We start from the raw sequence: 144,179 nt of genomic DNA, 5'->3' as shown, positions 1-144,179 counted from the left end.
TGGAGAACTTTTCTGTTTTACAAGAGGATTGTAAAATGCACCAATCAGTTAAGGGGATTGTAAAATGCACCAATCAGCACTTTGTAAAATGGACCAATCAGCAAGATTGGAGGATTGAGAAAAGGGCATTCTGATAGTACAGAAACAGGACATGGGGAGGGGACAAATAAGGGAATAAAAGCTGGCCACCCCAGCCAGCAGCGGCAACCCACTCAGGTCCCCTTCCATGCTGTGGAAGCTTTGTTCTTTTACCCTTCACAATAAATCTTGCTACTGCTCACTCTTTGGGTCTGAGCCATCTTTAGGAGCTGTAACACTCACCGCAAAGGTCTGTGGCTCCATTCTTGAAATCAGTGAGACCATGAACCCATTAGAAGGAACGAACTGCAGACACCCTACAACATGCATGATCCTTGGGGTCATTATATAAATGATATGAGCCAGTCACAAAAGGTAAATATTCTATGATTTTTCTTATATGAGGTACTTAGAGTGGTTAAATTCATAGAGACAGAAAGTAGAATAGTGGTTCTGTCTAAGGGCTAGGGGAGGGGGAAGATAGGGAGTTATCATCTGATGGGTACTGAATTTTAGTTGGGAACATAACAAGAGTTCTAGAGATGGATAGTGGTAACAATTGAACAACAGTATGAATATAATTAATACCACTGAAGTATACACTTAAAAATGGGAAAAATGGTAAATCTAATGTTACGTCTATTTTGCCATATTTGAAACCATTTAAAAATATCACTAAGAAGACAGTAACAATAGAATGTCAATAAAAATTTAAATCTCTCAATTGACTTAGAATATTTGAAGGAAAGTACTCACAACTACCCGTCCTTCATTACTATCTTTCCTGGATTCTCTGCATATCAGCAACATGATAAATAAGGATGATATGATCAATTTATTAATATAATATATCCAATATATAGAGATGTTTTAAATTAATCTTTGATGAGGTTATTTTACAAAATAGGCATTGGACAAATTGTTTCTGGAATTAAGGAAAAGCAGATCAGGTAGAGTCTCAGGATTTCTAAATCAGCACTTTCTATTGTATCTTGCATATTCATGACTTATTAAGTGTTCTCATTGTTGGTAGCATCCCAGCACTGACACCTTATCATTAGATTGCTCAAGAAGAAAAGCTTAATAACACTGAAATTTGAAGTTTAAGTTTTTTGATTTTCCACATGAAATAACTTCCTGAGTTATTTAAACATAAGCTGAGACAGTCTAGGGAATTATTTGAAATAAATATTGAGAAAGAGAATTCATTTAAATGGAGTTAATCCTCCCAGAAATGGATAGCAACAAGATATTTAATCACTGCATATCCAGTTAAATCACATTCAGAAACTGCTGGAAATTGAGCTGAGACAACTTCCTTAATTTAGAGGACAGTGTAATACTTTAGACTTTAATCTCTTTATGATAGATATTGGACTTAGGACTTTGGCACAGTTTTCATGATAAAACTCTTGCTCTTATTAAGATGTTTTATACATTAGTCAGTACAAGTCATTTGTAAATCAACTAAATGCACTAAAACAGAACTCTCTGCTTGAGACAACATGAATATTGACATTCAAAAAAATCTGAAATGGTGATCTATTGTATGAAAACCTGTTTAAAAACTGTTTAAAAACTTTTCTAGGACTGTTTAAAAACTTTAAGAAAAATACGAATGGGCCCTTCACCATACAAGGTCAGAGAAACTCAGAGTCTAGGATTTCTGCATTTTTGTTTTGAGTGCTAAAGGAGAGATAAAAAGAACATATTATGTGGTAATAAGACTAGAACCTAGAAACCATATGGCTTGGGCACTTTTACTGAATGGAATGTGAATAGTAAATTTTGATCTGATATATGTCATGTAAAAGTTACAAAGCATTCTCCATCAAAAACTCAGAAAATTAAATTAAAAACATATATCTTATCCCCTTTCCAGTAGGTAATATAGCCTCAGTAGTGAAATATAAGTCCATGAACAGATTTCAAATTAAATTCCTCGTTGTATGAAAATAAAAATCATATAAATAATACAATTTATTATATGTTTTGCCATCAAAAATGCTAGCATAACGCTTATATACACTTTCATGACTTAATAAATCTTTATCCCAAAGTAAACAACTTACAGAATTAAAACTCCTCTGTGAAAAGAATATATTAATTTATTGCATCAGGTAATACCCACATAAGCTAAACAAAAGTTATTTCCAAATATCTATAGTCTCTAATGCATTTTAAGAAAGAAAAAAAAAACGACTTATTTCTAAGGATCAACTTGGCAAATATAACAGTAAATTTATTTTATTTACTTGGGAACGTATCTTTAGAGAAAATATAAACAAAGCTACAGCTTGAGAATGTGCTTATTGGATTATTTAACTAAATAACACAAGTACTTTGCAAGAACTAACAGAATTTGCAATGGTATTTTACAGAGTTCTGAGGTATAGACTCCTGTGATATTGTGATGTAATATGAAATATTTTTTTGGTCTCTGCCTGCTCCTGGTTCCTTGCACAGAGCTCTTAAACCCTCAGGAAACTCCAAAGTGATGAGTGTCTTTTGCATGCTAATGAGATGACTGGTGGCTAGGGTCCCCTAGATAGCTTCAGGATGGGGGCTGGTCAGCAGAAAGACCAAGGCATGATTAGCGGGTTGGGAGTTTCAACTCCATACCCTGTAACCTTTGAGAAAGGCTATGTGATTCCTCTGAGACTTATGAATCTTCCTAGTGTCAGCTGAATCATCATGAGGTTCATAAATTTGGAAAGGAGAGCTTTATTTCTCATGAAGGGTTGCAGCCTGTAGGGTGGCCTTTCTGTTAGGCTGGGAAGTATAGCATCCAGTGAAAGTGCTTCAAGGGAGGGAAGCATAAGACAGGAATTTATGCTGAGCAGGGTGGTTAAGTGTACATATTCTATAAGCTATAAGAGGACTCATGAATATGAAATGAGAAACATGAACATGCTTGATGGAGCCTCACGCCTCTTCACGGATTGCTTGTTTAAAAATTGCAGCATTAGTGTAATCTGAGGGTGGACTTTTGGGTCTTCTGATATCAAAAGGTGACACAAAACCCTCACTGAGCAACCTCCTCAAATCTGCCAAAATCTCTCTGGGATGGTGGTCAGTTTTCAGGAAGGGATTCATTGTGAAACTGGTGAGCTGTGAAGTTGAAACTGCAAAGAGGAGCGGGAGTCAGGTGGTAAACTCAGATGATGGGCCGAAGGCAGTAAAGGAATGTGTCCTCCTTTTCTTGTTTTCCAGAGCTGGCTTCTGCTCATGCCTTAGGAAGGGATTCTGGCTAAAGGTTAATAAGGAAGGGACATACTAGGTGTCATCAACTTCCTGTCCTGTCATAGCCTAGAAACTTTTTTTTTTGAGATGGAGTCTGGCTCTGTTGCCCAGGCTGGAGTGCAGTGGAGCGATCTTCGCTCACTGCAAGCTCCGCCTCCCGGGTTCACGCCATTCTCCTGCCTCAGCCTCCCAAGCAACTGGGACTACAGACACCTGCCACCACGCCCGGCTAATTTTTGTATTTTTAATAGAGACGAGGTTTCACCATGTTAGCCAGGATGGCCTCGATCTCCTGACGTCGTGATCCACCTGCCTCGGCCTCCCAAAATTCTGGGATTACAGGCGTGAGCGACCATGCCTGGCCTAGAACTCAGATTTTAAAGTTTCCCTGGCATCCTGTTGGCCAAGACACAAGGGGTTTGTTCAGTTGATTGGGTGCTTGGTTTTTTGTTTTTGTTTTTGAGACGGAATCTCGCTCTGTCACCCAGGCTGGAGTGCAGTGGCGCGATTTTGGCTCACTGCAAGCTCCACCTCTTGGGTTCATGCCATTCTCCTGCCTCAGCCTCCCGAGTAGCTGGGACTACAGGTGCCCGCCACCACGCCCAGCTAATTTTTTTGCATTTTTAGTAGAGACAGGGTTTCACCGTGTTAGCCAGGATGGTCTCGATTCTCCTGACCTTGTGATCCGCCTGCCTCGGTCTGATCCTTTCATTATAATGCTAGCTGGTTGTTTTGCCTGTTAGTTAATGCAGTTTCTTCATAATGTCGATGTTCTTTACAGTTTGGTATGTTTTTACAGTGGCTGGTACCGGTTGTTCCTTTCCATGTTTAATGCTTCCTTCAGGAGTTCTTATAAGGCTGGTCTGGTGGTAACAAAATCCCTCAGCATTTGCTTGTCTGTAAAGGATTTTATTTCTCTTTTGTTTTTGAAGCTTAGTTTGACTGGATATGAAATTCTGGGTTGAACATGCTTTTCTTGGAGAACATTGAAATCAGCCTCCACTCTGTTCTGGCTTGTAGGGTTTCTGCAGAGAGATTCGCTGTTAGTCTGATGGGCTTCCCTTTGTGGGTAACATGACCTTTCTCTCTGACTGCCCTTAACATTTTTTCCTTCATTTCAACCTTGGTGAATCTGATGATTATGTGTCTTGGGATTGCTCTTCTTGAGGAGAATCTTTGTAGTGTTCTCTGTATTTCCTGAATTTGAGTGTTGGCTTGTCTTGCTAGGTTGGGGAAGTTCCCCTGGATAATATCATGAAGAGTGTTTTCCAACTTGGTTCCATTCTCCTGGTCACTTTCAGGTACACCAATCAAACGTAGATTTGGTCTTTTCACTTAGTTCCATATTTCTTGGAAGCTTGGTTCGTTCCTTTTAATTTTTTTTCTCTAATCTTATCTTCATGCTGTATTTAATTAAGTTGATCTTCAATCACTGATATATTTTCTTCTGCTTAATCAATTTGGTTATTGATAGTTGTGTATTCTTCACGAAGTTCTCATGCTGTGTTTTTCAGCTCCATCAGGTCGTTTATGTTCTTCTCTGCATTGGTTATTCTACTTTGCAGTTCACCCAACCTTTTATCAAGGTTCTTACCTTCCTTGCATTGAGTTAGAACATGCTTCTTTAGCTTGAAGGAGTTTGTTATTACCCACCTTCTGCAGCCTACTTCTGTCCATTTGTCAAACTCATTCTCTGTTCAGTTTTGTTCCCCTGCTGGTGAGGAGTTGTTATCTTTTGGAGGAGGAGAGGCATTCTGGTTTTTGGAATTTTCAGTATTTGCGCTGGTTTTTCCCCATCTTTGTGGATTTATCTGCTTTTGGTCTTTGATGTTGGTGACCTTTCGATGGGGTCTTTGAGTGGACTTGCTAATCCTGTTTGTTTCTTTTCTGTGTAACGATCAGGCCCCTCTGCTGCCAGTCTGTTGGAGTTTGCTGGTGGTCCACTCCTGACCCTGTTTGCCTGGGTATCACCAGTGGAGACTCAGAACAGCAAAGATTGCTGCCTGTTCCTTCTTCTGGAAGCTTCGACCCAGAGGAGTGTCTGCCAGATGCCAGTCAGAGCTCTCCTGTATGAGGTGTCTATCGGCCCCTACTGGGAGATGTCTCCCAGTCAGTATACACGGGGGTCAGGGACCCACTTGAGGAGGCAGTTTGACCCTTAGCAGAGCCCAAATGCTGTGCTGGGAGGTCCACTGCTCTCTTCGGAGCCTTCAGGCAGGGATGTTTAAGTCTGCTATAAGCCCCTGACTAGGGCTGCCGCCTTTTTTATAGAGATGCCCTGTCCAGAGAGGAGAAATCTGGCAGTCTGGCCACAGCAGCCTTCCTGAGTTGCAGTGGGCTCTGCCCAGTTCAGTCTTCCCAGCAGCTTTGTTTACACTGTGACTGTAAAACCACATACTCAAGCCTCAGCAATGGAGGATGCCCCTCCCCCAACCAACCTTGAATGTCCCAGGTGGATTTCAGATTGCTGCTGTGCTGGTAGTGCGAATTTCAAGCCAGTGGATCTTGGTTTTCTGGGTTCCATGGGAGTGGGACCTGCCAAGCCAGACCACTTGACTCCCTGGCTTCAGCCCCCTTTTCCAGGGGAGTGAATGGAGTTCTGTCTTGTTGGCATTCCAGGCCTCACTGGGGAATGGGGAAAAAAACGAGCTCCTGCAGAGAGTTTGTTGTCTGCCCAATTGGCTGCACAGTTTTGTGCTTGAAACCCAGGGCCCTGGTGGGGTAGGCACTGGCGGGGACCTCCTGGTTTCTGGGTTGCGAAGACCATGGGACCAGTGCAGTGTCTGTGCTGGAGTTCCTCTGGGTTAGACCCTCATGGCTTCTCTTGGGTAGGAGAGAAAATTCCCAAACCTGTTGCTCTTCCCGGGTGAGACGATGCTCCACCCTGCTTCGGTTCACCCTCCGTGGGCTGCACCCACTGTCCAACCAGTCCCATGAGATGAACCAGGTACCTCAGTTGGAAATGCAGAAATCACCCGCCTTCCGCCTTGATCTAGCTGGGAGCTGCAGACTGGTGCTGTTCCTAATCGGCCATCTTGAATCCCCATTCAGTTCATTTCTTTATGTAGTGACTATTACAGAGGGTATAAAAAAGAGGTATTTTTACTAATATGCACAATGTTTTTATATAAAATGTTGCTATAAAATACAACAATGTGTGAAAAAATATGAACGTGATAATTTTCAGTTTAGAGGACTTCTGTTTCTGAGACAATTCTTTTAGAGAAAAATAGAGACAATAATGAAGGCATGGGAAAGATACAAAAAAATGAAATTAATGATGTTTTCCCCTTCCATTGATATTTAGAATTAAAATATCATCTAACATTATATTACTTTAAGATTATATATATATATTATATGTAATCATCCTAATATATGTATACATATATTTCTCTTTGATTGGGATTTATAATTTTTTCTAATTTGGGATCAACAATGATTTTTACAAATATCTTGATTTTCCCCAGGGCAATTAGTGCTTTCCTACAGGACAGGCAACTGTTACAATGGTGGTAATAAATAGTGAGGACGTACTTTCTCTTTAAGAATTAAAAACAGGCCCAGCATGTGGCTCATGCCTGTAATCCCTAGCACTTTGGGAGGCCGAGGCAGGCAGATCACCTGAGGTTAGGAGTTCAAGATCAGCCTGGCCAGCATGGTGAAACCCTGTCTCTACTAAAAATACAAGAAGTAGCCGGGCATGGTGGCATGCACCTGTAATCCCAGCTATTGGGAGGCTGAGGCAGGAGAATCACTTAAACCCGGGAGATGGAGGTTGCAGTGAGCCAAGATGGAGCCACCGCACTCCAGCCTGAGCAATAAGAGTGAAACTTGATGTCAAAAAAACCACAAACACACCACAAAAACAAAACCAAGCCACGGAGTTGAAACAGAGCCAATGTCCTTTTATTAGGTTGGTACAAAAGCAATTGCTTTTATGCTAACCTAATACATGGTGTCATGAGTCCAGGGAAATGGAGGCTAGGCTCCAAAATATTGTTACAAAGAGGGCATTTCCTATCTCAATAACAGTAATTTTGGACAAGAGAATATTGAGCTTTATGTCACTTGCAACCTTAAAATCAACTGCAATTAATTTACATTGATAATGACTACAGAAATTCCAGAGCTGGACAGGCATAAAATGGAGAATAATCCCATCTGGAATTTGGAGTTTCATCATCCAGAAAATAAATGCATTGAATCATCACAGTAATAACTTTTATGAGTTTTGCAGTTTAGTGAAGGCTATGGGGCAGAAAGTCAAAACTGCTACCAGAGAACAATGACCACGAGTCTTTAGGTCAAATAAGCTTTCATTATCTAATATGTGAATATGCCACTCATTTAGATTTATGCCTCAAAATGGATTTGTAAAGTCAATAGATGCTGAATAAAAAATAAGAAAAAGGAAATAATGATGCTGTCTTATAATTCATTTATATATTCCTTTTCCTTTACAAACTATATGAGATTTGAAAATTATGCAAGAAATGATACTGAAATATAAGCCATTCAAGAAGGTCTGGTTTGGATGAGTAAATGTTGCTATTGAAAAAAATAACTACAATTAACGTGATTTATTATGTATCCAAATAAGTGGCTAAAAATTGGCAAAAATAATTTAGATGACATTTATTTGGTACTTATATTGTGTCAGAGGACATGCACTGAAGTGTATACTGTAATGTACATTTATCATCTCTAACCGATGACACCATAATGATCCTTGTTTAACAGATACAGAATCCAACATTTAGGAAAGTTAAGTCAATTGCCCACATTCTCATGATTGGCAAGTGACAGAGCCACAGTAGAGAACAATCCTACTTATTACAATGCCTCAAGTAAACCCATGTCAGGCAGCAACAATTTTTGTAGTATTGTAGGTCATGGTAGGAAACTGCTATATAAAAGATGTTAACATTGAAAACCCACAGATTTTTTTTTTTAAAGTATGAGTATAGCCAGTTTATAACAGCTAATTTCATCATCAATGACAATTTTTAATTGCTTACACCACATATTAATAGAAGAACATCTGCCATGCTGGTGGTTCAAGATGTGTAAATAAGGAAGAGAAGCAAATGGGACTTCATCAGAGGTTGTGATCTATATTGTACCAAACAACTGAATGAGAAGTGAAAAATACTATAGTTAAGTAACTGGATGTTTCTAAATGTTTAATAATTGCCCAAAAGCTGATTGAGCTTTTCTTTATTCTTTTTTTTTTCTTTTATTTCTTTTAAAATTTCAATTGGTCATTCAGTAAACTGTATTTGAGATAATATGGAGGGTGAATTTATAGGATCAGAGCTAGGTTTGATTCCTGACATGGCCACTTGCTTGCTGTTGGCCTTGGGACTAATTATGATGCGTTATCTTTCCTGTCTGCTGTGATAGCCAGAATAATGGCTCCCCCAAAATCTCTATGTCCTAATCCCCACAGCCTTTTCATATGTTAGGTTACATAACAAAGGGAATTAAAGTTGCAGATAGAATTAAGGTTGCTAATCAGCTGACCTGGTGATGGGGAGACTCCTGGATTAACTGGGCAGAGTCAATGTAATCACGGGATCCTTAAAAGAGTTAGAGGAAGATGTGACTATGAAGAATCAAAGAGATAGCTACTTGAGAAGAGCTCTGTCTGATATCACTGGCTTTGGGAATAGAGGAAGGGGCCATGAGTAAAAGTATTGTGGGCAATCTCTAGAAACTGCGCACAGTTTCTAGAGATTGAACAAAGAAACAGATTCTCTCCTAGAGCCTCCTGGAAGAAACACAGCTCTATTAACACTTCAATTTTAGCCCAGTAAGATGACTTTGGACTTCTGGCCTCCAGAACCGTATGTTCTGTATGATAATAAACTTGTATTGTTTTAATCCACTCATTTTTTGGTAACTTTAGTTAGAGTAGCAATAAGAAACCAATACATTTGACAACTGGATATATTCAGAGTATGGTTGTTTTGAAGATTAAATAACATATGTGTGAAGTGCTAAGTCCAATTCCCTGCACAGTGAAAGAATCAATAATGGTCATTGCTATTGATCTGATTACTTTTATAACAAATATTACATAATTATTATTATTATTATTAAAATACTGAAGAAAGCAATCAAAACAAATTGAGCTACATTTTCCTAAAAACAATGAGAAAGCTTGGATCCACTGGTAAGTGATATTCCAGGAAATGATTGAAAACCTTAGTATTTATAGTAGGCAGGATATAAACTGTGACAAGTATTAACATTTAGAGAAAACAGAAACCACAGGAGAGTCTCAGTATTCTCTTTATCCTACTGAGCTCTTTAATGAATATATTTAAATACTTGGAATAAATCTCTGTTTATTTCAACAAAATTTGATAGCATCAAAATTCTTAAGGGTGAAGATACTTAGAATTTCCATTTTTATGAATAGCTTCACTTTACAGACAACTGACTATATGTAATCTCCATAGTTTGGATTTTGATAGAAATCATTTTAGATGTCACCTTTTCTCCTAGTCTCAAAGATGAGTGAAATCAATTTTAACAAATAATTTTATTCCAAATGACTTAAACTTCCCATAATTTCAAAAGTGATTATTCCATGATACAGATGAGATTTTTCAATTGTTTTAAGTAAAACATCTTTAATAACACTTATCATATTCATTTACACAAAGGAGTGCATACTCAACTTCCATGTTCTAGTAGAATCTTTAGCTTTTTAATTCTGTTTTCTATGATGCATGAGTCAATTTTTAAAGCTTAACATAGTGTTTTTTCAGAATCAGGAAAGACTTTTGAAAACTAAGCTTGCATTTTACATTTCTTTAGTGACACCCCTACTTAGAAACCCATTTTTATGGCCCAGATACTCTAGAACAAATTATCTATTGCTCTTCTCCATTCAAAACCACAGAAGTTAAACACTACTATGATCAGCCCATGATTGAAATGATATAATGTGGATAACATAGATAATGTCTTACACATAGGCACAGAATAGATTTCATAATAAGTTTGCTACTCTGTAGAGACTGTCTTTAGCCAATGCTTTACACAGACAACAAAATTAACTTATGGACTTAAATTGGGTTAACCCCGTTTGACTCATTTGTTTATTCATAAATATTTATTCATTTATTCATGAAGAGTTGTGTATAATATACATAAAGATATTTTACTTGATAATTAGGAGATAATACAAAGACATATAAAGAACAGTCAGTAATTTTGAGTCATCCATGAATAAGGCAGGATAAGAGTGAGGATTAATGCACAAAATTTGCTCTGTGAACAAGACATAGAATATTGTGAATAACAAACAATGAAATTGTCATAGGGTGTCTTGAAGTTGTCTTGGGGTGTTTCTTCACCAGCTGGAAACCTCTGTGTCTAGTGGTGCCTTTTGTCTGAGTATTGCTTGTGCCCACTGGGCTCGATCTGCCCACTAAGCCTAGCAAGCTGTGCTTGGCTTACACTACCATCCTGGATCCCACAGCTGCCAAGGGCGAGACAGGCAAGGAGCAGCGAGGGGTGTGTGGATGAGTGAGTGTGACATCTGGCCACTGTGCACGGCCAAGCACACTGGCTGCTGCACCAGGGCAGGTAGCTCCAGGCACCCACACAGGTGCCAACTCCATGTGAAGCTGTGGCTGGACCAGATGTACTGCATGTGGCTTCCACTGCTGGTCACCACATCTGGATGAAGGGGATGCAATGGAGCCTGGAAGCTTGGAGATGCCAGGAACCACAGAGCCCCAAAGAGAGTGTCAGAGCCCTGGCTCGGGGATCCCCTATGTGTGGGCTCCTTGAAGGGCTGCAGCAGTTGTCTCCTTTTCCTCGCCAGCAACATGGTGAGCAGGGGGATGTGTTTCAACCCTGTTTGTGTTACAGCTCTTTCAGTCCCACAATTCTGGTACCAAGTCCAGAATGTATGAGGTATATGGACAACTGGAGGGTGAACAAGGAGAAGAGGAACTTCACTGAGAGACAGAACAGCTCTCAGGAGACCTGCATTGGGTAGCTCCTTTCTGAAGGCAGGTTGTCATGACGTCTGTCCAGCTCTCTGTGGAGAGGGAACCTGCAGTGGGTAGCTCCCTTCCTCAGGCAGGTTGTCACGACATCTATCCAGTTCTCAGCAGAGAGGAGACCCACAATGGGTAGCTCTCTTCCTCAGGCAGGTCGTCAGGACATCTGTCCAGCTGTCAATGGTAAGGAGACCCGCAGTAGGTAGCTCCCTTCTTCAGGCAGGTTGTCAAGACGTCTGCCCAGCTCTCAGTGGAAAGGAGACGAGCAGTGGTTAGCTCCCTTCTGCAGGCAGATCTTCCGCCTATCTGTGTAGGTCTAGCTATGTTGGGGGTTTTTATGGGCTCACAAGGGAGGAAGTGCATGCTGATTGGTCCATAGGCGGTATGAGTGGGCCTGGAAAAAGCATCTTAAGGTCTCACTTTCAGCAGAGGACTCTACCCAGAATTAGTAACCTGGCCCCCAGGCATCAGGCCGTCCCTGGCTTGAAGGTGGGGTTTCATCAGGGACCCACCCCTTTCCTCCCAGGGACCTGTCTGCCTCCCACCATCAACATGCTGTCCACTGTACCCAGGCTGCTCCCACCAAGGGGTGCCTGCAGGCCAGTGACAAGCTGCTCTCAGCCCCTCCTCCTCGGCCTCCCTCCCATGTTCATTAGCACCCAAAGTGCAGAGGGGGTGAGGAGGCAGGGGGCTGGCGTGTCAGCACTGCCCCAAACGTGAGCACACCTAACTGGGTTGCAGCAGTACCTGGGCTCAGCCTCAACTTTATTCAAAAACTGGAGCAAACTCTGGGAGCAGGGAGGGGCCAGGCAGCGGCAGCAGGCACTTCTGAGCCTGCAGAGGCAGGAGTCTTCCCTGGCCCCCGAGAGCACAGGGATGCACAGGTCCATAGCCACGCTGGGCAGCTGCAGGTGTGCCCAGGAGGGTGGGGCTCCTGTCCTGCCAATTTGGAAGGGGGCGGGACTCCCACTTGTTCCCAGCTGGCTGGGCCTCCCATACTGCAGCTGGGGTCTTTGCATCTGCTGCTCCAGACTGGCCGTACTGCCATCAAAGTTGCAATACTGTTTGTAGGTAATGAGAAACCTCAATTCATGCTAGATGTTCTCAAAAGTTCTTTGTTTCTGGTACAGAATTTCAAACTATTTTCAAATTATTTTCGGTTCATGTGAAGACAGTAAAAGATTCAAAACAAGACTTTATAAAATGATGTATGAATACAATTACCTTTAGAGTGGAATGGTGGTTCATAGAATCTATGTAAGTATTTACAGTTTTTAGCTATTCTTGATAGCCCCTCAACAATATAAATTTTCTGAAAAATAACTGTATACTGCCATAGCTCCCTCACTTACACACAACGACAAATTCTGGTGCATGCCAGACCTTTCTCGAAATTTCCTTGATGTTATGTTCTGTTTACAATTCATTCTGTCATACAACTTGTTTAGTTGTGCTCTCTGTTCCCCATAAATATGCAATATTTAAACATCTTGATTCCTAGATGTATTATTTTGTTCTATATAAGTATATTAATTATGGTATTTACCATTTTCCTCTGTTTTTATCATTTTTTTTCTTCGTAGTCTCAGTTTTCTGTTTTTATATTTTCTCTGTGTTTGTGGCTTGTTTCAAGTGTCTGACAATCCTTGTTTTTCTACTCAAATTAACACGAGGCACTTGAAAGTTCTTTGGAAACTTGGTGCAGGGAATTGAGACTTGCCTATTTTGGACATCTACAAAGGATGATCTGACTGAGCCATTTTGTGGAGCCCTCTAAATGAATGTTACCTTACATCTATTCTTTGGGTTGGTCAGGTTCCCGAGTTTCCAGGCTGACTCACAGTATTCCAGAAATTGAGGAGTCTGAGGGGATAAACATTCATGAGGTAGACGTACTTCATGATGTAAATACTTTTAGAGATCTTCAATGTGTTGTTCAGGAATAGGTGTAATAGGAACAGGAAACTGGTACTGCAAATTCCTGAGTATTTTTGATAATTTATGGTACAAGTCAGGTGGTCTCCTGTCCCTACAACCAGTTTGAGATTCGTCTACTTCCCTGTCTCTCTCCCGGAGTGGAAGCATTGATCGTTCTGCTTCTCAAGTTAAAAATTATTAATTAGTTAATTTTCACTGTTACCACCTTTCCCATTTTCTCTTTTTTTGTGTGTGATTCTTTGCTTTGTGACACAGTGACAATGAAAGGATACACATACATACACATACATACTTCCAGTCACTCTAGTACATTATTTTTATGGAGCAAATAGAAATAAATATAAATATAGCCAGACTCAGTAGCTCAGGCCCATAATCCCAGCACTTTGGAAAGCCAAGGTGGGCAGATAGGTTGAGCTCATGAGTTTATGACTCGCCTGAGCAACATGGTAAGATCTGTTGCTACAAAAAATACAAAAATTAGCTGGGCATGGTGGTGCATGCCTGGTGTATGCCCAGCTACTTGGGAGGCTGAGGTGGGAGGATGGATTGACCCCAGGAGGCAGAGGCTGCTGTGAGCCAAGATCGTGCCACAGCACTCCAACCTGGGTGACAGAACCAGACCTTGTCTTAAATAAATAAATAAAATGTGAATTATAAATTTTTAAAAAGGAAACTGGGAGTCTCTTATAGATTTTTATATTAGGTATTGATTTCATAAGTAGTGCAGGAATGTGAATTTCCACATGTGGAATGGTGCAAGGTAAGGGTTCTGAATTCCCTTGGATGCCTCTTTCCCTTCATATCCAGAGAATCCCTTGTAGAGAAAACGCAGGTTTATCTTTTCCTGACCATGAGATGCATAGCCTCAATTCCTAGGCTTACCCAGGCAGACCTCACAACCCGGTGTACAGTGGCATGCACATGATTCAAATCCTTCTTAGAGTGGACATTTCCTTTTGTTCTTGCACCTGGACATTTCATATTATGGTTTTTGAACTTAAATCTTTATTTACATATTTTGAAAAAAACATATACTTTGTCAATTGTGTATGTTTGTTGTAGGGATGAAGGCTTTTCATTTCAGTTCAATTTTCCATTTTGCTTACAGTAGTCTTATTAAAATACATTAAAAATGGACACAATTTCTAATGCCATCTCAATTATTAGGCAGAAAATAAGTTACAGATGAGACAAATTTGTCATATGTGAATAGATGACACACTTACAATTTCAAATCACACTTACGTATTTATGTTACTGCCAGTAGAAAGGAGAAGCACTGCAGTGCTAACTTGCCATGAACTTTAGTCTGTTAGATCTTTCTGGTACTTTTCTACTTTGCTAATAACATTCATGCCATTCTCAGCTTTATATCTTGGATTGTCTGCTTTTCATTCTAGATTATCTTTCCAATCAATAGTTTTAATCTTCTTTACCCTTTTATCACTAGAAAATACTTTCATCATTAGTTTCTGGATGTTCTCCAACATTTGTACAGTTCTATTAGTCAGCTGCCAAAACCGGTGTAAGGCACATGGGTACACACTGACTAGAATGACAAAGGGATAGAAAGAGAGATTCTCACATCCTTCCTTTCCCCAGCAGTCTCTTAAAAATTTCTTTGTTTTTATTGATAGATTAAAATGTTCAGCCAACAATGTTCCTGCCTTTCATCATGGCTGGTTTTGATGTTTCACAATTATATTTGCATAGGAAGTTATCTGTTAAATTTTTGCACTGTGTTTTACTGAGGAAAGAAGAAATTTAGATGATTTGATAAAAGACTGACTCACAGCCTGTGGGAATCACATATATCCTCTTGGTTCATCTCTAATTCCATTTCTAAGAAGAAAGTACAAACACAGAAAAGAGGGGAAAGACATGGGAAGTGAAGAAGGAGAAATGACTGGTTGGTTAATGATGCTTATTGACCAGCCAAAGTGGCAGCATGGGCTTTGTTTCTTGGGTTAATGAGAAGCATAAGAATAGAAAGATAAGAATAGTAAGAGTAGATAACCAGGTCAGGAGCTTACTGTCTTGAACCCCACTAGTTCCAATTATCTCAAGAAAACATACTCTGAAATAGAGGGCAAAAATACCCATTTTATATTATACTGAGTTTTGTTCCAAACCACAATACAGTGCTTTCCTTATTCTTAATTATTAGAAAAATGATTATATGTACATTCTAGACAAATTATAATTATATCCAGTTTATAATGTAATGACAGCAATACAGTATATAATTATATACAGCTTTTTTGTTGCATCTAAGATGTCATCACTTATAGGATGCACCATTATTTTATGTATATCTGTGCTAGATGTGAAGCTCTTGTCTTTCAGCTTCAGAGCTATCCTTTCATGTTCTGCTTTGTCATGTTGGTGCTGGGACTCTCAGCCCACATTTCCTCTTTGCTAGATGGCTCCCTGTTGGGATCTCCCAGCAGGAGTTGCTATGGGGAGACAGGAAGGCTGAGGAGGAAGAAGAGACTTGTTCCTTCCTGTTTGTTTCCTGACCCTCTCAGCGTCACTGAATCCCTTGTCATGTCAATGTGTTGAGAATATTTTCTCTCAGTCCTTAGTTTGCCTTCTTATTTTCTAAACAGTGTGCTTTTAATTTTAACATTTATTTTAATTTTGACAATGTCCAATTTATCAAATTCTTTTCTATTTTTAGTGCTTTATGTTCTGTCCAAGAAATATTTGCCTATTCCAAGTTGTGAAGATAACCTTCTGTTTCCTTTAGAAAGATTTATATTTCTGGGTTTTATATTTGGGGCTATGATCCATCTTAAAAATAATTCTTGTGTACAGAGTTAGAACTCGAAGCTTAAAAAAAATCATATGACTATCCATTTGTTCCAAAATTATTTAATGTAAGTGTTCCTTTCCCACTGAATGGACTTGTCATCTTGGTTGAAAGTCAACGGATCATCTATGTGTGGGAATATTACTGTGTTTCTTGAGTCTTGATTATCTTTCAATTATTTGTCTCTCCTTATGCTAATGCTATTCTCAGAATGGGGTGGGCTAGGCCATCACATCTTTTCCTGTTGTTCTTGTTTTCTTTCTCCTTCTCACATCTGTTCTCTTTATCTTTCTTCTTCTCCTTCTTGCTCTTCTTCCCCACTTCCTACTCTTTCTCCTCCTCCTCTCTCAAGATTGTTTTGCATATTATAGATCTATGCTGTCCAATATGTTAGCCATCTGCCCAATGTGGTTTTGAGCACTTAAGATGCAGCTATCCTGATTGAGATGTGATGCAAGTATAAAATATACACTGATTTCAAAACATAGATTAAAAAATGTAAAATATCTCAATAATTTTGGAATATTGATCCCTGTTGAAATAATATTTTGATTTTATTGGCTTAATATGATGCATTATTAAAATTAATTTTACAGTTCATTTTTACTCTTATAAAGTGGTTGGTAGAAAATTTAAAATTATGTGTATCTCACAATATATTTTAATTAGTACTGTTTTTAGATTCTCTTGAATTTCCATCTAAATTTCAGGGTTAAGTTGTTAAGTTTTTAAAAAATATTCTGCTGAAAGTTCCTTATGGATTGCAGTGCATCTATATATCAATTTTGGGAGAATAACTGCCTTAACAATATTTATATTGTCAATTAATAAATATAGTTTATATCTACATTTATGTAGGTCCTCTTCAATTCTATCAATTTTCTGTAGCTTTTTATGTAAAGGCTCATGCTATCTTTTTCTTTTTGAAATACATATTATTAGGAATTTATGGTGTCTTAAAGTTTTTGAATAGTATTATTTTTAAATATCATTTATAATTTTTTATTTCCATTATGTAATAATATGATTGATTTTTGCCTGCTAACCATACCTTATAACTTTACTAAATTCACTTAGTTCTACTAGTTTGCTTGTAGATTCATTTTGATTCTTAATGAATTCAATATTTTCACTAAAGAAAATATTGTTTCTTTTTAAAATTCTTTATGCTTTATTTATTTATTTCTTACATCATTTTAAAGGCTAGGGGATACAATAGAGGAATTTTACGAGAAAAACATTCAGTCTTTCTTCACAAAGTAGAGGGGTCCAAGGATACTTGTAGGTTTTTTTTAGATGGCCTTTGTAAGATTCATAAATCATCATTTTATTACGAGTTTGCTATGAGCTTGTTATTAATGGCTGTTGAATTTTGTCAAATGCTTTTCTTTCACCTGTTGAGATCACCATATGTTTTTCTCTTTTGTTCTACTAATGTGGTATATTATAGTGACTGACTTTTAGTTATTAAACCAGATGTATATTTATAGAATAAAATCTACTTGGTTATAATGTGCTAACTTTTTGTACAGTAATAGACTCCATTAAAAATTTATTAAATAATTTGCACCTGAGTCCATGAGGACAATTACTTTATAATCTTCCTTTCTAATAATATTTTTTGTTAGCATTTGGCATTAGAGAAATGCTGGCCTACTAAAATAAGTTGAGAAAGTTAACCTCATCCGCTGTTTTTAAAAAGAGATTGTATAAGAGTTAATTTTTGTGTAATTGAAAGAATTCAGTAGTGAACAAACTACAAGGCCAAACAGTAAGAGAAAAAGAAAAGACCAAAAATATTCATCAAACAACAACAAAAACCTAATGAACAATATGATAGGAACAAAGCCTCACATATGAAGACTAACCTTGAACATAAATGGATTACATTATCTGCTGAAAATATACAGAAAAGCTGAATGGATTAAAAAAAAAAACACAAACAAACAAAAAACCTGATCCAATGATATGCTGCTTACAGAAACTCACCTTACCCATAAAAACACATATAGACTAAAAAGTAAAGTAATGGTAAAGTGGCTATGTTGTCTGTGGTATATACCCTGGGTTTGTCCTTGCCCACCAGGAAAATTTAGGACATGGACACACATGAGATGTTTATGAACAGAGGTTTAATAGGCAGAAGAGAAGAGAAAGAGAAACAGCTCCCTCTATAGAGAGAGGGATCCCCAAGTGGAAAGGAGCTGCTGGCAACAGTTGTGCCAGATTTTATAGTCTGGTTTGAGAAGGTGGTGTCTGATTTACATAGGACTCGAAGGTTGGTTCCATGAGTTATGACATTTACATAGAGCATGGGGAAGTCTGGTACCCCACCCTAATCTTATTATGCAAATGAACTCTCTTCTTGGCTGTTGCCATCTTGTCTGTTTCTTACTGTCCATGTGGGTGACAAAGAGAAGGGAAGGTGGAGCCATCATCTTGGACATGTCTAGTCCCTATTTCCTGTCAGCATTAATCTGTGCAAGCTGCCAGCTTGCTTGTCTGTGCCTGCAGCTCAACTTCACAGGCTGCTCTTGTTAGAAAATGATTTGGGGCTGCTTTTCATTAAAAAGAAAAGCCTTACCGAGGACTCCCATACCCTCACTATCTGCCTAAGTGATTTCATCTTAACTCCTCTATCAATGGAAAAAGATATTTCACACAAATGGAAAGGAAAGGTGAGCAGGAATAACTATACTTAAATAAAACAAACTTTAAGTCAAAAACAACTTTAAAAAAAGGACAAAGAAGGTCATTATATTATGATAAAAGGGATCAATCTAGGAAGAGAGTACAGTAATTACAAGTATATATACACTTGATACTAGAACACTCAGATTCATAAAACAAGTATTACTAGAGCAAAAGAGATAGCAAAAGTACAATATAACAATAGCCAGAGACTTCAACATCCCACTCTCAGCAACAGACAATCTAGACAGAACATCAACAAGAAATATTGGATTTAAAGTGAACTTTAGACCAAACAGACCTAACAGATATGTACAGAACATCTCTCCAATAACTACAGGATATACATTCTTTTCATCAGCACATGCAACATTCTCCAGGATAGACTATACTGTAGGCTATAAAAAAAAAGTCTTAACAAATTTTTGAAAATTGAAATCCTATCAAGTATCTTCTCTGATCGTGGTGGAATAAAACCAGAAACTAATACCAAGAAAGACTCCAGAAACTATACAATTACATGGAAATTAAACAACATGCTCCCAAATGATTATTGAGTCAATGAAGAAATTAAGATGGACATTTAAAAAATTTCTTGCAACAAATCAAAATAGAAACACAACATACTAAAATAGATGGGAGACAGCAAAAATAATGCTAAGAATATTTATAGAAATAAATCCCTACATTAAAAAAGTAGAAAGATTACAAACTAACAGTCTAATAATATACTCAAGGAACTGGAAAAGCAAAAGCAAACCAAACCAAAAATTATGAGAAAAGAAATAATAATGATCAGAACAGAAAAAAATAGAAGCTTAAACAATACAAAAGGTTAACAAAATGAAAAATTGGTTTTTCAAAAACATAAACAAAATTGATAAACCACTAGCTAGACTAACCAAGAAAAGAAGAACAAATACCCAGATGAACAAAATTAAAAATTAGAAACAGGACGTTATGACTGATACCACAGAAATACAAAACATCGTCAGGGACTATTATGAAGAACTATATGCTGATAAACTGAAACACTTAGAGTAAGTGGATAAATTTTTGGATACATAAAACCTACTGAGACTGAATCAGAAAGAAATATATAACCTGAACAGAGCATTGAGTAGTGAGATTGAGTCAGCAATAAAAAGTCTCCCCAAAACCATAACAAAAGCCCAGGACTGGATAAATTCACAGCTAAATTCTACTAAATATATAAAATGAACTAATACCAATCTTCCGGGAACTGTTTCCAAAAACTAAAGAGGAAGAAATTCTCCATAACTCATTTTATGAGGCCGGAATTACTGCATTTATTGCATTACCTGGATACTCAAACCAGACAAAGTCACAACAACAATACAAAACTACAGACCAGTGTCCATGATGAATAGAGATGCAAAAGTCCTCAACAAAATGCTAGCAAACCAAATTCAACAGCACATCAAAAAGATAATAAAACATGATCAAGTGGGATTTACAGCAGGAATGGAAGGCTGGGTCAAGACATGCAAATCAATAAATGTGATGCATCACATCAACAGAATGAAGTACAAAAACTATCATCATCTCAATAAATACAGAAAAAGCATTTGATAAAATTCAACATCTCTTCATGATAAAAACTCTCAACAAACTAGACAAGGAAGGAACATATCTCAAAATAATGAAGGACATATATGTGAAACCTACAGGTAACATCCTATTGAATGGGGATAAGTTGTAAGTCTTTTTTCTAAGAACTGGAACAAGACAAGGATACTCACTTTCAACACTCATAATCAACATAGTACTGGAAGTCCCAGCCAGAGCAATCAGGCAAGAGAAAGAAATATTACAAAAGAGGAAGTTAAGTTGTCCTTCTTTGGTGATAGATGGTATGATCTTATATCTAGAGAAAACCAAAGAATGTACTAAAAACTCTTAGACTTGATAAATGTATTCAGTAAAGTTGTAGGATACAAAAATCAACATAAAAATCAGCAGTGTTTCTATTCACTAATAATGATATAGCCAAGAAAGAAATCAAGAAGACAAATCTAAATTTAGTGAATTTGTTCATATAATCAAAATTGTCATACTTACTGTCTGAACATGTTCATTACTTTCCCTATTCTTTTTTGTGTCTATAAGCTATGAAATGTTTCTTTTTTTCCTGATATTAAAATTTTGTGTTTACTCTCTTGTTTTTTTCACTAGTCTTGCTATGCTTTTATAATTTTTTGTTCTTTAGAAAGACTTTTAACTTTGTTGATGTTCTTTTTGACTTTTTTCTAATTTATTGATTTCTGTTATTTCAAATATATTTCCTTTTTTCTTTTATACTTTCCATCCCTCAGATAAAATTATTCAGCTAGGTACACAAGTGAGCCATCCTATCCATTAGATTATTTACCATATGTATTATATTTATTTTAGTCTTTGTCTGATAGTTTCAACTTCTACATCATTTCTCAGTAGTTTTCAATGGAATATTTTCTCTTTTGACCATGTGTAATCTATTTTCTTCCTTCTTTGTGTGCCATGTAATTTTTGGTTATATATTGGATATTCTGTATGTACGAATAGTACAGAATCAATAAGTGATATTTGTTTCCCCCAAATGGCAACCATTATTCTATTTGATGTCAATATAGGGAACTACAATTTAGCTTAAAGTGGAACTTGATCTAGTCTTTGTTGTAGTTTTAATCATATTCAGTTCACTACTTCACATATTTTAAGGTACAGAGAAAAAAAAAATCCCCTTCAGTGGGACTTTGGATCTGAGCATTGACAAGATTCCAGAACTTTCTCATGCTTTGTAGTTTAGCAGGTCCATTTCTAAACTGTCTGAGATTTCTCCCTGATTTTCAGCCTGTATCCCAGATTTTTGAGTCACTGTGGATTTTTTCCCCAGTTCTTTCACCAAATTCCTCTGCCTTAAAATATTTCTTGCCACCCTGCTGTCCTGCCTCCAGCCTTTTGTGGGTCACTTCAGTGTACCCAGTAAAGACTAAGAGAGTTTTGAAGGAAGTTATCTCCGCTATTATGTCATGACCTCAGTCCTTGGAGTGTGGCTGTAATGCACAAACTGAAGGCTCAGAATTCCATTGAGGGGTATCAACTCCTCTGCTGCCCTGCACTCAGTCTTTGATAGCCTGCTTTGCACTTGCTAAGGTTCAACTTGCCATGATGAAATTTCTCTTGCTGTCTTGCCATGATGAAATTTCTCTTGCTATCTCTTGCACTACATCTCTCTCAGCTTTTCTTCTGTGACTGTAGTCACTACATCTCTCTCAGCTTTAATTCCTTGACCCTAGTTCTTGGCAAAATACCTTGAGGTATTTGCTTATGGTTGATGAGAGGAATTGGCAGTAAGGCAGAAACCCTCAATGGTAAGGGCTTTTTAAGAATCTGTTCTTCATTTCAGCCACATGTAGTTGTAACACTGTTAAAAGCCTGGCTGATCTTTAATTTCTCTCTTTCACTTACCTTCAGTTTATGATTATATATTATTTTCAACACTCTGGCAGGGATGTAAAAATGAGTTTATTTTTCTCTTGGTAGTGTTGTCACTTTCTGAAATTGAGGTTATTTAGGCTTGTTAGTCTTCTTAACTCTTGGATTTTCTTTAAACTATCATTTTGTCACTTATATGGCTTATTGTTATTGTTTTGGTGGATATTATTCACATGTAGTTTTTTCACTTTCTAATCAGAATAAGCGGTCTAATATAAATTTGTCCTAGAATTACATTTTTAGCTTACTTTAATTCTTATCTACTTTTCTTCTTTATTTTTGTTCTTTATAGTCTCAGGTACTTCTTAACGAATTGCTTCCTTCTATTTCAAAGAGGCCATGTTTCTTTGAACTTATAAAGATGCAAGAAGGTTTTTATAAAAGGTTTTAAACCAAAATATTAATTACCATTTATCAAGTATATGGCACTTCAACTTATAAATGCAAGAAACTATGAGGTAATCATTGTTATTCCTGCTTTCCAAAATTGTAAACTGAGCATAGAATTATTAAATTACATGCTTAAGATGATACTGTTAATTTAGCACATAATATGATTGAGATTCTAACAGAGATTTGTCTAATTTAGCTATTGTGTCTCCATACATATGTATGTTCATTGCAGCACTATTCACAATAGCAAAGACATGAAATCAGCCTAGATTCCCATCAGTGATGGACTGAATAAATAAAATGTGGTACATATATACCATGAAATACTCTACAGCCATAAAAGAGAATGAAATCATGTCCTTTGCAGCAACATGGATGGAGCTAGAGGCCATGATCCTAAACAAATAATTGCAGGGACAGAAAACCAAATACTACATGTTTTGTTTTATGATTGATTTTGATGAATGCTTCATCAAAATCACTAACCATATTCCATTCATGATTACTGGAAGCTAAACACTGAGTACACATGGACACAAAGAAGTGAACAATAGACTCTGCGACCTACTTGAAGGTGAAGGGTGGGAGGAGGATGAGGATTGAAAAACTACCTATCAGGTATTATGCTGATTACCTGGGTGCAAAATAATCTGTACACCAAACCCGCATCACATGCAATTTACCATGTAACAAACTTGCACATGTACCCCTTAAAGCTAAAATAGAAGTTGGAAAGAAAACAACAACAACAAAACTATATTATACAATCATTTTCAAGTATTATTACAACTAAACATTTCCTAATTTTAGCTCTGGTTAAGTGCTAATGTATGCAAGTAAGTACAAATGTAAGAGCCATATTAGATTTGTTGTTCTAATTTACAATATCTTTTACAATTTGGTCAGTTTTTTTGTATTTCCTTGCTAGTTTATTCTGACCAGCTTTTGAACCATGCTGAAAAGATATTTTTTATTAGGTAATTAGTGCTTTAATAAAGCAAAATTCTAATTAATCAGTAGCTCTGTGTTCCAAAGTACATACTGTTTAAGACAATATAGTTCATAAAATAAGAAAAATTCTAATTATACAACTAGTTATATCATAAAAATCATACCATTATTTCATAGAACCAAACACAAGCAAAAGTCTACTAAAACTACTGTTAACAATGAAAGCTGGACAGTTGATCATTTCAATAATTAAAGTCCAAATGAAACAAATAAAATTCTCCCTTTTTACTTGCGACAAAAGCTAATAAAAATGTGGAATATCTCAAAAATAATCTTCTGTTTTTAAACACATGCTATATTGTTTCTTGGAATTCTTTCTTCTGGGTTCTTAATTCAGAAGTCTCTTTCAAAATATGGATTATTAGAATGCCCTTTCATTTTCCTTTCTGTTTACATAAAAATGTTATGTTAATTTTACTATTCTTGTTATTGTTGTTTTTTCACTATCTAATGCAGAAAGCTCTACCAAAACTCAGTGTTTGCCAAAGGGTGAGTATGGATTTGCCTCACTCTTTCACAAATTCTGTTTGAAACCCCTTCTCAGAGACTGTTGTCCACATCTTTTGGCCCAATTCTGTTCTGATTTATCTTCTCCTATGCTGCTGTGGTTTGAATGTGTCCCCAAAGGTCATGTGTTGAAAACTTAATGCCAGTGCAACAGTGTTGAGAAGTGGGACATATAAGAGGTGATAAGGTCATGAGGGCTCTGCCCTCATGAATGGATAAATGCGATTATCACAATAGTGGAGTCCTTACAAAAGGAGGAGGTCACACCCCTTCCCTCTCTCTCTCTCTCTCTCACCCATCTGATGTCTTCTGCCATATTATGATGCAGTAAGAAGGCCCTCACCAGGTATGGCCCCTTGACTTTGGACTTCCCAGACTCCAGAACTGTGAAAACATGCATTTCTATTGTTTATAAATGATCCGGTCTCAGGTATTCTGTTATATCAGCACAAAATGAACTGAGATGCATGTCCTCTGCCTCACTCTCTATTGCTCTGTACAGATTAAGTTCCAGAATTCATGAATATTGAGGCTGTCTCCACTCCTGCATACATAGCTTTATTTGTGGGAATATCCTTTGCCTGATGCATTAAGCCATAACTTTTTGCCTTTATTGAAACATAGCTCTTCCAGATATAGCCATCTCTAACCACATACAGAAGGAAAGGTTTGGGTTTCCTCAAAAACAAGCACTCATTCATCACAATGGAATGTCTAGGTATTTTAGTAGATACAGATGTACTATTTTTTAATGGCTGTTCGTTGGTGGGAATGAGGAGATAATGGAATGGATAAAGAAAATAGTTCTTTCGACAGTTTAGGTAAGGCAACACTATAATTTTGAATTACATCCAAAAACTCTAAAGAAATGAAAAAAACCATATAATAATCATGTTTTCTAGGTGGTTTTAAATTTTCTTTTTTCATGTAGTGTAATAAATAGTTTAGTCAAATATATGGAAAATCTGAATGCATAATTGCTAATTAGATGCATTATGGTTATGCATAACCATAAACCAGAAGCGCTGAAGTACAACTAATGATCATTTTTCTTTTCTTTTTTTTTTTCTTTTTGTTTGTTTGAGAAAGTGTCTCACCCTGTTGCCCAGGCTAGAGTGCAGTGACACAATCCTATGGCTCACTGCAGCTTCAAACTCTCAACTTCTGGGCTCAAGCAATCCTTTCACCTCACTCTCCTGAGTAGCTGGGACTACAGGTGTGTGCCTCCACACCCAGCTAATTTATTTTATTTTATTGTAGAGATGGCATCTCACTATGTTTCCCAGGCTGGTCTTCAACCCCTGGGTTCAAGCCATTGTCTCATTTTGATGTCTCAACGTGCTGGGGTTACAGGTGTGAACCACTGCACCTGGTCTTTTTTTTTTTTTTGCAAGTCTGAAAACTCATTGAAGATCTCTGAATGGTGGACTTCAGTAATTCACTTCAGCAATGAACCTTTATTTGGATAATGATATAGCTAAAAATTGATGTATAACAGTATTATAATAATTTGATAATATTACAGTGTTATAATTTTATAATATAACAATATCATATTAATGTTATAACACTATAATGTTAAAACACACTTCTAAAACTCATGGCTTTGATCTATAAGTCCATGTTTTTTTAAAAACTGTTTCTGTTGTGATAGAGTGTTCTTACAACAAATATAAACCATGTTTTTCAGGAGAAAATGAACTTTTCTTGCTACTAGAATGCTAGAAAATTCTCCCATAGCTTTCATAGAGAAGACCCTATGTGATGTAGTGAACATTGTTATGCATTATTCCTCATTGCAAGCAAATGTCATACTATCAAACCTCATTTAGTAAAAACAGGTCTACAAGAAGCACATAGTAGCACAATTTGAATGTGCTTCTTTGTGAGGATATGTTCTAAGAAAAGTGAACGCTGGGCAGCTGATCAGTTAGGTGTTCTAATTTTCAGATCTAAGCTTTGAAGAGGTGTTATGAGATTAAGATTTTAATCTCTGGCACAAATCTGGAGTGCACATTTTATGGTAATACAGAAGGGTTATTCATAAATTCTGACCTTCAATAATGAACAAGGAGAGCTAAACAGACTACTTGATAATGGAATCAAGGGGTCCTAACAGTGTGCCCTAGGGCATGGCTAATATTGTTTTTTTCCTGAAAATAGTTCTGAGTAATTTAGATACATAAATATATTTCTTTGTCATTATTTGGAATTATTAATAAAGTGACAAGCAAAATGACTGGGGGAAAAAGCCACCAACAACATCCCCCAAAACCTTACCATGAAATAAAAACCTTATAAATATTTTAAAATCTTTTTAAAGCCACCCAAGATAATATAGATATTTTTTTCTAATTTTAAAATTTACTACATTTACTAATTATTTTTATTCTAGCTTTACTCAGCTCCTGTGTGATTTATAGAGCTCTTAATCTTTAGGAATAGCCCTGTACATAAAATATGCATTATTAATGTCTTTCTATCTCTTCCCCAAATTCATATTGATTATGCCATATGTTGTGAAGAATCATTGATCACTTAACTTACCAATACTTTATGCAGAGTGATGAAGTCTAGTTCATAAATCTATGGCAGTAAATTTGTTAGACCAATTTCTTTTCACAGGAAATTTCCAGCATTCAAGTTAATGAAGGAATTTGTTGTGCCCATTTCCAAACACAATGCCATTTACTGACAGCCACACATTGATTGGCTGTGTGTCCCTTTAAATCTTTGGCTTGCCTGGAGTTGAATGATTTAGGCATCAGCAGAGTGCACTTTAATTAGCCTTGAGGAAATCACGGTAGGGATGAAATAAGTTGGCTTGTTATTTTTCTGTTTGCACTAACACCAAATAAGAACATGTAATTGGATTTTTAAAAAGCGTTGTCAGTCCTCTGGAGTATGCTTTGTTTACAGTTATGATTGCCTTATCTAATATGAGTGTCACATCTCCTAAAAAAGGGCCTTTTTCAGAGTCTGAAAGGTGTTGCATCAGGAAGATTTTATTTAAATTGTGCCCCTGCTGTCTAGGCCTCCACTTGATGCACTTAAAAGGAGGCCTGCCACATTACTTGGTATCACTGTGTGTCTGCAGCTGCGCTGCCTAGTGCTGGTACACCAATGACTTTCCCACTCGGAGCTGAAATAACAGAGAAAGGAAAATCAATCATGGATAAAAGTTACAGGATTCTATTTGCGAGAGTAAGCAATTTAGATGCTTCTCTATACTTCCTACAAGTCACAAGGGGATAGGAAAGAAATCTCGTATCCTCTTGGGCACAACAACTAGTAGTTTTCTTTCACAGAACGTCAGTATCAACTGGAGAAGATTGAAGAGAATAAGTGTGTGTGTGTGTGTGTGTGTGTGTGTGTGTGTGTGTATAATCACATAGTAAAAATATTTCAAGCACTTAGAAAAAAACCATTCAGATTAGGAAGGAATCAATATTCATCTTCCCCTACCTTTTTGATCTTTCACTTCTAAGTTACAAGCCTAAAATGTAGGTATGCTCTAAACTGGAAATTTGTTGGAACAAAAAAATTAGGGCTAATATTACTATGAAATAACTTCTTTCATGTCAAAAAGATGTCGTTCTTCTAAAGAAATTGTTTGAATTAAATGATGAAGGGGGATCATTGAGGAATATTAATTTCTGGTAACATAAAAATCAGGTTATTCCCAGTTATATAAAAACCACACAGAAAAGGACAAGAAAGCTACAGATCAATATTGCTTGAGAATAAACATGCAAAAATATTTAATAAAATATTAGAAAGTATAATCCAGTAATACATAAAGGAAGTAGTATAAAATGGCCAAGTGAGGTTTGCCCCAGGACTGCAAATTGAGTTTAACATTTGAAAATCAATCAGTGTAATTCACTATATTTACAGAGTAATGACTAATGGTATAATCATCTCAATAGGAACAGGCAAAGTAAATAATTTTGATAAAATTCAATATCCGTTTATGATAGAAACTTTCAGTGAACTAGAGATAAAAGAAAACTTCCACAGTGCAATAAAGCCTAATATATCACCACAGTTTAATGACGAAAGATTAAATTATTTTTCTCTTAAGTTTGGGAAAAAGCAAGGATGCCTATTCCCACTGCTTTAATATACAACTTTTTACTGGGTGACTTAGGGGCATTGAGGGGTTGGGGATGGGGTCCATAGGCAAGTAAGTTGGAAAGAAGATGTAAAACTTTATTAATAGACAGCATGATTGGTATGCAAAAAAGGAATCCATAATATGAAAAGCCATTAAAACTAATAAGTGAATTTAGAAACATTTCAGGATAAATGGTCAAGATATAGAAACAATTGCATTTATATATATATAATTTATATATTTAGGAAACTAAATTTAAATAGCAATGTAATTTTTTATAATTTATTTTTTAAAGTATATTTTGTCTTTTCCTGTTTTTTGTTTTGTTTTGTTTTGTTTTTGAGACAGATTCTCACTTTGTCATACAGGCTAGAGTGTAGTGGTGCAATCTCAGCTCACTGAAATCTCTGCCTCCTGGGCTCAACCAATCCTCCTGAGTAGCTGGGACTACAAGACCATGCCACCATACCTATTTTTTGTTTATTTTTTGTGGAGATGAGGATTCACTGTATTGCCCAGGCTGTGCTCAAGCAGTCTACCCACCTTGGCCTCCCAAAGTGCTGGGATCACAGATGTGAGCCACCACTCCTAGCTAATGCCATTTTTGATAGCTCAAAAATTATAAAACACTTATTAGAGACAATATTAATATAATCTATAAGATCTATACACTTAAAAGTACAAAATGTTGTGAAAAATGAAAGGAAATCTTTTTAAAAAGAGAGAGATAAACCATAACTATATATTGGAAGATTCAATATTATTAAGATATTCTCCAAAATGGGTCTATACCTTCAATACAACCTCAGTCAATATTCTAACAGGCTTTATATTTGGGGGAGAAATTGAGAAACTATTATAAAATTTGTCAAGGAATACAAAGGATCTACAGTGGCCTAAATTTTTTTGAAAAAGAACAAAGTTAGAGGCCTTATGCTACTTGATTTCAAAACTTTCTGTATGGTAATCAAGATCTAAGGTAGACAGACACATATATGGAAGGAACAGAATAGACTGTCCCAAACTAGACCACACAGATATGTTCAACTGAGTTCCTAAAAAGTAACCATGGCGTTTCAGTGGCAGAGGCATTGGGAGGGTGGGGTGCAGTAAGGAATAGATTTTTAAACAAATGGTTATGAGACAACTGGGTGTTGATATGGAAAAATGCACTTCAACACTTACCTCAGACAATGAACAAAAATGAATTTAAAATGGATTATAATCCTGAATGTAAAATCTAAAGCTACAGCTTCTAAAAGAAATTATAAGGGACAATCTTTGTGACTTTGTGACTTTTGTGACTGCTGAGAATGTATAATAGTAAAATTTATTTGAGAAACTGTTTGCCAGTTTTATTTTTATAAAAAGTTAAATATATACCACTTGTCATATGAACTGGCAGTAACACTCCTTGGTGTTTCCTTAAGAGAAATGTAAACATGTATACACAAAAGATATATATATATACACACACACATATATATAGGATTCACAGATGCTTAGTTTTAATACCTTACAACTGGAAATCACCCACCAATTCATAAACAAGTGAATGGATACAAATTATAGTATTTACATAGAATGGAATACTATTCATCAATAAAAAAAAAAAGAAATACTTGTATATGTTGCATACAACAACATAGGTGAATCTCAAAAACATTCTGAGTAACAGAAAAAATCTAAACCCAAATTAATACAAGCCTATTACATATTATGTTTACCAATGTGATAAGGAATGCATTGCTGATAGGGCAGCAGTATCAATGAGAAGCTTTGGTAGATGTCCTTTCTAGGCATGACTAACTGTAGGAGACACTGTTATTGAATAGAATTATGTGGTCACTAAGGGGCTTGTGGAAATCCAAACTAGTAGTAATCTGGTGGAGGTAAGATGAGTGCAAATTATCTTCATGAATGGCTAGGTCAGAAAGGGTTGGAGTGGCTACCAGGAGACCTGACCCATGAGGAGCTATAGAGATGGTTATAAAATGTGTTGTCACTAGGGTGTTATGTTGTCTGTGCAGCCAAAAGAAATTAAAGATTTATAATCAGAGGCTCATGTTAACTGCCTTAATAAAGGTTTCCAATCCTAAATCCATTCTCAGAATAGAAATAACCATTGACTGAGCAGCACATCACCCCACTATATCAATGGCACCCTATCAATTTGACTAATGAGCAAGAAGTATAAAATAGGTTTGAGGTGAGATAAAGGTTCTTCAAAGAGTAGGATATAAAGATTAAAACATGATGGCATCCAAAGGTAACAACCAGGGTAGGGCACTAGCAATGCCAGAGAACACAAGTAAGTTAGATGAGTTGGTTACCAAGAAAGATATGCGGTTTACAACTATTGTATTGATCCTTCTCCCTTAGCACACCCTCATTCCTTCTTGGGAGTCCCTTGTGACAGACTGATGGAGGAACAATTTGGCATGAATAAGTTACCTAAGTATTTTGAGTGTAACCAAAAAGGAATTGGTGTTGTGCTGTGGTCCCCACTTGGTCAAGGCCTTGAAAGACAGTAGTAAGAGACATATCCCCAGTAGACTGCGCTTTGCTCTGGTCATCCATGTTATTCTAGTCATTCATTTTATGTAAAAAGAGAAATCGCCTAAAGTAAGAATATCCATCCATGGATTCATGGACAGTACCAAATAGCTTATCTATTTAGTCTAGAACTTGGAAGAAGAAAGATTAAAAAACTGAGAACAAGGAGATTTGAAGAAAAGACCTGTGAATGGAGTGAGCACATAGTAGAAAACTCTTTGTATCCCATTTTAGCACCCATCTGGGACAATTCACCATGTAGGAGGTAGTAAAAAATCAATTAGACTGAAAACTTGGCCAGCTGACTTTGGCAGCCTTTGTTACAGACCACCTCCATGCCGGCACAATGAGTTCCTGAAGGGAATGGTCATGCTAGCAGAGTTGGAGGCTCTGTATGGATCTAACATTATGAGCTTCCTTACAATAATGTTATTTTAACTAGCGTGGAAGCTGAATATTTGATCTGCCAATACAGGAACCAACTGCGAACACCTCTGATATGACACCGCCTCCAGAGGAGACTAACAAATCATTTAGTGGCAAGTTAAATACATTAAACCCCTTTATTTTGGAAGGGGCAGGGATTAGTTTTGATGGTGATTGTCAGATTTCGAGGGTACAGATCTGCATTTGTTGCCTGCAGGAATAGAAACAGAACCACCATCTGAGCACTTACAGAGTATTCAATCCATCAACATGAAATTGTGCATAATATTTTCTCAGACCAATTGATATAGTATGGATATTTGACTCCTTCAAATCTCATGTTGAAATGTGATCCCCAATTTAGAAGGTGGGGCCTGGTGGGAGGTGTTTGGGCTTTGTGGACACATCCCCCATGAATGGCTTGGTGCCCTCTTAACTGTAATGAGTAAGTTCTCACTCTGAGTTCATGCGAGATCTGGTTGTTAAAAAGAGTTAGGGACCTCTCCCCTCTCTTTCTTGCTTCTGCTCTCTGCTGTGTGATACACCTTCTCTCTCTTCACCTTCCACCATGAGTGGAAGCTTCCTGCAGCCCTCACCAGAAGCAGATGCTGGTGCCACACTTTTTGTACAGTCTGCAGAACTGTGAGCTAAATAAGCCTCTTTTCTTTATAAAGTACTCAGTCTTAGGTATTGCTTTATAGTAACGTAAATGGGCTCAGAGAGGATTTCCTCACGCCAGAAGTTCAAGGCTGTAGTGAGCTGTGATCATGTCACTGCACTCTAGCCTGGGCAACAGAGCCAGAGACCCTGAGTCAAAAGAAGAAGAAGAAGGAAAAAAAAAAAAAAAAAAGAGCAAGAATGTCTGCTGGTCTCTTCACACAAGTCCTCACATGGAAAAACACCTTAGGAGGGCTTACCATTTGCTCAGTGCAAATGGACTAATTCCTTCATAGCAATGCAAACACAGCCACGGACTCATTTTACAGCAAAGTAGCTCTGGCAGTGGACACATAACCATGGGGTCCACAGATTCTGTCACCCTGTGCCCATTAAGTAGAATACAAGACATTAGGGCCTAGAGGGGAGACAGAAGTGCTTTCTTCTCCACAAGCTTAGGTTCTGTGTCCTATAGGTCTTGTTTGTTCTACAAGAGATAGGGTTAGAATTCTATTTAAGTACAAGCTTTGAGCTTTGTCTGCAATCTTTTCATTTAGGCTCCTTATACCAAGGAACTCTCAGGGCAACAGAGGAATCACTACAATGGTAGGGATAGTTGACTCTGGCCATCAGAAGGAAACAGAGCTATTATGACACACGAAGGGGAGGGGTTTGCAGGGAAGAAGAAGTTTGACGCTTAGGTACTTTTCTTGGTACTCTGTTGGCCAATTTTAATGGTAAATGGACCAGGAAAGCAGCCACAACCTGAGAACTCTGTACTGACTGTGGTCTCAGACCCCTTGGTGATGAAGTTCTGTGTCAGTCCATTAGCAAAGACACCTTGCACAGTAACAGAACCTGCGGAATATGAGAAAAATCTAGAATGAGAAGTAGAGGTGAAAGATGTTGAGTATCAGCTGCAGGCCTAAGATGAACTGCAGCGGTGAAAGCTCAGAGCAACAAGATGAACCGCCTCATGTTCTGTGGCTTAACTTAGTACAGGGAGATAATTTGTACAGGAGAAGAAATCAGTGTGTTTATTTTCTCTGTGTTGTTTTTTTTCTTGGAACATTAATGAAGAAGACTGCCTTTTAGTCAAAGACCAACAGTTTGCTATTGACCAGACCCTTAAGATCAACTCTGTCTGCCAGGACTTTCTTGTGGGCCTGGACTATACAATCCAGTATAAATTGTAAGAACATTTGGCCCTATTTAAGCTTGGTTTTACTTCAACCGAAGTTGCTACATGAACTTAATGCTTTTCTTTATTCTACTACACAAAGGTCACCACTGTGAGATTTATTTGATTTTGCAGTCTGGGTAATTAATTTGTTCATTCTGTTCACTCAGCATCAGCACTGTTTTTTGGAACAGTGCTACCAAAGCAAAGATTAATTTACATGGTACAATGCATCTAGAATAATCATTACCCCACAGAATTGTTATTGCTTGAATTCTAAGGAGAGAGAAGATGTTTCCCTACTGAGATAAAAAAGATTCTATTACAGTTTTTCATGAAAAACGAAAAGAAATGTGTCTAAACTTTTTTGAACAGGAGAACTTTTTGAAACTTTTAATTTAAATATACTAACTCTAATGTACTATTTTCTTGACTATTCTGGATAAATACCTTTGAGCTGCAAGGACTAAGAAAAAAACTCACCTAGTGATATTTTAAATAAAGGATATAGAGAAATCTAGAAATGTATGGAGGGCAACAAGTGCAGAAAACATCATTGGAAAAAAACAAAAGACTGCCTGTTTCTCTCTCTCAATTCTCAAAACTGCGCATATCTTTTTTCATGCCACACAACCCTTTCTTCTTTCTGTTTTATTTTTTATGTCTATGCGAATTGCTTCTTACTCTCCCTCATCTATTTGGACATGGTTCATTATGGCCTACCATAAAAACACAGCCTAAGCCCTTCAATCTTCAGTGCTATTAGCTCAGCTACCCATTGTCCTTCCACATCTCAGATGAATCTGACCAGTTTAACGCAGATCAGGTGAAAACCACAGCCCAGTTGGCTGAAGGTAGTTAGGGAGGTGGGGTCATAGATCTGAACAGGCTCTCTAAGTCCAGTCCTTCAGCAGTGACATTTTGTGGGCAGGCATGCCCAAAATATGTCTATTACTCTGATCCAAAATTGTCAAATTGTCTGGGCTCCAGCTAGAATAATAAAAATGCGTTTATTACTTAGTTTACAGCTGGTTTCAATGACAGTATTTAATTAAGTTTATAGTGCCAATTGAGGCTCCATGGTGTAGAATGCATTTGGACTAAGGAGTAATATCCACTTCTCAGGCAGGTCAGGATAACAAAATCAGCTGGTGTACAATAAGTGGTTGGATGCTACAAAATGAAAGACAAGCTGTCACAATGGCAGCTTTTGGCTGCATGCAGACACACTAAGCTTTGATTGTTGCCACAGATATACACATAACAGAAATAAGAAATTGTTTTAGCAGATTGGAATATTCCATTCTAAATAAATCTCTATAGCATAAACATCAATTGACAAAGACAAATTCAGTTATATGACTCAATTAGAAAGTTTGATTTTTCATTTTTTTACTGACTAGCACATTATTGGCACAATATATAACTATGGTATCAAAAGGTCTACAGAATTTCGTGTACTTTGAAGCTCTATAGGAAAATAAAATTCTACATCTAATCACCCCTCCATAACTAAAGCAAGTCAACTCTTCCTGACACCAGAGATGGTGTCAGTAGTTGTGTATATCATTGTAATGTTGGTCTTCCTGCTTTTATCAGTCTGTAGCATGTATGCTACGTTTGTACCAAATTTATAGTAAATTATGACTACCGATTTTATCTTTCCTAGTAAGTGCAATAGCTGTGAGATTGTTGAAGTTGCTGATAAGCTAAGCTTTATAATTACAACTAAAAGAGAAAACAAAACAAATTCAATGCCATCAAAATTCATACATTTAAGAAATTTAACTGTTCATGAATATGCCTATGTCTATAGCTTCTGTATGCCTTAATGGGCATAGGGACAACACATACCCACATATTTTTAGAACCTAAGTGCTCATAGAGGAATTTCTATATGTGTAAAATGCATTCATATTTTATTATTCTGTTTTACTTTATTTATTTATTTTTTTGAGACACAGTCTTGTCCTTGTCACCCAAGCTGGAGTACAATGGCATGATCTTGACTCACTGCAACCTCTGCCTCCTGGGTTCAAGCAATTCTTTTGCCTTAGCCTCCTGAGTTCCTGGGATTACAGGCACCTGCCACCATGTTCTGCTAATTTTTGAATTTTTAGTAGAGGTGAGGTTTTTCCATGTTGGCCAGACTGGTTTCGAACTCCTGACCTCAGGTGATCTGCCTACTTCAGCCTCCCAAGGTGCTGGGATTACAGGCATGAGCCACTATGTCCAGCTGCATTCATATTTTGAATGTACTAAATGTTTAATCTGAGAGAGATTTTTCCTTTCAACAAAATCGTGTCTTGTCATCATATTTAATTCTTCAATTTTCAGGATTTTATTAAAAATGCATTAAATACAGATGCAAGATCAAATAGAAAAATAAAATTATTCTTATATTTATAGACAAAATATGCTTCAATTATCTAGCCATTTGTAGTAAAAGCTACTTCTGCATAATATTTTCAAGGTAATTTTCTAGCTTGATTTATCATGTAAAGCAGACTAAATCAGTCTTTTGCAATTAATAGAATATGAGAAATATTACAGAAGTTTGTTGTATATGTAAATAATGTAGAGTATAAAGAAGATATTGAAAACCACTGGATAAAATAAAGCCACATGTTTATTGAAAATATATTTTCCCATACAAATATGCTTAACTGAAAACATACTAATTAATTTTATTACCACTTATTACTACTTCATTTCTTTAATAACAGCTTTATTGAGATATAATTCATATGCCATAGAATACACCTTTTTAACATGAACAATTCAATTTTCTTTACATATTCACAGGGTTGTGCAACCATCACCACAATCTGTTTGAGAACTTTTTTGTCTTTAAAGAAACAAAACAAAACAAAACAAAACCATACTCATTAGTAGTCACTATACATTCTTCACACTTCCCAATCCCTGGCAACCATTCATCTACTTTCTATCTTTATAGATTTGCATATTCTGGATAGTTCATATAAGCGGAATTATAAAATATGTGACCTTTTGTGTCTGAATGTTGTCACTTAGCATATTTTTTACATTTACCTATGCTGTATCAATAGAATGTATCAGTAGTTGATTTCTTTTCGTGGCTGTTATGGAATATATGATCACACTTTTTTATCTACTTATAAGTGGATGAACATTAGGGTTGTTTTCACTTTTTTGACCACTCAGAAAAATGTTGCATGAACATTCACATGGAAGTTTTTGTGTGGACATAGCATTTTCAATTCTCTTATATATCTAGAAGTAGAGTTGCTAGGTCATATGGTAACTCTATGTTTAACTTTTGATGAATGCCAAATTGCTTTTCCAATTGGTTTCAGTCATTTACATTTTCACCAGCAATGCGTTAGGGTTCCAACATCTTCAAATTCTTGCCAACCCTTTTTATTTTTCAAGTGGTATCTCGTTGTTTTGGCTTACATTTCCCTAAGGACTCATGATATTGCAAATCTTTTCATTTGCTTACTGTCCACATCTTCGAAGAAATGGCTATTCAAACTATTTCCCCACTTTACAGTTGGCTTGTCTTTTATTGTTGAGTTGGAAGGGTTCTTTATATATTCTGGATATAAGCCCTTTATCAGAGATATGATTTGCAAAGATTTTTCTCTCATTCTCTGGGTTTTCTTCTCATTTTATTTATGGTGTTTTTTTCAGACAAATATTTCACAGTTTGATGGAGTATAATTTATTTTTTTCTTTTGTTGCTTGTGCTTTTATTGGCATACGTAATAAACTAATTAATTGATCCAAGGTTTGTAAGATTTGTTTCTATTTTTTCTTCAAAGTGTTTTATTGTTTTAGCTCTTAGTTCCATTTCAAGTTAATTTTACATATGGTAGGAGGTAGTGGTCCAACTTCATTCTTTTACATTAGCTGTATAGTTATCCCAGCACCATTTGCTGAGAAGACTATCCTGTTCCCAGTGAATGGAGGGTCTTAGTAATCTTAGTGAAAATCACTTGACCATATATATGTAAGTTTATTTTCGGACTCTGAATCTCTCAGTTCTATTCCTTTGATCTATATGTCTATCTTATGCCACTACCACATTGTCTTGATCAATATTTCTTTGTAGTAGGTTTTGAAACCAAGAAGTCTGACTCTTCTTGTTTTATTCTTTTTCAAGATTGTTTTGGCTGTTCTGGCCCATTGCAATTCATGTGAATTTAGAATCACTTTATTAGTTTCTATGGAGAAGTCAGCTGGGATTCTGATGGGAATTGCATTGAATCTGTAGATCTACTGTGGGAAATACTGCTATCTTAACCATGTTTAGTCTTCTGATTCATGAATATGAGATGTTTCTCCAACTATTTAGATTTTTAATTTCTGTCAACTATGTTTTATAGTTTTAAGAGCATAAGTTTGCACTTCTTTTGTTGAATTTATTTCTAAGTGTTTTGTTCTTTTTTATACTGTTAGAAAAGGAATTATTTTCTTAATTTCATTTTCAGATTGTTCATTGCTAGTATAGAATTACCATTGATTTTATATATTGATCTTATATCTTGCAATCTTGTTGAAGTCATTTATTGGTTCTCTCTCTCTCTCTCTCTCTCTGTCTTTTTCTGTGTGTGTGTGTGTGTATGTGTGTGTGTATCCTAAGGATTTCCTATATAAAAAAAATCATGTTACCTGGAAATAGAAACAGTTTTACTACTTATTTTCCAATTTTATTGCTTTTCATTTCTATTATTGCCTCATTGCAAGTGGTTAGAACTTCTAGTCCTATCTTTAAGAATGATGAGAACACACATCTTTGCTTTGTTCCGCGTCTAAGGTGGGAACACATTCAGTCTTTCGTCAGTAAGTATGATGTCAGCTGGTGTTTGAGATGGCTTTTATCAGATTGAGGAGTTTTTCTTCTATTTCTACTGTGGTGAGTGCTGTTATCATACGCATATAGTCCATGGGATCACTCTGTATTATTTCTTTCAACTGTATATGAATCTACAATTATCTTCAAAAATTATCATAATAATTTATTATTTTAAGTAATAGTTCCAAATGTCTCCTCGCTATACATTTTTCTCTTATAGGTATTACTATGGATCATACTTAATCATAAGAATGTTGCCATTCTCTTAAAAATCAACATGGGCTCTTTTAAAATATTTTTGACAGATTCCCCCACATCTATTTTGAAAGTCTGGCTCAAGCATGCTTTATCTAGAAAATACTGATTATTAATTAAAAGCCATTTCCTCTTTGGATGTAGCTTAACTGTTTAGAGGGCTTAGATAAGATAATTTCCTTGAAGACCAAGCAGCATTCCAGTATTTTGCCTCTACCAAAATGTATGACAGTTCCCATGGTTATGAATGCATGAATCATCTTTTTCTCTGTGAAGTAATCCTGACTGCCTTCCCTACTTGCCAGGGAAAAAGTAACTGATATAGGCCCATTAAGCTCAGATTTCACAATCACTGGCTTTAAGCCTCCTTGTTCAAGAAATTTTCTGTGGTCTCCACCATCCTAATTTTCTTAGTGCTTTCACAGTGTTTAGTCCATTTTGAAATGATAATGAGAACATACCCTCTTTCTGTGTGTTATAATCAGACAAGAAGGAACAAATGTGCCTGGAACCAAGAGTATTATAGCTCTTTTAATTCATTCAGCTGATCAATGTGCAGCCACCCAGACCCCAGAGCACTTACACTTACAGGGTAGCTAACTCACAGTAGGTCCCAGGACCACCTGTTTGCTTTCTAATGGTGCCCCCAACAATATGGAAACCTTACGTGCTGAATGCCACCAATGGAATCTGGAGAAATACGATGGAATCTGTATTTTTATTTTGTAACTTTACTCTTGGTCTTTTTGGCATGGTTCTATCTTTATATACTAAAAACTTTGCAAATGGATGTAGGGTCCCTAATTATCTTATGTCTGAGGATATCTCTAGTGTTTTGTTTGCATGCTCAACAACAGAAGTTAGAGTACATGGACACCAAAATTATATCAATCATCATTTCAGTTAGGGACAAGGCAAAAGTAAAGCAATATAAGAATAGATAAATTGCAAGTTCTCATGGCTAGTGTCTTTAAATAAGTAAGAAAATTGTAGGCTGGATCAGTGCCTAATCTTGGTGGAAAAAAATGCATACAAGACGTGGCAGGATTTCTTTTATTAGAATCCCATAATATAATTGAGCATGTATGCTTAGTAAGTAAACCCCATCCCCACATTTGTAATCGTAAGTAATCTTCCATATAACTTTAGGAAATAGAAATTATCTACATTTTATAATTCAAGAAACTGAGGTTACAGGTTCTTATATAAATAACCCACAAACAGGTAATAAATGGCACAGTGGGCATTTGAACCTAAGACTTTCTGATTTCAATGGGTTTTCTCTTTTTACATTTTACTGCCAGTCTATGAATCACTATCAGATAAAAAAATAGTTGAATTAAAATAACTGAAAAGACAATGAGAAAATAATGAAAACATTGAGGTTAATTTAAAAAATATTTATCTCCATTTAAAAATCATTCCATTTGAATGTACTTTCAAATGGTTTACAAAAAGGTACAAAGATCTGAAATACGTAAGTCTAATGATGCATAGTTTATTTACTATAAGGTAATTCATTAGGGAAAGGATTGTCTTTTTAAAAGTGGTGCTAGAATAATTGAATAACAATATATCCAAAATAAAATGAACCTCAGCCTTTACTCTTACCGCATACCAAGTATAAATTGAAATGTGTCATAGACTTAAACATTAGATAAAATAACAAAATGTCTATACAAAGGAAAAAAATCTCTGTGACCTTGGCTTATACAAAGATTTCTTAGGACACAGAAGGGAAAAAGTCAAATAGATAATTTGATAAATTTGGCTACATCAAATTGAAATATTTTGGGTGAATTCTATTATATGTGCCTTTATAAACCTGAATTTTTAAAAAGTATTTACTGTAAGTTTACTATGTTAGTTTATAGGCAGTGAGTATACAAAGAAAGCAATAAAATCCTCCTCCTCAAAAAATTTGTAGTTTAATGGTAATCTAGACAAGCAATAGATACAAAATAATATTATCAGGGCCATAATAGGAAGATAATATAGGAGCTTGGAGAAACACCACTGATCTTGTCTTGTGAAAGGTGTAGAAATGGAGCTAAATAGTTTTAAGAATTTAGTATATGATAAAGATGACATTGTGCATACCAGTGATGAAAACAGGATTATTCAATAACTGTAAAATAGCTATCCCTTTTTAAGTTCTCACAGTGTGCACGTTTTAAAATCTTATTTTTAACTCTTCTTTGAAGATTTGAAGAGAGAGTTCTATTCTCCTGCCTCAGCCTCTTGAATAGCTGGAATTACAGGTATATAAGATCACACCTGGCTAATTTATTTTATAATGTAGAGACAAGGTCTCACTTTTGTTGCCCAGGCTGGTCTCAAACTCCTGACTGTAAGCAGTCCTCCTGCCTCAGCCTCCCAAAGTGTTGGGATTACAGCTCTGAGCCACCATGTCTGGCTTATAATTGTTTATTTTCCATTTATGAAGTAATGTAAACCACAGAATTCTATGAGGCATGTATTGTTGATACTGTCCCCACTATCAATAAGGACATTCGAGCACAGGAATGTTAGGTAACTTGTCCAAGGTCTCACATGAAACCATAAAAATACCTAAAAGAAAAAATGAGAAAAGGTTATAATATAGGAATGGAAAACAGTTTTCTTAGCCATGACAGAATCCCAGCAGCCATGAAAATGTTTGATAAAATTAGATATAAAAATTAAATATTTGCATCACAAAATACTATGCAGAAAGCTGGTGGACAACTGATAAATTGGGAAAATATTTTTATGAGAAATTGCAAGCATTGGGAGTATTATTTTTCTTAACATATAAGTAATACCTACATATCAAATAGAAAATATTCAATAAAAATGGGTAAAGAGTATGAAACTCAAAATAAAAAAGCATGTAAAACACCTTTAAATATAAACAGGGGCTAAACGTCACTCGTAATAGGAACTGTGAAAATTAAACAAGATACTACATTTTACTCAGCAGATCTATAATGCTGAAAAATTAATACACCGTATTTATCTGGGTGGGGCAACACATACAATTATACACTGATAATGGGAGTTGAAAATTATACCCCTATAGAAGGCAACTTGTAATATTTGTACATATTTGTAATGCATATGCACTATTCAGGTAATAAAACTTCTAAAATTAACTTTAAATTTATATTCAATTATGTATAATAGTATGCATGTACAGAGATCTTCATAACATGCTGTTTATAATAGTAAAATACAACACTATTAAAAATAAGAAAAAAATTAGCTATAGGCAATTACAGAAGCAAAATTATCAACAGTCAGTTTAAAAATATGTTGTTTTGTTCTTTTGGCTTGGGATTGTCTCGACTATACGGGCTTTTTTTTTTCTGGTTCAATATAAAATTCAAAGTAGTTTTTTCTAATTCCGTGAAGAAAGTCAGTGGTAGCTTGATGGGATAGCACTGAATCTGTAAATTACTTTGGGCAGTATGACCATTTTCACAATATTGAGTCTTCCTATCTATGAGCATGGAATGTGTTTCCCTTTGTTTGTATCTTGTCTTATTTCCTTGAGCAGTGGTTTGTAGTTCTCTGTGAAGAGGTCCTTCACATCCCTTGTGAGTTATATTTCTAGATATTTTATTCTCTTTGTATTTGTAACAATTGTGAGTGGGAGTTCACTCATGATTTGGCTCTCTATTATTGGTGTATAGGAATGCTTGTGATTTTTGCACATTGATTTTGTACTCTGAGACTTTGCTGAAGCTGCTTATCAGATTAAGGAGATTCTGGGCTGAGATGATAAGGTTTTCTAAATATACAATCATGTCATCTGCAAACAGAGACAATTTGATTTCCTCCCTTCCTATTTGAATACCCTTTATTTCTTTCTCTTGCCTGATTTCCCTGCCAAAACTTCCAATACTGTGTTGAATAGGAGTGGTGAGAGAGGGCATTCTTGTCTTGTCCCGGTTTTCAAAGGGAATGCTTCCAGCTTTTGCCCATTCAGTATGATACTGGCTGTGGGTTTGTCATAAATAGCTCTTATTATTTTGAGATACATTTCATCAATACCTAGTTTATTGAGAGTTTTTAGCATGAAGGGTTGTTGAATTTTATTGAAGGCCTTTTCTGCATCTATTGAGATAATCATGAGGTTTTGGTCCTTGGTTCCGTTTATGTGATGGATTATGTTTATTGATTTGCGTATGTTGAACCAGCCTTGCATCCCAGGGATGAAGTTGACTTGATCGTGGTGGATAAGCTTTTTGATGTGCTGCTGGATTCTGTTTACCAGTATTTTACTGAGGATTTTCACATCCATGTTCATCAGGGATACTGGCCTGAAATTTTCTTTGTTTGTTGTGTCTCTGCCAGGTTTTGGTATCAAGATGATGCTGGCCTCATAAAATGAGTTAGGGAGGAGTCCTTCTTTTTCTATTGTTTGGAAGAACTTCAGAAAGAATGGTACCAGCTCCTCTTTGCACCTCTGGTAGAATTTTGTCAGTTTGTCAAACTCATGCTCCATCCAGTTTGTTCCCTTGCTGGTGAGGAGTTGTGATACTTGGAGGAGAAGAGACATTCTGGGTTGACAGACATCTCATACTGGAGACCTCCAGTTGGCATCTGGCAGGTGCCCCTCTGGGACGAAGGTTCCAGAGGAAGGGGCAGGCAGCAATCTTTGCTGTTCTTCAGCCTCTGCTGGTGATACCCAGGCAAACAGGGTCTGCAGTGGACCTCCAGTGAACTCCAGCAGACCTGCAGAAGAGGTGCCTGACTCTTCAAGGAAAACTAACAAACAGAAAGCAATAGCATCAACATCAACAAAAAGGACGACCACACAAAAACTCCATCTGAAGGTCACCAATATCAAAGACCAGAGGTAGAGAAATACACAAAGACGAGGAAAAACCAGCGCAACAAGCTTGAAAATTCCAAAAACCAGAATGCCTTTTCTCCTCCAAAGGATCACAATTCCTTGCGAGCAAGGGAACAAAACTGAACGGAGAATGAGTTTGATGAATTGACAGAAGTGGGCTTCAGAAGGTGGGTGATAACAAACTCCTCCAAGCTAAAGGAGCATGTCCTAACACAATGCAGGGAAGCTAAGAACCTAGAGAAAGGGTTAGAGGAATTGCTAAATAGAATAACCAGTTTAGGTAAGAACATAAATGACCTGATGGAGCTGAAAAACACAGCACAAGAACTTCGTGAAGCATACACAAGTATCAATAATCAAATTGATCAAGTGGAAGAAAGGATATCAGAGATTAAAGATCAACTTAATGATATAAAGCATGAAGACAAGATTAGAGAATAAATAATGAAAAAGAATGGACAAAGCCTTCAAGAAATATGGGACTATGTGAAAAGACGAAACCTATGATTGATTGGTGTACCTGAAAGTGATGGGGAGAATGGAACCAAGTTGGAAAACACACTTCAGTATATTATCCAGGAGAACATCCCCAACCTAACAAGACAGGCCAACATTCAAATTCAGGAAATACAGAGAACATCACTAAGATATTTCTCGACAAGAGCAACCCCAAGACACATATTTGTCAGATTCAGCAAGGTTGGAATGAAGGAGAAAACATTAAGGGCAGACAGAGAGAAAGCTTGGGTTACCCACAAAGGGAAGCCCATCAGACTAACAGTGTATCTCTCTGCAGAAACCTTACAAGCCAGAAGACAGTGGGGGCCAATCTTCAACATTCTTAAAGAAAAGAATTTTCAAAGCAGAATTTCATATCCAGCCAAATTACGCATCACAAATGAAGGAGAAATAAAATCCTTTACAGACAAACAAATGCTGAGAGATTTTGTCATCACCAGGCCTGCCTTACAAGAGCTCCTGAAGGACACAGTAAATGTGAAAGGAAAAACCAGTACCAGCCAATGCAAAAACATACCAAATTGTAAAGACCATCAACACTATGAAGAAACTGCATCAACTAATGGGCAAAATAACCAGCTAGCATCATAATGACAGGATCAAATTCACACATAACAATATTAACTTTAAATGTAAATGGGCTAAATGCCCCAATTAAAATACACAGACTGGCAAATGGGTTAAAGAGTCAAGACCCATCAGAGTGCTGTATTCAGGAGACCTATCTCACGTGCAAAGACAAACGTATGCTCAAAATAAAAGGATAGAGGAATATTTACCAAGCAAATGCAAAAGAAAAAAAAAATCAGGGTTTGCATTCCTAGTCTCTGATAAAAACAGACTTTAAACCAACACAGGTCAAAAAAGTCAACGAAGGGCATTACATAATTGTAAAGGGATCAATGCAGCAAGAAGAACTAACTATCCTAAATATACATGCACCCAATACAGGAGCACCCAGATTCAGAAAGCAAGTTCTTAGATACCTACAAAGAGACTTAGACTCCCACACAATAATAGTGGGAAACTTTAACACCCCACTGTCAATATTAGACAGATCAACGAGACAGAAAATCAACAAGGATATTCAGGACTTGAACTCAGCTCTGGGTCAAGCAAATCTAATAGACATCTACAGAACAGAACTCTCCACCCCAAATCAACAGAATGTACATTCTTCTCAGTACCTCATCACACATATTCTAAAATTGACCACATAATTGGAAGTAAAACACTCCCCAGCAAATGCAAAAGAATGGCAATCATAACAAACAGTCTCTCAGACCACAGTGCAATCAAATTAGAACTCAGGATTAAGAAATTCACTCAAAACCACACAACTACATGGAAATTGAAAAACCTGCCCCTGAATGACTACTGGTTAAATAGCAAATTTAAGGCAGAAATAAAAATGTCACAGGATACAAACTCTCAGGATACAAAATCAACATGCAAAAATCACAACCATTCCTCTACACCAATAATAGTCAAACAGAGAGTCAAATCATGAGTGAACTCTCATTCACAATAGCTACACAGATAATAAAATACCTAGGAATACAACTTACAGATGATGTGAAGGACCTCTTTCAGGAGAACTACAAACCTCTGCTCAAGGAAATAAGAGCAGGCACAAACAAATGGAAAAACATTCCATGCTCATGGATAGAAGAATCAACATTGTGAAAATGACTATACCACCCAAAGTAATTTATAGAATCAATGCTATCCCCATCAAACTACCATTGACTTTCTTCTCAGAAGTAGAAAAAACTACTTAAATTTCATATGGAAACAAAAAACAGCCCATATAGCCAAGACAATCCTAAGCGAAAAGAACAAAACTGGAAGGAGCATGCTACCTGACTTCAAACTATACTACAGGGCTGCAGTAACCAAAACAGCATGGTACTGGTACCATAACAGATATCGACCAGGGGAACAGAACAGAGGCCCTAGAAATAATGCCACACATCTACAACCATCTGATCTTTGATAAACTTGACAAAAACAAGCAATGGGGAAAGGATTCTTTATTTAATAAATGGTGTTGGGAAAAGTGGCTAGCCATATGCATAAAAATGAAACTGGACCCCTTCCTTACACCTCATAAAAAATTAGCTCAAGATGGATGAAAGACTTAACTGTAAGATCTAAAACCATAAAAACCCTAGAAGAAAACCTAGGCAACACCATTCGGGACATAGGCATGGGCAAAGACTTCATGACTAAAACACCAAAAGCAATGGCAACAAAAGCCAAAATTGACAAATGGGATCTAATTAAACTAAAGAGCTTCTGCACAGTGAAAGAAACTATCATCAGAGTGAACACGCAACCTACTGAATGGGAGAACATTTTTGCAATTTGTCCATCTGACAATGGCTAATATCCAGAATCTACAAAGAACTTAAACAAATTTACAAGATAAAACAACCCCATCAAAAAGTGCATGAAGGATATGAATAGACACTTCTCAAAAGAGGGCATTTATGCAGCCAACAAGCTTATGAAATAAAGCTCATCAGCACTGGTCATTAGAGAAATGCAAATCAAAACCACAGTGAGATACCATCTCACACCAGTTAGAATGGCAATCATTAAAAAGTCAGGAAACAATAGATGGCTGGAGAGGAGGTGGAGAAATAGGAATGCTTTTACACTGTTGGTAGGAGTGTAAATTATTTCAACCATTGTGGAAGACAGTGTGGCTATTCTTCAAGGATCTAGAATCAGAAATACCATTTGACCCAGCAATCCCATTACTATGTATATACCCAGTGGATTATAAATCCTTTTACTATGAAGGCACATGCACATGTATGTTTATTGCTTCTCCATTCAAAATAGCAAAGACTTGGAACCAATCCAAATGCCCATCAATGATAGACTGGATAAAGAAAATGTGGCACATATACACCGTGGAATGCTATTCAGCCATATAAAAGGATGAGTTCATATCCTTTGCAGGGACATGGATGAAGCTGGAAATCATTATTCTCAGCAAACTAACACAGGATCAGAAAACCAAACACCATGTGTTCTCACTCATAAGTGGGAGTTGAACAGTCAGAACACATGGGCACAGGGAGGGGAAATGTCACACACTGGGACCTTTCAGGGGGTGGGGGTGTAGGGGAGGGAGAGCATTAGGAGAAATACGTAACGTAGATGGCGGGTTGATGGGTGCAGCAAACCACCATCGCAAGTGTATACCTATATAACAAACCTGCACGTTCTGCACATATATCCCAGAACCTAAAATATAATAATAAGTTTTTAAAATGTTGTTTTATTACCTATGTAAGCAGTAAAAAAAGATCACCTTAAAGAGAAAATATGATGGCCTCTCACTCCTCTACAACCTCATTCCACACTAGAAAAAAGAAAAAGTATACCAAATTCTGACAAAAGAGCATTTTAACTATGAATATTATATCTGATTAAGATGTCAGTCAAATATGAAGACAATAGACAGAAGTTAGGCACAGTGGCTCTGGCTTGTAATCCCAGCACTTTGGGAGGCTGAGGAGGGCCAATCACTTGAGGTCAGGAGTTCAAGGCCAGCCTGGCCAACATGGTGAAACCCCCGTCTTTACTAAAAATACAAAAAAAAATTAAAAAATAAAAAAATAACTGGGCATGGGGCACACATGTGTAATCCCAGCTACCCGGGAGCCTGAGGCAGGAGAATCGCTTGAACCCAGGAGGCGGGGTTGCAGTGAGCTGATCTCACACCTTTGCACTCCAGCCTGGGTGACAGAGGGAGACTCTATCTTAAAAAAAAAAAAAAAAAAAAAAAAAAAAAAAAAAAAAAAGAGTAGACAGAAATTATCCAGTACAAAATATTCAGGAAACTTTGTAACAGTCTTTTTTGGAAAAAGTCAACCTGCTGCACAACAAATCCAATCAGTTAGGTGGTAAATCAAGACCAAAACTCAACAATAAAGACAACATGATAAACTCACTTGCAATTAGCATTTGGATTTATTTAAATATAGAAATAACACCAAATGACTCTGAGAAGGATTTTTACAGAACACAATATAAAGGCTATAAACATGTATAATGTGAAATTAACATCATAATTTTAACACTAATTAAAAATTTGGAGTTAGAGTAAGGAAAGATGAGGAAAAGTATGATAGTATTAATATTTGTATCTCTTAGAGAGGCAACAAATACATGAAAAGTATGGGAACAAAAATGAAGGAACTCCACTTCTTACAATGGAATATTAAAGCAAGTATCTTACGATGTAAAGCCTCATCAGTTCCTGGTAATAGTAATAAGAAAATTGTCAGCTTTTTCTATGATTTTATAAATTTCCAAAAATGTATTACTATAAAGTTTAAGATAATTAAAGTTTTGTGCCTTAAAAATGTAACTGACTTCCTTTTATCTAGGTCTAGCTCCAAATAGAGGCATTGGAATTTAAATCCAATAAAAACATTAGCATTCCATCGATACAATTATTCTGGGAGTATTGTGGAGGCATATGTAAATAAATAGCAATATTTAGAAAGGCCATGTTTCTTATGAACTTGAATAAAAATTCTATTTATATATATTTACATATAATATATAAAATATATAAATATAACAATTATACATATACTATAAATATGAAATTATGTACATATAGGTCCCCCTTCTGTGCTCTTTGAAAATTATTCCAGATCAGGCATGATGACTCATGCCTGTAATCCTAGCACTTTGGGAGGCTGAAGTGGGAGGATTGCTTGAACCTGGGAGGTCGAGGTTACAGTGAGCCATGATCATGCCACTGCACTCCAGCCTGGGCAACAGAGCAATGCCCTGTTTCTAAATAAATAAATAAATAAATAAATAAATAAATAAAATTTTTAAAAGATCATTCCAGCACAGTTGAGGAAAATACACTCAGAGAGGCATATTCAGTTAAAGAATTTATTATACTCACAGGTGCTAGGGACAGGAGGCAAGGCAAACCATGCAGGGCCATATGGAAGCAGCTCCCAAGCAGAAGGATCAACCAAGCAGGTGGGGATGCAGACAGTGAGGACTGGAAGCCAAGTGCCTTCATTAGGGGTTAGGGTGGAGGAGCAAAAAACATAAGGGGATTTCATTGCTGTGTTTGAAAGTCACTAGGTCCCCTCGCAGCCTGTTTGTGGGGATATTGAGGCATCAGGAATATATAAAGTTTAAAAATTTTACAATACAATGAGTGTATGTGTGAAGGGGGGGAGGGTATAAATTAACACTGTTTAAAGTAAAATTTTCAGTTCAATTTCTATCTTTGTTTTTCCTCTATCGACACTTAGTATAGTTTAATAGATAATGGATAAAAGCATAGACTTTGAAGTCAGAATGACAATGGTTCTAGTCCTAGTTTCTCCACAACTTTCTAAACTTTACTGTTATCTTGGTCAGATTCTTTAAGCTGTGTAAGCATCAGTTACTGTGACTGTAAAATTGTGTTAATTATATTACCTGCTTTCTACCGCTAATGCAGGCATTAACATCATATATAAATTGCCATACATAGTCCCCGAGATAGGGGAAATGCTGAGTGACAGTTTGCATTTGCTCAGGTATCCAGCATGCTAGTATATTTACAATACAGCTTCTCAAAATGAAAAAGAGAAGGGAAAACACTCCTTACCACTAAGATGTGTATTAACATTTTGGACAGAAGATACATATAGTTTGACAAAGCTTCCATATTATTCTTGTCCTCTGTCTGTCTCTTCCCTTGAGAAGACTGCTATAAATAATTTTTCACTATCAGGTGGGATGGAGTTTATAATTTTGTAATACTCTAGTAAAGTCCCTTAGAAGGAGACTTTTTGCTTATCTATCCATTTTTCTTTGGTCTACTTTGTCTCAGCATAGTAATAAATAAAATATAAGTGGCAGGAAATAATATTTGTTCACAACAATTACTTCTTGCTATTGAATTATATTTCAAAATTATTTTTCCTGAGTAACCTTTTTCTTCCAATTCATTCAACTCCAGTTCCTGAGTCATTTCTAATTAGCTACCTGGGAAAGAGTCTTCTCCTACCCCATTTTTTGGCCTCTTTATTAATCTTCTGGATTTGTCTCAATGAAGTATTTATTCAGTCTTTTCTGGCCTACACTTGGTATTTCAAGAGCTGGCATTTCCCTTTCTTGTCTCTGGACACTAATATTTAATCATATAATCATAGGAACTGGAGACGGATGAGACGTAACAGTTCATTCTCCATCTGCCTGCCAAACCTGGTGCTGTTTTCCCTATCATTTGGCATTAAATTTTACAAAGCTGGCAATTAATCCACTAACATAATTTTAAGTGCCATGTTTTTGCATATATATCAGGAATATCTAACTATTTAAAGTCTTATGCTCATTCCATGGCTATTTCTTTTAGATGAGATCACCTCCAGTAATAATGTGTACTTGTTAGAAGATGTGCATGTGTGTGTGTGTATGTATGTCTATGCTATGTATATATACACACACACATATATACATACATACACACACAGAATTTCCAAATCACCAGTTATGGTGGTCAGTTTAGTGCACATGTTATTTCAGTGTGCGAAACGCAAATCAAGCACATGGCTGGAACAGAGATGAATGGGCTATTCAGACAAAATTTCCAACCCAGTCTCCAAGCAACACTGTCATCACTCTATGATTTTTGTGACTATAAAATACTTTCCTATTATTTAAAAGTACACTGCAAAATCTTGTGGTTTTCTAACTCCTCTAAAGGATAAGTTCTTCCACTGTAAATCTTTATCATATCCTGGAGAGACGTGGTTCACATAGAAGTTTTATTATATTTATTACATCATTACAGATGTGTAGTGGCAAACAGATTTAAAACATCAAAACCAATACATATTACATTCATCTCCAAATGTTTTCCCACCTGAGGCTCATATACTCCTACCTCAAGCATGCATTGTACTCCTTATGCTTCAATCATTAAGTAATATCACTGCAAAATATTTGGAAAATTACCTAAAATTATGGATTTATGAGATTATTTTCATAGTAGGATGTGATATGTATGTGACTCCTTCATGTAGCTTTTATAATGTAGGCAGAGAACATTCATATAGGCAGAGAACATTCTAAATCAGAAGATATAAAGTGGCACACCCTAACCCACACCCAAAGCCTAATCCACACCCAGCCTAACCCACACCCAAAGTCATCTTCTGCTATATCCTTAGTCAAGGACTTCAGACTTGAGCTAAAACGCCTCCTCCTTCACCATGCAAATCTTGGTGTTCTTATTTGAAAGTGAGATGATGATGAATCCATACTAATCTTATACTCATCATCCCTTTGCTGTTCTTGTCACACACACACACACACACACACACACACACACACACACCACACACACTCACACACTCCGCTTGCCTGAAATTCATCTTGACTTTGTTTATTCTGTGGCATTATTTGTGCATAGGTCTTTCTTCCCCACTTGATTGTGAGCTACTTTGAGGGTAGTGCTAGACCTTGTACCTAAGCATTCCCTGCATTTTGCACACTGCTTGTGTTTTATAAACTGTAAAGTAAAATATATTAAGTAAAATAAAAATGCATTATTGGCTCTTTATAATGGCAAGAAATTATGACAAGCAATTATGACAAGAGTTTCTTTAGTTGCTGTAGAAGATGAGAGAAATGACTCATAACTAGAAAGGATTACCATCTTTGGGAACTTCTGTGTATCTCTAGGCTAGAGAAAGTAAAACTCACAGCTGATTATACAAAAACGATGGCAGAGTTCAGTGTGAACTGACAAGTTTCTCCGTGGTTTGAAAAGTTCATAATCCCCTCAAACTTCCACCCAGACATAAAATTTCCACACATTCTTCAAGCTAATTTGGAACAGAAACAATCTTCTTTTGAGGAATACTATTACAATTCTATCATAGAACTGGATAACATCTTGATTCCACCTCTAGCTGACTGTAATTCCATAGGAGAGTCAGTTAACCTCTCTGTACCTCATTTTTTCATCAACAAAATAGGGGTAACAATACTTAATAATACTTACCTTAGAATTGCTGTAAACACAAAAAGGCAAGGCTTTTATCACAATGTGTGGTACATAGTAACTGCACAATAAATGATAGCTATGGTTACTACCATAAACACAAGAAATTCCCAGGTTTGGAAAATATCACAATTCCTTTCAGATTTCTTCTTCTTAGTCTCTAAATAATTGCTTTACAGAGGCATAATAATGAGATTAAAACAAAGCTCATCAGTATCTCTTTTAGAAAGCAAGAATAAAAGCATTGCTTATTGAAGAATATAATCAACACTATCCCTTAAAAAGTGGTGAACAAAGAATTTAAAAATTATTTGAAGAATAAACAAGAACAGCAATCAGCAAGCAAGATTTGCCATCTCATTAATTGGTTTATTTGAGGAGATGACATCAGTGCATTTCAGGAGTCTCAGGACAGATTCTAGAGATTTACGCAACAAAGGCATTCTACTAAGTAGTTATAATTTCAAAAAGTAAAAAAATGGTAAAAATCCTTTAAATATAGTTAAATAAAAGAAGGGGTGCATGGCATGCATGGTGTGCTATTCCAAATGCTTGGCCTCAAAATAATCAAATGGCCACAAATCCTTACAGCCAGGGTAAGTACTATGTACCTAACATCATTTCTAAGAAACTGAAATATAGAATGTAACATATTCCTTAAAGCAATTACCTAACATGCTAGTGAAATCTAAGAGACATGGCTTTTTCGAAGAGTCAATAACACATGCAAAAATACAAACTATCACTTATTCTGGATAATTACAAACAATTTTAGACAATAATAGGTAATATTTCAACAAAGATATGTGTGTTGATTATTTTAGATCAGCAAAATCCACATATATGGCAGCGAGTAAAAAATGTGCAAATTCTTATCTTGGAATCATAAAAAAAGTGTTAATTCTTTGAATCCTTTTTAGAAATCCTTCCCTCCAGCCCACCAAAGTTATAACATACTTGTCATCAATACATACTGTATTTCTTCTGTAGGGACCAATGATACATTTGTTCTTAAATTGATATTAACTTCCTTATGCTTGATGGCTTTCAAGAAGTACAATTCTCTTAGTATGTAAAACAAAATGATTTTGTCATCTTATATACTTGCCAGAATTTTTGTTTCATTAGGGAAAAAAAATCACCTTTTTGCTTTTTGGAAATTCTAAACACTGTTTCAGCTGTGTTCTTTCCCAAAAAGCTGTTTTGAAAAAAAAAAAAATGTACTTATCAAGCATGGATAGATACATTCTTTATTCGAAAGGCTACTACAAGTTCTAGTACCCAAAGAGCATGTGATATGTGTTCATATATTCTGATTTGTAAATATGTGGTTAAAGGTATAAGTGCATGTTAATAGACATTGTGGTTTTTATTGAGCATAACCACAAATATTTCATTAGAGTGTCACCAATCCTAATTGCTCACCAGCTGTGTAATCAATTAGTTCATTAATGCCATTTAACTTTCTCCATTTATTTGAAATCCTTTGCTGAGCCTCTTATGAGTCAACTCCTATTCCACTTACTGAGGGGATACTAGTGATGAAATTGATATAAATCCTGCTGTCATGGAACCTATATTCTGGTCAGAAGAGAGAGTCATTGGATAGTAAGCAAATAGAAAATCTCAAAGGAACATGTGATGAGGAATATATTTCAGGCCAAATTGACAAGCGTGATAGAGAAAAGGGGTACAGTACCTGGCTGCATATTTACATAAATATATGTACATACATATTTACGTTCTTATAAAAATCAGAAATTCTGTATATATTGTTATACAAACTTATTTGTTCATGTAATGCGTTTGGAAAACTTTCCTTCCTGTTAAACTGCAGCATTATTTTGTGTTCATTGTTTCTCTCTCGCAAACAGTGTTGTCATGAACACATCCATGCTTCCATGTTCACCTGGGTAAATGTGCAGTCTCTGTAATACTCTATAAGAAATGAAATTGCAGTAAAAAATTACGTATATTTAAAGTTTTAATATATTGCCAAAGGAGATCCCTTAGACGGTACTTTCCTGATATATATGGCAAAATGTGATGTTAGGCTTTTAATTTTTGCCCATTTAGTAGGAAATATAATGGATGTGTCATCTCTTTGTTATTTTAATTTACATTTTTCTGCTCGTAGTGAAGTTAAGTATTATTTTTTTTCTTTTTTCTTTTCTTTCCTTTTTCTTTTGTTTTTCTTTGAGATGGAATCTTACTCTGTCACCCAGGCTGGAGTGCAGTGGTATGATCTCAGCTCACTGTAACCTCCGCCTCCCAGGTTCAAGGGATTCTCCTGCCTTAGCCTCCCGAGTAGCTGGGACTACAGGGGCCTGTCACCACGCCCTGCTAATTTTTTGTATTTTTAGTAGAGATGGGGTTTCACCGTGTTAGCCAGGATGGTCTCGATCTCCTGACCTCATGATCTGCCTGCCTCTGCCTCCCAACGTGCTGGGATTACAGGCGTGAGCCACCACACCCGGACAAAATTAAGTATCTTTGGTTTGTTTTTCTAACTCTTTGTTTTGTCTGTTCAAATCTTTTACCCATTATTCTTTTGGATTTTTATGTAGTTTTTATTGATTTACGTGTACGTAAGTATATATACACACACAAGATGAATATACATTATCTGTATTTAAATAGTAAACACATACATTACATATAAACATACATTTGCATATGCACCCCCCCACACACATAATAACCCAAAGATACTTACACAAAAATATGTATATATTTTTACAAATATTATTTCCTCTGCTACTGTTGCCTTTAACATGGTTTAATGTCTTTTATGGTAGAATGATTTAAATATCACATAGTTAAACTTATTGATTCATTTCTTATGACATTTGTGTTATATTGTATATTTATACACATGCATTTATGTCTTTTTTGAGAAGACCTTTCCTATTTTAACATTAAATCATAATAATGTGTTCTTATATTTCTATATTTTCTTCTAATATATTCGTAACTTTGTTTCTTACATTTTGAAATTTATATATAATCGAATTTATTTTGGTAAATTATGGGAGATAAGAATTAAATTTTCTTTCTTCCTATTGGTAGACCATTTACCCAGCACTGTGTATTGCTAGTGCATCTTTTTCTCAACAATTCAAAGTTCTACTCTTCCATGCACTAAATTTCCATTGGTTTGTTGCTGAACCAGGATCTCTTTTTCTATTTTTATACCAATATTACATTTTCTTAATTATTATATTTTTATAGGTTTTAAAATATAGTAGGCAAAGCTCTATCTTCCTTCCCCATTTGTCTTATACAAACTTCTCTTGGCATATTTCCCCTTCTAAATGAAATTTATAAGAAGCATTTTGAGTTTCATGAATAATGTTAATAGAATTTTTTACTATATTGTGGTAGATTTACAGATTAATTTGAGGGAGTGTTCTTAGCTTTACAATACTGAGTCATCCTATTCTGAATATGGCTTAGTTCACATTTTATTCAAATCTTCTTTTATGTCCTTCAGTAAAATTTTATAGTTTTTTTCCTATAGGCTTTATACTTATTTTTATTAGGGTTATCTTTATGCATTTTATAGTTTTGTGGCTACTGTGAAGCAGATCTTATCATCTATTATACGTTCTATCATTGCTAGCATGCAATAAAGCACAGAAAATTTCATCTTTACTGTTTCCTAAAAGTAATGGGATTTTCTTTATCCTTTACAATAAATAAAGTATACAATTTATTTCGTATTACTTGTTTCCAATATTTATATAATTTTTTTAATTTCTTGACTTGGTGAATTGATTAGGGGCTGTATACAATGCTTATTAACAATGCGATAGTAAATACTTTTTTCTTGTTACTGATTTTAAAGAGAGTATTTCCAATGTTTACTCAATGAGATGCTTGCTCTATAGTTTTCTGATAGCTATCAAGGAAATGCCGTTCTATTTCTAGTATGGTAAAAGTTTTACTTGTTAATTTTTTAAATCAGGATTTGGTGATACATTTTTTCTTTTTTTAACACAGTCTTATTTTTTTCTCCCATGTAGGTATTTAATGTAGTAAATTCACTTGGTAGATTTTCTAATGCTGAACAAACCTGCATTTCTTGAACAGAACACACTTAGTGATGATATATTATTATTTTCTGGCTCCATAGGAATTTATTTGCTAACATTTGTGTTCATTAGTGAGATTGGTCTATACATTTATTTATTCTGCTGTCTTTGCTCTGTTTTGTCTACAAATGACTTTTTTTCTTTTTCCATTTCTGTAAAATGAACTTGGAGCATTATGTATTCATGTATGGTCTAAAAAGTTTATATAATGTGGGAATTTTGTTTAACATCTGTTTAACATATTGTCAATTTAGATATGATGCAATTTTCAGAGGTAGATGCTACTATGTTTCTTAATATTTTAAATTCACTATTGATCAGTTTATCTTATGTATTTTTAAGCCTTTTAAAACAACAAATAGTCTCAATCATTCATTTCATCTGAATTTACAGACTGCGTCATAAATAATATGTCATGTTGTCTTTGTCATAGATATCTCGTTGTCACAGAGTTTTAAATTGTGACATTATTTAAATATGTCCAATTTTTCATTCATTATAATTTTTTGCAACTTCTTTTTGTCTTGAATAAGACTTGTCAAATTTTGATCATTCTATAAACCATTTTAAAGGACAGGCCTTTGGTATTACCCTGTTTCTGCACTGACTACCTTGAAGTAGACAAGACTGCCTTTTTAAAAAAACTCTGTAGGACTCCAAAGATTATATTCTTAGACAATTTTCATTTTTTTGTGTGGGGAGGTGTAGAGGAAGAAAGTTTCCACTTTCAAAAGCTATATGATTTTGCCTTTCTGCTTTCAGGTGGGTCATCTTCAGTCTGAGCCCATCTCTTGCCTTTAGATCTTTACCCAACACTCCTGTAAGGAGCCACCACACCCCAATGGTGTGACTTTTCTTACTATTTTATCCTAATTCTTCAGCCTCAGTGGGTAAATCATGGGTCTCCAAAGACAAGTAATAATTTAACCTAATATTTTGCAGCCATACACAATAGTCCTTAAAGTACCAGCTTTATATGATGAATCTTTAATAACCTTAACACAGATAATTGTATATGATTTTCATTGCCAAATTACATTCTTTATGTCACATTTTATAAGTAAAGCATTTGTTAGCTTACATTATCATTAAGCTGGGCTCCACCTCATACTCTTTGTAGTTCTCTTACTCTCCAGTCCTCCATCTGTTGCCTTTATCCTGAAGCTGGTAGTGTTATGGCAGCATCCGTTCAAAGTGCCACATAGAGTTGTGAGAATCATGACTGGCCTAGACAATCCTGACTTTGTTCTAAGGGTGGGTCAGCTTCTGAAACACAGTGGTGAGGCTGGGAGGTGGGGTTATGTATTAGTCCATTTTCATACTGCTATGAAGAAATGCCCGAGACTGGGTAATTTATAAAGAAAAAGAGGTTTAATGGACTCACAGTTCCACATGGCTGGGACGGCCTCTTGGCAGAAAGTGAAGGAGGGGCAAAGGCACATCTTACATAATGGCAGGCAAGAAAACATGTGCAGGGGAACTGCCTTTTATAAAACCAGCAGATCTTGTGAGACTTATTCACTATCACAAGAACAGCAGGGGAAAGACCTGCCCCCGTGATTCAATTACCTCCCGCCAGGTCTCTCCCACAGCACGTGGGAATTATGGGAGCTACAATTCAAGATGAGATTTGAGTGGGGACACAGCCAAACCATATCAGGGTGCAACTACTGGCAAGGGTATGGGAAAGAGGAGTTTGGATAAACAGCTGCAGTATCTGCTATTGCCATCTATTATATCCCTTAGTAAAACTAAAATAAAACTTATGGGATTTGAAAGGGAGCTTTATTGTTACTTCTAACCGGGGGGGGTAGCATTATTTACTAATATTTTAGATTATTGATTCAATCTTCCTTCTATCATTATCTTTGTTTAATAATGAGGATCTTAAAAATTGTTTGTGAGATCTTTCTCTTAAAGTGTCTTTATTTTCTTTACATTGCCTCTCTTATGTGACACTGTATAGTTATGATGATTTTTATACTATTAGTAACTTTCTGTAGTTCAAAGCTATTCACTTATAATAAACAGTCACAAAGTATATTTCAAATTCTTTATGTCCTGCTTATTGTTGACAACATCAAAGAACAAATACTCTATTTTTTACTTGCCAATTCTTAAGTGATATTATTGTCCATTCTTCAAGAATCTGCTTAATTTTTGACATTATGCCAATCAGGCTCTCAAGTTAATCAAGGAAGAATTAAGTTCACTGAAGGGTCTATTGTTTATTTAATGCCAAACATTTTGTTAGCTAGTGTATTTAGGCTAAGACATAATCAATTATATGGGTGTTTTTATTACCAGAAAGGGGTCTGATCCAGACTTCAAGAAAGGATTCTTGGACCTTGTGCAAGAAAGAATTCGGGATGAGTCTATACTGTAAGTGAAAGCAAGTTTATTAAGAAAGTAAAGAAACAAAAGAATCGTTACTCCATAGGCAGAGCAGGGGCATCGGCTGCCAACTGAGTATACTTATGGTTATTTCTTGATTATATGCTAAATAAAGTGTAAATGATTAAGTATTCATAAGTTTTCTAAGAAAGTGATGGGCAATTCCTGAAACTAAGGTTTCCTCCCCATCTTAGAGCATATAGAGTAACTTCCGGGCATTGCCATGGCATTTGTAAACTCTTATTGGGTTGGTTGGAGTGTCTTTTAGCATGCTAATGTATCATAATTAGTATATAATAAGCAGTGAGGATGACCAGAGGTCACTGTCATTGCCATCTTGGATTTGGTGTGATTTGGCCAGCTTTTATTTTATTTTATTTTTTTGAGACGTGGTCTCCCTCTGTCTGCTTCCTGGGTTCAAGTGATTTTCCTCCTCAACCTCCCAAGTACCTGGGACTTTGGTGCATGCCACCACACTGGGCATATATGTGTGTGTGTGTGTGTGTGTGTGTGTGTGTGTGTGTATTTTTAGTAGAGATGGGGCTTCACCATGTTGGTCAGGCTGGTCTGGAAATCCTGACCTCAAATGATCTGCCCACCTGGGCCTCCCAGAGTGCTGGGATTATAGACATGAGCCACCATGCCTGGCTTTGACTGGCTTCTTTACTGCAACCTGTTTTATCAGCAAGGTCTTTATGACCTGTATCTTGCACTGACCTACTATCTCATCCTATGACTTAGAGTGCCCATCTTCCTTGGAATACAACTCAGTAGGTCTCAGCCTTATTTTATCTAACCCCTATTCAAGATAGAGTCGCTCTATTTCAAATACCTCTGATATTTTGACTGCAAAATAATTTAAGACAACAGATTTAGGAAAGTCTCCCTCTAGCCATTTTCTGCCTACAGATTCTGCATTGCTCAAACCCTTAGAAAAAGTGCAGATGACATGAGTGTATATTTAGAAAACCCCATTGTCTCAGCCCAAAATCTCCTTAAGCTGATAAGCAACTTCAGCAAAGTCTCAGGATACAAAATTAATGTGCAAAAATCACAAGCATTCTTATACACCAGTAACAGACAAACAGAGAGCCAAATCAGGAATGAACTTCCATTCACAATTGCTTCAAAGAGAATCAAATACCTAGGAATCCAACTTACAAGGGATGTAAAGGACCTCTTCAACGAGAACTACAAACCACTGCTCAGTGAAATAAAAGAGGACACAAACAAATGGAAGAACATACCATGCTCATGGATAGGAAGAATCAATATCGTGAAAATGGCCATACTGCCCAAGGTAATTTATAGATTCAATGCCATCCCCATCAAGCTACCAATGAGTTTCTTCACAGAATTGGAAAAAACTGCTTTAAAGTTCATATGGAACCAAAAAAGAGCCCGCATCTCCAAGACAATCCTAAGTCAAAAGAACAAAGCTGGAGGCATCACGCTACCTGACTTCAAACTATACTACAAGGCTACAGTAACCAAAACAGCATGGTACTGGTACCAAAACAGAGATATAGACCAATGGAACAGAACAGAGTCCTCAGAAATAATACCACACATCTACAGCCATCTGATCTTTGACAAACCTGAGAGAAACAAGAAATGGGGAAAGGATTCCCTATTTAATAAATGGTGCTGGGAAAATTGGCTAGCCATAAGTAGAAAGCTGAAACTGGATCCTTTCCTTACTCCTTATACGAAAATTAATTCAAGATGGATTAGAGACTTAAATGTTAGACCTAATACCATAAAAATCCTAGAGGAAAACCTAGGTAGTACCATTCAGGACATAGGCATGGGCAAAGACTTCATGTCTAAAACACCAAAAGCAACGGCAGCAAAAGCCAAAATTGACAAATGGGATCTCATTAAACTAAAGAGCTTCTGCACAGCAAAAGAAACTACCATCAGAGTGAACAGGCAACCTACAGAATGGGAGAAAATTTTTGCAATCTACTCATCTGACAAAGGGCTAATATCCAGAACCTACAAAGAACTCAAACAAATTTACAAGAAAAAAACAAACAACCCCATCAAAAAGTGGGCAAAGGATATGAACAGACATTTCTCAAAAGAAGACATTCATACAGCCAACAGACACATGAAAAAATGCTCATCATCACTGGCCATCAGAGAAATGCAAATCAAAACCACAATGAGATACCATCTCACACCAGTTAGAATGGCGATCATTAAAAAGTCAGGAAACAACAGGTGCTGGAGAGGATGTGGAGAAATAGGAACACTTTTACACTGTTGGTGGGATTGTAAACTAGTTCAACCATTATGGAAAACAGTATGGCGATTCCTCAAGGATCTAGAACTAGTTGTACCATATGACCCAGCCATCCCATTACTGGGTATATACCCAAAGGATTATAAATTATGCTGCTATAAAGACACATGCACTCGTATGTTTATTGCAGCACTATTCACAATAGCAAAGACTTGGAATCAACCCAAATGTCCATCAGTGACAGATTGGATTAAGAAAATGTGGCACATATACACCATGGAATACTATGCAGCCATAAAAAAGGATGAGTTTGTGTCCTTTGTAGGGACATGGATGCAGCTGGAAACCATCATTCTTAGCAATCTATCACAAGAACAGAAAACCAAACACCGCATGTTCTCACTCATAGGTGGGAACTGAACAATGAGATCACTTGGACTCAGGAAGGGGAACATCACACACAGGGGCCTGTCATGGGGAGGGGGCAGGGGGGAGGGATTGCATTGGGAGTTATACCTGATGTAAATGACAAGTTGATGGGTGCAGCACACCAACATGGCACAAGTATACATATGTAACAAACCTGCACGTTATGAACATGTACCCTACAACTTAAAGTATAATAATAATAAATAAATTAAAAAAAAAAAAAAAAAAAAAAAAAAAAAAAAAGAAAAAGTGATTCAGAAGCACAGTCTCTGTTCCAAATTGTCCTTCATGGCTCAGAAAGCTTTCTGCCTAGATTAATTAAGCTTATTGTCTTATCATTTTTTTCAGTTCCATTGGATTTCCTGGTTTTTGTCTGTGGTCCCAGTATTAAGCTTATTATTATACTTTGATTTTCATTTTTATGTCTCTTCCTGCCCACCTCTTGTGACTTTTGAAATGTTTGCTCAAATTAGGTACTAGAATGCACTCTCCAGAAACCTGTTCAGTTTCTTATTCCGGCACACCTCTTGTTCCTAGACTCACAGCACTAGTGATAGCTTGTGCATTGGCTTCGGGGCACTCTTCTCAGGCCCAGACTTGTTCTGTACCTTTCCTGCATTTCTTCAACCCCAGGAGTACCTCTGTTCTGTAGGTCATCTGCATTTCTATAACTGACTGCATTTCATTGGACTGAATTGATTGAATTCACTGAATGGATCTGATGATTTAGAGTAGTGGTTCTTAACTTTGGCTGTAAGTTAGAATTACTGGGGGGAACTTGAAAAAGTTTTAAGAAGAATATCAGTATCTCAGCCGTGATCATTTTTTAAAGTTCTCAAATGATGAAATGTGTGACCTCTGTTGAGAACAATTGCTTCCAAATTAAACATGAAACAGGCAGAGCTGGAACACAGTTAGGGTCCCTGGTTAAAAGGATAGGAATTGTATCCTCTTCAACTTTTCTTCCACAGTCTTTTTTTCCTCTTTTTCCACTCCCCAGATCACTCATTGATAATATTTATAGAAGTCATGTCAAAAACATGTAATGAGTGACAGTAAATAGGGAAAGGAAGAAGAGAGGGTCCCTGTTTTCACCCCCTCCTCCCTCATCTGAAGCCTGGACTCTACTAGCCTGTCAGCTATAAAAGGCAAGCTCCTTAACTACAATGTCCTGTATGAATAATATCCAGGAAGGAAATTTTAAATCTACCACTGGGTATGAAAGAGCATCACTGGAGAGAAATAATTTATGAGTGAGACGCCAAGGGATACATACTATAATTTATTTTTATATCGTGATCTTTGTTCAGACCACTGCAAACTCCTCTTCAGAAAGAGTGCATCAATTATAAGCAAGAAAGAAAAGGGAGACTTTAATACTAGAATATATATCTTTCATACTTACTATATGCTTATGCATACACACTGATAATAGATACTTTGTTGGTTCAAATCATTACAAGCTGTGAACCATGAAGAGAAATGAGCAATAAATAAAGGTCTCTGCTTCTTTTAATAAAATGTCCCCATGTCACAGCCCAGGGAATGGCTTGTATTCACAATGAGTTCAAGTGTACTCTATCCAAATTTTGAAATGTAAATACCATGTAACTTCTTTAAATTAATTTTTTGGAATACCTTTTAAAGTGCTTTACATATCCATGATCGGAAAATTTAGATGGGGATTATACACGCAAAGTGAAGCTGCTGTTGATATACAATTAAATCAAAACTCCAGATATTTATGGAATAGGCTGTTTAGTGTATATTAATAAAGGTGAACATTTATTGAGTGATTTCTATTTTTCGACATGTCTCTGAGTATTTTAGACATAATAATGTACTCCAAAAGTAACCCAATAATACCAACTCTAGAAATGAGGCAGCTGAACAGGGAGAGGTTAAGTGACATACACAAAGTCATACAGTTCATAAGTTCTGCTACCCAGATTTTGACCCATGCAATCAGAGCTCCAGAGCCCTTGTTCTTATCTACTGTGGTATACTGCCCTAGATTTAATGCTTCCATAAAAGTAATTATTAGAATTACTTGGACAGAATTGTTATTTCACTAGTTTCTGACTCAAAGTCTTGTTAGGAGAAAAAGTTGAAAGAATGCCTTATACATAATTTCCTTGCATTGCAGAAGCTTTGATGATCTTCTCATGGGAGAACACAAGGTGATACTGAATAAAGGGTAATGATGTTGTAAAGTGCATGACATTAGTTTCAGTCATCAAAACTCATTAAAGAGTGGGTGGGACTGAATAACCAACGAGGTAGGGGATGCAATCGTGTGTAAGGTACCCTAAGCAAATGGATCTCTTGAAGTGTAGTGAGGAAGCGGACATTAACCAAAAATTACATACAGATTAAGTTACAATTATGATAAATGTTGTGGGGAGGGAAACTACCGAGTGCTAGAAAAATACATAATTGGGCATTTAATCTAGACCGGGATGAATGGGGCAGACAGAAGAAGTCACATTTAAACTCAAAGATGAGCAGGAAGTAATCTTACCCACAAAGCAAGAGCATTCTAGGCAGAGGAGAACAGCATGTGCAGCCTTGAGGGATGAGTTCAGCATAGTTAAAATAGTGCTCTCAAAAACAATATATTCATTGAGTGTTAGAACTTCTATTTACATTTATTTATTTCAACCTTTAATATGATAATGTTAGTTCAGCTACATTTGCATATAAAGTGTGCTATAAATATATAATTTATTTATATTTTTATTGCTCAAAAATTTTTATTGCAAGGCATGCAGAGTAAAAAATGTTTGAGGACCACTGGTGTAACAAACCACAAGAGGAACATTTTGAGTGAATTCAAAGATTGATGGTGGGGTGGGGTGGTGAATGATACTGGATGAGCCAGGAGAGGTAATTAGGGCCTGAGAGGCCAGGTCAAGTATTCAGGGTTTAGCAGCAGAGACAAGCAAACAGAAGGATTTAACTTAGAAAGTACATATTTGGTTATTTTGCAAAAAACCTATGAGGATCACCGTTTACAACCATAGAAATAGGTTACAGAAGTCAAAATGCTAAGCTTCAAATTCTAAATCTGCTGTTTTGATATTAATCTGTGTGTATTTATCTCTCCTTTTAGAGTGAAACCCCTGGAAGCATGGTTGTTCCATCCCTTACCTCCTCCCTTTATATAAACTGTTCTCTACCCTTCTAAGTGTAAAGCAGAGTGCCTGACCTAGAGTAAATACTCAGCAGGTAGTACCTGACCCGGAGTAAATGCTCAGCAGGCAGTACCTGACCCAGAGTAAATGCTCAGCAGGCAGTACCTGACCCAGAGTAAATGCTCAGCGAGTAGTACCTGACCCAGAGTAAATGCTCAGCGGGCAGTATCTGACCCAGAGTAAATGCTCAGCAGGTAGAACCTGACCCAGAGTAAATGCTCAGCAGGTAGAACCTGACCCAGAGTAAATGCTCAGCATGCAGTACCTTACCCAGAGTAAATGCTCAGCAGGCAGTACCTGACCCAGAGTAAATGCTCAGCAGGTAGAACCTGACCCAGAGTAAATGCTCAGCAGGCAGTACCTTACCCAGAGTAAATGCTCAGCAGGCAGTACTTGACCCAGAGTAAATGCTCAGCAGGTAGAACCTGACCCAGAATAAATGTTCAGCAGATAGTACCTGGCCCAGAGTAAATGCTCAGCAGGCAGTACCTGACCCAGGGTAAATGCTCAGCAGGTAGAACCTGACCCACAGTAAATGCTTGGTAAGTAGTGCCTGACTCAGAGTAAACGCTCAGTAGGTATTACCTGACCTAAGGCAAATGCTCAATAGGTAGTACCTAATCTAGAGTAGGTGCTCTGTAAGTTTGGCATATAAATTACAAGGTGATCTCCAGGTTAGCATATTCCAAATGGAATTACTTTCTTTTTCCCAAAACATGCTTGTCTGCCTAAATTTCCAATCTCAATGGATGGTACACATCCACTCAGGGTTGTAAGTTGGAAAACATAGTTCTCACGACATCCTTATACCCTATACCTTATACTGCAGTTATACCTCAAATCTTATAGGTTATATTTAATAGAAGCCTCCAGCTTCTCCTTATCTCCTTGTCTTTGTCATTGCTCTCACTAATCTCTTTAGTCACCCGAATTTAGATAACCCTTCCCCTCTGTTAATTAACTTAAATTCATTTAACACCTATACTATACTCAATGTTTTAAATGTCCTGTCTCCTGTAATCCTCAACATAATCCAGTGAGTAGAGTACTATTATTACTATTGCAGCAGCATCATTGTCTGGGGTAAATACCTGGGGTTCGTCATCGCACCTAGAAGACTAATGACATGGACACCCATGAGGAGTGAGTTTAGGGGCAGAGGTTTAATAGGTAGAAGAAGGAGAAAGGAGAACAGCTTTTTCCCTTTTGAGAGAGAGGGGCTTCTGAAAGGAGAATCTGGCCTGGGTAGACTGCACTAGATTTTATAGACGGGCTTGAGGAGGCAGTGTCTGATTTACATAGGGCCCACAGATTGATTTCATCAGGTGTGACGTTTACATAGCACCGTGGGGAATGCTGGTTGCCTCACGCTAATCTTATTATGCAAATGGGGTCTTTTCCTGGCCAGTGCCATATTGTCTTCTTCTTACCCTACACTTGGTTTAACAAAAAGAAGAGAAGATGGGGCTGCCATTTTGAACGTGCCTAGTCCCAGGTAGCCTTTTCGTATTGGCCCAACTGCCAATATTCACTCATGCAAGCTTCCAGCTTTATTATCTATGACTGCAGCTCAATTTTATAGGCTGCTCTTTCTTTGAAAAGAAAATGATTTGGGGGTTGCTTTTCATTAAACGGAAAACGTCACTGAGGACCACCATACCCTCACTATCTAAGTAATTTCTTCTTAACTCCTATATCACTATCAGTTTTTTAAGGAATTAAAGTTCACAAACTTGAACTAACTTTCAAGTAACTTTTCCAAAGTTGCTCAGAAATTAAGAGACAGAGCAGCTATTCACACGAGCCAGTCTCCTTCCAGGCTTGTATTCTGACCTTCCACACTGTACTCTGCCCCACTCCTCCCACCTGGAGGAGTTTATGGTAACTACAGTATATTCACCATGGCTGACTCCTTGATTACTTTGTTATTTTAATCACTCATTTACTTATTTTACACTCATACACATACATGTACATTTAATGAGTTATTACTGACTTTTACCTATTTCTCATGTTGTACAACTCAGGTGAAATCCAGGCACTTATGAAGCATGCAGTTTAGTAAGGGGCAAACATTAAAGTGAGTTTACTCAAAAAATTATGTAATGGGAATAAATGCTAAGCCAGAAAATGTATTTGAAATAGAAATCTGATAATGGCTCTTGTTCTCTTCCATTACAGAAATAATTTCCTTTCCCTAAAATACCATTTTCTTCTCTGTTGAAAACCTCATGTCATCTTTAAATTTTCATATATACAACTTCCTGTCATTTCTCAGTCAGAATTCATAGTTCTCTCATTTGTGCTCTCATTGATGGTACTTTATTCATTCATCAATTGATAGTAATTATTTTACATTACAATACCTTAGGTAGAGTGTTTGGCATTCTTTAACTTTCTCAGGATTTTTAGTGGTACTTCATGTAGTTTTGTGGTATATGAAAAAGATAATACCTGTAAACCCTCTGACGTATTGTAAGTTTTTAATAAATCCTAACTATATATGTGTCTGTTTTACTTGTTAACATGTCTAAGCTCCTCAGAGAGCACTCCTATCTTCATTCGCTAAAAAAATTAAAAATTAAAAAAATGTTATGTACTATGTATAAGGCACTACAATTTGTAGATGATATGCATAAAACTATAGAGCTCTAAACTCCGCTTTGGTGACTTGCCTGCATTCTATTCTGTTATTTTCTCCATTTGTCTTTCCTATTCTCATATTAATGCTACTAGATTGAAGGACACCACAGTTACCACAGAAGCTAGAAATTTGTTAATAATCCTTGTTTCCTTAAATGCATTCTCCACCCTCTTAAATCCATCAGAAAATCTTGTCGCTTCTTAAAAATTATATCTCAAATCTTCACTCAATTTCAGAAAACCTCCAAAACAGTCAAAAAGAATGTTGCAGGCTGATATAAAAAGAGGTCTGAGATATATGATTAAGAAAATATCACTTCATTTCAAAATTTTATGCACAGTATTACCCACATTTGAGAGAATGTGAGAGTTACACTTCTCTCACTTTTCCATCTTGATTGCCACCCTCGTCATATTTTTCACTAGCACCTCTTATTGTAACTGATTTCTCTCTCCCTACCTCTACGTTGACCAGTCTGCAATGGGTTTGCCACCAGTGGTAAGAGTGATTTCAAAATGTAAATTCAGCTATGTTCCTTCATTGCCATAAACTATTCTATGACTCCCACTGCATACAGAAAACAAAACAAAAGTCTTCCTGTCTTAGACTGTATTTCTCCTTCTAATGTATGCTCTACTTCCTACTTCTTTCAGTTCTTTGAAGATGACGAGCTCTTCGGTAATGTAAGAGCCTTTGCATTTGCTGATAGAGCTTCCTGTAATGCCTTTGCTCCTTCTCTTCAAATGGCTACTTTCCTTCCCTCAGGTCTTAATAGTCACCAGTTCAGAGAAGCTTCCCTGACCACCCTGACTGAAGAAAGGAACACACTCCCATTCCCATCATCGTCTACTGAAGGCGATGTTATTTATTTGTTACCTTATAGCACCCATTACAGTTGGAAAGTATGCAATTAATTCACTTTTGTGCCTTTTAAAATTATTTGCCATTTACCTTAGTTCAGGGATTCCCTGAAGCTGATCCTGTGTCAAGCATGGAAATTCAAGTAGCTTATTTTGGATATTACCCCCGAAAACACCAGGAAGAAAGTGGAGAAGTGAAGGAAGGAAATTAATTCAGATACTTCATTGGGCAGGCTATTGTTAGGGGCAACTGAAGCGCAATCTGAAAAGGGAAGTCAACAGGCAACAGTGTAATATGCTTCAGAGTGAGGCAAGAGAGCTGGGATATTTATACAGCAAATCCTATCTCACTGATTAAGAGTTCATTCCCAATGGTTCAGGGGCCAACTGGGCTTCAGCACTTTGTGACTGCCCAAAAAATATCTCAAGCATATCATCATAGAACTTGTGTTGGTGTGCTTGAGAATAATAAGTGTGGGGAAAAGAATTGGCACTGACTAAATCTCTCTCTCTAGGATCTAAGCTCTGTAAAGACAGGGCAGACTTCCTGTCCAAGGTGGTACACCCAAGAACTAGGCACAGAGCAGGTGCTCAGCCGACTAAAATGAAGGAATGGATAATAGAGCTAAAGGATAAGTTAGATTTTTGTAATAAAGAGTTTAATTAGAGTAATAAGTTAGTTTGAATTTGTAGATTATCTAGATCCTATTCACCGAAGAAGGTTCAGAACATTAAACTTTGTGATGTAATAACCAGAACTAAATCTAGTACTGACTTATTTATATTACAGTTCTGTATTAATCTCCCAGGACTGCTATGTCAAAGTTTCACAAATTGGGTGGCTGAAAACAATAGAAATGTGTTGCTCCTAGTACTGGAGGCAAGAAGTCTGAGCTCAAGGTGGCAGCAGAGCTGTGCTCCCTCTCAAACCTATAAAAGAGTCCTTTCTTGCCTCTTCCTAGCTTCTGATGGTTTGCTGGCAACCTTTGGTGTTCCTTGGCCAGCAGCTTCTTAACTCCAATCTCTACCTTCATCTCCCCGTGTATGTGTCCTATAAGGACACCAGTCATGTTGAATTCAGGGTCCACCTACTCCTGAATGACATCTTAATATAACTAATTACATCTGCCATGACCCTATTTCCAAATATGAGGTGCTAGGGATTAGGATTTTAAACTCATGACCCTATTTCCAAATATGAGGTGCTAGGGATTAGGATTTTAAACTCATGACCCTATTTCCAAATATGAGGTGCTAGGGATTAGGATTTTAAAATATCTTTTTTGGGGGAATACAATTTATAGGTTTTTTGTTATAAACCTATTGTTATAGGTTTATAAACCTATTGTTATAGGTTTATAACAATATCCTTGAAGTCAACCTCTAGAAAAGAGGGTATTATGGAGTGAAAAATAGTGTTACAGTGTTCAAATCTCAGATCAGTCTTCAAAGTCAAGCCCAAAAATTATGTGTTCCATGAAGAGAAAAAAAAATGTTTTCAGGATTTTAAATGGTCTGGGCTCATAATATAGGTGTATGTTGGTCACATGTCTGCTTGCCAGGGGGCAAATGTGGTCTGCACAGTGAATTCCGCTCCACAGGGATGGTACAGAGAACAGACATGTGGAAAGAGGAGCAAGATTCAAGGGCAACTATTGGATCCCCCTGTGATCTCATTAAGGAGACAACTCCAGGGCTTTCCCAGGGATAAAAATAATTTTTTCTTCTTTACTCTCAAATTCTTACATGCTGCCCACCAGTACTGAGGTTTTTTAGGAATTGGATATTCTAGAAATCCTTTTCAAAAACCATTGCTTCTGCTCACAATAATATACAGATAATTGCTCCATGGTTGTAATATTTATAAACTGTGGTAATGAGGCTTATTAGAGAAACAAATAGAAATACTTGCTTTTGGATTTACTGCATACATCAGGTGTTTTTCTAGCCTCAAATAAAATTTCCATTAAATCTGACAATAAATGACTATTTTCTACTTAGTTGCTGAGAATCATTTTGTCACTTTTTAGAACAGCTAAATGTTTGACCATGCATCTGAATTTCTCTTAAAAATCAATGTGACACTTCAGATAAGAGATCCTCTTTGTAAAATAGACACGACTCTACTTAAGATGCCAAAGTCCATTCCTGTTCCATAATGATTGGTGTAATGATTCTAATTTACCATTTAACACAAGATTTTCAGACAAATGCACTGTCTTTACTTCCCTAAATTAGCAACAATAATAAACATGATTATATAGGCAGAATGAGGTGATGAGTAAAACCAACTTTAGCTATGAGTCAGGAGTTAGTTTTCATAACAGTCTTTTCTTCAGTCAGGTGGCTACTAACTTTTCTCATATATTTATCAATCTATATTTTACAAACCAAGTAGAAAAATTAATTTTTATTTCCATGATAAAAGTAAATACTGTGATATTTTATATGTTGTTATCTATTCCAATAAGTCAGAAATAATACTTACATGAGACATTAATCATATTGTGTTTGAATTAAATTTTACATGAAAGGTAAATGAGTTGATTAAAAAATCTTATTTGTACACTACTTAGTTTTAAAGATACAAAAGTTACAAAATACTGGTAGAAATTAAATAATTCTCACTAAGAATATGCTGTACTATTACAGCTAAAAAGAAACATTTTTCTCCACTATCTAATAAAACATAGACTGGAGATTAATGGGCAGAGGCAGATGGGTAGAGAAGCTTCTCCTGTCTAATATATACATCTTTTCAGGATTTTTTTCTTATCCTTCTGCCTGCTCTTATTTGAAATATTTTTCCTCCATTCCTTTATAAAATTTATATCTTGTAGAAAAGTGTAATAAAAGAAGTGAGAAATTTCATTTAATCCTTGATCCTATAGATAACCACTGTAGTGTTTGGGTATATATTTTCCGGGGTTGGGGATGCATATGTGTCTATGTGAAATTTAGTGTGTTTTCTCTAGTCTTGTTTATATATATATTTTCTAAGATTTAGATCATGATAGAATGGCTACTTGAAATAATATTTTTCTACGTAACAATGCATCTTGACTCTCTTCCCATGTAGAGACTGAGAGGGATTTTGCAACTTTATCCTCCACTGAAAGTATAGTATAACATTTAGATTATTATGTAAGGCTTCTGAGATGTTAAAAATACATTACCATATCTGAACTTTCAACGTTATAGGAGGTAAGCACATAAGTTTTGCTTATACTTGCATGTTTGATTCAAAATGGGAGTTACTTTGAATCACTGACACCTTTCCTAGGAAGATACCATTTGCAGTGATGGTTGGGAATCATAGTTGCTTATCAGAGCTCTATTATCTCACTTCAAGCTTGTTTTATTTAACTTATTGATGAGGGAGCCAGCAGGGTGAAAAAGCAGGTTGAAAGAAAAAAGAATCAGAAATGCGCTTTCCATAGTCTGTGGAAGAAACAAACAAACAAACAAAACTACTGAAATACATGTCAGGTTAATGTCTACAAGAGAGTAAAACAAACAAGCATACACAATGAACCAGCCGTAAATCTTTGGTAAAATCGTAGCATCTAATAAGTTTCACAGAATGTAAATTTTCTGAGCCCTATGCTATTGCGTTCCATTTCTCTGAAGCTATAGATGAATCTTTGGTATGGGCTTACAAGAAAATGGCCTAGTATGCGATGGAAAGGACTTATCATTATCCTTTTGCTTTTCCTCCTGTGTTTTGGATATTTTTCTTACTACCATTTACTATGATTAATGTTTAACTTGTTTTTGTGATTTATGGTGTCTACATTTTTTGGTAACATTTGAGAACTACTGTTGTCAAAATTTTTTATTTCCAGAGGTTTAAGACCTATCAAAGGACATTTGGCTAAAGTTTTCCTAAGACATAGCTTGATGATCTTTCATTTTAGATACAATGAATGTTAGGAAACAAATGTCCCAGTTATGGGCAGTAAGGTTATTTCCAGTGTCTCATCATTTTAACTGATTCTCAATAGACAGTATCATTGCTTTTTAATTTTGCACAACTATGCATTCATAGGCTAAGTCCTAAAAGTGGAGTTACTGCTTCAATTGTTAAACATTGTTAAAAAATTGCCAAATGTTTTCAAATTGCCAAATTTATCAAAAATGGGCATTTTTACACTCTCAATGAGTCAGAGACCCATTTTGTCTCTGTTTTGTTGTTATTGTATGTGTGCCTTCACTAATATTGATAAATTTGGTTCTGTTAAGGTCCCTAGTCATTATTAAGCCACTTGGGAAAGAAGAGGAGCAAGAGATAAAGGTGGTAAGTCCCAGAAAGTTCACGAAAAATTGGAAACCAATAAAAAACTATAAGTCAAGATAGTAAGGCATGGAGCTTTCCAGAGACATTGCAGAATTTTAGCTAGGAATTGTAGTAGTAAGACGTTATTTGAAATTTAGGAGAAAATAAAATAAAAATAATCAGCCTCTCACTGAATGTAACAGCCTAAAGAATTTGAGATGAGACCTGGAGCTAAAGTTAAAACTGAAGAAGAAAAAGAAAAATTACAGACTCTTTTGACAGGTAAGTAAGTGTGAACTGGAGGAAAAGATTCTCACTTTTGGTTCAAGGAAGGGACTGTTTTTGCTTAGGAAAATAATTAATGATGTTGGCTAGAGGTAAAGTTCTATCAGGGCTGAGCTTCGTGGAATTTCTTTGAAACAACAAAAGCTCAAGTTGCAACAGTTGTAAGTGAACACTTTTTCACAGTGTGTACCCCAAAACCCAGGAACCCTAGGTTACAATAGCATCCTTATATTAAAACAATTGCTACTACATAATAACTACTTTTATGTTTGTATTTTCTTATCTACAGCAAAATAACATATGTCTTATATGTCTGAATAGAGTAAAAGTTATTTAGACTTTCCCCTTTAACTCTGCCAGTTTCCAGATCTTTAGAATAATTACAGCTACACATCAAAGAAGGACCTAGAAGGTTTTCTAATTAGTGTCTGCTTTTTGCAAAAACACTGTCATCACCACTTGAACTGTTTTGGAAACCCTTTGAAGAAGGAGATTTTCTATTTATCTTTCATACTCCATCCCTGTGTTTAAGAGAGCTCAACATCACCAAGCTTTCCTCTATCAAACTCAAATCTCTTGGGTATGTTTAAGGTCATTCTGAAGGACTAGAAAACACCAGTTATACTCTTTCAGAATTAGTCTTCAGAACCAAGGAGCTTCTATTTCCATTTTAATGCCATTTTCTTCCATTCTTTAATTTGAAAATCATGTGACAATCCTAGTTAAGAAGAGGGGGTTTCTTTGTACAAATTCAATATTCTATCTTTCTTCCCCTCTGAGGTAACAAGAATCTTGCTTTGTTTTCTAGATGTTCATGTAATTGTTGCAGTGGCACTCATGAAACTTGTTTTATCCCTGTACAAATTAATCAGAAACTAAATAATCTCTGCAAATTACAACATTTCCTCAGGTATGTAAGCACTTCCTGTGGGACTATTAAAATATTTCCACCTTTTTTTTTTCTTTAATGCAACATTACTTTAGATTACAATAAAAAATAAATGAGAGATGAGATTTTCTTAACACGATAAGTTCTGAAAGAAAGAAAGATGGAATAAAGAAAGAAAGAAAGAGAGAAAAGCAACTTGAACCTGAACTCTCTCCACTCTCTGAGCTTTCTTCACTTTTTCCAGAGTGGTGACAAACTCTATAAGAATTTTACATCCCCAAGGAGGGAAGACAATTCACACCTCCTCTCAGCCAGAAGGAAGCAGCACAAACAATTGGGGATTCCTCTTGTTGTGATTTCTACCAACCCTGGGATTCATTATCTCATAGAAAGGATGCTTCAGGTTCTAATAGTGTGTGTCAGAAAGGTTGAATCTGGTTATCAATGAGATAAGATAAAATATATCCACTATTGCTGTGGTACAAAGATCACTTTTCTCTATTTCATTGATTTGCTATTCTCTTTGATATCAGTTAAGGCTTCCTTCATCCATTCTCCATCATCAAAGAAGGGAAAAGGGACTATTCAATATGAAAATACCTGAGTGACTCCTGTATGTCTTGTGAAGTAGTAACTATCTTTTGGGGCAGTGACATACATTAGTGCAGAGTCAGCCTCTGTAATAATGATTCCTCTCCATAAGGCATATTTCTTTTATACTACGAGAAATACTTCACATCAATCTTATTTATCATTGATTTATCATTAATCCTTGCAGCATTTTTGTCAGAGGGGTGAAACATTTCTCTTTGTGCAAAAAATGGTGGCGCTTTGATTGCTGGCCATAAAATAACTCATTGTACCTAAACAGCGTGATTTGTGCACCATCAGTGTTGGTGATAACGAGAAATTCATGTTATTAAAGAGTGTTATTACTCACTGCTTAAAAGCTTCTGTCAGAATTGCTTTATAGCAAAGCACTTCTGCTAACTACTGATTCAACCAGGAAGTTTGTATTGAAAGTGAATGTTTCCAAATGTAATCTCATCTAACCCAACTCTTCTAGTTTGAATGGAGTCATTGTCAATAATTGCAGGAGGCCCGAAAAATTACAGATGCAGAAAATCTACCATTTTGCCATAAATTGCTATCTCACCAAAGCTTGGGGTTGCTATTTTAAGATTCATTTTGAATATTAATAATAATAAAGTGAACATTAACAACAATATCATTAACAATAATATTAACAACAATAATACCAATATTATTATTAATAATGATCAAAAAGAACATTATTACTCAGGTGTGTGGTTTTGAGAATTTTCTTAAACATATCTAGTTCCTGAATAAATGATCTCTAAGTTTCTAGGCATGTCTCAAATTTCATTATTCTATCAGATTCAACTTACTGGTTCCTGCTATTAAAAAGTACTCTTCTGGGCCCAATGCTTAAGCTTCATGTTTATTTCGTGAGGAAGATAGATATTAACAAACACTCAATTCACTCTCTCTATATATACACACACATACCTACACACACACTCTGAATGGAAATAAAAATCACAAACAGGCTAAAACAAGCAAAATAAGTATTTCTCCAAGCAAAATCCTTAATTTTTTTTTACCACCTGCCGAATGCCACCTTCATTAGCAACAAAAACTGCCATGGTTTTGCAGAAGATCTGTTTTCCTAAAGCAGTCCAGTCAATAAAAGTGCCACATGAACAAAATGGAAATGATTAGTTTAAATAGCTGGTAATTATGGTAGTTACCACTCTCTCCTTTGTTAAACCAGGAAGGGGTAAATTTTCAGAACATGTAGTTCAGATTCAGCCATGTGTCACCCATTCAAATGAATAGAAATCACAATCTAATCTATCTATCACATTGAACTTTATTTCTAAAATTTTCTCAGAGGAATGTGAGTGATTTCCCTTCCATTTCATCAAAGTTTTCTTTAGTAATTGTGGTATATACTTTAAAATTGTTAAATACATATACATACAAGTATCATTTTGGCCATGTTGATGAATATGAATCTCATTTATTTTCAGCTTCTTATCTCAAACCCCTAGTCACACTGTATTAATGAGTAAAACTTATGATATTATTTTAGCATTGCAAGGATAGGTACTAGAATAATTTATGACCCAGAAGCCATAATGAAAATGATAGATCAGATTATAAAATTTAAAAACTTTATACTATGACCATTATTTTTAATGTTAATAATTTAGCTGATCAATTTTTGGGAAATTTGAAGTGACAACTGATTCACTTTTTAGAAACATTATTTCATAAAGAATATAACAGTTAAGAAAAAATATGGTTAAAATAATTTTGAGTGTTTAATATGAGAAAAAGCTACTAAGACGACAAATTTAAAGAAAATGTCTTATCAGAAGTATCAATCAGGCTTTTATGCATAAATAATAAGGGATACATGATTTGAATGAAAGAATAAAAGAATGTAAGTCACAGATGTTCCAGGATGTTGCTGATAAAACCATTATTATCTATGCAAAAAGAAACATTAAACAGAAAATAAATTTCTGTGTGCTAAAATATTTAGAAACGAAATATGCATTGGTATCAATTGTTACTGATATATTGTATTAAAATTGCTCTCTGGAAATTCATTGAAATATCCTAGCTTCAAAGGGACCAGGACCAAAACCAAAAATTATGTAAATACCCAAAGACTGATCATTATCCATGAGACTGAATCAGAAAACATAGGTTTATTTGTAGGTAGAATGGTTTTAACTCCTTTTGGGGAGGGATATATATGCATATATATATCCTCATTTATTTTTAGCTTCCTGATATATATACTATTATATATATGTAAATATATTTATATATAAAATATTTTATATATAAATATTATATATTATATATTATATTTATATATAATATATATTACATATATATTATATAATGTATTTTATATATAATTATAATATATATTATAATATATTATTATATATAATATATAAATTATTATATTATATATAATATAAATAATATAAATTATACATTATATGATATGTATTTATATATAAATTTATATATTTTATATATATAAAATATATATATTTTATAATATAAAATATATATATTTTATATATAAAAAATATATATATTTTATATATAAAAAATATATATATTTACATATAAAATAAATTTGTTTATTTTATATATATTATTATATATATTTTATTTTATATATATTATTTTATATGTATTTATATCCCCCCACATACATAGATATATGTGAAGGTATATATGGACATATATTTATAGACTCAAGGTATGACTGATTTTTATCATTGTACAAATAGACATACATGTGTATTATCTGACTCAACTACAAAGGTAGTCATGCTGCAAAACACCTAAAGGAGCTGTGATTCATATGAATACAGTGCTAAAAGAGGCTGAAAATTAATTTAAAAACATAATGTCTTGAGACATGGAGCTCATGCTGTTTGTTCCTCATTCATTCTCTTGAAATTCCTGTTACAAGATGTAAAAAGAGAAGTCACCCAAATCCCATTTTCATGAATAGTAGATAGGAAACAGCAAAAGATAGCGTAGCTTATTAAATTTGCAGTGTCTTTTATGAAGCTATCTGTTCATTGTCTGTCTTAAAGAGCTTTGCATTTCCTGTAAAGGATGATACATATAACAGTAGGTTCCTTTTAAATGTTTAAATTCCAGAGACCAATAAATAGCTTCTCCGTTTCCTACTGGAAATAATGAAAGCAATCATCATGTGATATAAAAATGGCTTCATTTATTCTTCTGGATAGGTTCTATTAGATAGCTACAGGAAGTTGAAGAAATGACAGTAAAATAGTGATTAAAAGGATTTTTTTTTTCAGTCTAGCCCCATACATGAGAAAATAACCTCAACATTAATCCTCTCCTCTTGGAAAGCTTAATATATATACCATCAAGAATTCATCTGCATTTCAGATAAAAATAAAGCAATGGTTATTATTTGTCAGATAAAATTAAATTAGGACTCTCTCAGTGGCAAAAGTAGGGCTTTTGGCAGGAATTTCAAACCCACTGAACTTCATTTATGAGACATCCATGGCTGGAGTGTGAATGGGATTTTCAAGCAGTGTTTCCCAAAGTAGGAACTGCAGCTATCAAGCTCCTCCTAGGAGATCCTAAACTGATTCATAAAGCGATTGAAAAACAATACCTTCGTTCAGGAAGACACAGGATGCAAAACAGAGCATTGATTAAGAGTGAAGCCTATGCCTGAAACATCATAATTTCTTAATAAATGTCACTTAGTAGTAGTGATGGTGGTGATGGTGACTGTTGTTGTATTATTATATAATTACCTATAGCTAAGGAATAATTCTAATAATGTATCCAGAATTGGTGGGTTTTTGGTCTCACTGACTTCAAGAATGAAACCACGGACCCCTGCGGTGAGTGTTAGTTCTTAAAGATGGTGTGTCTGGAGTTTGTTCCTTCAGACGTTCAGATGTGTCCGGAGCTTCTTCCTTCTGGTGGGTTCCTGGTCTCGCTATCAGGAGTGAAGCTGCAGACCTTTGTGGTGAGTGTTACAGCTCTTAAAGGCAGTGCCTCTGAAGTTGTTCGTTCTTCCCGGTGGGTTCATGGTCTCACTGACTTCAGGAGCGAAGCTGCAGACCTTCGCGGTGGGAGTTACAGCTCATAAAGGCAGCCTGCACCCAAACAGTGAGCACCAGCAAGATTTATTACAAAGACCAAAAGAACAAAACTTCCCTAGTATGGAAAGAGAACTGACTGGTTTGCTGCTGACGGACTGGGGCAGCCTGCTTTTATTCCCTTATCTGACCCCACCCACATCCTGCTGATTGGTCCATTTTACAGAGAGCTGATTGGTCTATTTTATAGAGAGCTGATTGGTCCGTTTTGACAGAGTGCTGATTGGTGCGTTTATAATCCTTGAGCTAGACACAGAGTGCTAGTTGGAAAAGTTCTCCAAGTCCCCACTAGGTTAGCTAGACACAGAGTTAGCTAGATACAGAGTACCAATTGGTGTATTTACAAACCTTGAGCTAGACACAGAGTACTGATTGGTGTATTTACAAACCCTGAGCTAGACACAGAGTGCTGATTGGTGTATTTACAATCCTCTAGCTAGACATAAAGGTTCTCCAAGTCCCCATCCACCTCAGGAGCCCAGCTGGCTTCAGCTAGTGGATCCTGCACCAAGGCTGCAGGCGGAGCTGCCCGCCAGTCCTGAGCTGCGCCTGCACTCCGCAGCCCTTGGGTGGTCGATGGTACTGGATGCCATGGAGCAGGGGCAGCACCCATCAGGGAGGCTCAGGCCCCGGGGGAGCCCACTGCAGGCAGGGCAGCTCAGACATGGCAGGCTGCAGGTCCCGAGCCCTGCCCGGTGGGGAGGCAGCTAAGGCCTGGCAAGAATTTGAGTGCAATGCTGGGCCAGCACTGCTGGGGGACCCAGCGCAACCTCTGCAGCTGCTGGCCCAGGTGCTAAGCCCCTCACTGCCCTGGGCCCGCAGCTCTGGCCGGTTGCTCCGTGTGCGGGCGGTGCCTGTGCCTTCCACAACTCGCACTGGCCCACGAGCGTGACTTGAAGTCCTGGTTGCTGACGCCTCCCTCCACACCTCCCCACAAGCAGAGGGAGGCAGCTCCGGCCTCAGCCAGCCCAGAGAGGGGCTCCCACAGTGCCGTGGCAGGCTGAAGGGCTCCTCAAGCACTGCCAGAGTGGACGCCGAGGCTGAGGAGGCACTGAGAGTGAGGGCTGCTAGCACATTGTCACCTGTCAGTAACCCCTCTTAATTATCAGAATTATCCAAATATCTTGACTATTTAAAATTAAGGAGTCACTAGCATTTACCAAGGTCTTCTTTCCATCTTCCTTTAGAATTCCTATTGCCACACATTGCTTAGCATTATTGCAAACTGACCCTTACATCAGCATTTGAAAATTTCAGTGACATACTGTATTATCATTGCTATACTGATTTGGTCTTAATTTTCAACAACCATTATTCGTGGATCAATCTTTGTTTGTCATTTGCTTCTAACTGATGTACTATGATTACCTGAATTGTGATTTCAACCCTCTCTATTCTTTGTTATAACTCACTTTTAATTCCTACTAGAAAGTGGAAACTTGGGGGACAGGTGGTCCATGTAGTCCATTGTCTCACCTATGTTTGTTTAGGATTACTATTCTTCCTGAAAACATGGACGTTGGGAAAAATAAGAACCACTATTCTAGAGGTGTAAGGGAATCAATGGATTTTGGGAAAACATTCAACCTTTTCTCCAGGAAAATCCATTAGATTAATACAATGTGACCTTGTCAAGTATTCCTTGAATGGATATCTATTATAATGTATTTAATTTATAAATTTCATTCCCCTGATCTCTGACATCTTTTTTCGCCTTTGTATTTCTCAAACTGAAGTGCTGTATTGTCCAATCTTTCTTTTCTATTTCTAATCTCTGTCTCCTCCTTTCTGTCTAGTCATTCCCAGCAGTGTCCTTCCAAAGAGCAAATCCTTAATATTTCATTATTTGGTTAAAAAAAGATAGATGGTTCCTGTTATATACAGTGAACTTGGCAAATACAGCAGATATCAAGCCATTGACCAACAGATTTTCTGATTACTAACAGCAATTTTTACTGCTGAACAGAAAGTATGTTGGAAATTCTCAACAGAGATCAACAGGCAACCACTACAAAGCAGAGTTGATAAAGGAAAGGAAACTTACCTGCCATGTTGGTTCCTGGGATCATCATTCAGTCTCTTTAGGAGAGTGCACAGGGTCTTTTTCATGGTGATCTTAGCCTACTATACCATTCTGACATCAGTTTCTTTCCCATGACTCTATGACACTACAGTACATCTTGATATGCTCTAAGTCAACTCTTCAAGGCATCACAACCTTTCTCACTTTTCTGCCTTTATCCTTCTTAGATTGTTTCTATTCCTAGAATAATAAACACCATAGCACAAATTCCACTGGTTAACATTTAATGGACAGCAGGCATCACTGTGTTTTATCTAGGCTTCAGACAATCTGAACAGAAGCATATAATATAGGAAACCAAATTAAATGTGGATCAATTTACCACTTAGTTTTGGCAAAGCTGACGCTTTCTAGGGCCATGCTAATAATTACTTTCATTGCACGTATGAAAATATTTGAAATTTTTTTTTCCAAGTTAGAAGTTGTGTGGTGTTGCGGGAAGTCAGGGACCCCAAATGGAGGAACTGGCTGAAGCCATGGCAGAAGACATAAATTGTGAAGATTTCATGGACATATATTAGTTCCCCAAATTAATACTTTTATAATTTCTTATGCCTATCTTTACTGCAATCTGCGAACATAAATTGTGACGATTTCAGGGACCCTTATCACTTCCCCCAATCAATACCGTTGTGATTTCCTGTGCCTGTCTTTACTTTAATCTCTTAATCCCATCATCTTCTTCGTAAACTGAGGAGGATGAATGTCACCTCAGGACCGTGTGAGGATTGTGTCAACTGCACAAATTGTTTGTAGAGCATGTGTGTTTGAACAATATGAAATCTGGTTATCTTGAAAAAACAATAGGATAACAGCGATGTTCAGAGAACAAAGGAGGTATCTTTGAATTGGCCGCAGGTGGGCTGGACAGAACAGAGCTATATTTCTCCTCTTTCAAAATCAAATAGGAGAAATATCGCTGGATTCTTTTTCTCAGCAAGGAACATCCCTGAGAAAGAAAATGCACCCTGAAGGTAGGCTTATAGACGGCCCCTTTAAGACATGCCGCCTTGTACGATCGAAGCCGAAGGGATGAGATAAGCCCTGGTCTCCTGCAGCACTCCCAGGCTTATTAGGAGGAGGAAAATTCCCACCTAATAAATTTTGGTCAGACAGGTTGTCTGCTGTCAAACCCTGCTTCCTGATAAGATGTTATCAATGACAATGGGTGCACGAAACTTCATTAGCAATTTTAATTTCACCCCATCTGGTGGTCCTGTGATCTCGGTCCAGTGATCTCGCCCTGCCTCCATTTGCTTTGTGATATTTTATTACCTTGTGAAGTATGTGATCTCTGTGACCCACGCCCTATTCGTGCACTCTCTCCTCTTTTGAAAATCGCTAATAAAAACTTTCTGGTTTTATGGCTTGGGGAACACCACGGATACTGCCAACATGTGATGTCTCCCCGGGACACCCAGCTTTAAATTTCTCTCTCTTGTACTCTTTCCTTTTATTTCTCAAACCAGCAGAGACACTTAGGAAATAGAAAAGAACCCATGTTAAACATCGGGAGTGGGTTCTCCCAATATTGTGGTAGTGTGAAGCTTTCGGACAATGACTTGGTGGTGTAAAAAGCATCATTTTGAGTTCAGTTTCTACTTGTTCAGAAAAGAAATGGAGCTCCTCAAGTGGTGACAAATGACATCTATATTTTTTAAAGTATTTCCTAGATTTAAAAGTCGGGAAACTTTTATTTAAGTATTTATAAATACTTTATAAAGTACTAAATTTTGTTTTGTTTAATCCCGAAGTCTAGTGTTGTAATAATCATCTTCTCCTGTTCTGTAATATTTTTTAACTATAATTTAGTTGAGGCAAACAACTATCAGAGTATGGCTCAGAAATTACACAGCATCATAGTTTGCAAGAAGGACCAATGATAAATGCATAAAAAGGTCAGTGGATATCTTCATAAAGGTTATAAGATATGAAAGCAAAAGTCTTTCTAGTTTATTAAAATGCTACATGGGCCAGGTGCAGTGGCTCATTCCAGCACTTTGGGAGGCCAGGATAGGGGGATCACTTGAGCCTAGAAGTCCAAGACCAGCCTGGGCGACACAGGGAGAACATGTTTCTGTGATTAAATAAATAAATAAGTAAATAATAAATAAATAAATGCTACACAATCATAGATTCAGTTTTTTATGTTTAAAAAAATCCTTATTTTCAGAAATTCTCCTGCTAAAAGTTGCGTGAAGTTGGTAAGAAAAATAAAACACATTGAACCATTATTGGGCATTAATGACTTACTCAAAATTAATTTTTTGTATTAGTCAACTAGCAGTATCCTAGAAGAAAAGGAATGGTACTTAGAAAAACATTTCAGGCCAGGAACTTTCCTTCCTTACTCCCTCCCTCCCTCCTTCCCTATGTTCCTCCTTCGCTTTTCCTTTTGTCTAAAATTTTATATAATAAACACCTAGAATATACTAAGTGTTTGCTATGACATAGGAGCAATATGATTATTTTTTAAAGGAAGAACATAAAAAACAAGCCAGTGATTTAGAAAAATTATAATCTCTTTTTTGGAGGCAGAGGAGTAAAACAAAAATTATAGATATAGAAAATATATCAAAGAGACAGTGGCATTTTGGCTAAATCTCAGAAAATGGCAGAGTTGTTAGGGGCAAATTATGTCAGGTGAAAGAAATGGCTGCCAAATTCATGGTAAATTATCAGTCTTTATCTGAACCTAAGAGAAGAATTTGACACTTTAAGCCCTTCCTTTTAAACCCCTTTGTTAGTTTCCTAGTCTTTGCTCTTCCTTTATTCCCCTCTTATGTAACTGGTTGTGTTTCTGTGGTCTTGTTATCATGATCTGTCTTCTCCTAAATGTGTACCTGCTGTGCAGACCTCTCCTGGAACCCGTCTCGTATATTCAAATGTCCATTCAACATCTACACATGGATGTCTTATAGGCATTCTGAGAATAATGTTCCCCAAATTGAACAAATATAAAGGCTCTAAAGGGGTAAAATGCATATTACTTTCAAGTGACAGCAAGAAAGCCTTTTTTGTTGAAACAAACTTAAGTCAAGAGAGGGAGAAAAAACCTGAGAGCTAGCTTGAGGCATAGTTTTCTCTATCTACCCCATCCCTGCTTAAATCTGCTTCATGACTACATAGTACTTCTCCTTTCAATAAACAGTAAACTCTGGTTTCCACTTTCTCAGGACAAATATTTGGAGATATCTTTGATTTCCCAGTCTCTCTCACACCCTTAGCCTTCACTCCCACTTCGAAAATAAAATAAAATAAAATAAAAATAAAATAAAATACAATACAATACTGGTCTTCCATTAAAATATATACAAAATCTGACTCCCTCTAACCACCTCCACTGTTAACACCTTAATCCAAGCCACACTATTTCCTGCCTGGACGATTGCAGTAACCTCCTAATTGGTTTACTTACTTCACCCTGATTCTTATGCAGTCCATTCATATACATCGTCATGTGATGAGATCTTGTCAATATTCTGTCCAAAACCCTGTGGTAGCTTCACCCCAAAAATCCTAACTTCTCACCATGGACTACAACATCATCTTATAAGATCTGGCCTTGGCTACCTCTCTAACATTCTTACTTCCTATACTTTGCCCACTTTGATTTAGCCTTTCTGGCCTCCTGCTTTTCCATGACATTCAAATACGTTTGAAATTATGATCCCCTTGGCTTTTTTGCTCTTTCTCCATGTACTTCCTGGCTGGCTTTCTCTCTTCATTTGGGTACCCTCTAAAATGCCACTTTACATTAGAGACTATTCCTTCTGCCCCTTTATTCTTTTTGGCTTATGTCTTCCTGTAGCATTATTGCCATCTAATATACAATTATGGTTATTTGAATATTGTCTATAGTCCTATAATCTACAAGCTATTATTCTTATAAGGTCCTTGAGGACCTGGGCTGTATCATTCTTCACTATATCCAGGCACTGAATATTTGCCCAGCTAATACTACATGCCTAAAAATATCTGTTGAATTAACCTTATTTTTATGGGCATGAGAATGTAACATGAAACCATGTGAGCCACATTGTAAAGTCTGGAAGGCGAGGGAAGGTCACACAAGGCCCATGGAGCTTAGGTTGTGCAAATAAATGCATATAGAGTGTAGTTGCCATAAAAATACTGGTACAGTAGGGGTGGAAAGAAATAGAGGAGCAAATATCAGGGATAAAAAAGGCATTGCTCATTTGCAATTTTGCCCAATATCACCTCTTGCTGTTCTTATAAACAAATCTACATGTTCATGATCATTTGAAATGGCAAACAATTTGCCCCATTTTCTTAATTTCTAGTCACCAAAATTATTCCTTTATAATAGTGTGAAGATCAGGAATAGAAATATTTCCTAAAGATGATTTTCATCCTAAGGAACTTAACTGAAGATTTACATTTGGCTTGCAATAAAATTAATAGAGGAGATTTATTGCAAAACTATTTCTTCTGTATTACGTTAAGCTGGTTATGATGGCTCTAAGGTCTTTGAGCAATTTACTCTAAGTAGCTCTTATTTTCCTATGTCTCATTTATTTCTACTATATCTTGCTTATGTTAGGAATAATTTGGTTTTCGTCCTTGGCACCTGCTGATCCCTTCACAATTAAACTACCTGTAGTTTCTTTTCTTTGTCATATCCTGCCCTAGGCCCCTTTTCTTCAGGAGTTAATGCTGACATTCTTCCAAAATGCCCGTAACAAAATTATGCTAATACACCCAATGGGTCAATTAATATCAGAGAATTCTATTGTTTTGTTTTCCTTCGTATTTAAATTGCCATCATCAATTCTCATTCCCAAGAACAGAATGTCACTTTGAAAAAGTGGCAGTGAAACCATAGTATTTTATTTTGTTTTTGTCATTTTTTAAAATACTTGACCTGTCTTGGTTAAGTCCCAGCTGCTAAGAAGAACTAGATACTCACTGTGATATCATCCAATAATAAAACATTAAAGCAAGAAGTGATCATTTAGACCAGTCATCTCATCTGAGCAATGAAGACACAGAGGTGTGAAGTAACTTGCCCAGGGCCATAATAACTGAAACCCAGAGGTGACAAAGGTAGCTTGAGACATGATAGCAGATGTGACATCTTTTAGGGAACTAAGTTGCTCATAGTGTATTCAGATAAGAATTAGAAATCAGCTCATTGGAAATGTTATACAATACATACATACAGTATACATAAAAGTATAATGCTTGCATATTTCCATTAATATATTCCATGATGAAAGACAGAAAAGCAATGATAATTGTGTTGTATCAACATACACAAATGAAGATGGAGGTGTTGATCAATATTTAAGAAATCATTTATGTGATCTAAATCCCAAGTTATTTTTTCAGTTTCCCAGTTCACTCAACAATGTGCAAAGGTTCTGTATCATGTGTGTGATGGTCTGCAGTAGGGGAGACCACCCAGGTGAAATCTGTTAATGATATTAACATTTATATTTGAGCATTCTATAAAAGTAAATAGGTTTAAGTTTTGCAATTTTGTGTCTACTTAAGCCCTCTTACAGCTAAGAATTAACTGTTGAATATGTCATAAAAAGTTCATTGAGATTTATCCATTTATGAAGTACTTTTATATTAAAGTAGTCTCTATTCTCAAGTCAGTTTTTTACAAATGTCTCTGAACTTTATTTGCAAATTTATTGAAATCTTTTTGCGTTTTGAAATAAGAAAAGACAAAGGCATAACCTATAGTAAACTTAGTTTATATGCAAGTTTAGATGGACCTTTGTTCGAAAGTGAAAGCACAGACTAAATGATCCACAATTTGTCAGACAGTATGATGTTCTTATTTGTTGGTACAAACAAGTCCATGGATCTGTAACATAAAAAAAAAAAACAACTTACAAAACAACAACAACTAAGTACAGCAGATATGGGTTTTTTTGACCTAGAAAACCATTTGAAATTGTTTTTACATATTACATGTTTATTAGAGGTACAGTTTTTACATAAAATTTACATTTTATGAAATAAAAATATTTACAAAATTTTGGAAGATAGATGTGCATTTGAAAATATTTAAAAATTATTTTCTAAAGATAAAATGGAACAATGCATGCAGGATAATTGTACAACTTGCCATCCACAAATACCAGTTTCTCTAAGATTTATGTAAGAGCAGCTCAACCAACAAAAGTAATTAAAAATGATTTCCAATCTATATTTCCATCAGTTCATACTGTTTCTTTTATATACCACTTTAGTCTCAGATGAATTCTACTCTTTCCCTTTCTTCCCACATTTATAATGCCTTTTTTCCTGATTTTACATCACAGATCAGAGACTATCTGCAAAGATAAAATTCTCTTAAATGGAGGTTGGAAGATGATAGAAGCTGAGGTGAAGGGATAGGGAGAAAAAAACTCTTATTCATTATTAAATCCTATTCCTCTTTTATCAAGTGAATTTGCAGCCACTTTAACTATTAATTAAAAGGAGTATTGATGATAATAAGCATCAACTAGAATAGAGGTTTAGGCTGTAATGTCACTTATAGACAGTAATCTGTTCTACTATATCAAATACTTTACAGGAAAAGATCAAAATCTGAAAGAGATTTCAACTGACCAAATGTAATAATGAAAAAATGAAATAGGTAACTGTAATGTTTTATCTGTGAGATCAGCAATAAGACCATTGAATTCATGGTGGGGATAAGGTTTGAGTAGGGTGTAACTTAAATAGATAAGAAATCGTAACTCTTTTTTATTGGCCAATGGCACACTGTGGTTGGCAGTATGTAGTGATGACAAACATACAAGAAAAGAAGCAGTGATGCAATGATGGCTGCCAGATGGGGTTCTTTATCATAAGCTAGTCAGGTATTCTGTCAACTTATGGGAAAACATGAAGAACCTTGGCAAAGAGGTACTGAGATACTGAATTGATGAGAAACCATCTTAAATTAGGAAGCATGTCTTATAAAGAGGAGAGGACACGAAGGGGAAGAGATACATAATAGCTGTTTTCAAAAACATATCAAAAGTATTATTAGATAGAACTGAGTTTAAATTCATCTTGCATAGCTTTCATGACATAGAACTAGACTCAATTAAGTGAAGCAAGAAAGAGCATGATTCAAACAGAGAAGGCATTTTCTAATTATCAGACATCCTAAGAAGGAAGGATGAGCATTGTGGATTGCTGAGTACTTGAATACAGTTAAAATGTTTAGTAAGAATAAAAGAGAAGCAAGATTGGAGGGGGAATAATTCTGAAGGACTAGAAATCCTGAGTATTCTTGAGAATTTTAAACTGAAGAGGCTAAGCTGATATAAATAGAATATTCTTATCTATTCTAAATGGAATTTCTCTTTGAGTTTATGTGCATTTTCCAAAGACTTTAAGAATTTTAAAGTTTTATCTCCATAAGACAAGCATATTCATATATACAATGCTATCAGCATCAAAATGCATAACTAAATATCTAACCACAACAGCAAAAACCATAATAATATAATTTACCATATGTTGAGCACATTCAATAAATATACATCAGGTACTAAGTGCTTTACACAACTTTCCTTTATTTTACCCCAATGGCCTGTTGGGTAGATAGAATGAGATTTGGAGATTTGACAGGGCACATAGCTGGTAAGTAGCAGAGCTAGAATTTTAACTCACATTTTTGCAAACTTAATCATTATGCCTAACTGTTTTACTATTTATACTATTGTTATTCCTTGTTTTGTAATGTTCCTCTAAAGGAAAAATAAATAAATGGAGCATGGAACCCAATATTATTCTGAAGAGAATTTGTTATACTACTCAGCCCCAGTTATAGACCTGTGATTTACATATTTTCTAAGAATGTTCAGTAACAATATGGAGACTTGTCTTTAAATAAGTCTCATATGTGAACCAAATGGGTACTTTGTGATGTAAAAGTCAATTCCGAAGATACTGCCTTCTGAATTTAACACTATCAATGCTCATGTGTAAAATCAGAAATAATTCATCACAATTCCTCAATGAGGTGAACTATTTCATTGTAACTCATAAATATAGAAAGGTTTCTACATCTTATAGACAAAACTAGTTGTTTCTGAGCATACCTGGGAATGAAGCTGGTCATGCTGTTAAAAACATCTTTGTGAAGCTTTATAGAATAAAGGGCAAAGTGAGAGAGCAATATTGCAAATTTTCCCTTTTTAAAGGGAATCTTGTTGAACTTTGAATAAGACGTAAGGGTCAATGATTGTGTTAAAGTAGTTCTTTTTCTTTTGAATCAAAATCTCACTAGAAGAGTAAAACTAGAAATGATGATAGCATGTAGATCAAACTCACCAAAAGTCACACAGTAATGCTTTTTTTAGAGTAATTCTTCATGTGTTCAGAAAATAATTAGTAATCTCAAATGTCAAGAATGTAATTGAAAATGTAAAAATAGCAGAAAATAAAATGTTTTAACAGCAAAATACAAGCTCAAAACCAACACACAAAGAATGAATCACTCTACCTGAAAAAAAAAAAAAAAAAAAAAAAAAACCTATCAGGCTCTTTAAAGCTCCTTTAAATCTTGGATATTTTATATATTAATTATTAGAAGTAATTTATAAAAACAATTTATTATTAATTTATAAGTCAGAAAATCATTGTCATAAGCAGTTAGACCAGTAGTCTGAAATCAAGAAAGAAGAGAAAAATATAATACAATTAGCCACTATAATTTTAAAATTGCATTTTGGTATAATAATTGGTAACTGTGAGTTTGTTCTCCCTGGCTACCAATAGGAGACAGGAACTCAAAACAAGGTTTGAATTGAGTATGATCCATTCTGGGGCTGGTAGAGAGGTTGTTGATTGACATCTGTGAAGATGCTTCTTGGTACTGGGAAAGTTATCTGTATACCTGCCAGGTACACAAGCCCTTGGGGGAAAAAAAAAAAGTCCACCACATCTAAGGAGGCCTTCTACAGCCAGAGACAGGAAGAGCATGAATTTAGAAAAAAGAAAATAATAATCTAAAGAAACTTACCAAAAATTGAAACAAAAATTTGATGGCAAATATATAGACATGGATAGATAAAGCTCTGATAGAATGATACTAAAAAGACTAAGTTCAAAGACTGAATCAAGAAGTCAAAAGGCTTCATTTCCTCATTTGAAGATGGAGACAGTATCTATTATGTCTACACTACAGATGGAGTGTTTTCAAGAATAATATGAGGTCTTATCTCATATTTCCAAATTGCATATTTGAAAATTGCAAACTGTTACAAAAGTATTAGTTTATAACTATGATTATTAAAATACATCACACTGATGGGAAGTGTTCACCATAGAACATAAAACACTTTCTAAAAAGTTGAGTTATGATGGTGGCATAAATGCAAAGTGAAATCAGTTAGTTTAAAAATGTATTAACCAATCATAAATACTAACCATAGTTTTATTAGAAATGACATCTCTTACAAATCAGGGAGAAATAAACTTTAACAATTTTCTTCCTAGATTGGTTTTTGATGTTAATCTAATCAGGACCAGATGTCCAAATATTTTTGTTTTTAAATTTAACATAGGAAGATAATATTCCAGTAAATGGAAGGTGAATATGAGTTTTTCTGAGATATAATTGTGTTGAAAAGTGATTTTTTTTTCTTCTTAAGGATCTGCTTCTTAGATGTTAGAAAACCTGTAGAAAAGAAAAAAAAATATTTTAAATCTGAACTTGCCTAGATAAAGCTTCTGTATAGAGTCACAACAAACAGAAAAGGTAGCATGATCATTCCCCATTGCTTTCTCCTTCAATTGCAATTGATTTTTATTAGTAACTGTGAGCATCAGAAAAAGAGTTTCTGTCTCTGTTAATGAACTGAGGTGTGCAGGTGCATATGGATATGTTCATAAAAACCAGGGCTGTAAAGTGCCCAAATTCTACCCAGTTTTCTACAATCTTTTCTGTTTCTTATCATTATGACTAAATAACGATGGAAAAACTAATGATGCCATTACCCTGTAATTGGGAATTGAGGCCGTGTAGTAATGATAAAGCATGCACTGAGCAGAGTTAATGGGCCATCCAGGCAGCCCCACTGGGTAGCTGGTCCACAAAGCAAGAATACTGAACAGTTACAAGGTAGATTGTTGTTCACAACAAGCACGAGCTTCAGGAAACAGCTTTTACCGATTGTTGTCTACTGCTCTATCAGCTTACGGAAAGTTAAGAGAGCTTGAATAAAAATTTGAAGTAATTATTGATGTAAAAAAAGAGTCATTTTTCTCCACAATTTGATCTTTTAGAGGCATCTTGCTGGCCTTATTTTCAAAAGAAACCATTATTTTAACGCTACCGTATTCTACATATGCTACCTTCTCATTTAAATGGGATGATGCTATAGATTTTAGGGGCTGTGAGTATATATTTATATTTAATTATATTGCATGTTCCGGTATTCAGCATGGCACTTTGGAACATAGTGGAACTTGGTTAGCTATTAGTTCAATCAACATGCTTAAACCTCATTTAAAAATAGAAAATAATACCTTTGCTCAAAAATATACCCTAGCTCAACATAGTGAAATAAAATGGAAATTCTCATAGACTTTTAGCATGAAGAATATGTTTTCATCAGACCAACTAATTTAAAATGAAAGAAGGAATTTGATGATTCAGAAATAATAAAGACTGGGAGGCAAGATGAAAAAAGCATGTGCGCCGGGCGCGGTGGCTCAAGCCTGTAATCCCAGCACTTTGGGAGGCCGAGACGGGCGGATCACGAGGTCAGGAGATCGAGACCATCCTGGCTAACATGATGAAACCCCGTCTCTACTAAAAATACAAAAAACTAGCCGGGCGAGGTGGCGGGCGCCTGTAGTCCCAGCTACTCGGGAGGCTGAGGCAGGAGAATGGCGTGAACCCGGGAGGCAGAGCTTGCAGTGAGCTGAGATCCAGCCACTGCACTCCAGCCTGGGCGACAGAGCAAGACTCCGTCTCAAAAAAAAAAAAAAAAAAAAAAGAAAGAAAAAAGCATGTGCAGAGTACCTTACACCTGAAACTCTTCCCAGAACTGGGATGCAGCAACAGAAAGCATTTTCCCAAGGAGTCATTCTTTTTTTTTTTTTTTTTTTTTTTTAATAAACGAACCATATTCTATATATATTTTTTCACCTAGATTAAGGGAGAAGTGAAATGTCATTGCTGATAAAAAAGAAAAAAAAGAAAAAAAAAGTAATGCCTCCCATTAGTAATAATAACTACTGCTCTCTGAAGTCAATGTTCCTGGATGTGCAGTGCATTACATTGCACCTAGGTTATCCTCAGGCCAAGCCATCAGGATTGAAGGTTAGAGGAAAGTGGCTCATTTGTGGAACACCTATGTTTCTTCCCTTTGCTAAGAAGAAACACCCTCTTCTCTATATTATTCTTTGCTTCCAAGAAGAGAGGACCACGCATCCTGGGTCCAAGGCTACCTCCCTCATCTATTTCAATCTCTTCAGTTAAGTCCTTTTCCTGCTTTCCTACCATGTGCGTCTAAATCTATACATTCAATTTGCCAGGTCATTTTTAGGTGGATCTGTTATCCCAGCTTTTGATTTTAAAATGCAAAAGGACATTCTGTTTTCAATTATACCCACTAGAATGGTTGCTCTTCATTCCACAATCCCTGGGAGACATCTCTCTGTGGTTTGGAGTTTTAGAATTAGTGGAAGCAGCTGTGCGTACAGTAACATTCACCCAGTTGCTATTGTCACTGTAATAACCACAGAAGTGAGCTGTGCCACATGTCACAGGAACACATGCTCACAGAACAGATCGTGAGGACTCCTGGGGTACAAGAAGGAGCCCAGGGACAGCTTTATTAACCTTCTCCAAATATCTGATTTTTTTTTTGTTGGTTATACTCAGAGTTGCCTAAATTAAAATATTATGTCACATACTCCTCTAGAAATAGTTCTGATCTGCCAAATGACACAGATCAGCAAGAAACTTCTGGCTAAACATTCCTCTATCCAGGGAGACAATGCAAATGCATTTTTCCCCCATAAGATTTTCCCAGGATTTAGAACTATTTTGATCTTTATTATAGACATTTATCGATATGTTATGGGAATGTAAAGAAGATCAGTGACTGTTTAAGCAGGTACTCATGGATGTGTATGTTTGTAGGTGAGTATACAAATACCACATGTGAGAATTTAATCTATATTGCTCCTTAATCTAGAAGCCCCTACAGATGGAGACCTAGCATTATCAATTATGCAGTAGTAAGTCACTGTCTCGGGTCCGTGTAGACAAATGCAAGTCAAGTCAAAGGCAAGGGGAAAGCTGAAAATTGACAAATAGTTACAAGAAAACACACGATTTCTTCAATTACTTTTCCCTCCCACTTCCCTCTTTCCTATTCTCTATTTGTTTTGTTTGGGGGGAGGGGTTACATTGATTAGGAAATTTCTATCTCCTTTGCTTTGATGAGAAAGGTGCATTCTACAGGCAAGCTTTTACAATAACTTTTCTTATAAATAGATATTTTCTCTTTATTCTCTTTCAATTAACTACATTAGAGAATCTTGACTGTAGGTCACTATTTAGGGTACCATGAGATTTAGTTCCATCCATTCATGTGCTCATCAAATCATTTATTGATTACCTTATGCTGAGCATTGGTTAGGGATCAAGTGATGATTCACAAACAGGCATTACTGATGATCAATAACTACCTTGCTGGCAACGGATTTTGTGTCTGTTTTTAGTTGTATGTTCCAGAAGCAGCCAATGATTTATTTACATTCCAGGGAGCCCTGATAATATTTTATTAAGATATTTCATTCAGAGAGGGTTAGTTTTGCCATTAATTCCAATGATCTGTTTTTTCCACTGAAGAAAGAGTAGTTTGAATCTGTCATCTCATTATAATGTTTTGCTGAAAGAAAAAAGTCTAAGAATTGCTAATTTAAAGAGAATACTGCTCTTAGGAAGTGTTCAATTTAGAGTAGATGTTATTGTCTGTGACATCATGATATTTATTCATTGTCTGAATGTATCAAAAATGGAATGTGGTATAAAGGTTAATCATCTTTTTCACACAGTAATTTACAATTATAATCTTATTTGAGACTGGACGCTGTGGCTCATGCCTGTAATCCCAACACTTTGGGAGGCCAAGGCAGGTGAGTTACTTGAGGTCAGGAGTTCAAGACTAGACTGACCAACATAGTGAAACCCTGTCTCTTCAAAAAATACACACACACACACACACACACACACACACAATATTAGGCGGGCATGGTGGCGCATGCCTGTAATCCCAGCTACAAGGTAGGCTGAGGCATGAGAATTGCTTGAGCCTGAGAGGCAGAGATTTCTGTGAACTGAGATTGTGCCACTGTACTCCAGCCTGGGCAAGAGAGCAAGAATCAGTCTTAAATATATATATATATATATATATATATATATATATATATGTGTGTGTGTGTGTGTGTGTGTGTGTATATATGTGTATATATATATATGTATATATATAAAAAACAACATTGTTTTGATGCTCAAATAAATTAGGGAGGAAATAGTAATGCATTAATAATACAGTGGTAGAAAATGAAAACCATTGACTGAGATCTTGCATAGACTCTCACCATCACATCCACCCACCTCAGCAGCACCAGTACCAACCTGGTTTGCTTTCACATTTCTTATTATAGGTGCACTGTCCACACTCCTACCCAAAACTAGTCCTCTACTTGTATAGGAGACAGCAATCCTTTTCATCTACGCAAAACTATCTTTACTACACTTTCCTTGTTCTAGTTCTTGTCATTTTATTTGCTCCTATATTCAGTAAAGCTATTTGAAATAGTTTATATTCTCTGTGATCAATGAGGTGTGTACTCTACCACCCCCTCCCCAAGCTGTGACTTTCATATTACTGAACTCAAAGTCAACCCTCAGTCCTCTTATTGATCCCATGGTAGCATTTGCTGCAGCAGACATCTCTCTTCCTGGAAATATTTCTTTTTCTCTTTCTTCTCTTTCTTTCTTCTTACCTCTCTCCAGCTCCTCCTCCTCCTCTCCTCCTCCTTTTCCTACCTCATTGACAGCTCTTTCTGAATCTCTTTCTCTTTTTCCTGATCTCTTTATAGTGTATGTTCTAATAAATTGCTTCTTGGACTTCCTTATTTATTCCCTTTGTGACCTCATCCAATCTAATGGCATTAGACACTATCTACATGTTAACTACTTAGAAATTTATAACTATAATCTGGATCTCACTACTGAATTACAGGTTTCTTTGCCCCTCTGCTTCCTGATACCTTTTACTTAGATGTTAAATACACATCTCAAGCCAAACAAGCTCAAATCTGAGCCTCTAACCTTTTTCCCAAACCTTCTCCAGTTGGATCACAGCTAATGGCAATTCTAACCTTGCAGATATCCCCAAAATTTTATAGTCATTCTTGACATGTCTCTTTCTCTCACACCCCACAGCTAGTCAGAATATCCTACTGCCTCTATATTCAAAATATATCCAGAGTCAAGTGTTTCTCATTGTTCCCACTGCTAACAACCAACTCCTTCCAGATTACTGTAAGACTTCCAACCAGTATCTCTGCTTCCACCCTTGCATTCTTTCCCTCTCTGCAGTTTATTTCAAATAAAACTGCCAGTAACCCTTTCAAAACCCACATATGATTCTTTATTTCAGTTACAACAAAATCTAAGTCCTTGAAGTGGCCTCTAAACATGAAAAGATGTTTCTTCCTCTCCTCTGTTACCTCTCTAACTTCCAATACGACTTTCCCTCATGTTCATGGCACTCCAGTCACACTGGTCTCTTCATTGTGCCCCAGAAACCCTAGACACATTTCCATCTTAACACCAGCTGATCTATCACTTAGGAATGTCTTATCCAGAGATAGCTAACCTACCAAAGAATCCCTATCTTATTTGTTTTTTAAAAATAAAGTTAATATTTAAGAATAGTTTAAAATTTATTGTCAAATTGTGACAATAGTACAGAGTGTTTCCATATACCCTACATTCATTTTCTCCTATTATTAACATCTTAACATGAGTATGGTATATTTGTCATAATGAATGAACCAGCGATGATATAGTATAATTAACTAAAGCCCATACTTTATCCATATTTCTTTAGTTTTTACTTAAGTACGCTTTTGTTTTTCAGGGTTTCATCCAGAATACCACATTACAGTTAGTCACCATGTCCACTCCTGCTTCTCTTGGCTGTGACAATTCTCAGGACACTACATGTTTTTAATGACCTTGACAGTTTAAAAAATTTATATTTTGTATAATATACCTCTGTTGGGATTTATCTGACATTTCTTATGATTTCATTTGTGTTACAACTTTTTGAGAGGAAGACCCACTGAGGTAAAGTGCCATTTTCATCACATCATATCAAGCCTATTAGACTAGTCTTACAAGAAATACTAAAGAAAGGTCTTTGGGCTGAAAGTAAGTGACCCCAGATGGATTCAAATCCACATGAAGAAACAAAGAGTACCAGTAAGTGGAATTATGTAATTATAAAAGATGGTACAAATGCATATTTCTGCTTTCTTTTCTAAATGATTTAAAAAGTAATTGCATCAAGCAATATGTATACAATGCATTATAGGGTATAACATACAGAAGTATAATATATTTGCAAATATTTAATAATAGTACAAAGTAAGTGGATGGAAGCACAACTATACTGGCCTAAAAATGACTACAGATTTTAAAATAATAATTATTATTATCCTAAACAAATTAACACAGGAACGAAAAACCAAATACTGCATATTCTCCCTAATAAGTGAGAGCTAAGTATTGGATACACATGGACATGGAGATGGGAACAGTAGACACTGGGGACTACTGGGAGTGTGGAAGCATGGGCTGAAAGACTACCTATTGGGTACTATGCTCACCACCTGGGTGACAGGGCTTTCTGTACCCCAAACCTCAGCATCACACAATATACCCATACAACAAACCTGCACAGGTGCCCCCTGAATCTGAAACTTTTTAAAAGGCAAAAATAAAATAAAACAAAAAAATAATTATAACAATGTGTTTGTTGTTGGATTAGCATTAATAGATGTAAAATGTATAACAATAACACAAAAAATGAAGAAAGGGAATAGAGCTAGAGCTAGGAGTGATACTTCTATATGCCCCTGGAAACACGCTAGCGTAAAAGTGGAGCTGATTTTGATAAGTCGTGTATGGTAAATCAAAGAGCCATCATTTTTTAAAATCTCTCAAAAAATAGTAAAAAATTATTCAAGGAGTTAAAATGTTAGTTTAGAAAGCATTCACTTAATGCAAAAGAAAGGATTATAGTAGGAATAGAGGGACAAAAATTTAGGAAATGTACAGAAAAAACAAAACATAAAATGGCAGATATAAATCCAACTGTATCAATATCATTGATATAAGATGTTGCTTCATATGTAAGTAATCCAGTTTTATTTTATTACATTTTGCATGCTGTCCTGGGATTTTCTTGCACCTTTAAATGATTTTCTTAAAAATTGCACACATTAAGATATGTTCACTCTTTGCACTGTAAATTTCAACGGGTTATGACAAATGCATATATTCACAATTATATTATCATACAGAATAGTTTTACCACCCTAAAACATTGCCTGTGATTCCTATATTTACTCCTGTCTCACTCTCCAACTTTCAGGCATGTATTGATTGATCTTTTAATTATCTGTATAGTCTTGCCTTTTTCAGGATGTTACATAATTGGAATTATACAGTATGTAACTTTTACAAACTTCTTTCATTACAAAAATTTATTTAAGATTTCTTTGTCTTCTCATGGCTTAATAGGTCATTTCTTTTCAATCACTAAGTAATGTTTCATTGTATGGATGTACCACAGTTTGTTTATCCATTCATATATTGAATGGCATTTGGGGTGCTTGTAGCTTTTGGTGTTATGAATAAAGCTATTATAATTATATGTGCAGATTTTTATGGACATTCTTTTTCAAGTCAATTGGGGAAATATCCAGGAGAATAATTGTTCAATCATGTGTTCAGATAATGTTAATCGTAAAAACTACCAAACTGTCTTCCAAAGCAGTCACACTACTTTACATTCCCACTAGCAATGAGCAAGAGGTCCTCTTGCTCAACATTTTCACCAGAAACTGGTATTGTCATGAATTTCTTTTTTAGCTATTTTAATAGGTGTGGACTAGTACCTCATTATTACTTTAACTTGCATTTTCCTAATGGCAATCGTGTTAAACATATTTTCATATGTTCATTTTCCATCTGTGTATTTTCTTTGGTAAAGTGTCTGTTCGGATCTTTGCCTATGTTTTAATTGGATTTTTAAAATTGTTATATATGAAAAGTTCTTTGTATATTTTAGATGCAAGTTCTTTATAACACATATGTTTTGAAAATATTTTCACACAGTCTGTGGCTTGCTTTTTCATTCATTTTTAACAATGTCACAGAACAAAAGTTCGAATCGAGCTGACCTGAAGAACACTTTTGATCAACTTAATCTAGCTGACAATTATAGAATACTCCATCCAACACCAAAATACATATTTTTTTCAAGCTCACAAGGAGCAGTCACCAAGGTGGACCACATTCTGATCCATAAAACAAACCCTGAACAAATTTGAAAGAATAAAAATCATACAAAATATGCTAGAAATCAGTAGCAATTAAACTAGAAATTATTAACAGAAAGATAGAAAATAGTGAAATGTTTGGAGATTATACAACATGTAAAGAACACATGGGGCAAAAAAGAAGTCTCAAGAGAAATCAAAGACATTTTGAACTAAATAAAAATAATGTAAGTTATAATTCCTTATTTTGTGTAATGCAGCAAAAGTACTTAGAAGAGTATCTGTAGCACTGAATCCATGTGTTAGGGAAAAAACAAAAATATAAATCTATAATCTAAGCTTCACCTTAGGAAAGTGGAGAAAGAAGACAAATATAAACTTGAAGCAACCAGAAAAAACAAGAGATAAAAACTATAGCAGACACCATTGAAGTTTAAAACAGGAAAACAATAGAGAAAATCAATAAACTACAAACTGTGTTTTTGAAAAGATCAATAAAACTGATAAACCTCTAGCAAGTCTAACAAAACAAGAAAAGAGAGAAGACAAAATTACTCGTAGCCAAAATGAAATAGGGGCATCACTGCTAATTCCATGGACATTAAAAGAATAATAAAGGAGTATTATGAACAACTGTCTACACACAAATTTGATAACTTGGATAAAATGGATGAATTTCTTGAAAGACAAACTACAAAACTCACACAAGGAGAAACAGGTAATGTTAATAGGCCTTAAGATATTGAATTAATATTTAATAACCTTCCAAATAATAATATCAAGGCACCAAGCCCAGATGGCTTCACTGGTGAATTCTAATACCTAAGGAAGAAATCATATTGATTGTCTACAATATTTTCCAAAAAAATAGAAACATAGGCAAAACTTACTAACTCATTTTATGGGGTCAGTATTACTCCATATTAAAGCCAGTTAGACCTTACAAGAATGGAAAACTACAAACATGAAATAGATGCAAAAATCCTCCACAAGTATTAGCAAAATGAATCCAATCATGTATTAAACTCCCCCCCCCCATCAGTAAAGATTTATCCCAGATAGGAAAGATTGTTTCAACATTTGAAAATCAATGTAACCCATCACATCAACAGACTAAAAGGAAAATCATATAGCCATACCAACATATGCTGAAATAGCATTTAATGAAATCTAACACTCAAGATAAAAATTCTCAGCAAGCTAGGATAATGGGGAACTTCCTCATTTTGACAAAAAGTATCTACGTAAAACCCACAGCAAACATTATACTTCATGATGGGCAACAGTATGCTTTTCTACTAAGAATAAGAACAAGGCAAGCACATTCTCTCTTACTACTCCTATCAGCATTGTACCAAATGTCATAACTGGTAAAATAAGAAAAGAAAATTAAAGTATATATAAATATAAATGGCAAAGAAATAAATCATCTGTCTTTGTTCACAGATGACATGGTTGTGTAAGTATAAAATCTAAAAGAATCAACAACTGAAAAACCTCCTGCAACAGTCAATACAATATTGAAGAAGAACAAAAAAGACTGACACTATCTGACTTCCAGGCTTACCATATAGCTACAGTAATCAAGATAGCACAATGTTAGCAGAGGAATAGAAAAAAGTAGATCAACAGAACAGAATAGAGTGGGCCCAGATATAGACCTAAACAAATATAGTCAACTGATCTTTGGCAAAGAAGCAAAGGCAATTATTCAATGGAGAAAAGAGAACAGATTCCAAAACTAGGTATTGTAAGATTTGGATGTCCATATGAAAATAAAAAGATTCTAGACAGAGACTTAAGTGCAAAATGCAAAACTATAAAACTCCTAGAAGATAACATGGGAGAAAATCTAGGTGACCTTGCTTTGTTGGTTTGTTTTTAGACCCAACACCATAAGCATGTTAGTTCACACTCAGCCTCCAGCAATCTAACAAAATTACCATTTATTTGGTTGATGTTAATTTATGTTTCTAGCAGCTGCTACTCCAGATGAGTAGGTCTCTTATGTAACTCTCTGGATTCACATCTATCTTCATATTTCAGGATGGCAGGTTTCCCTTTAACCTTACTTATCTGATGGGTCCAGAAAAGTAACTGATTTTCAGTCCATTCAGCCTTTTTCTTGTTGTAAGGATGAGAGTAATGACTTCCAAGTCCTTTACATGTCAGAGCTGAAACCAGAAGTCTCCTCACTTCTGATTTTTCACCCTGACACCCTCTTCTCATTGAGGTCTGTCAATATCGCCCTATTTAAAATTGCTAAACCCTCAACTATTACATCTCTATTCCTCACTACATTGCTCTAGTTTGTCCCATAAAGCTGAGTACCTTGGCACCTGCAGCCTGGGTGCCATGAAAGGCAGCAGGAAGTAGACAGATTCCTGGGTGGAAGGGGGTAGGTCCCTAGCGAGGCTCCACCTTCAGGTCACGGAGGGCCTGAAGGCTGGGGTCCAGGCTGCCAGTCCCCTGGACGGGAATGGGAACTTGTGGTTCCTTTTCTGGCCCCGCCCATTGCTGCTTGCAGACCAGTCAGCACACACTTCCTCCAGGAAGGAGAGGAAGACAGCAAAAGCAATTGTAACAAAAACAAAAATTGACAAATGGGATCTAGTTAAACTAAAGAGCTTCTGCACAGTAAAAGCCCCAGCTCAACCAGAGCTGAGCAGATGTGGAGACAACCAGCTGCAGAATGGAGCTACACACTCCAGGGGCTCCTCTCTGCTAAGAGCTACAGACATCAGAAGGACTGGCTGCAGAGAGGAGCTACCCGCTCTGCTGGGAGCTGAATATTTCAGGGGACACCCTGGCTGTGGAAAGGAGATGCCCCCTGTGAGAGACTGAGTTGTTCTATAGCTCAATAAAGCTCCTCTTCATCTTGCTCACCCTATGCTTGTCTGCAGAACTCATTCTTCCTGGTTGTAGGACAAAAATTCAGGACCTGCCAAATGGCGAGGCGAAAATTGCGGTAACACAGGACGGTCTGAAACATACTTCTTGCTCTCCATGTTGAGGGGGAAGAGAAGGAGAGAAGAGCTGCAGCCCTTCGGGGAGCCCAGACCTGGGAGCTCCCCAAACCAGGGCTGTGACTACCTCTTTGAAGCCCTGCGGTTTTTGACATCTCCAAGCTTCCAGGCACCACCACATTCCCTGGTGCCAGTCAGAGAAACTGCTTGCTATGTGCCTGGTGCAGCTGCAGACTTGTAGAGAGCCGAAGTCCATGCCAGCACCTGGAGCTGCCCACCCTGTGGCAGCAGCTGGTTTGCCTGGCTGCACAGTGTGACCAGACCCGATGCTTGCTCACACATCTCTCACCATTCTATGCCTGACTCAGTCTTCCTTGGAGGCAAGGGATCCAGGCTGGTAGCATGAGCTGAGCACAGCCTGCCAGGCTGAGTAGGCAGAATGAGCCCAGCAGGCTCAAGCAAAACTTAGGCAAAGGCACCACTGGCCACAGAACTTTCTGGCCGGAAAGGCGGCATCTCAAAGATCCTATAACAAAGGGATAAAGAATGTAGGCTAATAACATAACCCATCCTCCAAGTTTCTATAGCACACCACCTCTGCTATTGAATAGTAGTAGAAGCAGTGGAACCCCTGCTTCTCAGTGATTCTCTTTCCCAAATTCTTTAAATGTATCAGGCCAGAAGCAAAGGTGGATATCAGAAGGAAGCAAGAGAAAATCTCAAGTCTGTGAGAGCATGGCAGTAACCAAGTTTCCATTAGGCTTGCTAACCTCTTTAAAACAATGAGGTTTCTCTGTTATAGCAGGTGGCCCATTGCTCCGGCATTTGAACCAGCAGATCTTCCTCACAAGTGAGCAGCTTAATTTAGTAACCTCCTCAGTCAAAGAAGAAAACTTTTAGAGAAAGTAGGATGCTATTCTTCATAAACAGTCAATCTAAATAAACTTTATTGTAAAATAAAACTAAATTTACCGACCCTACAGTCTAATGTTTAAGTATGCAGTCATCAGCTATGAAGATTCACTATTCTATTAATTTAGCATTCAACTGCAACAACAAAAGAGTATAGTTTTTTGTAATTTCTCCTCTGCAAATCTTAAATTTTCCAAAAAAAAGAGAAGAGGAAAAAGAATGACAAGTATGCATAATGAAAAACTACTAATAAAATGACATTTTAACTCAAATGAACAGCTTTTGTTAAAATTGCAAAAAGTTAAAATACAATATTTTTATATTTTTATAGGGCATTTGATTTAGGGCACAAGTTTCTGTTGCTGTAATAAAGCAATATGGTTTGGAATTTAAATTCTTTTTTCAAAAATCATGTGATTTAATTTCAGCTTATAGAATATAAAAAATGTCTGAAGGTTACTCTGAGATTTTTTACCAAGTTTAAAAAAAAATTTCTGAAACATTTAAAAGATAAGACACAAAAAATTTCATTAAGAGCCCACTGTATACTTAAAATGACACTTGATGTATTTGAAAATGAATTGAGGCTTGAGTGTTAGAGAAGTGAAAAACCATCCATAAATTATCTATAAATGTGGTAAAGCAAATGAATTCTCAGTCATTGATTATTTTTAGAATGTTCAACTCTGCAGTCTTACAGCCAAACAAGAAACAAAACACAGGAGCTTCCTAAAATATATCTATATATAAAATAATTTTTTAAGATACCATTTTAGAAGTGTTACTTTATACCTGGGGTCTCTCATCAAGATATAAAATGCTTATGTTAATTCATATTGTACTTGGTACTGTATTTTTCTTTAAAAATTGCATGTATATTAAAAAATAGAGCTACCATTGCTTTTGCTTAATTATATGATCTTGGTGATTGATACACACAAAAGTATGAGTGAGTAAAATTCTCTACATTTATCATTCAGCAAGTTTAATCAATTAGTTCCTGGTTGACTAGATTTTCTAAATTCAATTGGAGTTTGATCTAAGTTAAGAGCACATGCATTCCATAGTTAGAAATGACTATAGAATTTATGTTCCTTAAATCTTCTAATTTTACAGTAAAAAAATTGCATATATACACAAATCAACTCAAAATGGATTAAAGACTTAAATGTAGAACCCAAAACCATAAAAACCCTGCAAGACAACCTAGGCAATAAAAACATTCTGGAGATAGGAATGGGCAAAGATTTCATGATGAAGACAGCAAAAGCAATCGTAACAAAAGCAAAAATTGACAAATGGGATCTAGTTAAACTAAAGAGCTTCTGCACAGTAAAATAAACTACTGACAGAATAAACAGACAACTTACAGAATGGAGGAAAATATTTCCAAACTATGCATCTGATAAAGGTCTGATATCCAGCATCTATAAGGAACTTAGATTTACAAGAAAAAAAAAACAAAAACAAAAACAACCCTATTAAAAAGTGAGCAAAGGACATGAACAGACAGTTTTCAAAAGAAGACACACATGCAGCCAAAACACATACGAAAACAAAGCTCTACATCATTGATCATTAGAGAAATGCAAATCAAAACCACAGTGAGATACCATATCACACCAATCAGAATGGCAATTATTAAAAAGTCAAAAACTAACAGGTGCTGGTGAGGTTGTGGAAAAAAATGAATGCTATACACTGTTGGTGGGAGTGTAAATTAGTTCAACCATCTGGAAAACAGTGTGGCAATTCCTCAAAGGCCCAAAAACAGACATAACATTCGACCCAGAAATCCCTTTCCTGGGTATATACCCAAGGAATATAAATCATTCTATCATAAAGACACATGCATGCTTATGTTCGCAGCAGCACTATTCATGAGAGCAAAGACAAGGAATCAACACATATGCCCATCAATGGTGGACTGGATAAAGGAAAGGTGGCACATATATACCATGAAATACTACACAGCCATAAAAGGAATGAAATCATGTCCTTTGCAGGAACATGAATGGAGCTAAAGGCCATTAACCTGAGCAAACTAACACAGGAACAGAAAACCAAATATCTGTGTGTTCTCATTTATAAGTGGGAGCTAAATAATGAGAACACGTGGACACGTGGAGTGGAACAATAGACCCTGGGGCCTACTGGAGGGTGGAGCATAGAAGGAGGGAAAGGATCAAGAAAACTAAGTAATGGATAGTAGGCTTAATACCAGGGTGACAAAAACCCTTGTGACATGAACTTACCTATATAAGAAGACTCCACATGTGCCCTTGATCTTAAAATAAAAGTTAAAAAGAAAAAGAAAAAAAAATTGCACTCATGGAGGGACAGAGATTTTTAGACCACCAAGCCAGAACTACAATCCAGATGCCCCCATCCCAGTTCAGCTTTTATTTTGTAAACACAATTTAAGTTTTGGTTAAGATTATATTTTTATGTATTATATTCCTTTTTTTGTAACACTTCTAAGTGAATGAGACTGACTTATGGGTCAAACCACCACTATCAAAATAAAAGCAGAAAGTAAAATTCCTTTCCCTCCTTTAAGAAGTTGGGTGAGAGCAAGGAACATCCATATCCCAATGCCAGGTATTTGAGCCAGACAGGAATTAACCACTTACTAGATTCTAGAACTTGATTTTTTTTGTTTTTGTTTTTGTTTTTGTTTTTTTTTGAAACGGAGTCTCTCTCTGTCGCCCAGGCTGGAGTGCAGTGGCCGGATCTCAGCTCACTGCAAGCTCCGCCTCCCGGGTTTACGCCATTCTCCTGCCTCAGCCTCCCGAGTAGCTGTAGAACTTGATTTTGTTAAAGCACCAGTTAGAAATTCCGTTATATGTAACTATTAGCCAACTTAACCAAGAAAGTGATATTGTACCAGATGAGTGATGAATAAGCATATAATGTCATTTTATTGTTACTATTATTGGTTACAATCTATTCTTACTACTTTACTCCCTCCACATACTGTAAATGTATCATCATGTCACTCCAAATTCAGAAATTTTCAAATCTCTTTTTAGCTTGTGGCACTGCATGATACCACCCATGTTTATAGTTATTCAGTTCCAATCTACTTCAAACCTCAGATGTGAAAAGATGACATTTCTTACACATTAAGATAAACAGTCCTTTCCTTCTATCACTTCAGGGAATATGTTAGTTGGGTGCTATAATTTTTGCATTTTGCTGTTTATAATATTAATAGCTATGGAATAAGAAGTGTACTATTGAACTGTCAAGAATGATTTGTTACCAGATGTTAGCATAATTTGCCAGCTGTCAAATTTTAATAATTTTCATTTGCCTAAAATGTGACACTTAACTTTCATGGTAAATCAAGACATATAGCAGGGCTTATTTGGTATTACAGAAGCTAAGAAAAAGCTTGCATGAGGCTTGATAGTTTGAACACCTTGAATTGAGCATACACTTTGCAAATGGCATATATTTTTTTTCTGATACATTGAAAAGTTGTACTTTGCCTTATGCTTTTTATTCACTGAGCTTTGTGTAGAACTAGATAACTTACAGCTCTTCAATACTTACAAGTGGGATGCAACAATCAAAATATACTTCAAAATGTTAGTTTTATCATTTAAATTTATTTCATCTTATTTCCATTCTCTGATAATTTCCAGTAGGTGCAAAGAGAGAAACTGATTATTTAAAATAAACAAATATCCTTTTCACAAGATGGCGCTGAAAGCGAAGAAGGAGGCTCCTGCCCCTCCTAAAGCCGAAACCAAAGCGAAGGCTTTAAAGGCCAAGAAGGCAGTGTTGAAAGGTGTCCACAGTCACACAAAAAAAGAAGATCCTCACATCACCCACCTTCGGGAGGCCCAAGACACTGTGACTCTGGAGGCTGCCCAAGTATCCTTGGAAGAGCACTTCCAGGAGAAACAAGATTAACCACTATGCTCTCATGAAGTTTCCTCTGGTCACTGAGTTGGCCACAAATAAGATAGAAGACAACAACACACTTGTGTTCATTGTGGATGTTAAAGCCAACAAGCACCAGATCAAACAGACTGTGAAGAAGCTCTATGACATTGATGTGGCCAAGGTCAGGTCAACACCCTGATTCGGCTTGATGGAGAGAAGAAGGCGTATGTTCAACTGCCTGATTACGATGCTTTTGGATATTGCAAACAAAATTGGGATCATCTAAACTGAGTCTAGCTGGCTAATTCTAAATATATGTATATCTTTTTACCATATACATGCCTCTCTGTCAATTTCTGGTTGGGCTGGGAGGCCATATGCAGGCACTGATGTAACAGGGCTTGGGCAGGACTCTGGTTCTACTTATCCTTTTGAAACACTCACCCTGCCACTCCACCATGCTTGATCACTCCAGAGATCTTTGTGACTAGAAGTGTCCTAGGAAAACCAGAACTCAGAACTTGCCTCCATGGTTGAGGGTAACAAGAAGCTTTACAAGAACCCCTTCTTTTATCCCTGGAAGATGATGTGTGTGAAACCAATGCCCAGAGTTTGAAGGGCATTAGCATCCATTTCAATGGAGTATGGGTTGGCTAGCTTTTGGGTAGCATTTTGTCCTCACATACCCATCTACTACCTCCAACCAGTCTGTCTGCTTCCGTCACCCCTTGCCCAATAAAGGGCAAGGACTTCAGAGGAAAAAATAATAATGATAAAAATAAATAAACAAATATTTGTGACTATTTTAAAATATTGATGTTTTAATTTATTATATGCATATCATTTGAAAAATATAAATTCAGCCTATCAGTAATTTTTACAAACTCTTTTAGGTACTCATCTTTGATACCATGGGTATTGTTATCTGTGTCCATACCACAAACTTGACTTGGTCATTTCATTCAGGTGACTTATCTAGCAGAAATACAAACAACCGGCAATGCCAATGGTATCACTTTCATTTCCATTATTAGGCATTAAGTTTAAAAATGTTCAGCCACTTGTATTTAGGGCAAAAAGGGAGAACCAAAGTTCTCCATATTTAGCAACTTACCAAACCTGAGATTTTTTTCTCTCCATTTTGTTTTCTGTGATTTTGAAAGTTAATAATCTACAAAGTAAGTTCCATTAAGTTCATGTTTGAGGAAATCTTTGAAAACGATTTAATAAACTTATTAAAATATATTATCACTAAAATACTTTAAAATGTACAATGATGAAGAGCAAATAATATTTGGTTTTAATAGAGATATGTGGTTAAGCATATTTTAAGTAACATCACTGATATGAAACATAAAAAAATATAACACAAACAAACATAATATACAAATTACACTACTTGTGTTCAGCCTCCAAGCATTTCTCATATTTATTCGCATCCTTCCATCTCTACTGATGCCATCATAAGGTCAGTAGATAATACAGATATCTCTCAGTTGTGCTACTTAGTAGTAACTTGGCTGGTTTCCTTCTTTCATCCTGTTTCCTTGTGATCTTTGATTGGTTCTCTCTCCCGCAATAAAATAAGGATAGAGAACTTGGCTGTCTTGTTTACTGCCTGTCTCCAGCATGCCTAACAAGTAATAGATGTTCAATAAATATTGTGTAATGAAGGGAGAGATAAAATGCATAAAAGTATAACTTAACAATCTTCCTTATTCACAGCCTTTTGCTTCCTTTTCTTCCAAAGTATCCATTATAAAAAAAGACGGAAATTCTAACCAAGTTTCTCTTTTCAACACTGGTTTTGTTTTTAAAAAACAAAATAAAATAGACAAGTCCATTACAACCTGTCAAGGACTTATCTTGTTGGCTAAGAATTCTGAGCAGTTGAGTCCTACGTATGGCCTACATCAAAATAATGACTAGTGATTAAGTTACATCTGAACCAGGATTTTGCAAAACCTATTGCTTCACATTCTGATGGATACTTTAAGAATTGGAGATTTGTCCTTATTTAGAAAATAATTTCTTCCTTGAAAATAAAATATATGTTCATATACTTTAACACAAACATACAAACATGCATACAAATTTCCTATGTAGGTTTTATTTCTAGATTATAAAATGAAGAAAAATAAATGTCTGCCCCTTTTTTTATGTACAATATTCATATCCTTTTCTAAAGTTTTACGTTTTCTGAGATCTGAGACAAATGAAGAATTGGTTCAATATCCACCTAATACCAGCTTCCAGAGAAGTATTGTCTAGGATATTTGGGTTCAAATTCAGACTTGATCATGTAAGGGTTAAATGACTTTCAACAACTCACATATTTTTTGGTCTCAACTCCCATTACTGTTAAATAAAAACAACAAATTAACTGTTACTAGATTTGCAATAAATTAAATATTAATTAGATATTACTAGATTTGTCTAATCTTCTATAATTGTTACATGTATAATACATAATAATATAGTATAGTTATATATAATACACACATGCATACACATAAACTTATTTGCTGCTATTCTACTATGGCCCTAAATATAATGGTATGAAAAATGTTGTGTTCATGATATTGTGGGTCAAGATTTTAGGAAAGTCTCCCATGGGCAGTTCAAATTCAGTTTACTTTTTAGGATATTTACATTTCAATTCATAAGGGATATGGTCTATGTTCTATTTTATTCTTCTTGTGATGTCTTTGTCTGGGTTTGGTGGCAGAGAATAGCTTCATGGAATGAGTTGGGAACTAGTTCTTCCTCTTCTACTTTGCAGAACAGTGTGTGAAGGATTGATGATAATTCTTTAATCATTTGGTAGAATTAATCAGTGATGCCATCTGGTCCTATGTTTTTCTTTGTGGGATTTCTTGTTTATTACCTTTTAATTTTATTTTTTACTTGTTATAGATCTATTCAGATTTTTGATTTCTTACTGCGTAAGCTTCATTAGTTTGTGTCTTCCCAGGAATTTGTTCATTTCATTGAGGTTATCTGATTTGTTGCCATAGAGGTGTTGATGGTATTCCTTTGTAAAATATTTATTTCTGTAAGGGCAGTGATAATGTACATTTTTTTCATTCCTTATTTTGTCAGTTTAAGACCTCTCTTTTTTTCTTAATCAGTCTAGCTAAAAGTTTGTCAATTTTTTTTTGATTATTTCAATCAACTTTTGTTTTTCTTTCCTCTCTTTTTTATACTGTATTTTATGTTTTCCACTATAGTTCTTTTATTTTATTCTTTCTGCTAACTTTGGATTTAGTTGCTCTTTTTTTGTAGTTTCTTAAGGTGGAAGTTTAGATTATTGATTTAAGACTTTTAATTTTTTTAATACAGGCATTTACAACTATAAATTTCCTCTTAAGCACTGCTTTAGCTGTATCCCATAAATTTTAGTTGTGGTTTTTTTTTCACCTTGAAGTACTTTCTATTTTCTTTATGATTTCTCCTTTGATCTATTGGTTATTTAGGAGCTTATAGTTTAAGTTCAAACTAATTGTAATTTTCCAAATTTTCTTTTGTTATTGATTTAAAATTTTATTCTACTGTGGTTAGAGTACATAATTTATATGATCTCAGTTATTTAAATTTGTTATGTCTTCTAAAAAGACTAAACTTTTTATTATTATAAAATGTCCTTCTTTGCTTATAGTAATATTTTTTGTCATAAAGTAATACATAGTTATGTCACAAACTTAATATTTTGCCTGATAGCAATACAACTACTCCAGCTTTTTCTGGGGGTACTGTTTGCATGACATATCTTCATGTTATCTTTTAACTTCAACTTATTTGTGTCTCTAATCTAAAATATTTATCTTATAGATAACACATAGGTGGCTCGTTCTTTCTTTTATTTTTTTCATTTTGCCAACCTGCCTTTGAATTGGAGTGTTTAATCCATTTACGTTTAATATAATTACTGAAAAGAAAGATTTATATCTTCCATTTTTCTATTTATTTTCTGTATGTCTTATATCTTTTTCCTCCTCCATTTTTCCATCACTTTTTTCTTTTGTATTAAGTAGATATATTTTCTCATGTATAATTTAAATACCTTTATTTTTTCTTCCACTATATTTGAGTTATTTTGTTAGTGGTTTCCCTGAAAATTAAAATTAACATCTTGATTTATATACATCTTGTTTGGATTAGTACCAAGTTGACTTCAATAGCATAAATTTTATTCATATACAGCTTCATTCTGAGGTAGGATAAGTAGTCAAGGAAGTAAATATGTCCTTGCTATGTGGCAACTATGGTGACTGCACAGTCAATACAATAAACCGCAGCATTCACATTGTAGTCAAATTCATTCAAGCACAACTATCTATGGTAGGGAATTTCCCCTGTAGACAACATGCACATTTTGATTTTACCTGTCCTCAGACTGACCCTTTGCTCACTATGATAGTAAAAAGCACACCCCTATGTGGAGATTTAAGATGCTAATGAGACATATGATGTATGAACAAGCATGTACAGCCACTGCACATGTGCACCCAGAGGACTACCCAGAACATGCTTATTGGTAACACCTCTTCCAATCCCCTTATGAATAATCATATAAGACTCCCGTAAAGGGAGTTTCTCCAGTAACAATCAACACTGTCTCATCCTCACAAGCAGTACAATTCGAATCATCTCTCAGGGTGTATTGTGTATTCTGGACCTAACTTTCAGAGTATTATTTCTCCTTTTCAATAAACTGCTCTATGCTGCAATCTCCTTTGCTGTGTGTTGTTTGCTTAAATTATTTCAAACAAGAAGAGAAGAACAGAGGTTTCCCAACAGCCATCAACAATTCCATTCCACTTTCCTTGTGCTATTTTGTCATACAAACTATATTTGATATACTGTAATCTCATCAGCATAGTTTTATATGCTTTATAATGTTATCTTCTAAATAAACAGAATAAAAATATTTCAAATAAATATAAATTTATACTGTTCTTTATATCTATCTATATAGTTACTTTTACTGGTGATCTTTTCTTTTTCATTTGGATTCAAGTAACTATCTAAAGTATTTTCATTTCAGCCTGAAGATGTCCCCTTATTAAGTTTATTGTAGGGAGGGTCTTCTATCCATAAAGTCTTTTTATGTGTCTGAGAATGCCTTAATTTTTCCATTAATTTTGAAAGACAATTTTGCCAGATATAGAGTTCTTTGATCATGCATTTGACCATGTCATACCACTGTCTTCTGGCCTCTATGGTACTGAAGAGAAATAAACAATCTTATTGAGAATGCCATGTGCAGAGTAAGGTCACTTCTCCCTTGCTGCTTTCAAAATTTTGTTTGTCTATGACTTTGGACAGATTAATTATTGTGTGGTTGGCCATTGATCTTTTTGGGTTTATCTTCCTTGGAAATAATGAGCTCCTAGTTGTGTAGATTGAGTTTTTCATCAATTTGAAACATTTTTAGATATTATTCCTTCAAATATGTTTTCTGCTCCTTTCCCTCTCCCTCTTCTGTGAATTCCATTATGCCTATGTTCATTTGTATGCCAGATTTTTGTCCCAGAAGTCTTTCAGGTCTTACTCATGTTTCTTCATTTATTTTTTTTTATAGACTAGATAATAAAATTAACTTTGTTCAAATTTGCTATTGTTTTCTTATGCCAGAAAAAAAATTCCCTGATGAGTCCCTGTTATTGAATTTTTATTTCAGTTAATATACTTTTCAACTCCAGAATTTTTATTTGATTATTTTCTTAAAAACAAAATTCCTATCTCCTTATTCACATTATCTGTTTGGTGAGAATCATTCTTATACTTTCTTTTGACTGTTTACACATGGTTTGCTTTAGTTCTTTGTGAATATTTAAAATAGCAAATTTAAAGTCTTTGTAATAAGCCCAGTAACTGGGCTCATCAGTGACACTTTCTTTGATTGCGTTTTTGTTGTTGTTGTTGTTGTTTTGTATATCAACCGTACTTTCTTGTTTCCTTGCATGTCTCATATTGTTTAACAAAAACTGAATATCATAAATAATACAATGTGGTAAGTTTCAAAATCAGAATCTGCCCCTTATTACTATTTGTTGTTGTTGTTGTTGCTTATTTTTCATACTTTTGGTCTGTTTAGTGACTTTTTAAACTAATTCTATACTTTTTGTCATGTGGAGCCTCTGAAATCTCTGCTCAGTTAGCTTAGTGGTCAACTAGTGATTGGACAGACATTTTCTTAAAAGCATGGAACCAATAAATCTACCATTATTTTCCAGGGACTTCATCTTATTTGGGTATGCCTTCAAGGATAAAGAAGTCAGTTTGTAATTCTACTTCAGCTTTTACTTCTTCTGTGCACAGAGCCTCAAGGTCAGCTAAAGGTATGAGATTAGGACTTCTCAGGTCTTTTCCAGGCATATGGACAGTCCTACACATATGCAGAATGGCCTACTAGATTCCTAGTTGTTTTGTATCTTTTCATAGACTTCTATGGGCATATTGTTCACCAATATTTTTCTTTTCAGATTTTAGTAAGCTTTATGATTGCTCCAACTGTTATCAGCACTTCAGACAACTGCAATGACATTGATTGTTTTAATAAATGCCCATCCCCAAAAAAGCTGTTTGCCGTCAGTAAGTTTTGAAATAGATCAAAAAAGACAAATACTGAGGATTATATAATTCTCAAAGTTTTTCTAATTTAAACTTTTATTTTAGGTTCCAGGGGTACATGTGAGTGTTTGTTACAGGGGTATCTCATGTAATGTTGAAGTTTGATGTATGAATGAACCCATCACCCAGATAGCAAGCATAGTACCCAATAAGCAGCTTTTCTACCCTTGCACTGCTCCCTGCCTCCCTGCTCTTGTATTAACCAGTGCCTATTGTTCCCTTTTTTATGTCCATGTGTCCCCAGTGTTTAGTTTCTACCTATAAGTGAGGACATATGGTTTTTGGCATGGCCTTCAGCTGCACACAGGTTGTTGCAGATGACATGATTTCATTCTTTTTTTTTTTTTTTTTTTTTATGGCTACATAGTATTCCATGGTGTATATGTACCACATTTTCTTTATCCAATCCACCATCAATGGGCACCTAGGGTGATTTCATGTATTTTGCTATTGTGAGTAGTACTGTGATGAAAATAGGAGTGCAGGTGTATTTTTGATAGAATTGTTCATTTTCCTTTTGATATATATATAGAGAGTAATGGGATTGTTGGGTTACTGTGTTCTATTTTTAGTTCTCTGAGGAATCTTTAAACTGCTTTCTGCAGTGGCTGAACTAATTTAAATTCCTACCAACAGCATATAAGCATTACCTTTTCTCTCCAAAGTCAACAGCATCTGTTGTTTTTTGAATTTTTAATCATAGTCATTCTGACGGGTATCTCATTGTGGCTTTGATTTTCATTTCTCTGATGATTAGTGATGTTCAGCATTTTTTCAGCGTTTGTTGGCTGCTTGTATGTCTTCTTTTGACATGTGACTCTTTAGGTCCTTTGCTCCCTTTTAAAAAAAAAATTATATATCACTACCTATCTTCTCAGTTTGCTCACTTTTTCACTTCCTATATTCTCAGTTTGCTCACTTTTTAATGGGATTATTTCCTTTTTGCTTATTGATGTGTTTAAATTCCTTATAAATTCTCAATGTTCCTTATAAATTCTCAATATTCACAGTTTGTGAATATTTTCTCTTATTCTATAGGTTGTCTGTTTATAGTTTCTAGTCATAGATAGTCTCTTTTGCTGTGCAGAAACTCTTTAGTCCCACTTGTCAATTTTTGTTTTTGTTGCAATTGCTTTTGAGGACTTAGTCATAAATTCCTTCCCAAAGCTAATGTCCAGAATGGTGTTTCCTAGATTTTCTTCTAGGATTTTTTATAGTTGCAGGTATTAAATTTAAGTCTTTAATCCATCTTGAGTAAATTTTTGTATAGGATGATATGTAGGTGTCAAGTTTCATGCTTCTGCATAGGATAGCCAGTTTTTGCCACATTATTTATTGAATAGGGAGTCTTTCCCCATTGCTTATTTGTGTTGACTTTGTCAAAGATCAGTTGGTTGTAAGAGTGTGACTCTATTTCTGGGTTCTCTATTCTATTCCATTGGTCTGTGTTATTGGGAGAACCTGTTCCCAATATTTCAACATAGGTTCTTTCTATTTTCCATAAGTGTTGGCCGGCTGAGAAATAAAGAGAGACAGTATAAAGAGAAGAATTTTACAGCTGGGCCACTGGGGGTGACATCAAATATCGGTAGGACCATGATGCCTGCCTGAGCCTTAAACGAGCACGTTTTTATTAAGGGTTTCAAAAGGGGAGGGGGTGTAAGAACAGGGAGTAGGTATAAAGATCACATGCTTCAAAGGGCAAAAAGAAGAACTACTAATAAGGGTCTAACAAAGATTGCATGCTTCTGAGGGAACAGGACAAAGGGAAAAAGCAGAACCACTGATAAGGGTCTATGTTCAGCAGTGCATGTATTGTCTTCACAAACATCTTAAACAATAGAAAACAGGGTTCGAGAGCAGAGAACCAGTCTGACCACAAATTTACCAGGGTGCAGTTTTTCCTCACCCTAGTAAGCCTGATGGTTCTGCAGGAGACCAGGGCATATCTCAGTCTTTATCTCAACTGCACAAGACAGACATTCCCAGAGCAGCCATTTATAGACCTTCCCCCAGGAATGCATTCCTTTCCCAGGGTATTAATATTAATATTCCTTGCTAGGAAAAGAATTTAGCAATATCTCTCCTACTTCACGTCCATTTATAGGCTCTCTGCAAGAAGAAAACTATGGCTTTTTTTGCCTGACCCCACAGGCAACCAGAACTTATGGTTGTCTTCCCTTGTTCCATAAAATATCGCTGTTATTCTGTTCTTTTTCAAGGTGCACTGATTTCATATTGTTCAAACACACGTGTTTTACAATCAATTTGTACAGTTAACACAATTATCACAGTGGTCCTGAAGTGACGTACATCCTCAGCTTACGAAGATAAGAAGATTAAGAGAGTAAAGATAGGCATAAGAAATTATAAAAGTATTATTTGGGAACTAATAAATGTCCACATTAAAATGAAATCTTCACAATTTGTGTTCCTCTGCCACAGTTCCAGCCAGTCCCTCCATTTGCGGTCCCTGACTTCCCACAACACTATGTGTCTGTTTTTGTACCAGTATTATGCTGTTTTGGTTATTGCAGCCCTGTAAAACAGTTTGAAGTCAGGTAATATGATGTCTCCAGCTTTTTTTTTCCCCCCATAGGATCAGCTTGGTTATTTGAGCTCTTTTTTGTTCCATATGAATTTTAGAATACTTTTTTTCTAATTCTGTGAAAGATGAGGTTGACAGTTTGATAGAAATAGTGTTTTTTTCTAGTTTTTAGAGGTGTGATGTTTGACTGTTAATTTGCAATCTTTCTAACTTCTCTCCATTTTAATTTACTTAAAATGATTTTTTTTTTCTGCCTTAATTTTGTTGTTTACCAAAACTCATTCAAGAGGAAGTTGTTTATTTCCATGTAATTGTGTGGTTTTGAGAAATCTTTTTGGCGTTGATTTCTATTTTTATTCCACTGTGGTCTGAGAGTATGCTTAGTGTGATTTTGATTTTTCTAAAACTTATCAAGACTAGGTTTATGACCCTGCATGTGGTTGATCTTAATATATACTCCACGTGCAGATGAGAAAAATATATATTCTGTGTTTTTTTGGTGAAGTATTCTATACATGTCTATCAGGTCCATTGGTGAAGTGACTAATTTAAGTTCAAAATTTATTTTATGCCTCAGTGATCTAACACTGTCAGTGGTGTGTTGAAGTCTCCTACTATTATTGTATGGCCACCTAAGTCTTGTTTTATGAATCTGTGTGTTCCAATGTAAGGTAAGTACACATTTAGGATAGTTAAGTCTTCTTGTTGAATAGAACCCTTTATTAATATGTAATGACCTTTTTGTCCTTTTTTTCAATGTGGTTGATTTAAAGTCTGTTTTATTTGATATATAGCGACCTATGTACATTTTTGTTTTCTGTTTGCATGTTTCCTGTTTTCATCGCTTCTTTGAGCCCATGGGTGTCACTACATGTGAGATGTGAGATGGGTCTCTTGAAGACAGTAGAAGGCTGGCTTTTTTTTTTTTTTTTCTTATTTAACTTGTCACTCCGTGCCTTTTAAGTGGTGTATTTAGACTGTTTACATCTAAGGTTACTATTGATGTATGAAGTTTTCATCCTATCGCAGTGTTGGTACCTGGTTGCTTTGCAATCTTGATTGTGTAGTTGCTTTGGAGTATCAGTGGGCTATATACTCATGTGTGTTTTTGTGGTAACAGGTATCTTTATTTTGCTTCCATGTTTAGAACTCCCTTAAAGATCTCTCGTAAGGCTCATCTGGTGGTAGCAAATTCCTCTAGTGACTGCTTCTCTGGAAAAATATTTTATCACTCCTTCACTTATGAAACTTAGTTTGATGGGATATGAAATTCTTGGTTGGAATTTCTTTTCTTCAAGAATGCTGAAAATGGGTCCACAGTCTCTTCTAGATTGTAAGGTTTCTTCTGGGAAGTTCACGGTTAGCTAGTTCATGTTCCCTTCATATATGATCTGACCCTTTTCTGTAGCTTCCTTTAAGAGTTTTTCATTTGCATTGACCTTGGTGAATGTGTCTTAGGGATCGTCTTCTTGTATAGTATCTCACAGTGATTCTCTAAATTTCTTGAATTTGCATGTCAACCTCTCTGGTGAGATTGGGAAAAATTTTGTGGATTATGTCCTCAAATATGTTTTCCAATTTGCTTACTCTCTTCCTTCTCTCTCAGGAATGTCAATCAGTCAAGTGTTAGGTCCCTTTACATACTCATATTTCTTGGATACTTTTTCATTTTTTAAAAGATTCATTTTTCTTTATTTCTGTCTCACTAAGTTGATTAGAAGGACTGGTCTTCAGTTCTGAAATTCCTTCCTCAACTTGGTCTAATCAATTGCTAGGCTTCCAATTGCGTTCCTGTACTGAATTTGTCAATTCCAGAAGTTTAGTTTGGTTATTTCTTAAAATGACTATGTCATCTTTCAAGTCTTCAGTCATTTTTCTGTGTTCTTTGGATTGGATTTCAACTTTTTTTGAATCTTGTTGAGCTTTCTTGACATCCAAATTCTGAATTCTGTGTTTGTCATTTCACATATTTCAATCTTATTACTTATCCATTTCTAGGGAGCTACTATAATCTTTTAAAGGTAAGGAAATACTCTGACTTTCTGAATTGCCAGCGTTCTTGCACTAATTCCTAATCATCTGAGGGTTCTGGTGTTTCTTTTTCTTTTTGAAATTGCTATCATTTAGGTGGAACCTTTTATTTTCATATTCTTTTTTTAACTTGAGGATTTGACTGCAGTGTATATTGTGGGTAATCAATTGGCTTTGTTTCTGAGTGCTTGTAGAGGGTCAAGATTCTCTAAAGTTTCCTTAATTGTGGGTAGTTTCCCATGTTGGGTTTCACAGGCATTCAACTGTGCTGAAAGAATTTTTGTTTGGTGTCGTCATTCATGCTGTGATCCAGCAGATAGTGCTTAAGAGTACGGCCAGTAGGTGGGCTCTTAGCCACACATTTCTTTTGTGTTCCAGTGCATACCCAGCAGTGCTCAGGAGATGGGACACGGAGGATGAGAGATGAGTCCCTCACCAAATTTGTTCCCAGGCTTTGGTGGAGCCCTGCAATTGCTGGTGCCCTGCTCATGTTTCCTTAGGCCCACGGGGGGCTTTGATGGTTTGTGTTCTTATGTCCCACAGGGACATGAGCCGAAGTTTAGGTCATCAGGAGACCTGCAAGTCTCTGGAGACCTGCTGTTTTTCTGAGCTTGGCAAAGTCAGAGTGTGTTGTGGGATATGTTTGAGGGTGGTCTAGTGATGAAGTGTGTCAAGGTTGGAGGATCCCATGGCAGGGCAGCAGTACTGTTTTTTGTTTTTTTGTTTTTGTTTTTGTTTTTTTTTAGAGATGGAGTCTCACTCTGTTGCCCAGGCTGGAGTGCAGTGATGCAATCTTGACTCACTGCAAGCTCCACCTCCCGGGTTCACACCATTCTCCTACCTCAGCCTCCTGAATAGCTGGGACTACAGGCGCCTGCCAACACGCCTGGCTAATTTTTTTATATTTTTAGTAGAGACAGGGTTTCACTGTGTTGGCCAGGATGGTCTCAATCTCCTGACCTCATGATCAGGGCAGCCAGTACTGTAAATGTGCAGCTGGTGTGGCACCTGTGGTCCAGGGCTGTTATCCCAGCAGACAGCTGTGGGGACTGCCCTGCTTGCACCCTGTTCACCGAGTCCCCTTCCAGCAATGACTCCAGGAGCAGGCCCAACCAGCTGGACTTGTCTCATGCCTCTATGCGCAGATTACTGGGATGTTCCAGGTGTTCCAGGCCATGGATCTCCCTGGGAAAGGGGCTGTGGCTGGCTAACAGGCTGTCTTTCCCAGACTGATGTTGTGGAGGGAGGGACACTCATCTCCTGCAGCAGCACACATGAACCCATGCTACACTCTGCTTGATGTTCTATGAGTGGGGCTCCTCCGCAACTTGAACTCAGGCTGCAGATCTCAGCTTGATACCTCTGGGTAGTGTGCTCAAATCCTGGGGAATTGGGACCAGACTTGCAGTTTTGCCCTCTGTCCTCTCAAGGTCAAGTGCAGGCTGTGCTGGGCATGCCTGACTGCTCTCAGGTTACCTGCAAAACACTCAGGCAGGCCAGGGGAGGCCATGCTGTGGGCGCCCCGCCTGTAGGAATGGCCAGGCAGTCAGTCTGGGAGGGGCCTGCAGACAAGAGGTTGCCTGGATCAGATGTACCCTGAACCTGTGGGAGAGGCAGCCCCTCTCTCTCCTGGCCCAACAGTCAGCAGGGACTGGAGTCACTTAGAGCAAGATGGAGAGCCTTGGGAGATGGGGGTCTCTGGCTGCCTTTTTCTGCAGTCGCACTGCACACCAGGAAACTTTCTGGGCTCTGCCAAGATTCTAGCTGAATCTTTGCCTGCTCTCTGGTAAATTCCCCCTGCAAATTCAAATGTCTGTGGAGGTCTAGGGATCTCTTGTAGCTGGGATCGCAGAGGGCCTAGCAGGATTGTGGTCCCTTGGAGCTCCTTCACTCGCCCTTTCCTTAGGACCTGTTCAGTACTGACAGCTGATCCTGGAGCTTGGTGACTCCAGAGTTCCTAGATTCCTCCCTCTTTATCCACAGTGTCTGTATATTCTCTGTACCAACTTTCAGTTTTTCCCCTCAAAAGATCTGTTCAAAGTGTGAAGGTTTTGGGTTCTCTTGGCAGGAGAAGCGTTTCCAAGCTGTTTCTTTTTTTTTTTTTTTTTTTTGAGATGGATTCTCACTCTTTCGCCCAGGCTGGAATGCAATGGTGCTATCTTGGCTCACTGCAACCTCTGCCTCCCAGGTTCAAGTGATTCTCCTGCCTCAGCCTCTGAAGTAGCTGGGATTACAGGCATGCGCCACCACGCCTGCCTAATTTTTTGTATTTTTAGTAGAGATGGGGTTTCTCCATGTTGGTCAGGCTGGTCTCGAACTCCCAAACTTAGGTAATCCTCCAACCTTGGCCTCCCAAAGTTCTGGGATTACAGGCGTAAGCCACTGTGCCCGGCCTCCAAGCTGTTTCTTTTGTCAGGTATCTTAGTTGTCCCTTGATTCTGTTTTTTATGACTACAATAATTCCAAGCCTGCTCATTTGCAAGTAAACTGTGGAGCAGGAGAGTGGGGGATAGGAATACGACTAATTACAATGGCACAAAAGTCATTGTTATTACTCAGATACATCCATTTTTCTTGAATGACTGCTACCAGATTGTTGTAAACCTTTGTTTAATTTCCAGATTTGATTTTGACAATTTTTGTTAGTACTCATTGCTGTTATGGAGGAGTATGTTTCCCCAGCTTCATACTTTAAAACTTCTGCTGACATCACTTCTCAGGATAGTTCAATTTTAATCCAAATAGTTTCATTTATAGCATTTGGGCCTGGAGTATATCCACTTCCAAGATGTCTTCTTCACTTATTGGTCTGGCACTGGGGTATATCATGACTGCTCTATTTCTTTCTTCACATGCTTTTTCATGCTCCAGAGCCTCCCCACATGTCTGGGGCTGCCTCACAGCATGGTGGTATCACAGTATTTTGTAAATGATAGCTCGATTTTTTCATGAGACCAAGTTAAAAGCTGCCAGCCTTATTACAGGAAATAGCATCATTTCTACCGTAGTCTATTGATAAATGCGGGTACAGACTACCCAGACTAAATAGTTTCTATCTCTTAATGAAGGAGTACCATTGAATTTGTGGTACTCCATAAATCTGCCATCATACATTAGCTATTTTATCTTCACAAAATGTTATGGAATATTTATTATGATTATTCTCACTTTCCAAATGCCAAACTGAGATAAGCAAGTTAAAATATATAAAAAGCATGAAGCAGTGATTTGCATCTATTTTATTGTATTCTCTTCTAACTTTAAATTTACGTTCTTTGGTGATTACAGATTAGATAAGCATTTCCCAAAATCTTTTTCCCGGAACCATTGTACCTAGGAATTTTCTGAAAAAGAAAAGTGATATATTCTAAAGTATTTTAGAGACAAAATGAAGATCAGTATATTTGATGCCTTTTTTAGAGGCTCACAATGTATATTTTCATGAGTTCTCCTCCTCTCCCTACAAATAACTTTTGAGTAAATAACAGCTCTTTGATTTCCATAGACTATTCATGGAACACACACTTTGGGAAAGGCTTAGTATACGATAATACTTAACATTTACAGAATTAACTTTAAGAAGGGCAATCATCAACGAGCATCTCTGATGTTTTGGGACTTAAGTAAATGGTTATGTTTCCAGGCATGAAGTTGTACTGTGTGTCTTAAACAGGTCGGTGGGTGGGGTAAAGTGTAGGCACATATTATTCATTTACCTAGTTAGTGACCTTAGCAGAGCTCAGTTATTGTGGAAAGGGTTGTTTTATATGGGTGGTAAGGAACATAGTACTTAGGAAAATGGACTGGCAACACCATAGCTGCCGCTTTTCACATCCTGGCTCCTTACCTTCCTGAAAGTATGGGATCAGACAAATCTGTCTCTGACTCCCCAGCTGTAAAATGAAGATAAAAGTGATGCTCACTCCATAGGAGTGAATCGAGATTTGCTTCCTCTGTGTGTCTACGATGATAAACTGAAGAAGTAAAAAAAGAGAACAAAGCTGACTTTTTCAGTTTTAGAATAACCATGTAATTCTCAGGCAGTTTGCAGACTAACCATGTATTTTTTCTTTAAATCCATTATATATTGAATTCATTCATGATTAAAATACATTATTGAATAAAAAGAACCAACTGCAAATGAATATGTACATGTAGTTTTACTATGTTATTGAAAAATTAAACATATGTAGGGTAAAAATCTGTTAAAATATGCATCAAAGTATTTAACATTTTGTACCTTTTGGGGCAATTATATGGGATTTATTCCCATTGCTATAGGTTTCTGAAGTACATTTTAAACAACCATATAGATACTTTTATAAATTCAGAAAAAAATTAAAAATTCGACTGTGTCCTAATAACAAAAAGCATTTGAAAAAATTGAAACCTAATTGCATAGATTTAAATATTAATAAGCTGTACTCTTAAATGCCAAAATGACTGTCACCCTAGTTAAACTTAAACATCTTTCCCAAGATGTTGAGAATAAGAATATAGTACTAATATGTGATTATTAAAGATAAAATATAAATTTTTATTTAGTGTATTATTAAATGCAATTAGAAACACAGACATCTCAAAATAACCATATTTAACAATTTTTTAGTAAATATTTGGCGAGTCATATAAGCACCTTACCTCTTGGGTGTAATTAGGTAATATAAGTTTCTTGAACTAGAAAGCCTAGTACAGTGCCATCAAATAATTCAACATGCTAATGGAAATAATGTTTATTATTTTTTAAGTTGAAAAACAACTGTGTTTATATATTTTCTACACACAAATTGTTGTAGAATAAGAGAAATAAAAGAGAACTACTTAAAACAATTGGTTGAGCTCTATCAAATTTAGTTGAAAACCATGTTTGCCCCTAAAGATTAAAAGGCTCGATGAATTCAACAATTTAGCACTTTTGCTTCAGTGAAATGAGCTTACAGATTTGCATGTCATTTTAATTCATGTCAGAAATGCTCATGATAATGAAAGTTTAAAAAATTCAGTGGTGAAATAGTATCAAGAACATCAAACACATTTATTGCTTGCCATAAAAATGACATAATATAAAATGCAGTTAATATATTAAAAAGGCATCTTATTTATTATAACAATTAAAATATCAAAGCTTAATAACTAATAAACTCTGAGAGAACTTTGTTTTCCAGTGAAAGCTTTTTGGGATAAAAGATAATTTTGGTAAGAATGTTTTCCATGAAATACCTACGATCATGGCAGCTATTTGTTGTACTTAGTAAATGCCGAAAAACACTTTTCCTGGTGTACAAGTAGCTTAAATATGCATTCTGCAATCTTCTTGAGAAATTTTAGCCAAGTCTAATTAAATGTTTCTAATTAAAATTGTGTAGATAGGAAGAAAATTAATGGCTTTGTTTGAACTATTTGTTTATTTCATCATCAAGTGTACTGGATATAATTGCAATGGCAAGAAGAAATCATCAAAATTATTCTTTACCCTGTTGATTTCCAGTTATATCAATTCATTCACACCCTTCATTTTTCTAGCTTTAAAAGAAAACAGAAGCAGCTAAATATAAGACTTTGACCTAGGGGATTCTTTTCCCCAAAACTATTAGCTAGAAACAACATGTATTGAACAAAATAAAGGTTAAGCTTCAATTAAGCATTCTAAATATACTTAGTGATATATTGAAAAACTCATAATGTTACCACCCACACAATTCACCAAAAGCTTTGAATACAGTAAATTATAACAGAGGCCAAAAGAGTGCTCAGATGGTTTATTGCATCATGTGGCTTTCTCTGGTAAATTATGATTGCCCTTACATTATATATAGTTGTTTATAAGAGAAAAAATATGTATTCCAAAAAGAAATAAATATAACTATTTCATAAATGCTGCCAGCATTGTAGAAAGTCTTCCAAGGAATGGTTGAATTTAAAGCCACATATATACTTACTTTTTTCTCCTCAGATTCAAATGCATTTTCTAGAGCCTAAAACTTAACTGAAACTAGTTCATGTACTTGCTACATTCAAGTCCTGTGTTGCAGCAAGCATACTAGTCGTTCATTTTCTGCCAAAATTGCGTGATTTATCTGTGGCTTCAAAATCAAAATAGAAACTCAGCAATAAAATACAGGTTGAAGAGGACTATTTTCGATGGAGGAAGTGGAGATCATCTCGTGATTCTTGAGGGAAACATTCTTTCTCTCTGCTTTTCTACTTCTGAGAAATACTTATGACACTGGCCTGAGCACAATTCTCAGATTCCTGACTGTGAGCTTTCTTGCCGTATCTTTTTAAAAACTAGACTTTTCTTGATGATCTGGAAATGGTTGGGAACTCAACTGACACTCATGGAGTTCAGTAAAAAGGCTTCAACATCGTAATAATTCCTGCCACAGAGGTTCGGCAATGACTCTCTCTCACCCAGTTGCTGTAGGGCTTGTCTGTGCTACTCCCCAAATTGCACAACTTAGTAATTTTGGTAAAAGTTTCCATAAATTCAGTGAGGAGAATGATCCAAAGTTATCTGGCATCATGCATGTATTAACGCACTCTCTCATCCTGAAGAAGGTACTATTATTACCATTTTAGGTGTGTGTAAACTCAGTTTGTATGTATTGATTTTCCTAAATTCACATAAATAATGAGAAAGAGAGCCAGGAATCTAACTCTGGTAAATCTGATTTTATAGCTCTCCTCTTCCCAATATATTTTATTGCCATGATTAAAGATTTGTGTGTCTCTGTGTGTGTGTATGTATGTGTGTCTGTGTGTGTGTGTGTGTGTGTGTGTATGTATGTGTGTGTGTGTGTGTGTGTGTGTGTATGTATGTGTGTCTGTGTGTGTGTGTGTGTGTGTATGTATGTGTGTCTGTGTGTGTGTGTGTGTGTGAGAGAGAGAGAGAGAGAGACAGAGAGAAAGAAATACAGAGAGAAAAGAAGGAAAATTTTTTCTTCTTCCTAATATTTGGAAAGATTTTCTTTACATTTTGTAACTTCATCTGGATGTCTTTATAAAATTTAACTTTTGAAAAAATGTGTTGATACTTGGAATTCTTGATTCACCAGCTTTCAAAGATACCTATTTATATATGGCAATTAGTACTCCAATAGGTCATGGTGGATTTATACTGTATCCGCTTAACCAACCTGTAACAATATTTTCCGGATCCCTGTGCCGTATGTAGTATCTGGTTAGCATGGGACACCACAGACATTTTACGTTGAAGCAGTAGCCATATATACATATATTTTTACACGCGGAAGATTGGTGCAGGGAATTAGACACTGTAGCTCTCTCGAGCTGTTGCATCTTTTCCATCTTACCTTTTTGCTGTGGGACAGAAGCTGAAGTTTGGCTTCTTAAGTTTGTGCCACATTCCCACCTTCAGCTCCTCTAAATCCCAGGCCAGGTGTGTGTGCTCAGCTCTGAGATGAAGAACATCAGTTTCTCCTACAGGCCACCCCCACCTCATCAAAGCCAGAGGCCTGGAGGTGGTGAGAGGCTAGTGTCGATTCCAGTCCGTTCTCAGAGATTCCCCCTTTGTCCTTGCTTTTCCTACATCATGTTTGGCTTTCTTCCCAACTGCCTTCCCTGTGGGTATTTCAGGCTCTAGCAAGAAACACAGAAGCAACAGTCTTACATACATGAGTTAGCTTCCACAATTGTAGAAGGTCCAATCCGTACAATAAATCTGGCTCAATGACTCTACTTCTGTGATTGTTCCCTGGTTGATATGGGGTCTATACAATGTCTGTTTATCTCCCCTATTCCCAACCCTGGCCTCTACCACATGCTTTGATTGGTTTCACCCTTATTCTTGTTTCCTCTATACATGTAACTGATTATTTTCTCTTCAATTTATCCCTAAACTATTTGTATGTGACTTTCCTTTATCTTCTATATTTATTACTTTTCTCAAATGTGTTAAGCACATCTTCTTTTCAATTTCATTCCACTCAGTTTTCTGGAGCTGATCTTATTCACCCTTGCTGTGCTTTAAAGAGTGACTGATTTTCATTTTATTCCTGTAAATGTGATTTTTGCTTTCACAATGTTAGTGTTTATCTCTTCCATGTCTTCACTAAGGCCTTTCAGCTTATTTTTTAGTTCATAATTTTGTTGTTTTTCTTATCTTGTTTAAACTCCTTGAAACATTGAAATTTGACTTTTTTTTTTTTGTATTTCCAGTAGCACTTATGTATAAGTCATAATTTAAATTTGCTTTGCTGTATAACTTTTATGGCTTGAATTGTTATTCTCCTGGCTGTTTTTCATCCCTCTTAAGTCTTATGCAGATGATTCTGTAGCTTCCATAGCGTTTGTTGCTGTGGTTACTCATTTTTAAATAGGAGTACTTTTTTTCCAGACCAGATAATCTTTGAAGAATAGTGTTAGGAAGTAGTTGGGAATGTGGGGTGGATCAGCCAGCCTCTAGGATGTTAGTCCATTGCTTCAGAACACATTCTCAGAAATAACCTGCTCCACGGCATATCTGTATTCTGGCCTTGCTCAGAGTGGAAACTGATTTGTCATGAGTCCTTCTAATGATGTAAACTGAATCCCATCCAGGTTTAATTGGCACTGTCACAATGACATTCTGACTCCTGCCATATGTCTTTTCTGTGCATTTCCTCATTTGGCCCTGCCACTCACGTGTTATGATATTGTGGAAGGCAGAGATTAGGAAGGCTCTAGCAGCACATCTTACACAACTAGTATGATGATGTTCAAAGAGAGGAATTTATTTTCCTCCTCAGGATGTGAAAGATACTTTCGGACAACTCTGAATAGTTGTTCTGAAATATTTACAAACATCATTGTGTTTTCCTGTGTCTAGTTTTAATTTTCAACGCATTTTTAGGCTTTTCTTAATTGTGATTCGGCATTATTTCTATTTTCTAGTTTATGAAAAATATTCGTTTTTTCTTTTACTCTTTCTCTTTTTTATTATCAGTTGGTTTGAAAGATGAAAACTACACAGAGACTCTCTTTACTTAGGACAAGAACTTGCATTATTTTTCACCAAAAATATAAATAATTAAATAGCATGACCAATTATTGCCTGTTGCCTATCTCTACTATATCATCAGTAAGTACTTAAGTCCTTGAATTAGCAGTTTCTGCTCCATTAAACCCAATTAGGACCAAACCTTAAACATGAAGAGCTCAAACTTCAAGAAGTTAGGCTCTTAATTTGAAGTCTATAATATGTCTAGAGATGAACTGCTTGTCAGATGTACATTGTAGACTCTCTCCATGTTTCTAATTGTTGGGTAGAATCCTGTTTACATCCAGTCCAAACACTTAGCCATCACAGAGTGGTTAATGGGAATCTGAACCAAATGAAGGTGTTGCCACTTACTTGATGAGCATCATCGGTGCCTACAATCGTTTTTGACATGCTTCTACAATCTCATCATTTCCCCTTGAAAGTCTACACCAGGAAAAATTGTACCTAAGTCTACCAACTGGAATTTGTGACTTGCTGTGTCCATCTGAATCTTTGGAAAAGCCAGTCCCATAGCCAATGTATACTTCTTAGTTCTGGCCTATTTGTTCTTCCCTTTCCTTACCAGCTTATTTTTTCTGAGGTTCATGGACTACCCTACATTCAAACCTAAGCAGGGTACATCCACTCTATAATAATGGGAAAAAATCAGTGTCACAGTTATAATCTTACATATGATGATAGATACCAGCTAGAAAACAACTGCTCTGCTACAACAGTGTCACTCCTGATGAAAAGAAAAATGAATGTGATTAGGTAATTCTGATATCATTCTATGTAAATCGGTTTAGTTATATAATTGCTCATGAAAAGCTAAGGTGTTTGTTAACTTAGTTCAACAATGCTATTGACAAATCCAGTCACTAGCATTTCCATTATTGCAATTGCCCCCATTTTCTTTCTGAAAATGGGAAAAAGATGATAGAAGAATATAAGCAGAAAATCTCATTTGCTCACAAAAGCATTTAGCATTTGAATGGCATTATTGTGTAAACTCACATTATCTCATTTAAAGTGATTTAATGGAGACTGAAGCAAGCATTGTTTACATACCTACCATAAGCCCTGTAAGAAGCTCAGAGAGTATTTCCATTTGCTTATTGAATATATAAGCACTTCAGTGAGAAAGAACATTGTGACAACATATATCCTGTCCATTATTGTGAACCTACTGTGTTGTACTACAATGAGTGATAAGCTCATTGTACTACAATGAGTGATAAGCTATTCAAGTCTTGATTCTGTCATATGTTGTACATAAGATTTTTTACAATTCATCTAATTTCTCGTCCCAAGTTTTTTCATGATAAAAAAAAGTAATGCCTGACTCAGGGGCTGTATCAAGGGTTAAAAGAGAATGCTTTATTTAAAGCCATGTATCATTATGTAAGTATAAATATAAATCACATAGCTGGAGAAATCAAAAAGTCTTCAAAGAGAATATATGAACCAAGTCTTGAAAGATGAGCACAACTCACCTAGAGATAGAAGTGTAGAAAGGGGGGTTTCAGGCAGATAGAACAGTATATGCAAAGGCACAAAAGAATGGTAAAGACAGGCAAAGGGAAAATTGAAGAGTTGAGTGCAAATTAACAAGCTGTAGGGTAAATTCAGAAGAAATAATGAGCAAGAGATAGAAAAGTAGGTGGGGATTAGAAACTGTCTTTATCCCATGCCTACTACTTTAAGCTAATTTTGCAAAATTGTGCTCAAATCTTATCCTCAAATTTTTAATTCATTAGTTTTATTTTGAGCAAGGTGCACAATTCAAATCTAGCGGGTTTTTTTGGTGTTTTATTTTTCTACAGTTAATAATTTTATTTGGACATTTAAAGATGTAAAAGGAATACCTGGGCTATATAGCTGTAAGCAGCATACACAGTCATGTGCTGAGTAACGATGTTTCAGTCAATGACTGACCATGTATAGAATGGCAGTCTCATAAGATTATAATCCTGTATTTTTACTGTCCTTTTTCTATATTTAGATACATACGTGATCACCTTTGTGTTACAATTGCCTACGGTATTGAGTAGAATGAGATGCTGTACAAGTTTGTAGCCCAGGAGCAAAAGGCTACTATATAGACTAGAAATGTCATAGGCTATATCACCTAGGTTTGTGTAAGCAGAGCCAGTCCTCCAATATCCATAGGTTCTGCATCCATAGATTCAACCAAACACAGATAAAAAATATTTGGAAAGCTAAATCAACACAACAATAAAAACAATACCAATTTAAAATACAATATAACAACTATTTGCATAGAATTTACAGTGTATTAGGTATTATCAGTAATCTACAGATAATTTAAGTATACGAGGAATATACAAGGTTCATATATGAATCATGTGACATTTAATATAAGGAATTTCGGAATCCATGGATTTTCGTATCTGTGGGGAATCCTGGAACCAATCTCCTTTTACTGCAAAATGACTGTACACTCTATGATGTTTGCACAATGACTTAATTCCCTAGTGATGTATTTCTCAAAATGTACCTCCATTATTAAATGAGACATTACTGTACTTGAATCTTGCTTGTTTTACTTTTTAATCTACTCTGACAGTCTCTGTCTTTATAATAGAAGTGCTTTGACCATTTACATTTACTATGATTATTGACATAGTTGGGTTACAATATATCATCTTACAATCTATTTTCTATTTGTGACATATTATTAATCTACTTTTCCTTATTTACTGCCTTCTTTTGGATTAATTATGCTTTTATAATTTCATTTTATCTCTTTGGTAGATCAATAATTCCTTTTTAGTAGTTGTTTTAGAGTTTATAGGATATACCTTTAATGTAATAAGTCTATCTATAGGTAATATTATACCATTTCAAGGATGTAATTTTAAAAACAGATAATAATGTTACGCTTCCTTTTCCATCCTTTGTGCTATTATTTGTATATTTTATTTCTACATGTGTTATAAACTAGTGTATACATTGTTATTATGTTTGCTTTACATAGTCATATTTTTAATATACTTTAAAAATAGGGGGAAAAAACCTCATATATTTATACATCAATTTCCTGTTTGCATGGTTTTTCATTCCTCTGTGAAGATCTAGATTTTCATATGGAATCTTTTCCCTTCTGCCTGTAGGAGTTTATTTAACATTTCCTCAAGGGTAGGTCTGCTGGTGATAAATGCTTCTTGAATGATTATGCTTGAAGAGTCTTTATTTTGTCTTCATTAGTGAAAGATATTCCCACTATGAATGCTAGGTTGACAGATTATTCTTTCTGTACTTTGAAGATGCTATTCCGCTGTCTTCTGGCTCACTTTGTTTCTTATGAGAACTCTTCTGCCATTCTTATCTTACTCCTCAGTATGTAACGTGTCTTTTTTCTTTTTCTGACTGCTGTTAGCACGTGTCTTTATCAGTTGCTTCCAGAAATTTGATTTCAATGTGGCTTAATGTAGTTTTTTTTAATGTATCTTGTGCTTGGGCTGTATATGAATTTTCAGATCTCTTTTTTTCTAGTTTCCTTCAAATTTTGAAAAATTCAGACATTATATCTTTAAAATTTGTTTTGTTTTGTTCTCACTCTCCTTGTTCTCCTTCAGAAACTACAGTTGCCCATGTATTGGGTCACTTAAAATTATCCCACAGTTCAATAATATTCTGCTTATTTTTTAGTTTCTTTTTTCTGTTTCATTTTAAACAGTGTCTAATTCTATTTCCACAAGTTCATCAACCTTTCACTTTCAACTCCATTTCTGCAGCTTAGAGTGTGTCCTTTGAGTTCCATATTAGTTCTCTACTTCTCTACTGCTGCCTGGAAACAGTCTCCATGCAGTAAGCTGCTTTAACTGAAGAACTCACTTGACTTATTTCCACTATTTCAGGAGTTACTGCTCTGCACTGCATGATGTTCTATGTTGGAAATAACTGTTTCATATGTTTTGTCCAGTTTTCTAATTGTTTGTGGTAGACAGGATAAACATACCTTGGCTGAAAGTAGATATACTATTTTAAACACATCTCCAATATACAAAAAACTTAACGATAAAAGGATGAAAACAGACTATTCCCACATTAATCCACACCAAACAGGTGGACCTATATTGATATCAGATCAAATAGATTTCAGAACAATGAACACTACCTGAAATAAAAAGGGTTATTGGATGATGATGAAAGATCAATTCAGTAAGATGAGACAACAAACCAAACATTTATGTATCTAGTGACAGAGCTTCAATATTCATGACAAAAACTGACCAGACAGAAGAAATGGACAAATCTGCAGTCATAGTTGAAAATCTGTATGCCTTTCTATTAATAAGTTATAAAACAAATAGACAAAAAGTTAGAAAGCATATTGAACAGTGATATCAATCAATTTGAACCAATTGACCTATTTGAAATTACTAGAAAATTCTACCCAACAAATAGTAGAATATACATTATTATGTTGAAGTACACCAGGACAGACCACATTCTCAGTAAAGGACAAGTCTCCAGTATATTTGATCTGATTCAATTAATACAAAATATGTTTAAAGACAATATATAAATTAAATTAGAAACCAATCAAGCTATTTTCAAAATCTCCAAATTCATGGAGCCAAAAAATTATCATTTCTACTGTCTCATGGGTCAAAGAAATATTAATGCCAGGCCGTGGCTTACATCTGTAATCTCAGCACTTTAGGAGGCCAAGCCAGGAAGATTGCTTGAGCCCAGAAGTTTGAGACCAATATGGACAACATACTGAGACCCCATGACTCCAACTACATTTTTAGAAAATTAGCACAGCTACTTTGATATATTGGAGATTGAGGTGGGAAGATCACTTGAGCCCAGGAGTCTGAGGCTGCAATGAGCCATGATGCTGCTGCTGCACGGGGCAAAAGAGCAAGACCCCATCTCAAAAAAAATAAAACCTAGAATTTATTGTAATTTGGATAAAAATGAAAAAGTGACATATCAAAATTAGTGGGATACACTAAACCAGTGTCTAAAGAAAATTTTATAGCTCTAAACCCCTGTTACAAAAGAAAAGAAGTTTCAAATAAATGACCCAAAGTATCATCTTAAGAAACTAAAAAAGAAGAACAAATTATACCTAAAATAAGAAAAAGAAACGTAAATTAACCAAACAGAAAACATAAAAAATAGAGAAAAATCAATAAGACTAAAGATTGATTCTTTGAAATGGCCAATAAAAATGATTAACAGCTAGTTAACACTATACTTAATGGTGAAATACCATTTATTCGTATCAGAAATGTAAATAGTGAAAAATTTGACAAAAATTGTGAAAGACTTGTGCAATGTAAACTTCGAAATATTGCTCAGAGAAATTAAGATCTGAATAAATGTTCACGTATCACATGAATCAATATTGTCAACAATTTTACTTCTCCCCAAATTTATTATTGATTTAATTAAATCTCAAGCCATATCCTAACATGATTATTTGTAGAAATTAACAGAGTGATTCTAAACTCCATGTGAAAATTAAAAGGCCAACAATGCTGAAAATGAAACAAAGTAAAACTTACACTACTAAATTTTGACTTGTTGAAAACTATAGTAATCAAAGCAGTGTAGCATTGATGTAAAGACAAATGGATTAATAGAACAGAATAGAGAGTTCAGAAATAGAGCCGAGCATATATGGTCAATTTTTTGATACATATGCTAAAGAAAATCAATGGAAAAATTGTAATCATTTCAACAAATACTTCTAGAACAATTAAATAGCCATTTGCAATCAGTTCACCATATAAAAATTAACACTACCTCATGTACAAAATTGAAACTATACCATATACAAAAACTTACTTCAAATAAACCAACTGTACCATAGTTCTAAACATGCCAGCTAAAACTATATAATTTCCAGAAGAAAACAAGGAAACATCTTAGTTACTTGGGTTTGGCAAAGATTTCTTAAACATAACAAAAATAGACATATAAAGTGGAAACAATATATTTGACTTCATTAAAATTTAAAACCTTTGCATTTCAAAAGACACTGTTATAAATATAAAAAGACAAGTCACAGGCTGAGAATATTTGCACAACGTATATCTGACAACACTCATAGGTATGGTATATAAAGAGCTTTTACAAGTCAGTAAATAACAAAAAGAGAAACAATGTCAAAAAATGGAAAATAACTTGAATAGACACATCACCAAAGAAAATATACAGATGGCAAATAAGTACATAAAATATTCTCAACATCATTAATCATTAGAGAGATACAAATTAAAGCCACAATGAGATACCTGTACATTTCTACCTGAATGACTAATTGAAAAGGTTGACCATAATAAGGGTTGTCAAAAATGTAAAAGAACTGGAATTCTCATACCGCACTGATGGGAATGTAAACTGGTACAACTGCTTGGAAAATGATTTCTCAATTTCTCAAAAATTTAAACATATGTCTCCCATATGACTTAGACATTATACTGTGAGGTTTTTATGCAGTGTAAATAAAAGTATGTTCATGTAAAAACATGTAGATGAATGTTTATAGCAGTTTTATTTGTCATAGTTTCAACTGGAACCCAAAAGTCCATCAACAGTGAATGGATAAATGAATTGTGGTATATTCATAAATCAGGATGTTACTCAGCAGCAAACCTGAATAAACCATTGACATATGCAATAACATGGATGGATTAAAAAATAATTATACTGAAGGCAAAAAGTCAGGCCCCAAACAACTATATACTCAATAATTCCATTCATATAAAATTTCAGAAAAGAAACCCAATCTTTAGTGATAGAAAAACATAGCAATGTTTTCCTAGCTGTGTGGGGAGGGCAGGAAAGAGGGAGTGAGAGAGTGTGGCAGGGGAAATTTTTGCAAGGTGTGATTGTTATGTTCATGATCTTAATTGTAGTGATGATATCTGTATACATGTGTATACGTATGTCAAAACTTGTCAATTTATACACTTTATATATGAAGCAGGTTATTATTGGTTAATTATACCTCGGTAGACCATTAATACCAAAAAATTAAACCAATACTTAAGCAAAACCCAATAAGCCAATGTTTAAGCAAACCATAAAATTTTTAAATTTTATTTTAAAAAACCTCCCAAGTTTAAGCAGACATGAGAACAACTCCAGCATTTTATATCTCCTTGTATTCCCCAGCCCAACTCCCAACCAGCAATGCCAATAATTCAGAATAATTGTGAGGAAATACTTCACTCATTTATTCAACAAATATTTATTGGGTTTCTGCCATGTGCTTGTTTCCACTTTGGTTGCTAGAATAAAATAGAAACAATATAAACGGTGTATCTAGCCTCATGAAAATTGCATTTTGAGGGTGTAGGGGCCAAGGGAAAACCTCCCTTCACTCTCAGATTATTGGGAGAAAAGGCATGCAAATGTTAATGTACACAGAGGAGGATCACAGAGTCATTACCCCACCACAACCACAACAGGGTACAGATAGCTATATACCCTTCTTAAGGGAAAGGGAGATGGGGAGATGTGGATGATTTCGGGGGGTGGGGGCAGTAAATGATTTTTCAGAAAGTTCAGTGGGCTTGAAGAACATACAATGGTTTGGCACAAAATCTGTGGGTTTGCAAAACAGACAATGGCCTGTGACAAAGTCTGTCCAGGTGCATTGATGGACTTCGATCTGTCTTCCTGCAGTATGAGTTCAGGCAATGAAAACTCAGGGAGGGGACCAGGGCTAATTGTTTTCTTCTTTGGTGGGTCCAGGAAGATAAGGGAATGTCAGAGAACAACTTCATGCTGTGCCCTGGGAGAGATGGGGGCTGAGAGGAGGTCAGAGAGAACTTGAGGCTTCTTCAGTTCTCCATGTCAAAGCACCTGTCAAAGCACCATATCTGGGGATATCAGTTTCTGAGTCCCAACCTTGGGAAAGACAAAATCAAGTAAAAATTAAAATAATTGCAATGAATGACATATAAAATATGGTGATTGAGAATAACAAAGGTATCTACATTAGAGTGACCAAAGAAAGGCTTCTTTCTTTGAGGAGATGGCATTTGAGTTGAGCCTTGATGTTTGAGAAACAGTAATTTACACAAAGATATCAGAAAATAAAATAGCAGGTATAAGGCTAGAAAGTAGTAAGGCTTGACAAATGGGAACATGCTAGGCATGTTCCAGAAATTGAGAGAAAGTCATTGTGACTGTATCTCTAGCAGCAACACACATGAGACTGATTCTACACTCATTATTTCACTTTAATTTTCCGGGCTGAGGCCTTCCTTTTACAGCTGTCCTAAGTATCTTTAGTAAACTTTCAAAATTTCTTCCAAAGTATGCATTCCAAACTTAAGAAATCCCTGCAAAAAACTGGTTAAAAAAAGACCCTAGATTTGTGAAGTATTAATGAAGCACATATATTGTAAGAGAAATATTCTTGGTTTTTAGATCATTTCTGCCACACTTTAGCTTATAATAATTTAAACTTGGAATCAAGATTTTTAATTGAACCACGTTTTCTCTGAAATTAGTGCCACATTTTTTTAGGTTTCTGTACAGCATCAGAGCCAATACCAGGAAGAATTAGAGGGAGAAAGATAGAAAACAAGAAAGGAAGGAAACCAAGAGAAGAAACAACAGGGAGAGAATTAAGGAAAAATATTTACTTGGAAATATATTTCTCAATATTACCTATGATACTTATCTTGTCTTTGCCTTTTCAAGAAGTGGGGGAAGGTAACAGTGTAAAAACAGCAATCTCTCTATAGTCCTTATGAACATAAAGGAAGCATCAGAAACACTAAAAATACCAGTACTCATATTTTCACTAAATAATCACATATTCTTCATTTTTTGAATGTGTTAAAGACAATGATGCTAAAATTGTCTGCCAGTGTCATAAAGGACAACTCAGGGATGTCAGGTGAGTATTAACTAAGATAAAGCAATCAATAAAGTCCAAAGGTTGTCTTCAAGGTATGGAAGTAATGATTATAAACGTGTGTTCCAACTGCCAGGAAGCAGGATCTGTAATAATAGCAGGTTTGACTTCAAAGGCAACACAAAGATTAATAAAACTGAGAACTTTCCTAAATAAACTATTAGAGAGGTGATTTCTAAAAATTTCCTAGATATGTTTTCAGTTGGTAAAACTTCATCTTTCAGTCTCCAAATTTAAAGCTAGTGAAATATGGTGAGAAGGCAGTTACCAAGGGAGAAATTTCTAAAACAGCCATGTTGCCTTGTTTTGAAGTATCTCTTAGGAATTACTGCCATAAGATCCTTTTGTTCCTGTTAGCTCAGAGAATGGTGGTTTTGAATTGCCAATTAACTTGGGCTGACCCCATGTACAAAGGGTCAAAGGACCAATGGTCTTCAGTCAAACGTAGTTAGAGGAGGAGCTCTGGGTAGTGTTATTCAAATGACTCTGCTATAGGCAAAGGTGGAAACTTCAGCACAGGTCACATAAAAAAAATAAGAAAAATCCACCTGAAGTTTCTACAGGTACCCAAATCCTGAAGCATAGATGATAATGAGGATGACAATGAAGAAGGAAGTAGAAGCCAGATAGTTCCAGATCCACCATCAGACCTTATACAAGTCATGTAGTCTGTTTATCTGTTTCACCTCCAAAAGGAGGTCACATTTTCCTAGTTCACAAGGATATTGTGAGATTTAAATAAGATAAATGATGTAAAAGTACATTGTAAATTGCAAAGACCACACAAATGTTGGCTATTGATATGGCAGTATAGCCTGGACGTCACAATATTCTGTTTGCCATTGTATTACTGTCAGTAAAAGAGTTTTGGCTCAAAATAAATTTGGATGGCAACATAGTTTAAGTCAACCAGTACAGTGGCAGAAAACAACAGCCGGTTGTCTATATTAGTCTCTTTCACTGTTTTCTTCAGTACTGGGTTTCTATCACAGATAATATAGTCCCTAATTATCAAACAGCATGTGGCTTGAGAGGGCCCAGTGGTTTGTGAAATAAAACACTTTCTGAAGACTCACCATGGTCATAAGCTCAAACGGATCCAGAGGGGCTTGTCAAGTGGCGATACATGCTTTAATAACTTTTTAATTTGCTTTTTTCTTGAAAGAACTGGATTCTTATGTCTTCTTGAGCAAATAAGACTCTGAAAGTAACTGTGGCCCCACACACTCAAAAGCATATGAAGAGATAGAGCAAAGAAACCTGCTAAGATGAGGTTTAACGGGTTAACACAATGAAAAAACAAAAACAAAAACCAAAAACTTAAAACTCGTTAGATTGAGCCCATGGGATTAAGGCCTGAAAGAAATTATGCTGTGGGCAATTATGCATTTTTATATTACTAAAAACTCAAACCTCTTGTGCTGTAACATTTGGGGGGCTACAAAAGATATTTTACCTTAACCATAATTCCTATGATTTGGGGAGAGAGAGGTGAGAATTATAACAAGGCCGGACTGCTAAAAATAAAGAACTCAGTATTTATTATTTGCCTTTGTATATTCTCTTGAGGCAACTTGGACTACTAAGTACTAATCTCAGTACAAGAAAGGTTGGGTGACATTTACTTAACAAATTTCATTCATTTGAACACATTTTGAATATCAACTATACCTAAGATGCTGTGCCATGTGTGCCAGATCCTGGGGTTAGAAAAACATCAATTATTAAATGGTTTTATGCAACAATAACAGCTAATAGGGTGTTACAGTGGGCTTTAGAGAAACAGCTGATTCAAACATATGTTATACCATTACCTTTTCTTTGCCCCATAGCAAATTAAAGTGGAGCCAGGGTATGAATCCAACACTTTAACTCATACCTACTACATACCAGATGTAACTACTAAGCTATCCTGCTTCTTATGTATCTGAAGAATACTGTACTGTCTTAATATGTGGGCTACTTATAGAATTCTTTCCACAGGGAAGCCACAGCCAGGCATAGTTATAACATGAATTATGAAGTCATTAAGGAACAAACATTGACATAAATATAGCTTTCTGGAAGGAAGGCTAATTGCAAAAGAGCAACCCATGAAAATATAGGATTGGTAAAAATCACCAGCATCTGGCTAACTATTCAAGAGAAGCCATACCTTAAGGATGCTATGAGTTTAAAGTTAGCCTTGCTCTTTGCCACCTGTGTGCCTTCAAACAGTACATAGCTTCTAGCTTCAGTTTGTTCTTTTTTTTTAACCATGGTGAGAACAACACTTTAGTAATTTATAATGTATGATATAAATGTAAGTTATAAGGAAATAACTTTAATACAGGATATAGAGGGCTAAACCTAAAAGGGTACACTTGGCCAGGCGCGGTGGCTCACGCCTGTAATCCCAGCACTTTGGGAGGCCAAGACGGGCGGATCATGAGATCAGGAAATCGACACCATCCTGGCTAACACGGTGAAACCCTGTCTCTATTAAAACACACAAAAAATTAGCCGGGTGTGGTGGCGGGATCCTGTAGTCCCAGCTACTTCGGAGGCTGAGGCAGGAGAATGGCGTGAACCCGGGAGGCGGAGCTTGCAGTGAGCTGAGATCACGCCACTGCACTCAAGCCTCGGCGACAGAGCCAGACTCCGTCTCAAAAAAAAAAAAAAAAAAAGAGGGTACACTTGGGTTTGGTGCAAGTGCCAAAATACCCAATTGGAAGTGGTTTTAGAATGGAGTTTCATTTTTCCCTTGTAACAAGAAGTCTGGACACACCTGGCACCTGGATCCTAGATCAATCAAGTAGCCAAATAATGGTGGGACTCTGATTGGGTTTCCCAGAGATGGTTTCAACCTCCCAGTCAGAGTGGCAAGTTGACTTCAGCAAGTTCACCTCTCACTGTAATTATTTTCTACAGACAAAACAGGAAGGAAGGGGCTTTCTTTGCACACTTTAATTTTATCATAAAGGAAAATTCTTTCTTAGCAAATGTCCCTTCATAGCCCATTGGTCAGAATAGGGTCACATAGCTATGTACCATAGTGAATAACTAATGTAAGGCAAGCACATGTCTGAATTATTCAGCTTCTTTAAACAAGTTCACCATCAGTGAAGACAGGTAGAGCTGCAGCTGGTGAAGAGGCTGTCACAGCTCAGAGATAGGAGGCAGGTACTCTCAGGACATTGAATGGCAGAATCAAAAGCCTAGGTGGAAAGGAACCATGGGGGTGGGTGGTGGTGGAAATATGCAGGAAGAGTAAATATTTTGGCTTGACCTGAGTGTGTGGAGTTGGAGGAAAACAATGAAATAATTCGTTCTTTCAGTTACCAGTTACTAAAGTCTTGTAATACATATGAGGCACCTTGTAGCCCGACCATGGGGGATCTTAAGGGTGAGGTTAAGGAATTAAAATGATTGTACCTGCAAATGTAGCTTTTACAATTTTGAGATACTGACAATCCTAAATACTAGGGCATAAATATCAGTTGGTTGATGCCAGGAGGTCTACAGCAAGTAGTGAAAGACTCATGACCAAAGTAAAAAAAAAAAAAAAAGCGCAAAAAGCCTAGTATATATTTACAGCCACTATTTTCTCTGAGGAGATAAAATTCCTTAAGCTTTCTCAGTTTGCTGACATATTGGATAGGACTGAGCCATGGGGCACAAACTGTAAATATGCCCTACCATGCCTTATGTTGTATTTCCCTTTCCTGTTGTATCCTGGGGACCAGCTGGCTTCTCAGCGTTCCATGGGGAACAAACTGTACCTGTGGCTGCAGCCAGCCATTTTGCATATTCATAAACTTTGTCTCAGGGAAGACTTCACAAAAAGATGCATTTCTGCAAATGTACTCATGCTTATAGGAAAATTTAAAGGATCTCAACCATCTGGATGATAGAGTATAATTTTCACAGTATAAGCTTCATGAGATCAGGGACCTCATCTGTTTTGTCCACTGCTATATCTCAAGGGCCTACAATGTAAATAGTGCATACTAGACAACGATTCAGTACATGACAGTTATTTTTAGTAAGAGATAAATTTATTAGTTATTAGGCTCTAACTCTACTATTTTTGAGGATTGAGAACTGCATTGAACAGTTATCTCAAAACACACTATTGCCTGGGAATTTGGAGTTACATGCCTTTTTCCTAGTCCTAATACAAATTATTTGTGAATCTGGACCCACAACTTAGCTTTCCTGTACTCCAATGGTCTCATGTTTAAAAGAAGGGGATTTGGCCAGATGATTGCTTTGTTGGTTGTGGGAAACACAACCATAACTAGGCTTCATTTTATCAAACAGTTAGAACTTGTAAGGATATGGAGAAGTTTCACAACACTCAAGGCCAGAATTGCAACATGGCGTCTGGAAGAAACCAATCAGAGCCTGGAGACCTTACCTTTTTCTCTTATTTGTTGACCTGCACTGTCTGCTTCTCACTTCAAAAGCCAGACAACTTTGCCATCCACAGATTCTGAATTTACATAATAAGATCTAAGTACCTGAAGAGATGGATTCATTCACTGAGCCCCAATTCCAAATTATTAGGAAAGAAATTATAGCCATCTATCTTGAATGTGTTATCTATCCCCGGACCAGAAATAAGGACTGGGAAGATGGTTGATAATGCTGCATGAAATGGCAACTTGGACTCACTTGTGCATCAAGGATGGGCAGTCACCAAAGAGACAGGAGTTGTTCAGACTAGAGAGTAGAATACAATAAGGTCTTCTGATGTAAGTAGTTAAGATTGCAGGATAGAATTCAGTCTTGCAATGTATGTCAGCCTGTTCTCATGGTGCTAATAAAAACATTAGCTGTTTTTTTTATTAGACTGTATGATTTATTAGACTGTGTAATTTATAAAAGAAAGAGGTTTAATTGACTCACAGTTCCACATGACTGGGGAGGCCTCAGGAAACTTATAATCATGATGGAAAGGAAAGCAAACACATCCTTCTTCACATGGTGGCAGCAAGGAGAAGTGTGGAACAAAAGGGGGAAAAGCCCTTTATTCAACCATCAGATCTCATGGAAAGTCACTATCAGAAGAATACCAGCATGGGGATAAGCACCCCCAGGATTCAATTACCTCGAACCAGGTCTGTCCCACGACATGTGGGGATTATGGCAACTACAGTTCAAGATGAGATTTGGGTGGAGACACAGTCAAACCATATCATGTTGCTAACCTGTATTAGTAGGCAATGTAATGCTGTCCTGAACGCTGTAGAAAACTGAAATAAAAATCACCTGACTGATGATTAAGGATTTATAACCTAAAGTTATAAACAGTGTAAGCATAGGGCTTGTTAGACTCTTGATTATCAAGGAAACAAGATGTGGTATTAAATAATCCAAAACATCTGATAATGCAAAGATGATACATGTTTGTTTTGAGGAATGCATTAATTTCTTTTAGACACAGATTTAGCCTTTTAAGTGTTTGCTCGGGCTAATATTAACATTAGTCTGCATTCCCTAAGCACATATCAACTGCTAGAACAGAGAGTGAGATCAGATGTGTGCTTGGAGGCAAAAAGAAATCAGCTTGAGATTAAACCAGCTCCGAATAATTCATACGTGGGTAATTGAGAGATGATTGACAGCTGGCAATTTGACAAATAACCTTTGAGGGTACTTACAAAACTTCTTTCATGAGCGTGAGCTGCATTTGAAATGGTAAAGTATGTGGTGACACTTTCCCTATGTATCAGTAAGGTCAGGTCTTCTAATGCCAATAGAAGCAGAGATTGAGCAATTATTTGGTGAGATCAGGAATTGAGGGGATTTGACAAACTTTAAGTCCTAAGTGACTTTAAAAGAAAACATATGCTTGCAAGATTTCAACAGGACTGTGAAGTCATTTTAGAGGATGTATTAGTTTGCTAGGGCTTTTGCCATAAAAAGTTCCACAGACTGGGTGGCTTCAACAACAGAAATTGATTGTCTAGCAGATATGGAGGCTGGCATCTGAAATCAAGGTGTTGGTAGGGTTGGTTCCTTTTGAGAGCTGCTAGAAAGAATCTGCTCTATGAGACACTGGCTGGCAGATGGTCATCTTCTTTCTCTTCCCTTGATGTAGCTACACTTCTTCTTTTTATGAAGATATTGGTCATATTGGATTAGGACCCACCCTAATGGCTTTAATTTGATTAACCCCTTTACAGACTCTGTCTTCAAATAAGGCCACATGCTGAGGTACTGGGTGTTAGAACTCATGTCTTTTTTGGAGGGAACAAAATTCAAGAGTACTTGGGGATAATAAATCAAAACAAATATCCACACAAAGTATGTAGTTTAACAAACAAAGTACTATTAAATAGTGACTATGTGTGATTCATGTATGCAACGTAGGGCGTACATTATATTATTATATTCAAACCCTGCCCTCAAAGAGTTTATGTATGTGAAAAGTAAAGCAATAAGGCTTAATTTGCTGTTTAAGACAAAGGAATTTTTAAGATATGACAAGGAATTTCATGTATCAATAATAAATTAATTAATTATATAATACTAATGTAGCTGCCAGAGTTCGGAAAAGGGATAAGTGCCCCTATAGGTTGGGTGGTGAGAGTGAGAACTTCCAATGCTTTCAAGTAAGTTTGGAGAGTGAGACCGTCCAATGCTTTCTTATAAGTTTTAGAATTTTGGCTTTCTTATAAGTTTAAGAACTTATAAGAAAATTATTTAATCACCTAGTACTGTTTGCTTCTGCTATCTGGCTTGCTAAGCTTGCTACCCAGTATCCCATAAATCTTATTATAATTTGTATGTTGCGGCCGGGCGCGGTGGCTCAAGCCTGTAATCCCAGCACTTTGGGAGGCCGAGACGGGCGGATCACGAGGTCAGGAGATCGAGACCATCCTGGCTAACACGGTGAAACCCCGTCTCTACTAAAAATACAAGAAAATTAGCCGGGCGAGGTGGCGGGCGCCTGTAGTCCCAGCTACTCGGGAGGCTGAGGCAGGAGAATGGCGTGAACCCGGGAGGCGGAGCTTGCAGTGAGCCGAGATCGCGCCACTGCACTCCAGCCTGGGGCACAGAGCAAGACTCCGTCTCAAAAAAAAAAAAAAAAAAAAAATAATTTGTATGTTGCCTGGACTCCTATATATTTAAAGTGTCCCTTTCTGTCTCTTCACATCTCTCCCTCTTTTCCTCTCCATTCTCTTCATCTTCAAATTCAACCTTATTCTTTAAACTGCAACTTTTTTTTTTTTTTTTAGCCTGTCTCTCAGGCTGGAGCACAGTGGCATGATCTTGGCTCACTGCAACTCCCGCCTCCTTGGTTCATGTGAATTCTCCTGCCTCAGCCTCCTGAGTAGCTGGGACTACAGGCATGTGCCACCATGCCCAGCTAATTTTTGTACTTTTAGTAGAGATGGGTTTCGCCATGTTGGACAGGCTGGTCTCAAACTCCTGACCTCAGATGATCCACCTACCTCACCCTACCAAACTGCTGGGATTACAGGTGTGAGCCACTGCGCCTGGCTGAAAGTGCAACTTTTAACTGAACACTTCCTACTCACCTATCTCATGATACGATGCTCTCCATCTGTCTAATCAAGTTATTGATGATATAATGTGACACTATAGTAAATAATACATTACAAATAAATAGTAATATGTTTGTATCTCTCTCTGATTTTAATTGCCTTGAAATTAAGATTTATATTTTATTTGTGTTCCCAATGTCTAGCATCCTATTTGCAATATGAGTAAAATATTCAAAAGATAACTCCAACAATAATTTTCTGAAATTCTGTATGAAAAACTGGAGAAGCAAAAGTTTCTTCCATTCAAAGTCTGATAACAATTCTAGGCTTGATGTCGTGGAGTGGGTGTAGAATTGCCTATATATTGGCTGCAGGAACCTTGAGCACTTCAGCTATTGTGGGCATCAGACAGCTTAAGTGGGCAAAACTCAAAAGTACTGGTCATTAATTCCACATCTGTGCAGATAAACAGGAGTATTTTCTCTGAGAGAACGTGATAAACTACTTTGTGTTGTGACAGCCAACATTTGCACTTTAAAGAATAAAGAACAAAAAGAGAATATTTTAAAAGTTAAAATTTCTCTATGAGAATAGTAAATTCCTTATGTAGCTTGCAAGATATTGAGTAAAGACTCAAGAAAAGGAGAACAAATGTGGTCTCTTGTGACTTGTTACATATGTCTAACTCAGCTCACCCATTTCTGGGATAATAATAACTAACATATATATGCTAAGCCATCAATGGATGGAGAAAATGCTGAGATTTCATGAAGTTATTTTCAAGCATGTGACTATAATAAAACTTCAGCTTTAAGAAACATTATCCAGTTATAAAATTTGTAGATAGCAATATCTTTCATATACTTGTTAATCACAAGTATAAGAAATGTAATAAACCATTTAAAAAGGCTGCCTAGTATTGATACACGAGTCAGTCAACAGTCTTTTCCTGCATTTTCCAATACCCAGATAAAGTTTTCAATGGACTAGTAAACAGAGGGCTATAAAGGCTACAGACATAAAACGTTTCCTCCAATATGCAAGGAATAGCATTTTCTAACTATATTTTTTCTCAATATTAGCAAGTATGGTTTGTTGGCAAAACAGATCAATACATTATAATTTCACTGTATATTTCTGACTTTTTGTTCTATCAAAATTACATAATATTGTCCTCTCTAAATTTAGAATAATATGAAAATTAATTTTTCCAAATTGGGAGTTTGAGAATCACAGTATTTTAATGGTGAGATTTCAGAGAAACAAAAATATTTCCAATTTAACAGATTTGATAATCTCAGTGAAGAATGCCAACAAATAATAAAGAAAATCAAGTAATTTCATTTCTCTAACAGACATTTTAAATAAAGTAACTTGAGTCATGCTAAGATATATATTGATTGAGACAAACTTAGAGACCAAGTCATTGGTAATTCATTAAGTCTATTGTTGTTCTCCCACTCCATTGCCATCATATTAGACTGCTAAATTTGATTGGGAAAACCATCTTCTCTTCAATTATTTTACATAGTAGAAACCAATCAAAGTAAATATCTACTGAAAGCTTATTTCATTGAAAAATATTTCCTTAGACACTAGAAAATACCACTCTTTGAAATTTAAACTTATTAATATTTATAGATGCTACAGGGGTAATGATGTTTTTCTTTATTTCAGTTTGTATAGTCAGACATTGTGGATTATTATAAAATCGTTTTTTAATGTTTTAGTCTTTCATATAGCTAGTACTGTCGTTATATTGTATCAATGCTAGTTCAATTCTTAGATGACCATACCAAGTTTAACTTCAGCTTAGAACACACACTGAACTTGAGTATCAAGTGAAACAGTCATTTGAGTGATTTATCTCTTCTAAAAACCAGTCGAGCCATCAGAATATTGATAGATCTATTACTTAGATCTCTTCAAAGTGTGGAGGAATTATTGTGTATGAAGTCAAAAGCATGTGCTCATGAGTCAGTAAGCAAGAAAACAGCAGTCAAAATAAGATGACAGAAAGTGCTAAAGGAAGCCAAGATAAAGCTAAGATCAAAGCCCACATGATTCCAGAAAAAAAAAAAAGATGTCATTTATGATAAGAGAGTTCTGGCTCTAGCAATTACATTGGGGTAAGTTACCTTCCTTCTCTGATTTCCTTACCTGCAAAATGAAAAGTTTCACGTGAATAAAACCAGATGATCTCCCAGTTTGAGGAGACCCTTGAGAGCACTCATCCTAACCTCCAGCTAAAGTGGAAGGCCCAGTGTGAATGACCATTGTGACTCAAGTGAAAGAGAACTTATTACTTGGCAAGAAACCTTGTTCCATTAAGATAAAGTTCTAATAGGTGATAATTTCACATTTGAACAGCACATTACAGTTTAGAAAAGGGTCTCATTGACATTACTTTTGATAGTCATGTGATTGTATAGTAGAAGGAAAAGATTGTTTTTAATAATCCTCATTTTATGAGTCAGGA

The 144,179-nt window shown here is 36.0% G+C and overlaps 1 long non-coding RNA gene across 1 annotated transcript; it reads right to left on the bottom strand.

Moving 5' to 3' along the window:
- Positions 1-85,388: 85,388 nt before the first annotated feature.
- Positions 85,389-143,948, bottom strand: LOC139361782 (uncharacterized). Its single transcript, XR_011619416.1, has 4 exons — positions 143,861-143,948; positions 120,155-120,281; positions 89,152-89,401; positions 85,389-85,582 (listed from the first exon to the last, which is right to left on the bottom strand). It is a non-coding gene; the product is annotated as an uncharacterized lncRNA (long non-coding RNA).
- Between the last annotated feature and the right edge of the window lie 231 nt (positions 143,949-144,179).

The sequence above is a fragment of the Macaca nemestrina genome, chromosome 2 (assembly GCF_043159975.1).
Source record: "Macaca nemestrina isolate mMacNem1 chromosome 2, mMacNem.hap1, whole genome shotgun sequence".
Lineage (NCBI taxonomy): Eukaryota > Metazoa > Chordata > Mammalia > Primates > Cercopithecidae > Macaca > Macaca nemestrina.
This window is presented reverse-complemented; position numbering and strand designations above follow the sequence as displayed.